Below are 101,237 nucleotides of genomic sequence, written 5' to 3'. Positions count from 1 at the left end.
GGGGTAAGTTGTGCAGTGAGGAGAGGTGATGGTAATTTGTACAGAGAGGAGAGCTTGGGGGGTAGCAGAGAGGAGAGCTAGGGACTTAGCAGAGATGAGTGCTGGGGGGATTTTGCAGAGAGAACTGGAAAAGTGTGTGTGTGTGTGGGGGGGGGGGGATTTATGCAGATAGGGGAACTGGGGGCAATTTTAGTAGAGATGAAAGCAGGTTGGTGGAGATTTGTGCAGAGAGAACTGGGAAAGGGAAAGATTTGTCCAGAAAGACCTGGGAAAGAGGGAGATTTGTGCACGGAGGAGAACTGGGAAGGTATGTGTGTGTGAGGGGTGAGGAGTTAAGATTTTGAAAAGGGGGCAAATTAGAATTGTGGGTGGGGGGCGGGTGCTAAGGTTAACTGTTGATAGGGGTGCAGAGTTGAGCTGTGAACATGGGAAAAAAAAGAGGTGAGCTGTGAATGAGGGTTGCAGAGGCAAGCTGTGGGTGGAGGACATAGAGCTAAACAAAGAGACGTGCAAAGGTGAGAATTTGATAGTTACTTTGAGGGGGATACTTAAGGGAAGGGGTTTTTGCTTGGGAAAGACCAGGGGAATTTACTGCGGGACAGTAAAGCATACAGAATTCAGTGACCAAGAGTATGTAACGTATGGCAAAGCATGCAGGGTGCAGTGGTGAGCATTTTGTAACATACCTTGGACATTACATATTCAAGAACCGCTATACTCTATATGCTGCGCTGCATGTTATACATCTTTTACAGTGTATGTGACATATTAAAGGCCTCGGAATGGTATTCCTGAATTCTGTACAATGGGTTTTGCGTTACATACTCCTGAGTCTTGCATTGTGTATGCTGGACTGCATAATACATATGCTTTATTGCTGCACTCTGTGTGCTGGGCTATATCTTACATATCCCTGACCCCTGCACTCTGTACACAAGGCAATATGTTGCATATTTCTGAGCACAAGGGATACTTCACATTAAATGTTAGTACTGTCCATTTTGCAGATTTTTTTTTTTCTGCACCCTGTGTGATACACACATCTCACAACTGCACAATACACACTTCCGGGCCCTGTGTGTTATGCAATCCTGAGTCCTGTACTTTAGGTGTTACATATTCCTGAACCATGTGCCTGTGTTCTTAGCCTTACCATTATTTGGTACTGCTCTACTTCTCTAGCCTAAGGAAGGTGTGGTTGGGGGTGGAGTTTGGGCATGGTTGGGGCAAGCTTGGGTGTGGTTGGGGGCTTGGTAGTTGGCTGGGGGAGGGAGAGTTATGGCACCTATTCTCTGAGAAAAAAAGCCCTGGTGTTCAGTAGGTATAGTGGTCTGTAGGCCTCAAAGGGTCTTACAGTGTAGAGGACAGTAGGTGTCAGGGGCTCGTATATAGAGGTTGGTAGGTGTCAGGGGGTTTTATAAAGAGACAGGTAGGTGTCGGGGGCATTGAAAGAGTAGTGCAGTTTGTATTAGTGTAGGGTCCTTCTCAAAACAGACTACCTTGTCGTGGTGGCAGCCTTCATATTATTTGGCCAAAATATATCTCCTTATTCTTAAATTTTGAAAGCACTGATGACTTGGAATGCACTTCATTTTCATATATTAAGTTGTAAGAGTGTTAAAATAAAAGTGGGTGCACTAAAAGGACTTGCTGGGATGGCCAGTGGGCAGATTCGGTGGGACGGCTAGTGAGTAGGACCTGGGGAATGTTGGTGGTTAGGCCCAGGACTAAAGCTGTGTAAGGGGTCCCAAATTTCTGATGACTGCCCTGCCCTTGGGTGAAGACCTACTTCTGTGAAGCCGCGTATATGCGCATCCTCAGCGTTAAGGGGTTAATTAGGAGTGGGGAGAAGAGCCACTGCACACTGGATCGGCCAAAAGCATTGACGTTTATTGTAAAAATCATCCACAAACATGGCAAAGCCTGTCTCCGCCTTAGGAACATTCCTCTAATGCGTATCACCCAATCAGGGCTTGTACACAGGAAAAAAAACAAAACGACAGATGATATATTTCTTCTCAAATTAAGTGCCTTTATATGAAATAAATATATAAGAAATGAACCCGACATACATTATATACCTTCAGATTTGCAGGTAGAAACTGGAAGATGTGGAAAACTAACCAACTAACTAAACTACAGAAGTCTGTCTTCCAGAGCAGTTAATTAGATACTATTGAAGTCAAATTGAGGCACTTGTTTGACTTCTCAATTTCTCAAATATTTCTATATATTCCTCTGAAAAATATCAGGAGCCTTGGACTAGAAAAGTGTTTTGCTTATAATAAAATACAGGAACAATGGCTATAATTAAAAAAAGGGGTGGGGGTGTCTGGTGAGGAGGACCCCCTCCCCCCCAGATTTACCGGACATCTGCTGCTGACTGGAGAGAAAGGAAACCTGCTCCTCCAGACACATCGTGAGCAAAGCATGAGAAGGTATGTGCTCCACAAAGCCCCCAGTGCTCACACATAGGCATGACAACATTTACTAATTTAAAGGAGACATTCATAAGAAAATTCAAAACATTTCTTAGAAAACTCTACTTACCTTTCCCGCCGCAGGGTTTTCTGTGGTAAAACCAACAGACCCAATCTTCACCCTTCACAGTGGGTTCCATTAATGAACATTCAGGAGCTGGGGCCCCTCGGGAAACCCACAATCCTGGGCCTGTAATAGCACCTCCACCATTAAAACTGTATGGCCTTAATACCAAAAGTACTGGATATCGGGTCCAGCTCTCTAAAAAGATAAGCGTTTACAGACAAAACCTAATTTCTTCAGACACGAGGCCCGGGTACTATTCAATTTGGCCTAAAAGACACTTCGAATTGATCCGGCTGCATAGCTAGCCCCAGCAAGGATTGCTCCAGTGGAGCTCAGCACAGCACATTTTTAAACTCATGACCGACACCTTAGAAACTGGTGAAAAAACGGCGGTACTCCCAGTAGTGGGAGGGGTTATATAGGGAGTGGACTTCTTGTCTTAGGGTGTGCCAGTGTCCATCACTTGAAGGTGGCCTAAAACCCATAACTACTATGCCTCTGTGTCCCGTGATGTACGATAAGAAAAAAGTAGTACCTTAGCTTCAACAGGGGTCACATGTTTAAGTTCTGGAGGAGGGTTCATGTAACTCCTGTTTTTCTGTTCCACATATACTGTTAGGTCCCATGGTGACAAATGCACTGGGAGACCTGGCATATTTCTTGCACCATGTGTCAAGGTAATCAATGTATGCGTGTAGCCATAACTCACTCAAAGAACAATCTCTAACAGACACAATAGGTGTTTTATCTTTACAGGCCATTCGATTTCAACACAATGTGCTCTGTAACAAAGCACAAAACACAGCCAAGCACAATGATAGTTTTTCAACACCCTATAAACCTTTTTCTAGTTCCTGGTGTCTAGTCTCTACCTACGAAAAATGCACCTGCTTCTTTTCTTGCCTCTCCAAAATGACCTTTCCAGAACAGACATCTCTTTATCTGTTCAGGGCAGAACACCCTCTAATCAAAGAATGAGACTTCAGTTAAAATACTATGGAGAGGATTATGGAGCTAAGATTTGTAGTCATCTTCTTATCAATCAATGGAATAACAATCTAGCTTCTCATTCTCTATCTTGATGATAAGCTCTGCCTTCATGATTTAAGTTGTGAACAGTGCAAGAAGCATGCGAGTATCTGTCTTAGACATTTGAGAAGGTTCTGAATCACTGCAACCTTTGTTTAACTGTCTTAATAAGCAGGAAGCAGATGGGGTAAAGAGGCAAATGAGAGTTTCAAAACCAAAATGCTGTTATCCAAGATTCACCTTACGTCACCACTTGAGGCTTCAGTACCGGGACAGGTTCGCTCAGTGCCCTGGGCAGGGATGTAAAACTGCACACTCTCCTTCACTCCTAGTGCATGTCGTAAAATTGGTGTACCACCTTGTGCTTATTCACTGCCCCCTTCACCCCAGCTGTCCATGGTTTGCACTGGACAATTATTGCCATTTTCTTGATTTTTACATCTGTAGCTGTTTAAGTAGACATAAAGCTAAAGCCTGGCCCTGTTTACTGATCACTGTTTTGGAACTTGGAAGCAGTAAGAAGGCCCCACCTACTGTTATCCCCTCGGCAGTGTCCCATTCTGCCCACCCCTGGTCCTGGCCTCTGATGGGTATGGCTCTTACATTTTTTTTTTTTGACACTTTGGTTTTTAAGGTAGGTAAGACAAGATTTTATAATCTTTATAAATATTGGAACCACAAATTGCATTAGCCCCACAACATTCAATGGTTACAACCCAATGTGAGATCATACATAACTGGCAGCCCAGACTTCATGGAAGTCAGTGCTAAGAAGTCAGAAAACCATTGATCATCCAGCTCATGCTAACAAATGACTAATCTAAGATCTGTGATGGTCTGATAGTGTCAGAGATCATGTGTCAGAAGGGAAAAAAAAGCTTTTAAAATAAAATGATTCTTAAAATAACTATGACAAATATTGGAACAGGAGATCAAATCCTAAATATCCGACCAAGGAAAGGACAAAAAGTTATTATAATGGTAACATATTTTACAAACAAATTTCTTCAAAGGTGATAATCATTAGTTTAAAAAAATGTGTAACTGTCGTTGGAGTAGTTGATGTGCAGCAAACTCAAAAGAACATAGAGGAAAGGTCTTAAAAAGTAATACTCTGTATTTATTAAGTCAAGTACAGTCTGTGTATAATTCAAAACCAAACCCTGCATAGCATTGTAAACACTGTTTCAAACCATAGTTACTGAAGAGAGAACCTTTATACCTTTGCTTACTAGAAAGCTATATATTGGGCTCAGGGGTCAAGTCCTGGGGAAAAAAGTGTGGGAACTCCCACCCAAGATCCACTCCCCCACCAAAAAAAAAAAAAAATGATGGGACACTATTCCTCCGACTGCCACTCTATACACCTAAGCTAGCTGTGGGGGCTATCTTACCAAAGAAACACGTGTGTGTGTGTGTCACTTCACTCAGCAGAGCCACTAGGTACTCACGAGTCTGCCGTTCCTGGCCGCCATAGTCGCCACCGCATCAGTACAGGCTGCAGCAACTTCCAATCCAGTCCTCACGTCGGCACCTGGCCCTCTCTCTTCACAGCTCTGCCTTTGCAATTTGTAGAGTGCGCCAATGCTGGGACAAGATCATCCAGTGCCCAGGGAAAACTCCTCACCCCCATATGCCCCCTTCTAGCACAAATACCTCCCCCTTTAGCACAAATCCTCACTCCCCATATCCCACCTAAAACATAAATCCACAAATTCTCTTACCTCCAATCCCCCCTCTCAGCACAGACCCCTGTCCCCTCCGTCTCCCCCTAGCAGCAAAACTTCCACCTTTCAGCACAAATCCTCACCCTCATATAACCCCTTCCAGTACTAATCCCCCCTCTCAGCACAGACTCCTGTCCCCTCCGTCTCCCCCTAGCAGCAAAAATCCCACCTTTCAGCACAAATCCTCACCCTCATATAACCCCTTCCAGGACTAATTCCCCTTCTCAGCACAAACCCTTGCCTTCACCTTCTTTCCTAGCACACGTCCTCCCCCATCTCCCCATCCCAGCATAAATTCTCCCCTTCATCACAAATCCTCTCATCTCCCCCTTCTCGGCATAAATTCTCTCTCTCATCACAAATCCTCTCTCATCTCCCCCTCCCAGCATAAATCCCCCCTCTTAGCAAAAATCATCCCCCCTCTCCCCCTCCCAGCAAAAAAATCCCCCCTCTCAGCAAAAATCCCCCCCCCCCCCATCTCAAACCTGTGCCTTCTTCTCTTCTCTCCCAGTACAAATCCTCCCCCATCTCCCCCTCCCAGCATATATTACCCCTCTTAGAAAAAAAACCTCCGCCATCTCCCCCTCCCAGCAAAAATCCCCAATCTCATCACAAATCCTCCCCCATCTCAAACCACCTCCTTCTCTCCTCTTCCAGTACAAATCCCCCTCCCATCTCCTTCTCCTGTTCTGTAAGAGCAGCCTGATATGCTGGGACTTGTAGTGCCCTGGATTATGGGGGACTGAAGAATGGCAGCCTACTCTGCTGGGACTTATAGTGCCCTCTGTGGGGGACTGAGGATTCCTCAGTCCACCCACAGTCTAGGGCACTACAAGTCCCAACATAGGAGGCTGCCATATCTCAGCCCCCAACAGAGGGCACTACAAGTTCCAGCAGAGTAGGCTGCCACCAGTCATCCAAACACAGCATGAGGAGACCACACAGCTTTTCACCCCCATACACTTCTCCCCTTACAATAGTGTCCTCGGCTCCTGGCTGCCCCTCTTCAGAGTCTGAGCGGCATGTCAAACTGCATGGTGGGGCAGTGGGCGGGATTTCCCCTTGTCAGACACGTCCCCCCTCCCAGACTCCGGCGCAGCAAACAAGGCTGGAGATCACTCCGGCATCGCTCACACACCTCAGTAGCTGTGGGCAGCAGCGGCCGGATCTACAGACTGGGCATCGGCAGATGCGGCTGCCGACTTCCTTCCTGCACTGTGTCCTTCTGTCCATCACTATGCGGCGATGCTGGTCATCGGCGCTTAGTAAAGGATCGGCTCGGGCGGCTCTAGTCTGCAAAGGGAACGGCGTTCCTGCTGTGAAAAAAGTGCAGGGACGCCGTTCCCACGCGTTCCCGCAGGACTCGAGCCCTGATTGGGCTAGATTTAGTTTTCCAGTTCACTTTTACCCTCACCAGGTTGAGTGCATGTCCCCACAAATATGATATTAAAGGAATTCTGTTAAGAAGCAAAATGCGTTTGTGATTAGTTTCCCTGTGACAGCAAACATTTCTCCCTGGGAAGTGACTGTATCAAAAATAGAAAAGTTGAATAAAGTGTCCTTGAGCCACATCATGGGACAAAGCTGTATACTGACAGGCCTGTTTTTATCACTGTGCACAGCATGAATACCTGAGAACAAAATATACCTTGTGCTATATTCTCACCACCTGCCTCCTACAGTAATGCTGGCATTGATGGACATGGCATGGCACATAGCCCTATCCTACTGCATGAGGAAATGTTCAGTTTTAGCTGGTGGAAAATTTTGGAGTCATCACCTCCTCCACTACAGATAGCTAAAATACTATACAGATAGCTAATAATATAAAAAAATCAGACCCTAATCTGGACACTTACTGTTAACCTCCCTGGCGGTATGATTCAGTCTGGAATTAGGTGCTGAAAGCGGTACAATTATTTTGCATGGAAATCTGGCGTTTTATTTTGTAGTCCTGTAATTCTTATGAATAACGCTCTTAAATCTCTTCAAACCAGAGTCTAGCAGACATCCCGGGTATGATAAAGTTTATAATATAATAAAGAATAATAAAAAGTATTCAATAATGTAATCAAATCCTAAAGCACTGAAAAAGGGACAGTTTCTGGTTGCTATGGACAATCTCCAAATTCCAGGCAGAAAAAAACTGTATTTATAATATAAAAGTGCATGCAGGGCACTGCACAGACCACTAGGGACAAAAGGGGTGTGTAATTTTTTAATACAGCACTGTAATCTGTAAGATTACAGTACTGTGTGTGTTTTGTGTCTTTTTACTTTTTTGAATTTGGTGCCGTTCTCCGCTCCCGTGCGCCGTAACGCCGCAGGGAACGGAGCTCGGCGGCATTCGGCACTGTGAATCCAGCGGAGGACAGCTCGATCACACAGCGCGGCGGACATCGCTGGATCCAGGGGACAAGGTAAGTAAGTCTCACTGTGTCCTACCCTGCATCCAGCAAAGCGATCCCAAGTCTGGCTCGGGGTTACCGTTCCTGCTAGTAAATTTCCAACCCAAGCCAGACTCAGGATTACCGCTAGGGGGGTTAATGAAGCATGGCAGCAGATCCTGACAGTGATGGTGTCATAAAGACTAATATAATTGTACAGCTAGTGCTATATTAGCAGAGTACAGAATAAATGTAGAGAGCTACACATAGCAACTGTAACGTAAATCCGTGGTGTCAACAGAACCAGACAGTACTAAGGTGTAATGTAACAAGAGGTTGTTTTTTTTTTATTTTTTGGTGCATGGAGGTCCATGGTATCTAACCTCTAGAAACTGCAATTCTGTTAACAGATGTGATTACAACAGGAAGAAGATGGTGGTATCACCCAAACCTCTGGAGAGCTTAGTGGTTAACATTCAGGTTGGTATTCCGCCTTCTACCCTGACCTACATAGCTGACCTACACATTTGTACCCTGCTATAAATTCTTTTTTTTTTTGTTAGGGAACAGATTTTAATAGCTCTACAGTTAAAAAGAAACAGATCGACCCATTCTATTTAGCCACAGGTGACAAAGTAATCTGTTGGCACTAGCTCAAGAGGCAAAAATTAATTGGAAAAATATTCTCACTGTAAATTCATAATATGGTAGCACTTCCCTTTGCAAAATCAAGGGAGTGTCCTTATAATATTTACTGCATGCTTAGATGCAGCCTCTAAGAAGTAATCTGTTGTCTCCTATAGATATTTACACCTTTCAGCCATTTAAAAAGTTTGAAGCAATATTTTGCACTGTAGAATCTGGTGTATTCTCCATTGAAACTTATGGAGATTACAATAACTTTCAGCTTGCCTTGGCCATGCCAAGGATGGAAGGAACCCTTCAGACAAGTTAGACTCAGCAGGATAAAACCTATTCATTTTTTCACTGAAACTGGAGAAAAACATTTGAGATTACTTTCATCCTTAATAGCTAGCATAAAGTCAGCGATAGGCAATGTCACACTGCTTAATTTCAGCTATAGCCAACACTGCACGCACAGGACATTGCACATTGCAACTAGACTGCTGGTACAGTCATAGCAAAAGAGTGTAATCTGAGTGCTGGTACTATACAATGAAATCTATGGAATTGGGTTCCATGTACAATAAAAATGTTTTTGAAAAACATTCAGCTGGTGTGTTTCATCCTGCAATCATTGAGAATCCACTCCTGGTCCTATGCGCATGCTTGTATCCACCTATCGGTGTCTGCCTGGCAGGGTTTCATGGAGCTCTTAGTAGGACATACTGCTTGAAGATAATCAGACCGGATCCTTTTCTGTGACATGAACATCCTCTGCATGGACAGACAAGGTGGGGTTCTGGCCACAAAGGTGCTGGTGATCCTTCCAGTCCTTAAGAAAACAAAACAATGATTCCAAAGTCAAACGTCAAACTAAATGAACTGGAATGAACATTTCCATTGTAAATCAGTACAGACAATATTTACTGGTAAAACTTGCATAACCTTAAAAAAAATCATGTTAGTACTAAGGCATGTATCTTTAAAGGTTTCTTTTGCTATATCATATCCTGTATAGTAATAATAATATCATGAGACAGATGCGTTTTTTCCCCAAAAAAACTACCATGATGGACTGTCATACATCTTCCCTCCTTTTCCTTTTATATGACTGTCTACCATTGCCCAACTGCTTTCTCAGAACAAGAAAGCTGGACTGGTTCAGTCATTTGCATCATATGGACTAGCTGCATGATTATCCAGAAGCATCTTTGTATGAAACAAAATGGCAGTTGAATAATGTAAAGTTTAACAGTCTTACTGAAATTGATTGCATCATGGGATTTTTAAAGATTTAATGTAGAAGAGCTAAAATGCTTAGTCATGCAAAATGAATACTCATTTGATTACCTGTTTTTCATACAGCTAACTGCACATGACTCAGGTACTAGGGGTGTCGAAAATAATCGTATAATCGATGCATTGCGATTGAGCCTCAAACTATTCTGCTTCGCATTGATGCAGAGAACGGCTGAGTCACAATTGCTTCTATGACATCATCCAGGCGCACCCCTGTCAGAGTCCTCCCCTCCCTCCATGCTTAAAAGTGTATGCATGAATACACAGAGCGGGGATATCTCGCTGTAACATAAAGCTTGAACGGTGGCAGCTGTAACAAAGTCTGGCCCCCCAGACTGGCTCATATGATAGGCGGCACACTGATCCAATGCTTAAGAAATTTAATCATTGTGATGTGTATCATAGGAGCCGGTCTAGGAGGTGGGACTTTGTCAACAGCGGCCACCAGGCATTTTAGATCCAAGCTCTGTGTCTCAGCAGGAGATCCCTGCTCTGTGTGATCCGGGCACTGGTAGGCTGCACTGATGGGCACTGGTGAGGCTGCATTGCTGGACACTGTAGAGGCTGCACTGATGGGCAGTGATGGTCACTGATGAGCTGTCTTGATGGGCACTGGTAGGCTGCATTGATGGGCACTGATAAGGCTGCACTGATGGCCACTGATGAGCTTCATTGACAGAGCTTCAATGATGGGCACTAATAGGCTGCATTGATGGCCACTGATGAGGCTGCACTGATGGCCACTGATAAGCGGCACTGATGGCCACTGATAAGGCTGCACTTATGAATTATGGAATATAATTTAATTGAAGTACTGACAGGATAATCATAATCCAATCGAAAGACCAGTGATGCACAGCTCTATCTGGTACACTATATAGACCCATCTCTTCCCCAGTATATTATATTACGCCTGCTAATTTTTGCCTATATCTACTAGAATAATGTAAAATATGTAGCTGAATGTTTCTGCACTTAATAAATTGTCTGTGCTCTTTGCATTGCATCACTGAATAAGCTCAATTTGAATTCCTGTGATTCTTTTATCATGCAAATGTCCCACGCAATGGCACACATACTATAAACAGCAACTAGGCTCAAAGATAGATGTATGGAAGATTAATCTTACCTTGCGCTGGCAGAAGATGGAGCAGTAATTAACTTTGTGGCAGCCTGTACATTCATTAAGAGCTTCTCTTCCACAGTTAACACAGGACTGCTAAATACAGAGCAAGCCAAAACAGTGTTAGAATGCCAAAGATACAATGTTATATGGACATCTTAAAACCATCATACCTATGACTACTTTAATGGAGTACAAACACCATCCAGCAGCCCAACTGTGGGCAGTAAGTTTCATTGGGGTTGATTTACTAAAGACAAATAGACTGTGCCCTTGCATTTGCTCCAGAGCTTGGTAAATGAGCAGCTTTGCTGACTTCCATTAAATCATGTGCAAGCAAAAATGCTGTTTTTTTTATTTCATTTTCCTTGCACATGATTGGGTATTCTTTGAAAAGTGAAGCTTTACCTCATTTACTAAGCTCTGGCGCAAATGCACTTGCAGAGTGAACAGTCTATTTGCCTTCAGTAGATAAACCTCACAGTTTCATAAACTCTAAACCAATCCGATAATGTAGTTCTGTCTTTTGTCACCATATTTTAGTAACATCTATAGGTCAATACTTGGTCATCTGTCTTCCCACTAATCTAAATAAATAATCATAATCTAATATTTCCAATAGGATGACCAAGACTGTAGCGTTGCCCCGAACATCATTTTCAGGTTTTGAAGAATCCTTAATAAAAGCAATCCTGGCCATACAGACAGCAACAAAAATCATTGGTGTCCTGCAGCTAGCTTTGCCAACTGGCATTGGCCCTGAAATTTTGCAGGCAACATCAGCCACAGCTCCAGAAACCCCTGGCAACTTGTGGAGAAACCCTAAGCTTCTACTGACTCCTGGTTAAAACATGGCCGCTGTAGAGGTTTTAACTTCTAATTTCAGTTGTTGAACTTATTCCTCACCTCTCCTTCCTACACCTCACACCTGTTACCTTGAACATTACCTGTGTTAGGCTCTACTGATACTTCAGCACAGGCCTGGATCTAGCCTGTCTAATCTGAGGTGCAAAAAAAAAAAAACTCAGGGGGACATACTCTCAAATGGTGCATGGGAGCTGCAGTGCATTCTCCATCTGAGAACCAGTGAACTGGGAGCTTCTCTTAGCAGTGGCTGGTTTGCAAACCAAAAAAATTATATTTAACAAACGGCTCATGTAATCTGACAAAGTCAGTGAGCTAGGTAACGTTAACCGAAGGTAGCACACTTGTACGTCTGCACATACTTTTGCTGTCTCACCAAAGTATAGCCCCCATCCCTTCTGTTTTTCTGGCTCTCCATCTAAAGTCCAGTCCCCCCCCCATTATTCTTTCTCTCCAAAGTGAACTCTCCCTCCATTTTTCTGTCTCTCCAAAGACCAGCCCCACCCCCACTGTTTAACTCTCCAAAGTTCAGTCTCCATCTTTCTGCCTCTCGACAGCCTCTACCCTTTTTTCTGTCTCCCCATAACCCCCCCCCCCCCATTTTTTCTGCCTCTCCTAATCAATTCCATTGTTTTTGTCTCTCCAAAGCTCACCCCACCCCATTTTTCTGCCAATCCAAAGTACAGCCCCCAAAATCAACCCTCCCTCCATATCTCTCACTCCCCAAAGTCCAGTCCTCCGCCATTTTAATGTCTCTCCAAAGTCCAGACCTCCCTTGGTTTTCTCTCTCCCCAAATTCCAGCCTACCTTCCCCCCCTTTTTTCCACCTTACCCCAAAAATAGTGAAGATACAGTAGCTGGATATGTGTTGAGGCTAGAGAGAATTGTGCATAGTATCGTATTGCTTTCAACTCTAAAGATATAAGCCTACATTGCTATGGACTTGCTATGGACTTTTAATATACAGATTGGAACTTAGGGGTTTGACTCAACCTTGCCTTGTGCTAACTCTAAACATTTATACAGATTGTATCTGTGAGCACTTGGGAAGCCCAGTGTGGCAGTGGATGGAGGAGGAGCTCAGAGCAACAAGCACAGTGTCAATAGCAGCCTGGGGGGAATATCATTGAATCGGGAAGGTGGGGGGGCACATACAACCCCAGCACCCCCCTTGATCTAGCCCTGCTTCAGGAGTGCTTCAATCCTTTTCCCTCTAACATCTCTGGCCTCCAACAGACACCAAAGTTCTCAATTTCTACTATGGCCTCATCAAATATAGCTTTTCTGACCTCTGCCCTGGCCCCCATAAGGCACTGATGTTTGCCCTCTATATATCTGCCACCAGCCATAAACTAGTGTTCTCCCTTTCTGCTCTGGTTTTTAACAGACACCAATGTTTCAATGCTCTGCCCTGGCTTTTATTAGATATCCATGTTTCCTCTTTCTCTCACAATCACCCATGGCCACCCTTAATGCCCAGTTTCTCCTCTGAATCTTCCACTAATTTCTGATGTTTCTCCCTGTCCTCCAATCCTTTATCCGTGCTCACATCTACGTGTCCTATTTAGCTCCTTTCTTATCTTGTGTAATGGTTGGTTTGGCAGCTCAGGTAAATATAGCTGTGGTCGACACAGTTTTTAACCAGTAAGATACATTCAACTGTGCAGAAAATTCTTGAAAGAAGGCGATGCCGCATTCGTCACCTGTAGCTCTTTTTCTCTTGAGTCGCTCCAATGTAAAACAGGATGTTTAGCGCACTAAAACTCTCATACTAAATAAAATTAAAATAAACTAAAAAAATTAACTTTTCCCCCTCCCTTCCTGGAGTCAGTGGAAAAATGTATATAAGCTGATATAGTTAAATACTTTAATAACAATTTACAGACATTTATACATTTTATCAGTAAAGTAGTTAATAATAATTGGTGAGTTACATGATAAATGAGGTACACAATAATTGTACTTGCACAAGCAATTAACATGGCATAACTAGAAAAGTAAGCAAAACAAGACAAACAATGTATAAAACAACACTAATGAATAAAATAAACCCAGCAGGCAGAAGTCTAAGGGTGGAGGAGAGAGTGTGAAGATGTGGAAGTAAAAATTCCTCAAAATAGCGAGACTTAATGAGATGCAGAGTGAGAGAGGAGGGAGGTGTGACTCTGTGTGACGATACATTCATAAACCTGTCACACTTCAAGTGTTTTCCTGTGTGAATGTATATTATATATATAGGACACACGCATTCCAAAGATAGTACTGTGCATTAATATTCAAAAACGTGTGTTTTAACGTGTAAAATTTCTGCGCAAATACAATTTTCGCATATATAGAACAGGCAGACGTCATTGTGTAGAACCCAGGGGTCCAGCGGTGGAATAAATGTCACAATTTAATTTTTCACCAAAGAACTCGCCATTCTCTAGAGACAGCGGAGGAAGAACAAGGCAGAGAGGAGAAAAACTGAAATATAGGCCTTACCCTAAGTAATATCTCATGCTTCCCATTTATTTCTTCTGTCTGCTGAAACAAATGACTTGGGAACTGCATGGAAATAAATGTTAATATAATAAATAAGGTTAAATGGTACAACACATTAGACACTTCCCTACACAATCTTTTAGCATTATGAAGTACTTGAATATTGCCTTCAATTACCTGGCTAAACACTCTTATGATTGCACCTATGCTTTTCCCATGGTGATCAAAGAGCAGATCAGAGGAATGGGTGGTGGGACAGGGGAGTATAAACACTTTTCCATCGCACATTGTGTTTGTGTTTTTTTTTATTATGGACAGTTGCTTTAACCTTTTCACTGCCAGGGCCATTTTTGCAAACTCAAATGTTTTTTGGGGGGCAGGGGGGGGATTTTAAGTACTTGGGTATAACTTTAATTTTTTACACTTTAAAAAAAATAATCTACACTTTTTTTATTACATAGGTGACAAAAAGTCCCCTAAGTCAGTGTTTCGCAACTCCAGTCCTCAAAGTGCCCCAACAGGTCATGTTTTCAGGATTTCCCTTAGATAGAACAGCTGCGGTAATTAGTTAGGCAGTAAAACTGATCAAATCACCTGGGCAAAATAATGGGAAGCCTGAAAATATGACCTGTTGGGGCGCCTTGAGGACTGGAGCTGAGAAACACTGCCCTAAGTAATGAATTTTTTGGTGACAGATTTTCTTTAATGAGAAATTAGGGGTCTAAGAGACCCTTGATGTCTCACCTGCCCTCCACTAAAACTAATGACCGCCAAGACCTAGAAGTGATGTTTTACATATCACTTCTGGGTGATTAGCAGGAACGGGTGGGGGGGGGGGGGGGGGGGTTGAGTGAACAGACATTTGCTGATCTCCCTACCCTCTACCCAGCAGCACCCACCATGCTGGATCTCTGGAAACATAGCAAGGGCATTTGTTTAGAGGGTGGGGACCATCAGTTCCCGAGGTGCGTGGAAGCGATCTGCACAGCTGCCGGATCATTTCCATCAGTCGGCTTGTTAAATTTATACACATTGCAGCCACCAGGAGTGTGTTTAATACCCCCCGCTGCCGCCAATGTAATATATGACAATGTAATACATATGACATTGTCAGTAAAAAGGTTAAACTAACAGAGGATTTTGGGGAGATGGGCAAAGGTACTAATGATTAATTCTGGCCAACAGAAGGTGCTGAGTTCATAGTCGAGTGGGACAGGGATTTACATTCACCAACAGATTTGCATTAAACCTGTATGCTGAGATAAGAAAATATTTTCTAGATAGAAGAGCCATGTGTATTCTAAAGTAGATCTTGGTTTGCCTGTGTATTTCTTTCAGATCTTTGCAGTAATCCAGCATGAAAAAGACCAGTCAGTGCTGCTCTTTTCGCTGTGCAGGGTGACTGGTCTTGTATCCACGGCTCGCAGCCTGTAGTTGGTGGGCCTGCTGGGTCCCTCCCACAGCTCTACTCTCTGCACAGGACATGTATAGTTCTGTGATGTCACTACTCATTTACAAGGTAATATCTGGGTCTGCATAGGCATTTGGTACACACAGTGTATTTACTGTATATAAATGAACTTGTGTCTGGAGTTCAGCTTTTAGCTCCCATTTATGAAGACAGAACTCCACTACTCACATTGTTGGCTGAACCTGAACACATACACATGGAAAGGGAACGGGTTAACAGGGACTACTTCAAAAAATGCCCTATAATGCCTGTAGTGATGGAAGGACTATCCGGTACCCAGCAATTGAAACAAGTAAAGTAAAAAATGAAGACATTTACTGAGAAAAAATACATAAAATGCACTAACAAGTTAAAGATTGAAATTGTTGTATGTGGTTACATTAGGTTAACATTTAAGAGGTCGATAACCCATCAGGTAGGTGGGAACAAATTGATGTAGGTACAGACAATGTCCTCAATACACATAATTTATTTTTATTTTCAATAGACATTCAATCAAAATGTTGCTCTGCGTGTTGCAAAAGATCAACTGAAAAGAGAAATATTCAAAACACCACACACATACAATACAAACCCAAAGAAAACTGATTCCAACTTCTGTAAACACTCCCTTTTCAATTCATCACTAAGAAATTGTTTTGAAGTGATCATAAATGCCAACAAACGCTAGATTGTCATTTCAAAGTCATCAATTGCTAAAGATCGAATTGAAATGCGTGATCATCCTAAGATATTTAAGACAGTACAAACTATCATAATAATACAGGACATCTGAAGTTCATAAGAAGGGAAACTCAGGTTTTGACCAAAGCACAGCGCAGGAAACAATCTCTTCAGACAGCAAGGATTTAAAGCAGGTCTCAGTCTCAATGGGACCTGTCTGTCCCATAAGAGGATTACCCATTTAATTACAGATCATCTGGCTGACCTGTGTCATGGCCATACTGAGGGTGGGTGTTGCTGTGGCGAGAGCTGCTCTGAAACAGGGTTACAACCCTCTGACCCTTATTATGTCAAACGCAAAATAAATAATATATGTTAGGTCAGTTTCTTAATTCATAATGATGGTGTTTGAGCACATGTTCTACAGTACTGCTGTTTCACATTACATTTATTTATTACAGGTTGATAAATTGGTAATTATGTATTCCTCAGATTACATTCCGTATAATATTCCATTTATTTTATTTCAAAAGGGTAAATTGGAACTCTAAGAAAATGTAATTAAATCTGTACCTCCAGCGCTGCAATAGTGAATCGGCAGTGATCCTGGTCCAACGAGGATCTGCACCCTCCTTCTCCATTGAGAAAAAAGTTATTTTATTACTTACACTGCATGTGGCACAATCTCTGAATGGGAGACATTCAGATGAATGACAGGATCCTCTCCTCCATTTAAAGATCATGTTACATGCAGTGTAGACTATGCACAGGTTTTTCTCAATGGAGGAGGAGGAGGCAGGTCCCCGTCAGACCATCTTCACTGCAGACCCAAAGCAATTAAACCATTACAGCATCGGAAGTTCAAAGACAAGAGGACAACCAGCAACCCTGCACAGAAGATACCTATAAGATCCAGCTGCCCGCACAGCAGGGCGAGGCTAAGTCCGGCATTCTGTGTCTATGGATGGAAATGCTGGACCCGGAAGTGCACCTGCAAGGTACCCCCACCGGGGGAGCACTTCTCCTAGGGGGTTATACGATGCGGGGAAGAGCTACCAGTGCCACTAGGGGACCCCAGAAGTCGAGGCTTGGGCCACTCCGTGCAAAACTAACTGCACAGTGGAGGTAAGTATGACATATTTGTTATTTAAAAAAAAAAAAATCACTTTAAGTTTTTAAATAAATGAATAAAATCTGAACTGTAAGGACCCCAGTAAGATAGTTTGTCTCAACCTTCCGACACTTTGACTGGATAGCTAGGTCTGTTACAGGAATTAAAAAATAATAGACTTACTGGCCAGTTTATCAGATAACAGAAAAAAAGCCTAAAAAAGAACACTAATGCAGCAAGAACATTTAAGGATGGGTACGCTGCTATATATCTTAATTTTTTGCTTTTAGGTTTAGCTACACTTTAATGGGACTAAAACAAGACAGTGATGCACTCATAGACTTTATTGTAGCGAAACCCCAGCATAATCTTTTTTTTACTTATTCTTGAAAGAGAGTAGGAAAGAAACACACCCACTGAAGAGTTTTATCGCTGTCTTTGTCTTCATTGGGGAGATTTTCTCTCATTTTCTGTCCAGTGACTGTTATGCCTCGTACACACGATCAAACAATCCAGCGAAAAAGTCCGGCAAACTCAAGTCCGCCGGACAATCTGCCCGTGTGTAGCCTCCGGCGGACTTTTTTTAACCAAAAGTCCGGCGGCCTAAGAAAGTATTTTTGCACTCCAATCTGTCCGCCAGACTCGCTTTTCGGCGGACAGTACGGCCGTGTGTGTGCTAGTCCGCCGTACTTTTGAAATGAGCGGACTTTTCCCGCGCGGATAAAGGAAGCTCATTTTGAGTGCGTCTCCAGGTAGCTGGGGCCAGCGAGGGAGGCGTCGCTGGCCCTGTCACCTGGTATGAACTTAAAGGGGAACCCCTACGCTGAAAAATCGGAGTGGGCCCCCCCCCCCCTAGGCCCACATCAGACCCTTATCCGAGCACGCTACCCAGCCGGCCAGGAAAGGGGGTGGGGACGAGCGAGCGCCCCCCCCATCCTGAGTCGTACCAGGCCAGGTGCCCTCAACATGGGGGAGTGCCTTGGGGAAGGGGGGATCGCGCGCCCCCCCCACCCCAAAGCACCTTGTCCCCATGTTGATGAGGACAAGGGCCTCTTCCCGACAACCCTGGCCGTTGGTTGTCGGGGTCTGCGGGCGGGGGGGCTTATCGGAATTCGTGAGCCCCCTTTAATAAGGGGGCCCCCGGATACCGGCCCCCTACCTTATGTGAATGAGTATGGGGTACAATGTACCCCTACCCATTCACCTGTAAAAAAAAAGTAAAAAAAAACACAACACACACGGGTTAAAATAGTTTATTGCACAGCTCCGGGGGTCTTCTCGCTGGACTCTTCCGCTATCTTCTGCTAGCTCTTTTACTAGCGGAGGAGCCCGGCTTTCTTCTTCTTCCGACTTCGGGGGTCTTGTCCCCCTCTTCGGTTCTTCTTGCCGGGCCACCGCGCCTTCTTCTAGCTCTTTTACAAGCGGTGGCCCGGTCTTCTGTCGCCGCTGTCGCCGTCTTCTGTTCTCTTCAGATGTTGCCTCGTCGCTGCCTCCGCTCACAATGGCAGGGGCGCGTCGCTGGATGATGTCCCCGCCCATTATGATGTCACAGCTCCAGAAGATGCTGGGACTGTGACATCATAATGGGCGGGGACATCATCCGGCGATGTTCCTATATAAGTCGCCGCGCGCCACGTCCCCGTCATTGTGAGAGGAGACAGCGACGAGGCAACATCTGAAGAGAAGAAAAGAAGAGAAGAAGAGAACAGAAGAACAGAAGACGGCGACAGCGACGACAGAAGACCGGGCCACCGCTTGTAAAAGAGCTAGAAGAAGGCGTGGTGGCCCGGCAAGAAGAACCGAAGAGGGGGACAAGACCCCCGAAGAGGGGGACAAGACCCCCGAAGTCGGAAGCAGAGGGTGGCGGCAAAGAAGAAAGCCGGGCTCCTCCGCTAGTAAAAGAGCTAGCAGAAGATAGCAGAGGAGTCCGGCGAGAAGACCCCGGAGACGGAAGACCCCTGGAGCTGTGCAATAAACTATTTTAACCCTTGTGTGTTGTGTTTTTTTAAACTTTTTTTTTTTACAGGTGAATGGGTAGGGGTACATTGTACCCCATACTCATTCACATAGGGTGGGGGGCCGGTATCCGGGGGCCCCCTTATTAAAGGGGGCTCACGGATTCTGATAAGCCCCCCGCTCGCAGACCCCGACAACCAACGGCCAGGGTTACCGGGAAGAGGCCCTTGTCCTCATCAACATGGGGACAAGGTGCTTTGGGGTGGGGGGGGGGGCGCTCGCTCGTCCCCACCCCCTTTCCTGGCTGGCCGGGTTGCGTGCTCGGATAAGGATCTTATGTGGACCCAGAGGGGGACCCCCACGCCGATTTTTCAGCGTAGGGGTTCCCCTTTAAGTCCATACCAGGTGACGCCTCCTTCGCTGGTCCCGGCTACCTGGAGACGTGCTCAAAACGAGCGGACTTTTCTCCGCGTGTGCGGGCAAGTCCGCTCATTTCAAAAGTACGGCGGATAGTCCGGCGGACTTAGTACGCCGTATTAGTCCGCTGAAAAAGTGCCGTGTGTGGGCAAGTAGCTCGTTCGGAAAGTCCAGTGGACAGTCTGCTACGTGTGTACGCGGCATTAGAGGTACAAGAAATCCCCATAATACTTTGGGGCCATTTCTCTCCTAAAGGTGCAGACTGACTTTGCAGCATTGAGGGGCAAATGGACGAGGCCATATATTGTAAACTCTTGCATGAGAACCTTCTTCCCTCAGCCAGAACAAGGAAGGTGGATCGTGGATGGCTCTTCCACCATGACAATGACCCAAAACATACTGCCAAGGCAACAAAGGAGTGATTCAAGAAGAAGCACATTAAGGTCGTGGAGTGGCCTAGCCAGTCTCCAGACCTTAATCCTATACAAAATTGATGGAGGGAGCTGAAACTTTGAGTTGCCAAGCGACAGCCAAGAAACCTTATGGATTTGAGAAGATCTGTAAAGAGTGGACCAAAATCCCTCCAAAATGTGTGCAAACCTAACAATTATCGACCCTTCATTTCTTTGTAAGTGAGCAAACTTACAAAATCTGCAGGAGATCAAATAGTTATTTTTCCCATTGTGTGTGTATATATTATATATACACACACACATACACACTCTATCTCACAGCAGTGTAAATTTGCTGTCCCCTCAAAATAACTCAACACACAGCCATTAAATAAGTCCAGCTTGAGCTTGTTTGGCTGGACTCCTCATATGGGTCACAGGAGTGCAATTAGTTTTGCCTAGACTGATGGCAGTTTTAGCCTCTCAGCAAGTCGCTGAGACGGCTGCTCTCCATCCCTCCACAAGTCAGCGCTCCAGTGAGTGTGGAGGAGCACAGCAGGAGAGCTACCGATTGACAGTCAGCAGCTCTCTGGGGAGACGAGAGAACCAGGCCATCAGCGATTTTCGATCGATCAGTTCTCAGTGAAGAGGTGACAGGGGACAGATACAGCATCTGTCCCATGCTGCATCCACCTAGGTAAATATGACTGGGGAAAAAACCCTAAATCCATACTTTTCTTTTAATGTCTAAACCACTGGCAACAAAAAATTGAGTACACCTCTAAGTGAAAATGCCCAAATTGGGCCAAATTGTCAATATTGTGTGACCATTATTATTTTCCAGGACTGCCTTAACCCTCTTGGGCATGGAGTTAACCAGAGCTTCACAGGTTGCCACTGGAGTCCTCTTCCACTCCTCCATGACGACATCACAGAACAGGTGGATGTGAGAGCCCTTGCACATCTCCAACTTCCCTTTGAGCATGCCCCACAGATTCTTAATAGAGTTTAGGTCTGGAGACATGCTTTGCCAGTCCATCACCTTTACCCTCAGCTTCTTTAGCAAGGCAGTGATCATCTTAGTGGTGTGTTTAGGGTCGTTATCATGTTAGAATACTGCCCTGCGGCCCAGTCTCCAAAGGGATGGGATCATGCTCTGCTTCAGTATGTCACAGTACATGTTGGCATTCATGGTTTCCTTAACCTCCCTGGTGGTATGATTCAGTCTGGAATTAGGTGCTGAAAGCGGTACAATTATTTTGCACGGAAATCTGGCTTTTATTTTGTAGTCCTGTAATTCTTAGGAATAACGCTCTTAAATCTGTTCAAACCAGAGTCTAGCAGACATCCCGGGTATGATAAAGTTTATAATATAATAAAGAATAATAAAAATGATTCAATAATGTAATAAAATCCTAAAACACTGAAAAATTTACACTTTTTGGTTGCTATGGACAATCTCCAAATTCCAGGCAGTAAAAAACAGTATTTATAATATAAAAGTGCATGCAGGGCACTGGACAGACCACTAGGGACAAAGGGGGTGTGTATTTTTTAATACAGCACTGTAATCTGTAAGATTACAGTGCTGTGTGTGTTTAGTGTGTTTTAACTTTTTTGAATTTGCCGCCGTTCTCCGCTCCCGTGCGCCGTAACGTCGCAGGGAACGGAGCTCGGCGGCATTCGGCACTGTGAATCGAGCGGAGGACAACTCGATCACACAGCGCGGCGGACATCGCTGGATCCAGGGGACAAGGTGAGTAACGCTCCCTGTGTCCTCCCCTGCATCGAGCGAAGCCATCCCGAGTCTGGCTCGGGGTTACCGCTCCTGTCAGTATATTCCTACCCCGAGCCAGACTCGGGATTACCGCTAGGGGGGGTTAATGAACTGTAGCTTTCCTGTGTCGGCAGCACTCATGCAGCCCCAGACCATGACAATCCCACAACCATGCTTGACTGTAAGCAAGATATACTTGCAGACCAATTTGATGCAGTGTGCGGCGTATGGTCTGAGTATTGACAGGCTGACCCCCCACCCCCCCCCCATCCCCCAAACCTCTGCAGCAATGAGGGCAGCACTCATACATCTGATTTCCAAAGACAACCTCTGCATATGACGCTGAGCACGTGCACTCAACTTCTTTGGTCGACCATGGCGAGACCTGTTCTGAGTGGAACCTGTCCCGTTAAACCACTGTATGGTCTTGGCTACCATGCTACAGCTCAGTTTCAGGGTCTTGGCAATCTTCTTATAGCCTAGGCCATCTTTATGTATAGCAACAATTCTTTTTTCAGATCTTCATATAGTTCTTTGCCATGAGGTGTCATGTTCATCTTCCAGTGGCCAGTATGAGAGAGTGAGAGCAATAACACCAGATTTAACACACCTGCTCCCCATTCCCACCTGAGGCCTTGTAACACTAACAAGTCACATGACACCGGGGAGGAAAAATGGCTAATTGGGCCCAATTTGGACATTTTCACTTAAGGGTGTACTCACTTATGTTGCCAGCGGTTTAGACATTAATGGCTGTGTTGAGTTATTTTGAGGGGACAGTAAATTTGCACTGTTATACAAGCTGTACACTCACTATTTTACATTGTAGCAAAGTGTCATTTCTTCAGCATTGTGAGATGAAAAGATATAATAAAATATTTACAAAAATGTGAGGGGTGTACTCACTTTTGGGAGATACTGTATACACACACATATACATACATTACACAGATACACAGACAGAAGTTGTGCTCATAAGTTTACATACCCTGACCTAATTTATGATTTCTTGTCCATTTTCTTTCACTCGTGATTAGTGTTTGGCTGAAGCTATTTATTATCAATCAACTGTTTACTCTTTTTAAATCATAATGACAACGGAAACTACCCAAATTACCCTGATCCAAAGTTTACACACACCAGTTTTTAATACCATGCATTGCCTCCTTTAACATCAATGACAGCTTGAAGTCTTTTGTGGTATTTGTGGATGAGGCTCTTTATCTTCTCAGATGGTAAAGCTGCCCATTCCCCTTTATCAAAAAGCCTTCAGTTCCTGTAAATTCTTGGGCTGTCTTGCATGAACTGCATGTTTGAAATCTCCCCAGAATGGCTCAATGATATTGAGGTCAGGAGACTGAGATGGACACTCCAGAACCTTCACTTTATTCTGCTTTAGCCAATAACAGGTCCACTTGGCCTTGTGTTTTGGATCGTTGTCATGTTGGAATATCCAAGTATGTCCCATGCGCAGCTGTCTGGCTGATGAACACAAATGTTCCTCCAGTATTTTTTGATAACATACTGCATTCATCTTGCCAACTATTTTGACAAAATTTCCTGTGCCTTTGTAGCTCACACATCCCCAAAACATCAGCGATCCACCTCCGTTTTTCACAGTAGGAATTGTGTACCTTTCATCATAGGCCTTGTTGACTCCTCTCCAAATTTAGAGTTTATGGTTGTGGCCAAAAAGCTCAATTTTGGTCTCATCACTCCAAATGACTTTGTGCCAGAAGGTTTGAAGCTTGCCTCTGTGCTGTTTGGCGTATTGTAAGTGGGATAATTTGTGGCATTTGCGTAGTAATGGCTTTCTTCTTGCGACTGGACTAGGTAGCCCATCCTTCTTCAAGTGCCTCCTTATTGTGCAACTTGAAACAGCCACACCACATGTTTTCAGAGAGTCCTGTATTTGACCTGAAGTCATTTCTGGGTTTTTCTTTGCATCCCAAACAATTTTCCTGGCAGTTGTGGCTAAACTTTTAGTTCATCTACCTGACCTTGGTTTGGTTTCAACAGAACCCCTCATTTTCCACTTCTTGATAAGAGTTTGAACACTGCTGATTGGCATTCTCAATTCCTTGGATATCTTTTTTATATCCCTTTCCTGTTTTATACAGTTTAACTACCTTTTCCCGCAGATCCTTTGACAATTCTTTTGCTTTCCCCATGACTCAGAATCCAGAAACATCAGTGCAGCACTGGATGAAAGATGCAAGGGTCTGTCAGGAGTCCAGAAACTCATTGACCTTTTATACACACACACTAGTTACAAGCAAACAGATCACAGGCGAGGATGGTTACCTTTAACCCTTTAAAGTCCACATTTTTTCAATGAGTTAGCGTGACTCAAAATGTGCTCTACCAAACGGTGGAGCAGAACGTTAAAGGGTTAATAGCCATTCAAACCCCTTTGCGTCAACTTGTGCATGTTATCAGGCCAAAATCACCAGGGTGTGGAAACTTTTGATCCGGGTAATTTGGGTAGATTCTGTTGTGATTCTGATTTAAAAAGAATAAACACAGTTGATTAATAATAAATGGCTTCAGTCAAACCTTAACCACAAGTGAAAGAAATATTTTTGTGTTGTCATTCATATTCAAATCATAAATTCTACCAGGGTATGTAAACTCATGAGCACAACGTCTGTGTGTGTATATATGCATATGGCTGACATTACACTTTAAGAGGTTTATCCTCAATCAGGATGGTGATGGCTTAAACAGTTTCTGGGAAATTTGTTAAATGTAGTGAAATTTGAAAAATTATATTTTATATGTATCTGTGTTGGCAACTCTGGACTTACATCCCCCAAAAGACAATATCTGCATATAATTGTGTGTTGTTTGTGCCTGTGTGTGTTTTGTCTGGAGACTCTGGTTTCCCCCCACAATCCATAAAACATAGTGGTAGCGTAACTGGGTTTCTCCCACATTACCCATAACATTACCCAGAAAAATTAGATTATGAGCTCCTCTGTGCAGCATGAACTGATTTGAATGTATCTATGTACCCTATAAAAGAGCTACCATTATATAAGTACTCTGCGCTATTTAGATGCCATACACAGAGATTATGTACTGCTGTACTGATTAATTGTGAGCAACAATGCAATGTGATATTTTCTCCTCCATAGCTAGTGCAAACCAACAACTTCTTTAACCTAGCTAAAAGTCCAACGACAGTAGATCTATGACTTCATGAAATGAACCTTCACAGACACAGATATTATTTATTAATTTACTCAAACTCATTGGATGTCTTTGCCTATTTAAACTGAGTCAGAGTGCCGCAACCTGGGAGCCGTCAACAGCCAAACCAATCTCCACCATCAGAAGCTCTGGCAAAGACCAGCCCGCTCCTTAGATCCTGTACCTTGGCCATTCTAAGGGCTCCTACCTTCGCTATCCTGAGTTCTGTGTGTTTCCTCCATGGCATTCGCCACTGTGTCCGCCACCCCCCGCTGCCATTAAATAAAACATGATTAGCCAGTCTGTTCTCTTGCAGGAATGGACTCCTGTGGCAGCCTGACATTTAGAATAATAAAAAATAAATAAATCTAACTTTCCCCCTTTTCTAACGCTTTCCCCACCATACACCTGTCTATACAACCTGCCTGCCATTCTACACATATTACTCCTTGGAGAGCTGTTGAAAAAGAAAACGGACCCCTCAGTTTCCAGACCAGAGCTTTACAAAGACCTTTTTACCAAAACCACTACATTCATAAAAGCACATAATCTGGTCACAAATGGAAAACGAAATGTTGAGATCAGCAATTCGTGTAATTCAGTCTTACCTCCTTTCTCTCTGAGGCAGCTGCTACCTCATTTTTGGCTTGTTCCACGTAGTTCTTCAGCTGCTGTGCAGTACTGAGCAAAGAATTCACCATTTCTTCCAGATAAAGCCAGGATCTTTGCTGCTCGGAAACCTCCAATCCATTCACCACAGCAGGAGAGGACTCCTTAGTGGGAGTACTGGGAGCAAGAGCGAGTGCTGGGAGAGAAGACAACACTGCAGGAAAACAAGAGAGAGCACTGCGTGTAAATGAAAAATCAACTTTTTTTTTTTTTTTAAACATAAATAAATCTACAAGCTATATTGTAATTTAATGCTTTTAACCACTTCAGCCCCGGAAGATTTGGCTGCTCAATGACCAGGCCATTTTTGCGATTCGGCACTGCGTCGCTTTAACTAACAATTACACGGTCGCGCGGCGCTGTACCCAAACAAAATTGACATCCTTTTGTAAAAAGTAAAAAATTGATTTAATAATAAAATGGCAAAGTATTACAAGAACAATATCAAAATGTAGAATGTAAAAATAACATCAATAATATAGTTATATTCTTGAAATGAAGATTGTATATATATTCAGATGTGTGTATCTCTAAGTCTGTGTAAGTCTGAAGCTAAAACAGCGTCCTTGTGTGTCTGTAGCAGTCTGCCAAATGTGCTTTCTTTTGTTCAAAGCTTTTACTCCTAAAATCTGACCCCCACTTTATCTTTAACCACTTCAGCCCTGGAAGATTTTACCCCCCTTCCTGAACAGAGCACTTTTTGCAATTTGGCATTGCGTCGCTTTGACAATTGCACGCTCGTGTGACGCTGTACCCAAACAAAATTGACATCACAGTGGTGTAGAGGTTAGCACTTTCACCTAGCAGCAATAGGGTCACTGGTTCAAATCCCGACCACGACACCATCTGCCTGGAGTTTGCATGTTCTCCCTGTGCCTGCGTGGGTTTCCTCCGGGTACTCCGGTTTCCTCCCACACTCCAAAGACATGCTGGTAGGTTAATTAGACCTTGTCTAAAAAACAAAAATGGGCCTTAATATGTTTATGTGTATGTCAATGTTGTATGTGTTTATAAGCTAGTCAGGACCTTACGGGGTAAAGGACCACGCAAAAAGCCACAGATGGACTCTGGTGGCAAGAAAGCACCCTGAAGCGATTCAGTTCGCATAGGTAGCGCTATACAAGTCACTATACATACATCTTTTTTCCCCACAAATAGAGCTTTCTTTTGGTCATATTTGATCGCTTCTGCAGTTTTTATTTTTTGTGCTATAAACAAAAGAAGAGTGACAATTTAGAAAAAAAAAATCACAATGGGGGTTATTTACGAAAGGTAAATCTATTTTGCACTGCAAGTGCAAACTACAAGTGCAAAGTGCACTTGAAATTGCACTGAAAGTGCACTTGGAAGTGCAGTCGCTGTAAATCTGAGGGGTAGATCTGAAATGAGGGGAAGCTCTGCTGATTTTATTATTCAATCATGTGCAAGCTAAAATGCTGTTTTTTTATTTCCCTTGAGTGCCCCCCTCGGATCTACAGCGACTGCACTTCCAGTGCAATTTCAAGTGTACTTAGCACTTGTAGTGTAAAGTGGATTTGCCGTAGTAAATAACCCCCCAATATCTTTTACTTTTTGCTATAATAAATATCCCACATTTTTTTATCAAAAAAACATTTATTTTCCTCAGATTAGGCCGATATGTATTCTTCTACATATTTTTGGTAAAAACAAAAATATAAATCGCATTAAGTGTATATTAATTGTTTTGCACAAAAGTTATAACGTCTACAAAATAGGGGATAGATTTATGGCATTTTTTTTTTTTTATTTTTTTTTTACTAGTAATGCCGCCGATCTGCGATTTTTATCGGGACTGCGACATTATGGTAGACACATCAGACGCTTTTGACATATTTTTAAAACCACTGACAATTATACATGATCGTTGCTATAAAAATGCACCGATTACTGTATAAATGTCACTGGCAGGGAAGGGGTTAACACTAGGGGGTGATCAAGGGGTTTACTGTGTTCCCTAGGTGTGTTTGTAACTGTGGAGGATGGGACTGTCTAGGAGGAGGGTGAGATCGGTGTTCATACAAAGTATGAACACACAATCTGTCTCCTCTCTGCTGAAAGAACCGGGATCTGTGTGTTTAAAACACGGATCCCGGTTCTCACTCTGTCACGAGTGATCGTGGGAGCCCAGCGGGCACAATCACATCGGCTCCGGGAACGCGCTGCGTGCGCCCCTAGTGGCCAGAACGCAAAGTGACGTCAGGTAACAGTTTCATCCAGCCATGGCATCCTTTCGCAGTAAAACTGCGGCGGCTGGTCGGCAAGAGGTCAAAAAATGAGTCAGTTTACAATATTCAGTAGTTATTTCAGTGCCATATACAGTGGATATAAAAAGTCTGTTAAAATGTCAGGTTTCTATGATGAAAAAAAATGAGACAAAGATAAATCATTTCAGAACTTTTTACACCTTTAATGTGACCTATAAACTGTACGACTATTAAATATTTTAGGTGGAGGGAAGTAAAAATAAAAAACTAAGGCTACTTTCACACTGAGGCGGGCGGGTGCTGGTGGTAAAGCGGCGCTATATTTAGCGCCACTTTACTGTCATTTTAGCGGTGCTATTCGGCTGCTAGTGAGGCGGTTTTAACCCCTGCTAGCGGCCGAAAAAGGGTTTGCTGGCTGGTTTTCAGCGCTGCCCCATTGTTTTCAGAGGGAAGGGGCACTTTAGGAGCGGTGAATACACCGCTCCTAAGATGCGGCTTGCAGGACTTTTTTGACCGTCCTGCAAGCGCACCGCCCCTCGGGGCTTTCACACTGGAGTGGATTGAGCGGCTGTTTCAGGGTGCTTTGCAGGCGCTATTTTTAGCACTTTAGCACCTGCAAAGCGCCTCAGTGTGAAAGGGGTCTTAAATAATATGGTTGCATAAATGTGCACACCCTAAGGCCCCTTTCGCATTGAGGCACTTCTAAACTGCCAGTAAAACACGGAGTGCTTTTGAAGAGCTTTTCAGGGGCTTTTGAAGAGCTCTTCAAATGCCTTTGGAGAGCTTTCTATTCATTTCAATGGAGAGGGGCGTTTTTTTCATCGCCCTTCCAGCGCAATGTCCCAGTGTGAAAGCATTCATTGATTTTAATGGAAATCGTTTGTGAGCTTTTCAGGCGTTTTTATATTTTTATTTTTTGCAAGAAAGCGCCTAAAAGCGCCTCAGTGTGAAAGGGGTCTTAAACTAATACTCAAAGCACCTTTTGATTTTATTACAGCTCTTTGTCTTTTTTGGGTATGAGTCTATCAGCATGGCACGTCTTAACTTGGCAATATTTGCCCACTCTTCTTTACAAAAACACTCCAAATCTGTCAGATTGCGAGGGCATCTCCTGTGCACAGCCCTCTTCAGATCAACACACAGATTTTCAATTGGATTCAGGTCTGGGCTTTAGCTGGGTTGTTTCAAAACTTTAATCGTCTTCTAGTGAAGCCATTCCTTTGTTGATTTGGATGTATGCTTTCGGTCGTTGTCATGCTGGAAGATGAAGTTCCTCTTCATGTTCAGCTTTTTAGCAGAAGCCTGAAGGTTTTGTGCCAATAGTGACTGGTATTTGGAACTGGTCATAATTCCCTCTACCTTGACTAAGGCCACTTTTCCAGCTGAAGAAAAACCGCCCCAAAGCATGATGCTTGAAGCAACCTGGAGGCATCCTTTGCAACAAGACATGTATATTGTAGAGCTGGGATGATTATGATTATGTGGCAATGTCTTTTCCAAGGAGTTTTGCCAGTCCAACCTGCATTTTAGGGCATGGCGGCCCACTTTTATTAAACATAATGAAAAGGTTTGCATAGAAATCAGTTGCCCATGCAGGAGTTTCCATCATCAACATGAAAATTCGACTTAAAGTACCAAGTCACCTAGCTTCCTTGTCAGCAGTACCGCTGTTCTCTTTACCAGTCCCTCTGACTATGTTGCCCAGCACTTCTGGTTCACTTGGCTCACTTAGCCTTTAGTCCTTGCTGCACGGCCCACTCCTCGCCCCTGGGTAAGGGCTCTCCTAACACCCTGATAGGAGCCCATCTGACTCCTGGGACAAGACCTCCTTGTCCATGCTGGGGCACCTATGCAGTGGCGTATCCAGGGTATGACACATATGGCAAGTGCCATGAGTGCAATATGAAGGGTGGGCTTGAGAGGGGGCCATGATCCCTCCAACATTATCCTGTGCCCACCCCAATTAAATTAAATTAACACTGGGAGCATTGACGTCTGCACCTCAGGGTCCGATAATGGGCAGAAATAGGGATTATTTCACCACTTTTGGGTGCAGGTGGAGTGATCATCTGCAATGCAGCTCCTGACAAAGTCCCGGCCCCTTCTATACCAATACGCAGAGGCAGGCTATGGGTTTTAATTTAATTGTCGGGAGCCGCAGTGTGGTAGATCACTCTGCACTTGAAAGTCAAACCGCGCAATCCGCTGCCCAGCTAATTTCTCAAGAGGAAGGGAGACCACCGGTCCCTGGCTCTCGACTCACTCAGGAGAATGCTGTAGAAGGAGCACTGCACCCAGTTCCTGGGCTCCAGGTAGGAGAAGTCGGCCAGACCGGGTGTGGAGGGAGACTAGGTTGCCACCTGTCTTGTTTCACTTTGCGATAGCTCCCTGGAGCACTGATCGCTTCCCTCTGTTCTCTCCGATCAGCTTCTGCGGGGGAACGGGGTTGTTATGATTCAGTTTGTGAAAGAATAGTAAGTTGCTCAGCATAGAGCACTTCCCATTCATTCACTGTCCAGTGCTCTCCCTTTCTCTGCAACTGAGGCTGCAGAGAAAGGGAATGGGGAATCTCTGTGCTCAGTCTCTTTCTCTGTCCAAAATTTAGATATTAGGGGTCTGTTTAGAACCCTGATATGTCACCAAAGCCCCCCCCCCAACAGGCTGGACAGTGCCACCAATATCAGTGCAGCTCATCAGTGCCACCTATATCAGTGCAGCTCATCAGTGCCATCTATTAGTGCCACCTATATCAGTGCTGCTCCATCTGTGCCACCTATCAGTGCCAGTATCACCTATCAGTGTTACCTATCAGTGCCAGTATCACCTATCAGTGCCACCTATCAGTGCAACTCATCAGTGCCACCGGTCAGTGCCAGTATCACCTATTAGTGTCCATCAGTGCAGCTCATCAGTGCCGCCTATCAGACTTAGTCCTGCCTCATCAGTGCCCCCAAATGCCGCAAATCAGTGCAGCCTATCAGTGCTGCCTATAAGTGCAGCTCATCAGTGCTTGTTAAGGTTATCTGAAAGATGGTTTTCAAATGTTTTGACAGGGGCGCAGTTTCAGTGCTTGCTATAGACGCCATTTTCACTAAATATGCCTCTGCACCTATGACCCCTGGTTGAGACCCCCTGTTTCTTGACTCCTGGTTGGCGCATCTCTGACCCCTGGTTGAGACCTTCTGTCTCCAATATGGGAGCAGTTTCCAAACTGGGAGCCCTAAGCTATCTTCAAGCTTGAGTAAATAACGCCCCTGCACACAGGCATCCAATAAAATCCCTCTGAATCCACAAAACACAGCCTTCCCTACGTAGAAATGATAGCCTGGAACTTCACATGTGAATCCTGTGTCATATTCTATTACATTTCACCAGTGGCAGGGCTTCGCACTGTCACACTATGTATGTCATATCCATATCCTGCTTGTGCAATTGGCTCACTGCTTTTCCTAAAAGCCTGCACTGAGCTGCAACTTAAATTAGAGGCAAAAGGGGCTTTATTTTTGCTGAGATACTCTCTGGTAGCCCATTTGGATCTTCGTGTTGCAGAAATACGTGCATTACTACAACATGTTAGTATACATACCACAGTGCCCTTGGCTTTGAATGGCTTTCCAACACATGCCTCTGCTAAGCACCCGAACTGCCGTGCATTATGGTGCCCTACAAAAAAATTAGGAGGCAGGTCCTTTTTTATATAGATTAAGGGTGCCATGTGTTTTGGTAGGAGACACTTTGAATCTACACCAACCACATTATGCAATCCCAATGCAAACTAAGAGACTCAACCATGGGCGTAGCATAAGGGGTTGCAGGGTTCACAATCGCAACCCTGCCCCTAGCTCCAGGGGGCCCCTGCAACCTCCCTGTCATATTATCATATCCTCCACAAAATCCAGCTTCGATCTGCCCTAGGGCCCCACAGCCACGTTCCAGTATTGGGCTTCTACGTTGCCTTCCATCGTTCACACCCCTCTGTTCCCATTGGCTGGGGAGAAGCTGTGAGCCATTTCCTGAATGGAGGGGAGCATGAGGTGAGAACAGCCCAGGATGGGGAAGTGTATGTACTATGTGCTGGTAACATGGAATGGTAACCGAGCTCAGTGTGGCAAGAGGAGGAGAGTGCCGTCCTGTAGCCACAAGGGGAGCAATGTCACTGGTGAGGTATGACACCACTCAGTGTCTCCTAGTCACCAGCTGGAATTCTCTGTACCCCCCCCCCCCCACCTGGGGATGTCTACTTACCCCACTTCCCTGACACCTGAAGAAAAGACACCGGAAGGTGACCTTCCCTTAACACCTACCAACACTGACAGGCAAACCTTCAGAAATTGCTAAAAGAAATCCCTTAACCCCTCCTTGGGGGGGGGGGGGGGGCTGAAGGTCTGCAGGCTCCAGATTTTGTGTCACATGGCTTTGCCCTCCCAGATCTAAGTTGCCCCCCCCAAAGCCCCCTGGCCAGCCCCCCCCCCCCCCCCCCACCCTGCATGTTATGCCCGGCTGCCGAGCTCGTTTCCCATTACAGCACTCTATACTGTTCCTTCTCCGCAGGGCTGAAATCACCAGAGAATTTCACAGGGCAGAAGGGCAACATAAAAGCCAGATACACCCTGTGAAGACTGACAGTCTGTGTGTAAAGGAATGTGAATTCAGCCCTGTGTAGTGTGTGGGGGTGGGGGGGGGGGGGCTGTTTACAGTGCTGGGATAGGAAAGGAGTTCTGCCAAGTGACCTGCCAGGGGTCCCTGTCCTCTGATTCTCCAGCGGTGATCCCTGTCCTCAGATGTACAGAGGAACTCTGGGAACTCAAAACTCTTATGCCACTTTGAGTATCTTGGCATGCAGTGGATATATTTGCGTACACGTTGGAAGTAGTGGGGGGGGGCCTGGTCAACTTTTGCATCGGGGCCCACAAGCTTCAAGCTACACCTCTGGACTCAACCATACTGGGCGGGACTGCGAGCCGAGCCAAGCCGATTACACAGTAGAGTCGGCTCGGTCTTTTTCGGCAGCGCTCGCTCGGTCTGTCTCAGCGGCGGGATATTTAAACATGGGCAAGGCTGCAAATGGCGCTGGGCGAACTGGAAATGACACTGGCAAGCTGCAAATGACACTCTGCAAGGCTGCAAACAGCGGTGGGCAAGCTGCAAATTATACTGATCATTCTGCAATTATGGACAAGGCTGCAGATGCACACTGATAAGGCTGCATTGACGGGCATTTAAATGTAAGTTTTTTTTTACCTTAAACTTCCCTCCTAAAACTTTTTTCCTTAAAATGCCCTCCTAAACTTGGGGTGCGTGTTATACGCCGGTGCGTGTTATACCCCGATAAATACGGTAATAATCATTTTCAATCATTTAAATTTATTTAGCTACTATTTGACTCATAGACATGCACATTTAATAGAATTAAGAATGGTGAGAACCAATGCATGGCCTCTGCTTCTCATCATGCTGTAGCTGATCAGATCTGAATCAGGAACAAAAAAAAAGAAAAATGCTTTTCACCCATGACAGCCTGGTTTAAAAATCATTTAAATTTGCATAGTAGCAGCTCCCAGTTTTACAAATTTAGATGTTTATTAACAGTTTAAGACAGTGATTCTCAACCAGGGGTCCATGGAACCTTAGGGTTCCTCCAGAGGTTGCTAGAGGTTCCTTCAGCATTGGGCAATTTCTGCCTCTTGGATAAGTTCCCACTGACACCATTGATCTTCTTAGCTATCTGTAAGGAGGTAATTCTTCCCAATGACCACAAATGTAAAGACCATTCCTCTCACTGACCATCACACTATTGTATTACGAGTTGTAAGTTTCTAATTTAAGTAGGGGTTCCTCGAGAGCGGAGAACTATTTTAAGGGTTCCTCTGTGTTAAAAAGGTTGAGAAATGTTGATTTAAGATCTAAATATGACTGCCAACAGAAACTGTAGCAAACTATCTGCTTAGATCAAAGTTCTTATTTCTAAAACCACAGAGGATATTAAACCAGAAAGAGGACGCATGGAAGACAGAAAGAAGTTTTTAAGCAGTCACGCTGACGTTCAAGGATAAGCAGTCAAGGGTGACAGAGCAGAGAACTTTATCCTGCTAAGTCTCCGATACTTCTCATGCCAATTTGCACCTCTGGGTGGCAGAGCTCCAAGCACTATACTGAGGATATATATTTAGCCCAGTGAGATCTCACATCAGAGGTTATGTACTTCCAAGATGATGTCATTTAATGAAAGAAACCAAACGTTAAAATTCAGACAGCGTACCAAAAACAAAAGAACCTGGGGAACATGAGGGAGTGCATGACAGCAAACATTAAAAGGGAAAATAAATAATATCAAAAAATGCACACCCTTTGACGAAAAGAATGCTGAAAATCACAAACAGGATATGAATAAATCAACAAAAATATACGGTACCTCGCCTGTCATGGAAACGGTGTGCGTTTCCATGTCAAATTTACTGTCTTCTGAATAGTAGCCTTAAGATGTGATGGACTCATTGGAAACAGCAGAATTGGAATAAACACGTCTCCTATCTCTGCCTCTGCTAAACAGCCAAGTCATCAGTGAGGAACAAAGAAGTGAGGTTTGCTACCCTGATTGACACGATCCGCACTGAGAACTATGGCAGCACGATCGTGTTCAGTCCATGTCCAGCCAAAACTTTTTCATTAGTTTTGGATAAAAAAAAGCTTCACTTCATGGTTGGGCTGGTGAGCTCCTTCCCCTCCAACAACCTTTGATTAAAAAAAAAAAAAAAAAGAAGAAGGTAGTGGACAGAGAATTGCTTGCCAAACAGAGGCTTAATCCACTCACATGCAGCTGTTTTGGTTTTCTGACTGCTCAAGTCGACTGATAGAAAAGAATAACCACAGAGGGAGATTCGTTTTATAGAGTGCTACAGTGTGAATGAAGGAATCTGTTATTCTGGCAGAAAAGGTCCGACGGTCTTCCAGACGGACTTTCGAGCGAACAGACTTGCCCACACACAAATTAACTAAAGTCCGTTCGTTTTAAACGTGACGGGACTAGAAAAGGAAGTTCAATAGCCAGTAACCAATAGCGGCCCTTGCGTCGTATTTGGTTCGTCGGACCAGCATACAGACGAATGGTTTTCCCGATAGGAATGGAGTCAGACAGATTTGAAACATGTTCTATTTCTAGGTCCGTCTGAATTTTTAAAAGAAAAATGATCGGATTATCTTACACACGATATCCGACGGAATGATTCCGTCAGACCTATTGTGCCGGAAAGTCCGGTCGTGTGAATGCAGCATTAGGATTCCTTTTTTTTTTTGCAGTATCTGAAGCCTTTACAAACAAAAATCTATGTGTGTATGGCCACCCTAACGGTTTGAATATCTGTCACGTTTTTACTACAGTACACTGGGGTGCCACTTACGCATTTATTTGCAAATGTGTGCAAATTAAACCCCTTGGTTTAGACAGGAACTGTTAGATGGGTCAATTCAGTTTATTGCAGGCTGGCTGGTAAGTGAACTGGAAATTTTTGTTTGCTGTTTTTTTGACATGCCCTTCCATGCGCTCCTAGCTGTTAAGGCCAGTTATAGACTGGGGTGGTTGCCATTTGTTTGCAATGTTGGTAATTAGTGTGGGAACACAATGGATAACTTCACTGCCATTGTGTTATTGCTGGGTGTCCAATGTGTCCCTATACCTTTAACCACTTCGGGACCGCCCATCACATATGTACTGTGGTAGGGTGGCCCAGCTGTGCAAAATCACGTAACCGCATGTGATTTTGTGCATGCGATGTAGGGGGCGCACGTGCGCCACCAGATGACTGCTCCCGCTGTGATTGGACCCATCGGGAGCCAATCAGCAGGTCCGGCGGCTGCGATGGTTCTATGGAGAGACAAAGCAGTGGTGTGCCTATGTAAACAAGGCAAATCGCTGATCTGTCAGAGAGTATGAGAAGAAGTTTCCTGTAATAGCTGTCACGTTTTAATATCGGCACGGCCGTGCAGGGCTCCCCCCACATGGTCGCGTCATTCATTCACACATCTCTGTGTGTAAATGAACTACAAGAAACAGCATCCTTTGCGGTTGTCAGCTTGTAGTTCTCAATGAACTACCATAGCACTGTGGAGCGATTTGTTCCTGTTAGTGTATCTGCCTGCCTGGCCATATGGGGTGTACAGGTATACAGATACACTGACAGGTATGTAGGAGACCTGCATGGCACGGATCTCTCTTTTCCTGCAGTGTATCTGCCCCCCCACACAGTTAGGAAGTACCTCAAAACGCACACGCTTAAACCCTTGATCGCCCCTGATGTTAACCCCTTTGCGCCAGTGTCATTTATACTGTTACAGTGCATTTTTTTCAGCACTGATCACAGTATTGTGTCACTGGTCCCCAAAAAGTTCCACTTAGTGTCTAATTTGTTCACTGCAAGGTCACAGTCCCACTAAATCACCGCTATTACTAGTAAAAAAAGATTAAAAAATAAAAAGTCCCTAAATATATGCCATAGTTTTGGACGCTATAACTTTTGTGCAAACCAATCAATATACGCATTTTGGTTTTTTTTTTACCAAAAATATGTAGCAGAATACATATTGGCCTAAACTGATGAAGAAATTTGATTATTTTAAAGTTTTTTATTGGTAATGTTTTATAGCATAAATTAAAATATATTGTTTTTTTATTCAAAATGGTCGGCCTTTTTTTGTTTATACCGCAAAAAATAAAACCTGAGTTAATCAAATACCACCAAAATAAAGCTCTAATTGTGGAGAAAAAGGACATCAATTTTATTTGGGTACAACGTTGCAAGACCGCGTAATTGTCAGTTAAAACAACACAGTGCCATATTGCAAAAAAATAGCCTGATCAGAAGTGGGTAATACCTTCCAGCCTGAAGTGGTTAAGGAGAAGTGGGCTCCCACCAGGCATACCTGCCCTTAAAGGATAAGTTCGCCTTTTAGAAAAAAATAATAAATGCAAATTTTTTTGCAGTTAAAAAAAATATGCAGCATTTATTTTTTTCTTTTGGGGCCTGTAAAGCTGATGACTGAGGCATGGAAACTGACCACTGGTGCCATGCAGGTCTCCTGCAGACCTCAGTGTATCTGTATACCTGTACATCCCGTACAGCCAGCCAGATACACCAACAGGAACAAATCAATGAACTACCAAGGCACTCCAAAGCACCATGGTAGTTCATTGAGAACTACAAGCTGACAACTGCAAAGGATGTTGGGGCTTGTAGTTCATTCACACATACATAGCTGTGTGAATGAATGACGCAGCCATGTGGGTGGAGCACTGAACGGCTGTGTTGATATTAAAAAGTGACAGCTATTATGGGAAACTTCTTCAACTGCTGCCACAGGGAGGGAGGGCAGTGGCTGCAGCACTGGGAACATGTTCCATGTTCCACCCTAAAAATGGGTGCAACATATTCCCAAAGGTAAACTCATCCTTTAATCTATCCATTATCATATACACTCACCAGCCACTTTATTAGTTACACCTGTACAATTGCTTGGTAACACAAATTGCTAATCAGCCAATCACATGGCAGCAACTCAATGCACTTAGGCATCTAGATGTGGTGAAGACGTCTTGCTGAAGTTCAAACCGAGCATCAGAATGGGGAAGAAAGGGGATTTAAGTGACTTTGAACGTGGCATGGTTGTTGGTACCAGACGGGCTGGTCTGAGTATTTAAAAAACTGATGATCTACTGGGATTTACAGACAATGGTCCGATAAAAAGAGAAAATATCCAGTGAGCGGTAGTTGTGTGGACAGCAATGCCTTGTTGATGTCAGAGGAGAATGGGCAGAGACAGTTTGAGATGATAGAAAGGCAACAGTAACTCAAAAAAACACTTGTTACAACCAAGGTATGCAGAATACCATCAATAAATACACAACACATCAAACCTTGAAGCAGATTGGATACAGCAGCAGAAGACCACACCGGGTGCCACTCCTGTCAGCTAAGAACAGTAAACTGAGGCTACAATTCGCACAGGCTCACAAAAATTGAACAATAGAAGATTGGAAAAATGTTGACTGGTCTGATGAGTCTCAATTTCAGCCGTGACATTCAGATGGTAGGGTAAGAATTTGGCGTAAACAACATGAAAGCATGGATCTATCCTGCCTTGTATCATTGGTTCAGGCTGGTGGTGGTGTAATGGTGTCTTTTCTTGGCACACGTTGGGCCCATTACTACCAATTGAGCATCATGTGAACTTCATGGCCTCTATATATATACATACATATATATATATATATATATATATATATATATATATATATATATATATATATATATATATATATATATATATATATACACACACACACACACACACACACAAACACACATACTTGCAGATGTGTGCAAATTAAACCCCTTGATTTTAACATGAACTTTTATGCCCCGTACGCACGGTCAGATTTTCCGACGATGGGAGGAGCTTTTTGTTGGAAATTCTGCCTGTGTGTGGGCTTCATCAGACATTTTCCATTGGGATTTCCTTCACACAAAATTTGAGATCTGGATCTCAAATTTTTGGACAACAAAATCCGCTGTTGGAAATTCCGATCGTGTGTACACAATTCCGACGGCCAAATTTCCACGCATGCTTGGAATAAAGCAGAAGAGCCGCACTGGCTATTGAACTTTATTTTTCTTGGCTCGTCGTACGTGTTGTACATCACTGCGTTCTTGACGTTCGCAATTTCAGACCGGATTTTTTGGCAAGCAAAGGTCCGATGGAGCCCACACACGATCGAATTGTCCGACGGACTCGTTCCGTCAGACCTTTGCTATCAGAAAGTCCGGTCGTGTGCACGCGGCATAAGAATCACAGATTGACGCCATTAACCTCCCTGGCGGTATGATTCAGTCTGGAATTAGGTGCTGAAAGTGGTACAATTATTTTGCACGGAAATCTGGCTTTTATTTTGTAGTCCTGTAATTCTTAGGAATAACGCTCTTAAATCTGTTCAAACCAGAGTCTAGCAGACATCCCGGGTATGATAACGTTTATAATAAATATAATAAAGAATAATAAAAATTATTCAATAATGTAATAAAATCCTAAAACACTGAAAAATTTACACTTTTTGGTTGCTATGGGCAATCTCCAAATTCCAGGCAGTAAAAATTTTTTAATACAGCACTGTAATCTGTAAGATTACAGTGCTGTGTGTGTTTAGTGTGTTTTTACTTTTTTGAATTTGCCGCCGTTCTCCGCTCCCGTGCGCCGTAACGTCGCAGGGAACGGAGCTCGGCGTCATTCGGCACTGTGAATCGAGCGGAGGACAGCAAAAAGTGCTCTGTTCAGGAAGGGGGGTAAAATCTTATGGGGCTGAAGTGGTTAAAGATGAAGTGGGGGTCAGATTTTAGGAGAAAAAGCTATGAACAGAAGCACTTTTTTTTTGTCAGACTGCGAAAGACACACAAGGACGCTGTTTTAGCTTCAGACATCTGAATATATATACAATCTTCATTTCAAGAATATAACTACATTATTGATGTTATTTTTACATTCTACATTTTGATATTGTTCTTGTAATATTTTGCCATTTTATTATTAAATCAATTTTTTAACTTTTTAGAGAAGAACCGAACGGTCTCTCTACTTCAGAGCTTTTCTCACCAATATAATTTACAGAATATCGATAATAATAACATAATTACGGTATTTAACAGGCTCACACTTCAATCACATCATTGTGCAGCATTATCAATCAGCCTGCACCCCGATTGAGTAAGGGGACTGCAGAATCATGTGACACTGACCCGGGGTTCACACTAGTGTGATGCGAGAAACAGTTTGATTTCAGCGCCGGTTCTCGCATTGCTCCTCTCTAGCAAGCAATTCACACTGGCTTCTGCTAAGCACTGCGGGTGTTCAAAGATCTCAGTGTGAACTGTGAACTCGCACAGGAATCGGATCGCATAGGTGAGAACACTCATGCGATCTGTTACTAGGGTGGAGAAAAACAAGTCCCTGCACTTTTTTCTGTGCGAATCCTGTGCGAGTTGTATGACTGAACTCGCATTGCTCAGAGATCACACGTGAACGGCACGTGAGTGGCACCATGCGACAGTGAAAAATCTGGTGCAGCTGTGCATGGTAGCTAATCAGCTTCTAACTTCATAAAGTGAAAAGTCTGGATGGCTGCACTCCTATAAAATCACCTTTATTGATCCATGATAGAAAAACGACAATCCATATAGCAATGGTGATACAAATACAGCACAGCTAATGCGTTTCACACCTTCCCCGGTTCTTAGCCATAGCTTCTAACTTCAGCTTGCTCAATTGAGCTTTGACAAAAAAAAGAAAATCTAGAAGTTGATTGGTTTCCATGCACTGCTGCCCCAGATTTTGCACTCTACAATTTTAGTAAATCAACCCCTTAGCTGTATTTTCAAAGGCTGATGTCGTCCTCTCTAAAAAAAAAATCTATTAGGATTTTTTGGGAAAAAATTAAATACAGCAGGCCCAAGAAAAGGGTGGTTATATTTCCAAATCTTTGTAATACAAGTAGAGGACCTGTTTTTTTTTTTTTTTTTTTTAACTCATGGTAATACAATACAAGTTTTACATATGGCAGGGTGTAAATTGTGCCTCACCTGTGGCTCCAGTGTACACATCTCCCTGTGTAGGGCTATTGGTGAGGATAGCGCTTCCTTCTGCAGTGGCCTCTCTCTCAAAGGTCAGCGTATCGGAAGCTGTGATCTGCCCAGACGAAGACACAGTGACTGCAGTGGGGAGACCACAATGATATTTCTGTTAGAATTTATAGAATGGTGCAGTCAATGCTCAACAATAACATATGAAGGTCGCCATGCTGCTCTCATCTAAGCTTATAGAAACGTAAATCACTATAATCTCACATAAACTTTAACATGTAACCACAAAATTCATTTACAATGTTTTTAAATCTGCAGCTTTTTTTAAATGATAGGACCTTTCTCTTACAGGTCAACTATGAATACCCGCACTCTATGGTAAAACTTTAATACACCTTTTGTTTTAGGTCGCTGGTGTTATATTAAAGTGGTTGTATAGTCATTTTTATGACTTTTACCTACAGGAAAGCCTATAATAAGGCTTTCCCCTCGCAATGCGCCTCTGACTGCAGCGGCGCATATGCGCAGGGGATTTTCGGCTGAAAGTCCGGCAGACGTCTGACCCTGCCGGAAAGAAATCTCCCGCGTGCATGCGCGGGATTGACGATATCGCGCCTCACAGCGCCGGAGCCGCGATAACCGGAAGAAACGGCGAGGGAACATGTCAGCTCCCCCAGTGTGGATCGGGCCAGATGTCGGGGCCTCGTTCTAAGGTAAGTATTTCATAATGAGCTAGTATGCGGTGCATACTAGCTCATTATGCCTTTTCCTTTCCAGGTCAGGAAAAAAAAAATTAAAAGAAATGCGGGTATACAACCGCTTTAATCATCAGATGTGAAAATACAGGCATACCCCACTTTTAAGTACACAATTGGGTGTATTTACTAAAGCTAGAACGTGCAAAATCAGGCTCACTACTGCGTAGAAACCAATGAGCTTCTAACCCTAGCTTGTTCAATTAAGCTTTGGTATTACACCTGGAAGCTCATTGGTTTCTATGCAGAAGTGAGCCTGATTTTGCACTTTCCAGCTTAGGTAAAAAAAACACCATTGCTTACTTAAAAGTGGGGTATGCCTGTAAAACAAAAATTCCTCCGCAGAAGAACTTTTTCCTTTGAAACACTATAGAGCAGTGATGGCGAACTTTGGCACCCCAGATGTTTTGGAACTACATTTCCCGTGATGCTCATGCACTTTACAGTGTAGTTGAGCATCATGGGAAATATCTCGGATGCCAAGGTTCGCCATCACTGCTATAGTGTCATTGAAGTGATCACAACTACCTGGACACTGTTTGTGGACTCTATGGGGTTGATTTACTAAAAGTGGCGTGTGCAAAATCTGGTGCAGCTGTGCATAGAAACCAAACAGCTTCCAGTTTTTTAGCTGATTGGCTACCATGCAGAGCTACACCAGATTTTGCACTCTCCATTTTTAGTAAATCAACCCCTATGCGGCATTTCTGCACTTATATTTTATGTGATATATAGGCAGCTCTGTTAATTTTATTTACTTCCTCTAATAGGAGGACAACACTCTGTCCCTGTCTCACAATTGTGCTCCTGCATTGTCACTTTGTCACACACTCTCCCTCCCGTACTACACACGCATGCACATTCCAAAGACATGTTCCACTGTTGGCACTGTGGAAAAATAATCGAATCAGATTCCATCATCCATGCTATACAGCACAGATGGGCAAACCTGCAGTGCCGGCTATTTTCCTCTGACAGCCAGCAGTGGCGGTTGTCAGAATACACCATGAGTGGTTGCATCTGACTGGATTCAACTGCTGTTTGGCTTATAGTTTGCTGCCTGGTTCCATTCATTTTGAAATTAAAGAATGTCAGGCAGGAGGCTGCCAACATGGCCACCTACAAATCGCATTGGCAAAATTCACAATGTACGGCCAGTTTAAGAATATACATCCCCGCACTCAGACATACCATCAATAATTTTTCCCAAGGGATACCGAACTATTAAAGTCTGTATTGCTCATGACTTAGTATTGTTCTTCTATCTCATATGGTTCATGAACAGACCCCTCATAGAATGTCACAACTATCAGGCAGGGATGACATGTGCGATAACATATAATGAACTGACCACCCTCCCCTTTTCCCACCTGTGGTTTGTGCAAGTCTGTGAATAACCCAAACAGCTTGTAAATTACTGCATAAAAACCTTTTCGCTCAGACTGTGTGGAAAAAACATTTTTTCAGTGATTTATCTTACAACTGATTACAGGCATACCCCACTTTTAAGTACACAATGGGGTTTTATTTACTAAAGCTTGAAAGTGCAAAATCAGGCTCACTTCTACATAGAAACCAATGAGCTTCCAGGTTTAATACCAAAGCTTAAAGCGGAGGTCCACCCTAAAGTGGACCTTCCGCTCATCGGAACCCTCCCCCCCTCCGGTGCCACAATGGGCACATTTCAGGGGGGAGGGATGTGCAGTTACCTGGATAATCCAGGTAACTGCACCCACTTCCGGGATAGCTCTCTGCGGAAAGGGGCATAACTTACGCCCCTTTCCGCAAGTGCCCACCCCTTCCTGCAAGTGCCCCGCTGCCTGCTGGGAAACACACAGATCCCAGAGGCAGCGGGGACCATCCTCATTGCGCAGCGCGGCTCGCGCATGCGCAGTAGGGAACCAGGAAATGAAGCCGAAAGGCTCCATTTCCTGATTCCCATACCCAAGATGGCGGCGGCAGCACTCGAGTGTCGATCTAGAGATCGGCTTCGGGTGCCGACATCGCAGGCGCGCTGGACAGGTAAGTGTCACTATTTTAAAAGTCAGCAGCTGCAGTATTTGTAGCTGCTGGCTTTTAAAAAAAAAAAAAAAACGCGGAGTCCCGGTGGACTCCCGCTTTAACTGAACAAGCTGGGGTTAGAAGCTCATTGGTTTCTATGCAGAAGTGAGCCTGATTTTGCACTTTCCAGCTTTAGTAAATAATACCCCATTGTGTACGTAAAAGTGGGGTATGTCTGTATCTTGCAGCAACTGTTCAGCAAGAGTGTAAAATGCATTGCCTGGCCTAGGGCCAGCCACTGTCAGGAAAATGTGGATCAAGCATGTAAGATAGAAGAATCACATCAAAATGATGTTCCAGCAAACTATCCAAACACACAAAAAAAAAAGAAACTATAAAATTCTCATTGAAGTTTTCTTTTCAACTCTGACTGCGGTTTTCTGCTTTCAAAATGTCTGAATATCCACAGAAAAAGCCTATGCAGTACTGAATCAGACATGAGACAAGATTTACAAAGGCTTCTATTTCTGAGAAATGTCATAGTCTGGCAACAAACACATAAATCATTATATAGATTTACCAAATCCCATATATCATATTTATTGGCAATAAAACTTTGGTCTGCACCCCATGGCCCAATGCTTTGGCTCTTACAGGTGGTTTCGGCTGCCGCTGGCAGAAGACCGATATCCTTTGCTGGGTCTTTTTTGTCTGAAACTCTAGACATCTCTATCTCCTTCTTACGACGTTTGTAAGGAATGAAGAGACGGACTGGACCGCTCTAATAATAAACAAAAAATAATGAGGAGTATTAAAATACAGATATGTATCTTGTGAAGGAGTGAAGTATACTACACAGGTTTTTTTTTAGCGTGGACCAGCAAATAACAAGCAAAAATCATTACCCATCAAAGTAAACATATAGTTATTTTAAGATTTATTCTTTATTTAATTGTGTTATTGTTTTAAAAAAAAAACTTTATTCTGTGCATATATTGTAATTATAAAATGTACAAGGAGGCAGCCATATATTCTGATTATATCTACAGGGTCTGCTTCCTCCTTTGTAGTGCTACACAATGGTTGTGCTTTACCACTCTTCTCACAAGGAAAGTCTATGGGGTTGATTTATTAAAAGCAAAGAGACTAGGGTTACCACCGCTTCGTGATTCACCCACATAGCCCAGGATTTAAACCCAAATACATCATTCAGTGTTTTCATAACTGAAGCATAGTAAATTGCCCTCCTGCCCCTATTGCATACTGTTCCTCAGAAAAGAGATGTGGGGGGTTTAAAGCCCTGTAGCCAGCAGATAAATTGTGGCTGAAAGGTGCCGATGTCTGAGCCTCCATCCTCAGGTGAATGAGCTCAACATCCACTGTCTGTGAATGAAGCCTCCTCCCTCCCTCTTTTCTCTCTCCTGCCTCCGAACAAGTGAGTTTATTAACCACTTCGGCCCCAGAAGGATTCACCCCCTTAATGACCAGGCCATTTTTTGGCGATACGGCACTGCTTCGTTTTTAACCTCCCTGGAGGCATGATTATTTCTGATTTTGATGCTGAAAGTGGTACAATTATTTTGCATGGAAATGTAGCGTTTTATATTGGAGTAAACAAAAATAAGATGCGACTTTAAAGTTGCAAAAATTGCACGTAAGCAATAATATCCAATGAAAAAAATACAAAAAGTTGTGAATAAAAATAAACAGTGATATCAAAAACAAAAGCAATCACATGGACTCTGAAATGTAAGACAGAGAAGGAACCATAAATATAGCACTAGAATATAAATTCTTACAGGTAAAACACCCGTCTTTAAAAGGACAAATGTAAAAATACTGACACTGATAGTGTCAATGCAGAAAATACCATGAGCTGCCTATAATATTTAAAAATAATAAACAACGAAAATGTATCAATGGCATATAAAGTCAATTTATTTATTTTTTTGTAGGTGTAATTTTTGATTTCGGTATAAGATCATTAATTGACAAATGTTATATTCACTCATAAATTAGAGTGTTATATTATCTAAAACACATGTCACATCCATGCGTTGGTGAATTTAGACACATTATTAGCACTACACTTTTATACACATTTTGATATACAGTTAGTCTGATTGTTGTGTTGGCTGCTCACGTTTGAGGTTGGCGCGGTATTATCACTATTTTTTTTTTTGGGGTTTTACATTGGAGGCCTGTAAATCTTAGGAATAACACACTTAAATCTGTCCAAACAAGAGTCTAGCAGCCATCCCGGGTATGATAAGTTTGAAAAACAAAGTCATAATATAATAAATAACTATAAATAATTATAACAAATAATAATATAATAATAATAAAAATTATTTAATAATGTAGTCAAATCAAAAACACTGAAATTTGCTCAGTTTCAGACTAGATTTAGTGTTTGATGACGGATCTCCCCACAAATCACTCAATTCTGCAAGTGATTCTAATTTATTATCACTGTTTTCTAGCTGGTCTAAAACCACTTTTGATGTTAAGGGACAGGTTTGGTTGCTATGGACAATCTCCAGTTTCCAGACAAAAAGAACAGTATATATATATAATATAAAACTGCATGCAGGGCATGGGATAAACCACTAGGGACAAAAAGGATGTGAAATAAATTGATACAGTAATGTAATCTGTAAGATTACAGTGTACTGTATATGTGTTGTGTGTTTTACTTTTTGAATTTGGCGCCGTTCTCCGTCCCCGTGCGTCGTAGATCGAGTACAGACATGGCTCGCACACAGTGTGCGGGGAGACATCGCAGGATCCTGGGGACAAGGTAAGTAACCTCTTCCTGGATCCTGCAATGCAATCCCGAGTGTGGCTCGGGGTTACCACTTTTGGTACTGAAAATCCACCCCGAGCCACACTCGGGAATGCCGCCAGGGGGTTAACTGACAATTGCGCGGTTGTGCGACATCTGTACCCAGACAAAATTGATGTCCTTTTTCCCCCGCACAAATAGGGCTTTGGTGGTATTTGATCACCTCTGCGTTTTTACATTTTTTGCGCTATAAAATAAAAAAAGAACGACAATGTTGGAAAAATAAACAATATTTGTTACTTTCTGCTATAATACATATCCAAAGAAAAAAAAGAAAAAAGAAAATAAAAACAAATTCCTTCATCAGCTTAGGCCAATATGTTCTTCTATATATATTTTTGGAAAAAAAATTCCATTAAGCGAATATTGATTGGTTTGCACAAAAGTTATAGTGTCTACAAAATAGGGGATAGATTTATGGACTTGTAATAGTGGCGATCTACAATTTTTGGTGGGACTGCGACATTGCGGTGGACAAATCTGACCCCAAGTTACACTTTTTGGGGACCAGTGATACCAATACAGTGACCAGTGCTAAAAAAAATGCACTGATTAATGTATAAATGAAATTGCCAGGGGATAACACTAGGGGGCAATCAAAAGGGTTAACTGTGTTCTCTGGGTGTGTGGGGGATGGGCTCACTGGGCCAACACAGAGATTGCTGTTCCTGATCACTAGGAACAGCAGATCTCTATGTTTTCCTCTGTCAGCAGGGGGATCTGTCTTGTTTACATAGACAGATCCCCGTTCTGTCTCTCTGTACCGCGATCGTGGGTGGCCCTCAAGTCCGTCATCCACGTGCACGCTCCCCCGGTGTGCAGCGGGCACATATGCGCGCACAGTATATCATGTACGAAACCACGTACAGGTACCTTGTTTCGCACGGCCGGGCAGTATATGTGCAGTGGACAGTCGTGAAATGGTTAAGGTAAGGGAGACTCAGATGTAAGGGGTACTCTGAAGTAAGGGGGCTTTGAGAACCCTGTTTGAAGGGGAAATGCTGGAAACTCTGATGTAAGTGGGGACTGTAGAAGTAGAAAGCCACTTACATCAGAGTTCCCCTTTACAACAGGGTCCACAAAATTGATTGCGCCGCTAAAGTGTTTGACTTAAAGAAAAGGTGGCAACCCTAAAATAGACTTGCACTAATTTCCCCTAGAGCGAATGTGGTAAAGCTCTGCCGATTTCCATCATTCAATCTAGTGCAAGCAAAAAATTCAGTTTTCTTTTTTTTTTTTCCTTGCGCCGAACTATAGTGTGAGTATTGTAGTATGAGTATTCTTTACAAAGAGGAGCTTTACCACATTTGTCAAGCTGTGAGCAAAATATGTGCAGTTCCACTTGTAAAGTGTACAACCTATTTGCCTTTCGTAAATCAACCCCTTTGATTCAGCGGACCTAATTAAAACAGTGTACTCCCTGTATAGCTGCTATATTGTCTCAACAGTTGTTTATTAGAGAGAATACACTGAGCCACTGACACCCCTTGTAGTGCCTTATTTACAGTTCTCTACTTTTAATACATAAATGCAAATAGGCAAGTTTGTAAAAATATATATTAAAAAAATAAGAACAATTTAATGCAAACATGTGCTTTTGCCAATTCATGGAAAATCAGCAGACTTGCTTTAACCCCCTTCCCACATTTAGCAGTATATACTTACTGTTTCTTTACATGCCTGCTGCTCTGTTTGCCACGGAAAATTGCCAGATAAGGAAGGACTCACTCCATCTCACAGTGCTAGCCCTATCAGGGCCTACACATGGGAGTCCATAGTCCTGGGTAAGCTATGACTTCATTCACTTACACAGGTCTTTGCTTTCACCCCTGGTGGCATACAAAGTAGCAGGGAATTGTAAAGAAGGTAAGTATATGCATCTGTTGAGGTGTGCATTAAAGTGAACCTATTGCTTTGACCTCCATGAGCAAAGCACAGATTCACTTTATGGTAAACACTGTAATAATATTTGAACATGTGCAATCACCCAAAAATATGCTAAGCTTTCATTTTAAAGGGTAAATTACCCACATGAAAGACCACAAAAGATGATTATAACAGAAACTGAACTGCTGATGTTTAAATCATATAGTGCAAAGACTTATCTTACCACAACTAGTCTTCTACAGCACAAAGGCAGGCATAGTGTAGTCAGCAGATTGTCCTTTCACAGCAAAAGTTTTTGGTCCCCCTCCCCTTATGCAATTGGGAATAATAGTTAGGACATGAACTATGCTTCCCGTGCTCTTAGCCCTTGTACATACTGTTGGACATTCTGACAACAAAATCCATCGGATTTCTTCCAACAGATTTTGTCCGAAACTGGTGTTGCATACACACAGTCGGACAAAGTTGTCGGAAAATCCGATCGTTCATAATGTGATGACATTCGTTCGTTGCGACGGGACTACGTTGCGGCTAGTAGCCAATAGCTTTGGTCTCGTAATTTGATCTGAACATGCGGGGCACTTTGTCCGACCGGAATTCTCTACAAACCATCGGACAAAGTCCAATCGGATCATGTTGTTGTAAAATTTTAAATCCAGCTCTCAAACTTTGTTGGTCGGACATTCCGACGGAAAAAGTCAGATGGAGGTCGGATTATCTGACAACACGATCCGCTTGGACATTTTCCGTCGGAATGTCCGACCATGTGTACAAGGGCTTAGAAGTGAGCAGTATTCAGGTACAAATTACAGCAGGAGGAGGCCACAGCACCTACCAAATCCACAGATCCTGCAAATCAAACCACTAAATCCTAGAGGGCCCTTGCATAGTCTGCACAAGTGGTGCATTCACCCATCTCCACCAGTGTAACTAAACACAAAACTTTTTTTTAAGTTTTGGATAGAGTGGGGATGGGTTACAACACCTGTCAGTTTTTATTGCTGCCTATGCCTCCATTCGTGAGATTATGTTTACCATTATCATCGAAACTGAAAGAAAAAGAAAATCCTGATGATTCAACCATGGAGTGAACATCTTTTCTGTATTATGCGTAATGTTAGATGACAGCTTATACAGTAGGCCTTCTGATGCAAGACATGCTGAGCATGCAGGAGAGGGTAGCTGGCACAGTGGACAGACCCCCTATGTATAGGATACTCATTTCTTTATTCCATGCAGCCTATCAGTCATGGAAACATGTTTATTATTAACTCTGATGTGGGTGATGCAGATCTCCCCCAATGGATTGGCTGTCCTGGAACACTCTGAAAGTATTGGAGATAGGCACTGCCCCTTCAAACAGAAGAGGTGCCAAAAGTAGAGGGACAATGTGTTTAAACAGTTTCTCTGTTCATGCAAAGAAAAAAAAAATCCCGTAGTGGGGTTTCCTTAGTTGTAATGGTAAAATCCTAATTGAAGTTTCAGTAGGCTTCCTACACAATGTACAGGAGATCCCCCAAATACTTTTTTCTCCTCTTTTCTCAGGCATGCTAGCAGGTGATTGCACTAGGATATAATCACATACAATGCAGGACCAATAGTCCTGCATTGTACATGAGGACAGCAAGGGTCTGCTCGCAACCCAGAGTGCCATCGAGGATTGTTGAGTGGCAGAAGTCTGCTGAAATGAGGAATAAGGGGACTATTACAGCTTATCACTTTATCATTTACTGCTAGACCTAATAAGCATTTAACCTTTGCAGTGGAGGGGCACTGCAAAGATATATTCTTCTCAGTTATACCATCCTGTCATATGATGTTCTTCACACCGCGCCGCTCAACGCGGTGATCGTGGTGAGCTGGTGACACAGCACATCACTGATCAGGGTAAAGAGCTCTTTACCATGTGATCAGCTGTGTCCAATCAGCGTTGTCGGTGTCTGAGGAAAAGGAAGCGGATAACCGGTTTTCAAATCACAGGGGACATTTACACTGATAATCAGTGCCCCAATTGTCAGTTCAGCCCCATTAGTGCCCATCAGTGCAGCCTCATCAGAGCACATCAGTGAAGAAGATAAATCACTTATTTGCAGAATTGTATAACAGAAACAAAGAAAATGTGTGTTTTTTTCAGAATTTTGGTTGTTTTTTTGATGTTTAGCAACAACTAAAAAAACTACCAAAAAAAAAAAAAAATTTGCAAATAAGTTATTTATCATCTTCCCTGATGTGCTCTGATGAGGCTGCACTGATGGGCAGAGGTGATTAAATACCACCAAAAGAAGGCTCTATCAGTTTCAAAAAATGATAAAAATTTCATATGGGTACAGTTACAAAAAAGGTTGAAAAAAAGGCACAAGTCCATCAAGCCCAACATATTTGTGTGATTATATATCAGTATTACATTGTATATCCCTGTATGTTGTGGTCGTTCAGGTACTTATCTAATAGTTTCTTGAAACTATCAATGCCCCCGCTGAGACCACCGCCTGTGAAAGGGAATTCCACATCCTTGCCGCTCTTACAGCAAAGAACCCTCTACATAGTTTAAGGTTAACTCTCTTTTCTTCTAATTTTAATGATTGGCCACAAGCCTTGTTAAACTCCCTTCTGCGAACAAGTCCCTATTGTGGGGTCACCAGTATGGTATTTGTAGAAATCATATCCCCTCTCAAGCGTCTCCTCTCCAGAGAGAATAAGTTCAGCGCTCACAGCCTTTCCTCGTAACTAATAACCTCCAGCTTTGTTGCCCTTCTTTGTACTCGTTCCATTTCCAGTACATCCTTCCTGGTGCCCAGAACCGGACAGCGCTGAAAACTGGCCTGGGTAGGAATGTGGTTAAAGTGCCCTGTATTGCAATGGTTAATACAACAAAAATATGGATGGGCTGGGATGACAAAATGTGAGCAAAAATTTTATCATGCCTTTCAAAATACTTTAAAAAAAAGAAGAAAAAAAAACACTTCTAGAATACCTCAATATACATGTAAACTAAAAATACATTACACTTCTATTACAAGCTCATTGTGAAATCAGAATGCATTGTGGAGTTTTGCAATTATTTTATGCCAAGGACTATTTGAATGTCAGTGGGTGACAGGAAAGGAAAGTTCAGCCGGCACAGTAGCAATTGGTTATCAAGCGTTTAATTTCACCTGATTAAAATGAATTGCCACGGGACATTTAAGTAGACTTCTCCTTCAAGAACTTGCATAGAAAATAAGGAGCAATGGATGACAAGCTGAGGTGGCAGAATCAGCACAACATCAAAACCTGTGAGATCTGACGCTGCAGACAAGATTGACACATATTCTAAAAAAGGTTCCTGGTGCTAAGATCTGTAAGTGCATTGTAGTCCTCTGGGAACATAGAGATATAAAACCTGACAACTCAGCAAAGCAGAGTCCCAAAGGGGCATTAAAAAACGTTATGTATTCCATGTACTAACTGAACAATGTGGAGTGATCAGAAGTCATTCCTTGTTACTAGATAACCAAGGAAGTATGGAACTGGAGCTGGTCTCTTCATTGCAGAAAGAGAACAGAAGTCTGAAAAGCATAGACTTATGAAATCTCCAGAATGATGGACACCAATTCCAGTATGATGGACAAACTGAACCTGGAGTCTACAATGCACCTCCTCCTTTCTAAAAAGCGTCAAAAACCTGAACTATGCACCGAATTCATGAGCATGCAACATCATTGCCGCACATCACATAAAACTGAATTCGGTGGACTTAAAATGGTTCTAAAGCTTCATTAAAGTAAAAAAGGTTTTGTCATTTGCTATGCCCATTCCCCCTCAAAATACTTACCTGAGGCCTGTATCAATCCAGCGCTGTGCCTGTCTGCCAGTCTTCCCTCCTCTCTCCCTGCTCGAACAGGCTTGGCTGAAAGCAGGAGCCATTGACATTACCTTAGGACAGTAATGGCCAACCTTGGCACCACAGATGTTTCGGAACTACATTTCCCATGATGCTCAACTACACAGCAGAGTGAATGAGCAAAATGGGAAATGTACTTCCAAAATATCTGGGGTGCCAAGGTTCGCCATCACTACCTAGGGTGTTCTTTAGCCAAATGCAGTCTGCCTAGCAACTGCCACTCCTCCAGACTGACATCCATTCATAAAGATATATTGGGGGAAATTGACTAAAACTGGTGCACACAGAATCTGGTGCAGCTGTGCATAATTGAAAAATAGATGTTATACTCAGCGCTGCTCTTTTAAACAATAAACACTAATAAAATATCTAATAATAAAGTGCCTACATCAATGTATTCAATGGCATGATATTACTTAAAGAGGAAGTAAACCCTGATGGGTTTACTTCCTCTTTGTTTCCCTGCAAAAGTAAAGCATAATGGACTACTATACATCACATAGTAGCCCATTATGTGTCACTTACCTGACACAGGAGCCAGCGATGTCACCAATGTCCCCTCTTCCACGGAGCGTCCATCTTCTTTCCGGGTATTATGGCTTCGGTGCTGTGATTGGCCAGAGCCGCAATGACGTTACTCCCGCGCATGCGCACGGGAGCTGCCACTAACAGCATATAGCTGTTAGCAGCGGCATGCTCAGTGCGCCTGTGCACCACTGTCTACGGCACATGCGCCGTAGACATTGGTGCCTGTCTTTTTGCAAATATCTCCTAAACCATGTAGGTTTAGGAGATATTTCTTGGTCCTACAGGTAAGCCTTAATCAAGGCATACCTGTAGGTCAAAGTTGTCTGTAAGGGTTTACAACCACTGTAACAATATAAAGTGCTCAGTGTAATTATAGTGCAAAACAAATAAAGTGCAATCATATAAAGTCCATCCAAATAGTGTATAAAATAATTAGTGTAGCGCTAGAAAATATGCAAAAGATCCAAGTTCCAAGATGGAGAAATGAGGACTCCTTACCAGGATCCATCTCACAGAGCCTGACTGGGACCCATTGAGATTACAAGCCTTACTGACCCACCGTCGTATGATAGGTGGGTCCAACACCATTGGGAAGAGTACCCATCTTTTACTAATGAAAGATTGATTGCAGACACAGCTTCAGTCAATTGTTCATTGTTGCTGGTTCCATCTCTTCATACAGTCCTTCTACCTGTTTGGGGTCATCTTATGAGAAGATTTCCATCTATATTTCCATCCCTGGCACTTTAACCATTTAACGACCAGCGCACGCCGATGTACGTCCTATTTTTGAAGAGGGATATCTCGGTAACGGCAGCAGCTGCATTTTTGCATTTAAGTCCAAATATAAGATCTGAGGACTTTTTGACCCCAGATCTCATATTTAAGAGGACCTGTCATGCTTTTTTCTATTACAAGGGATGTTTACATTCCTTGTAATAGGAATAAAAGTGATCTTTTTTTTTTAAACAGTGTAAAAAATAAAATCAATTAAATAATAAAATAAATAAGAAAAAAAAAAGGTTTTTAAAAACACCCCATCACGACAAGCTCGCGCGCAGAAGCGAACGCATACATGAGTAGCGCCCGCATATGAAAACGGCGGTCAAACCACACATGTGAGGTATCGCCGCGATCGGTAGAGCAAGAGCAATAATTCTAGCCCTAGACCTCCTCTGTAAATGCAAAAAATGCCACACGTAGAATTTTTTAAATATCGCTTATGGAGATTTTTGAGGCTAAAAGTTTGACACCATTCCGCAAGCGGGCGCAATTTTAAAGCGCGACATGTTGGGTATCAATTTACTCGGCGTAACATTATCTTTCACAATAAAAAAAATTGGGCTAATTTTACTGCTGTCTTATTTTTTTATTCAAAAAAGTTAATTTTTTCCAAAAAAAGTGCGCTCGTAAGACCGCTGCGCAAATACGGTGTCAAAAAAAGTATTGCAATGACCGCCATTTTATTCTCTAGGGTGTTAGAAAAAAATATATAAAATGTTTGGGGGTTCTAAGTAATTTTCTAGCAAAAAAAAACAGTTTTAAACATGTAAACACCAAGTCTGAAAAAGAGGCCTGGTCCTTAAGTGGTTAAGAGGACAGTTTACAATGGAAAGAACTAATGGAAGTCCATTTCTTTAGCATAGATCATATGAAGTTATAGTTTCACTTAATTGTACACATTTTTTATTTGGGATTATATATCCCCTCAGTATTCACTTTACATATTTCTTTCAGCTATATTGGCACTTTGTACACTATATTTGTACACAAAAATCTTTTGCACATTTTCTAGCGCTACACTAATTATTTTATATTCTGTTCAGCTTTGTTTGCTTGAGTGATAGCCGCTGTGCTTATTTGATTGTATATATTGTGGTAGCGCAGTGTTTTCCCCCTTCACCCTTTCATCCAAATACGCAAAATACGCAGTTGATTTGGTTCTCAGGTGACACTCCGTGCTCCCCTCCTGGGTCCCCACTCACCAGCAATAATCTTTAAATACGTCTGTTATTATATCAGGATGGTATCCCTCATCAATAGCAAGAGCTGTTGGATATGATCATTGTATTGGAATGACACCTTCCTTCCACCGATATATTAGAGGCGTCTCGGATATCCTATATCCAAATTTAATTATCACCTTCCCAGCTTTCACGGTAATCGGATATCCATATTAGACGTATGGCAATGAAGAGAAAAGGGTATATAGTGTAATACTGCTAGTTTTTTTCATACAAATCCAAAATCATTACACTTAAATCATTACTTTTAAAATCGTGCAGAAAAACGCTGCCTTGCCGTGCAAACAACAACTAGGCCTCCTCAGCTTGATGCATTTTGCCCTACCCACTGGTCATCTTTAGAAGCTAGTGGCACCTGTGACTGGTTGTCTTTTATGCATTAAGTCCCACCTAATACACCTGGTAATGCCTACTACTCTCAATAAGTGCGCAGTAATAATTTCCATCACTTCTTGTTTCCGCCAGAATCGGAAGTGCTGTTACTGCCATTCTGGTACTCCCACTGCATGTGTGATCAATATGAGATCACTTCATGTTTCCACAGGAAACATGCCATCTGGTACTAATCTTGGTACTAATTTTGAGACATTACACCCACTGCTGTTACTTCCTTGTGTATGACCACATTCTGCACACGTAGGAAGTATGAAAACCATCAATCTAGCACTCAATAATGTTCTTTAAATTCTATATATGTTGTACTTAGTGTGGTATTTACACAGCAAATAACCTTCTCAATATATCTATCGTTTGTTTTATCTAAAGATGTGATCTAATCTAATACTGGCAACAATGTATGAAGAAAATTCCCATAATTGGACTATGCAATCAATAAATACAATATCGTACTTTACTTGTCCCTTATTTCTAATGGCTACAAATTATTCCCAATAACAATTCATATTCTAATGCGAATTAACAGGCATACACAGATTAGTCAACATTCAAGAAATATTATATATATATATATGTATGTGTATATATATATATATATATATATATATATATATATATATATATATATATATATATATAATAAAATTAAATAATGTTGAAAATAAAAAAAAATTATAAAAAATAATGAGAATTAAAAAAAATTTTAAAATTGCTTATGAAGCAATTCACATCTAGGGCCACGTTTAACCCTTTTGGTGTTAATGACTGTAATTGGTATATCCATTGGGTTTTATTTTGTGAAATACCTGGTTTTAAATCGGTGCCCCTCCAGTGTCTTTCTACTCTATCAATACCACAAAAAATTAGTTTAGAAGAATCCCTGTTGTGAAATCTTCTAAAATGGTATGATAAGCTGTGCTTACGAAAGCCCTTTTTAATATTATTAACGTGTTTGAAAATGTGTTGTTTTTTTTCTTTCCTCCTTTGCATGTTCTACATATCAGGCATTTACCACATTTAAAGAATACTATCTGATCAATAAATGTGACCTAGCGTCAAGCTGAGGAGACCTAGTGACGGTTGTTTGCACACCAAGGCAGCGTTTTTCTGCACGATTATAAAAGTTTTGATGTAAGTGTAATGATTTGGGGTTTTTTTATGAATAAAAGTTGCAGTATTACACTATATACCCTTTTTTCTTTATTGCCATACGTCTAAAATGGATATCCGATCACCGTGAAAGAAGGTAAGGTGATAATTAAATTTGGATATAGAATATCCCAGACGCTTCTAACATCAATTTTTTCATCACTTGGGGTTTTTTACCTTGCACTACAGCAACAGCCTAAATTACATATTCACATTATATATATTTTTTTGTTTCCATAGCGCGGGTTTTCACAAACTTATTTACTCAGCTGTGCATAGTTATCAATCAGCTTCTAACTACAGCTTGTTCAATTAAGCTCTGACAATAAGCCCCTATTCACATTGGGCCGATTTGGCATGCGATTTGATATGTCAAATCGCATTCCACATTGGCAGCTATTACCGACAATGGCAACGTCCGAATCGGTGTGGCGCTAAACCGATTCCCAAAAGTAATTTCTGTACTACTTTTGATAACGCCGAGGGCGATTTGAATAGACATATGTGCATGAAACCGCACAGATGTCTGTCAAATCACCCCCAAAGTCAGACTGTATTGCCAGTTTGAAAGCTGAACTTGCACGACCCGCAGCAGTGTGAACCTAGGCTAAAACTTGGAAGCTGATTGGTTACCATGCACAGATGCACCACATTCTGTGTGCTGCAGTTTCAGTAAATCTCCCCCTTTGAATACTGAGTCAGGGTGATTTGATGTTTTCAGAAAGCCATGTACAGCTCCTCCCACCAGCCATGATCTGCCAGCCCTGCACAGAGACCCAGTGATGCAATGAATACTTTGTGGTTTTAACCACTTGACAACCATCAACATACCGCTACATTGCTAGACTTCAAGTGGTTATACCAGGGTGATGCCTGCAGCTAATCTCTCCATAGATCTCTCCATAAAGAGTACCTGTCACATGGCCATTGATGTCACAAGAGGATGGCGGCGGGGGCAGCAGAGAGACGAGCAATCGCTCATCATCTGCCGCCGACATCGCTGGACCCTGGGACAGGTAAGTGTCAATTTATTAAAAGTCAGCAGCTGCAATATTTGTAGCTGCTGGCGTTTAATATTTTTTTTTAAGGTGCAGAACCGCTTTAAAGCAAGTGTAAAAAGAAATAAATAATAAAAAAAATAAAAATAACTTTTTTTTTTAATTGCCCCCATTCCCCCCGTGCTCACATGCAAAGGTGAATGCACGCATTGGTCCTGAACACATGCAAAACAGCAATCGTCATTTGAGGTATCACTGCGAACCTCAGATCATAGGCAGTCATTTTAGCACCTGACCTTCGGTGTAAATCTAAAGTGGTAACCTGTAAAGGCTTTAATAGCATCGCCTATAGATAGAAAAATGTACTTTGTTTGTCGCGGTTGCAAGGGCGTGCGCATTTTTAAGACGTGACATGTTTGGTATCTATTTACTTGGCATAACATCATCTTTTAGATTTTACCCAAAAATTGGCTTATGTATTGTGTTTTTTTGCATTACAATTTATTTAAGTGTATTTTTTCCCCCAAAAAATGCGTTTAAATAAAACACTGCACAAATACCACGTGACATAAAAAATTGCAACACCCACCAATTTATTCTCTAGGGCCTCTGCATTAAAATATATATATATATATATATATATATATATATATATATATATATATATATATATATGTTTGGGGGTTCTAAGAAATTTGCTAGCAAAAAATACCATTTGTTACATGTAAACAAAAAGTGGTAGAAAGTGCCTGGGGGTCAAGTGGTTAAAAAAAAATGTTATTAGCATGTTAAATGAGGGGAGGGGTACCATGGAAAGTAATATGTAAGCAGAACAAAACAATAACATACCTCCCAACTTTTCTGAGATGGGAACGAGGGACACCTATTAGCAAAAGTATGTAGGCCTAGGCACCCTGCCACACCCCCTTAAAGGAGAATTATACAAAAATATATATCAGTTAAACCCACAAGTGCTTATTTTAACCACTACTATTCCTTTATACTGGCTTTTGAAATTCACCAATGCAGCAATTTAGAAATTGGATGAGAGGTTTAGCAATGCAAAACACTTTTCTAAAGACAAATATTACATTTTATATACAACTATTTAGATCAGATCAAAATGAGGGACAAACGAGGAGGAAAAAGGGAGAGAGGGACTTTGTTCCAAATCAGGGACAGTCCCTCGAAATCAGGGACAGTTGGGAGCTATGCAATAGGTAAACAAATATTGAAAAACAGGGATGGTTCTTTTGAAAGCAATGTTAAATAATAATTTTACGTAAATTAAACATAGAAACAGCTATTTGTGTGTGTTGTTGTTAATTAATGTGGCCCTTTAAACACATGGATATCATTGATGCAATATATTCTCACTTACAAGACTGAGGTCATCACAGCAGGCCGCACATGTACAGGATGCAGCATGAGGGGTCAGAAGGCCATCCTGCAAATACAAACACACAGTTCAGCAGACGGATTACAGAATACTAAAATGTACAATCCTTATGGCAATAAGATTACAGCACTGGTGACGCCATTTTCAGTCTATGTTACTGCAGAGGGAGAGGCCCTAGACTGATTATGCTCTTTAGTACAAATAGGGTTTGCAAACATGAGCACATTATATTGTGCCTGGGCCTATTATAGGATTTTGATGCTTAACACTCAGTGGTGCATTGTGTAAAGACATTTACCGAGTGTTCTGTACAATATACACAGTCACTAATATGTGTGCGGTCATCTGAGTCTTGGAAAGTTAACAGCTTCTTCTACCTTAGAGAACAACTGCTGCTGAGAAGGATTTAAAGGGGTTGTAAAGGTTCCTTTTTTTTTTTTTTTTTATAACAAGTATAACATGTTATACTTACCTCCTCTGTGCAAGGGTTTTGCACAGAGTGGCCCTGATCCTCCTCTTCTGGGGTACCTCAGCCACACTACTGGCTCCTCCTCTTCTCGAGTGCCCCCTCGGAGAGCCGCTTTTCATTGGGACATCCGTGCAGACACGCTACCAAGCCCTGCTGCTGTGTCTATTGAAACAGACAGCAGTACTCTGCCCCATCTCCCAGCTCCCATGTCACTGGATTTGATTGACAGCAGCGGGAGCTATAGGCTCCCACTGCTATCAATCTATCCCTTGAAGACCCGAGACAGCGGCTAGAGCTGCTGTGCTCGTCCCCGTCACGATTGGATTCAGGTAAGAAAAAGGGGGGGGCTCTGGGGGGGCAGCTGTAGCACAGAAGGTTTTTCACCTTAATGCATAGAATGCATTAAGGTGAAAAACCTTGAGGGTTTACAACCCCTTTAAGAGCCAAATCACACTATTCCTTGCGTTAATGCATACGAGTCAAGGATTTTGGAAGAGCCGGCATCACACCTTAAAGTGGTTGTAAACAATTTACAACCACTTTAAACTACAGGCAAGCATATAATAAGGCTTACCTGTACCTGCACAGTTTAGGAGATATCCCTGTATGTGCATGTGCCAACGTCATGCGGCACATGCGCACTCAAGCCAACTGAAGCAATGGCACGTACCATTGCTTCAGTTGTACTGTGCCATTCCTGGTGTCTCCTGCACATGCACGAGAGTGACGTCATCGCGGCTCCGACCAATCACAGCGCCAGAGCCGCAATACCCGGAAGTAACCTCCGGGATAGATGTAGATGGCCGGAGGGGGATACGAGGACGGCTGTGGGGGCTTCGTTCTCGGGTAAGTAATTCATAATGAGCTAGTATGCTATGCATACTAGTTCATTATACCTTTATCTTGCAGGGTTTTTTCTTTTTTTTTACTTTCAGGAGGGTTAACAACCACTTTAACAAACGTAAAAAAAAGTATGCTGCAGTGCGGATGCATTGCCTGCAACTTTTAAAGTGTAATGCACCACACCGATATCCACTACAGGTATGTGAAGTTATAATAAGCATTTTACCATCCCTTACTGCAAAGAATGAGTGTGAATAGGCTCTTTAACAGTATAACCGGGAGTGCTAACGCTCAGCACTGAGACATCCAGCACAGTGAAAGACCTTTCATACCGAGATGGCTTTCAGACACTTTAGCGCTAGAAATAGCCCCTGCAAAGCACCTGAAAACTGCCTGCCATTCATTACAGTTTGTCTTTTCACACTGGGCGGTGTGCTTGCGGGAGGTTTTGGAAAAGTCCTGCAAGCAGCATCTTTGAGGTGGGTTGGGAGCGCTGTATTTAGTGGTCCCAAAACACTCTGCCCATTGGAATTAATGGCCAGCTCTTTGAAAGCGCGGCAAAACTGGAGTTTTTAATCTTATTTGGGGTTAAAAGCACCCCATTAGCGGGCGAAAAGCACCGCTTAAACGGCGCTAAAGTGCCGCTCAAACAAGTGGCGCTTTAGCATTAACAGTGGCGCTTTCAGTGTGAAAGCAGCTTAAAGCACTTATGGGAACGAGAGTCAGCAGCTACACTAAAAACACATCAACACACAGCTGTCATGACAGATTACCTCTATTAGAAAATTCTAATTGGTCCAGCAACGCACCAACACCTATGCAGCCATAGTGCAATTTGCTGGGTGTTTGGTGTGCTCCTGTACCTTTAAGGAGGGGTTGGCTCCCCTTCAGTCCACCTGCCCTCATTTATCCATTAGAATGCATGTGCCTCCATTGTGGGGACACTCATATTTTAGTGTAAGGACCACAGATACCAGGGTGCCGTGACGAGGCTCTGTGGCTCACGCATGCGTTTGCAAATGCGTGTGGACTAAACCCCTGTTTTTAACGCACTGTTAGACAAGTTAATTTGGTTGTCTGCGAGCTGGTGGTAAGTAGGCTTGGGTTTTTTCCTGGGCATTCCCTGGGCTTTGTTGTTAGAAAATGCTAATTTCCTGGTCAAAGCTATGGCCACTTTCTAAATTTAACAACCCACAAATATTCAGATCAGGAAAGTAAGACAGAAGTTTAAAGCCCTTATCTGCACACTTTTTCTAGGGTTAGTGACTTTAAATAATGAAGAAATAGGATTAAAATGACAGCTAAGCAACTAGCATTTTCAAACGAGGAAAAAAGCAGTAGCAGCCGCCATAAAAAAAAAATAATAAAAAAAAACTGAGTTGACTTCTTCGGTTAATCAGATTCAAGCTGCCTGTTTGTAGTGCAGACTAGATAACGAATGGAAAAAATGACTGGCTGCTTGGAGCAACATGTGTATTTTTTCCTCCCAATAATGTACACTTTGGTGTTTGGAGAGGAGCGCCTGAGGTCCAAAAAAAAAAAAAAAAAGTCTCACTTGATGAATTTTAAAGTTATAAAATAACTATAAAATTCATCAAGTGAGACCTTTCTTTTGGACCTCAGGCGCTCCTCTCCAATCACCCAACTGTTCAGCGCGGGAATGGCTCCATTGTCCTTATCAAAAAGGTAGCAGCCCTAAACCCCGAGTCGATCACTAACCACCTAAAATTGGGATACAACCTATTGGAAGCAATTCCTTCCATACCCTCCACACAGTAACTTGCCTCTAGACAGCCTCGAACGGCACCAGTCCAGAACTGTCTTCCACCCAAACTTGATTCCCAATTATGTAGTCCTTCTGGGCTCACCTGTATAAGGCACTGCAGGGGTCTTCCTGCATATCGAATACTTCTTTTCCAGTCTTTGCTGCTGGCTCTGCCCGCCATGGCTTCAAACTCAGTTGGCGTGTACCACCCATCTCCATGCTTCAAACAGCGCCCACGACCTCCTGTCAGAGTACAACCATAAATTATCCATATATTATTCAGCTGAGATTCAAGTAATTCATGAAAGTAAACTGAAAGCTGACAGCTGCTAATGGCTACTGCCATTTACACACTGTCAATCCAGTTTGTGTCCAGGCAGATATATAAAAACGGAATTAATCTAATTCATAGTCATTAAAAAAATAAAAAAATAACTATTCTCTTACACAACCCTGCCCAGAAGCGTAGATGACCTGATCTTTTTCTGCTGCAGTTTCACTTTCATTTACAGATCTATTTCCCACCCTCACCTTTTGACTGGACAGTAAAAGAAGTAGCACACCAATAAGCTCATCCCTCTGCTCTCCTTCTTTCAGCATGCTCCCTGCACTGCATTACACCTGATTGGCTTGTGCTGCTTCTCCCTCCCCCCGGTGGCGTCTGGTGGTTTCTTGTTTGGGGGGGGGCAGCAAACAACCGAAACCCCCCCTCCGCTGTCCGCTGGTCAGTCCACCGTCACTTACCCCGTCTAGGCGTCGGGAACTGGGCATCAATGCAGCAGTGAAGGGAACTGGGCATCCATGTAGTAGCGGCAGGGACCAGGCATCCATGCATCCATGGGAACCGGGTGGCTCTTCTCCTCCTCGCATCTGCTGTACATCTCATCCCCTCCTTCTAGGCATCCAATAGGATCGTCTGTCCTTTCGGCCAATCTGGTGGCGGGTATCGGTCCCACTTCCCGGTTGTCCAGGAGAAGGATCAGTGTTGCCACTGCAAATATGCATTCGCTGTTGCAACACACCTGGGGGGGTTCCTGGATGCATCCTCAGCATCCTGAGCCCACCCTATTTTTAAGCCTATTAGAGCCTATGGCTCTAATCATGTGCTTAAAAAAAAAAACCCTGGTCGCTGTAATTCATGCACACGGTGACCCGAAATGGCCAGACCCATGAACAGGGGGCAGCAATGGATAGATTCATACTATGCATGAATCTAACCATTACCATATAAGGGGTGGTGAGGAGAGAGGGGGCGGTGTCCGGGTGCCCCTAATGGATGGGCTGCCCCTGCCTCCCCCTCTGTAAGCTCTGTTGCACAATAGACTGCAGGAGGCTGATACCAGGTCAAATGCACTGGCAGCATTGAAACAAAAAAATACATGTAACGTTCTAATCATTACAGAGTGGCATTTATGTGTGCCTTTTATATCTCCCTGGAGTTCAGATTTAAGAAAGGTATAGTCATAGTTTACCTGATCCGAGTCTGTTCTTGTACAAGATGCCACTTATATTACGACACCGTACAGGAAGTTCATTATCATAGGCAGACTGATCCCAGTTGTATTTTGTGTCATCTTTCTCTGGTCCTGGGGACTGAGAGCTTGGTGACCTTTCAGATCCTATACACAATGCAAAGATTAGTTAAGCGGGTGGAAACTAATGGTCTTGTGTAATAAGGCAAGGAGCAGTACTTAAAGTGTAATCATTTCAATCAATCACACCCAACCTTCACCAATATGGTCCTGATAAAGAGAAACTGGTTGCTCGTCGTTACTAAATGTTACATATCGGCAATGCTTATTGTACTATCCTAATAAATAAACTCCCATATTAGGATGGGACTACACTGTGTGTATACATAAACTGAGATACTAAGCTAAAAGTGGTTCCAAAGGCAGAATGCATTCCTGCATTAAGGAAAAAAACCTTCTATGTTCAGCTCCCAACCTCCAGCCCCCCCCCCCCCCCCAAAAAAACGTATCTGAGCCTAATCTTGACCAGCTCTCTCCTCACTCCACATGGAGGCAGCAGCAGGAGCCAATCACAGCCTGTGAGGAGAGAGCGGGGGCAAGAAGCGCTGTGTGTATCAATAGACACATAGAGCGGCTCAGGATTGAGCCTGCATGAGCAAGAGGCTTGCTATCAGGACACTCAGAAGATGGGAAGGACACAAGAAGAGGAGGATCATTGCTGCTCTGTGCAAAACCATTACACAGACCAGGTACAGAAGGTAGAATATGTTTATTTAAAAAAAAAAAAATCCCTTTACAATCACTTTAAGCCCTTCATTACAGAACAGTAAGAATATACCGGGATACAGAATTAGTTACATGTCAGTGACTCACAAAGTGGAAATCCTAGCCATCCGAGTATCTAGAATGTTCAGCAGAAGGTCAGCAATGGCATCTTATGCATTTCCCATGTCAGGTTTCCGTTTTATAATTATGATAATTATTTTCAGCAGTTTACAAAAAAAAAAAATGAAAACTTTTTTTTTGTTTTAATAACTTGAAGGAAAGTGTCTTGTAGGGCACACCATGTGTCAGAGGTGTACAGGTCTCACCAGGCGTCATGGAGGATGTTGGCACTTTGATATTCTGTGTTTCCATAATGCTGCCATCAGTATGTACCACTATCAGAGTGGCTTTCTCAGTGCTGAGACTGTCTCCAATTTGTAGCGATGCTCTCTCAGCCTGCAGTTACAAATGATACAAACAGTATGAAGGAAGAGAAGCATTAATGACATCTCAAAGTGTACTAGACATGATTATCAGAAGTGTTACAATATAATAGTACACTCACCAGGACATGATCAGAGAGGGAGCCTGTGCTGGCCACTGAAGTGGTGAAAACATTCTCTCCTGGCGCTCCAACACTGGACACTGTGACCTCTGAAAGATGGAAACAAGCTACACATCAAAGTGGAAGAACCAGCAAGCCACCGCACTGAAAAATCTGCACACATCTAATGCTAAAAATGCAACATTTCATTTTCAGTAAGAAACAAGAATGAATGCCTACTACATCCAACTGGAATATTTACCCCACCATTAGTATATCTCTGATTGCCAACGCAGCTCCACCCAAAAAGGGAAGTTCCACTTTAAGGCCTCCTCCTGGTTTTGACAGGTACATGCTCCCACTGGAAGTTCTCCATTGTGATCAGTGGTGGTGTAGTCGTCTGGGCAGTGTTGGCGCACGGGCACTGCCCCCCCCCCCCCATCCATGCGTACAGCCCCCTGATCTACATGCAGGGTGCCAGCCACATGGATTTCCATGGGGGGGGGGGCATTTTTTTTTTTTTTTTTTAGCCCATGATTTAGAGCCTCTAACTGTGCAATCAAAAAATGTGAATGTAAATTTCTGAAATCAGACCATGAAGTGCCATGTGATCAACATGATCCTTCCTCACCCTCTGTGAGCCAACAAACTCTTGTGCTGCTCTGAATGTCCCTTTAGGGGTGCTCGCTCACCAAAACTTTGTGACCCCTTATTTATCATAAGAAGGTCAACCTGCACCAGTGAATAATTCCTTGCTACGTATAATCTCCATTCTCCACTGCTTGTTTAACCACCAAGGAATCACATGGACAGTGCATCGCCTAACTGCTTTACATACGGTATTAAGACAGAAGACCAGGGAAATTGTCACCATAGGGCAACATGTTTATTGGCTAAAAGTCCCAAAAAAGAAAAAGTAATGCCTTCACTAAGGCCGCGTACACACGGGCGGACTGTTCGCCCAACCTTGTTCGGCAAACAGTTTCATCAAACAGTCCGCTCAAAATTTGCATGAGCGGACTTGCCCACACACGAGCGGACTGTTTGACGAACAAGGTTGGGCAAACAGTTCGCTCAACTTTTGAAATGAACGGACTCGCCCACGTAAGGCGGAGGCAAATCCGCCCATTTCGAGCGCGTGTACAGGTAGGCGGGGCCCACGAAGGAGACGTCGCGGGCTCCGCCGCCTGGAATGGGCTTAAAGGGGAACCCCAACGCCGAAAAAAATCGGCGTGGGGGTTCCCCCCAAGTCCACACCAGACCCTTGTCCGAGCACGCTACCCGGCCGGCCAGGAAAGGGGGGCGAGCGAGCGCGCCCCCCCTCCTGAGCCGTACCAGGCCGCGTGCCCTCAACATGGGGGGTGCCTTGGGGAAGGGGGGCCGCGCGGCCCCCCCACCCCAAAGCACCTTGTCCCCATGTTGATGAGGACAAGGGCCTCTTCCCGACAACCCTGGCCGTTGGTTGTCGGGGTCTGCGGGCGGGGGGCTTATCGGAATCCGGGAGCCCCCTTTAAGAAGGGGGCCCCGGATACCGGCCTCCCACCCTATGTGAATGAGTATGGGGTACAATGTACCCCTACCCATTCACCTGTGAACTAAAGTACAATAAAAAACACAACACAGAGAAAAAATATTTTATTGCACAGCTCCGGGGGTCTTCGGGGGTCTTCTCGCCGGACTCCTCCGCTATGTGTGTGTAGCTCTTTTGCTAGCGGAGGAGTCCGGCTTTCTTCCTCCCCGCCGCCGGCCTCTTCTCCCGACTTCGGGGGTCTTGTCCCCCTCTTCGGTTCTTCTGCCGGGCCACCGCGCCTGGTCCGGTGGCCCGGTCTTCTGTCGCCGTCTTCCGTTCTTCTGTCGCCGCCTTCGGTTCTTCTGCCGGGCCACCGCGCCTTCTTGTAGCTCTTTTACAGGCGGTGGCCCGGTCTTCTGTCGCCGCTGTCGTCGCCGCCGCCTTCCGTTCTTGTTCTTCTTCTTGTTCTTCTCCTGGAGATGTTGACTCGACGAGCTCTCCGGCCGGAATGCCAGGGACACGCTCCGCTGCCACTTATATAGTGACAATGGGGCGGTGTCACATGGTATATGTCACATGGGTTGGTCACATGGGTTGATGTCACATGGGGACTATGACATCGTAAGGGGGCGGGGTCACCATGTGACCAACCCATGTGACATATACCATGTGACACCGCCCCATTGTCACTATATAAGTGACCGCACAGCGCGGCTCTGGCATTCCGGCCGGAGAGCTCGTCGAGTCAACATCTCCAGGAGAAGAAGAAGAACAAGAAGAAGAACAAGAACGGAAGGCGGCGGCGACGACAGCGGCGACAGAAGACCGGGCCACCGCCTGTAAAAGAGCTACAAGAAGGCGCGGTGGCCCGGCAGAAGAACCGAAGGCGGCGACAGAAGAACGGAAGACGGCGACAGAAGACCGGGCCACCGGACCAGGCGCGGTGGCCCGGCAGAAGAACCGAAGAGGGGGACAAGACCCCCGAAGTCGGGAGAAGAGGCCGGCGGCGGGGAGGAAGAAAGCCGGACTCCTCCGCTAGCAAAAGAGCTACACACACATAGCGGAGGAGTCCGGCGAGAAGACCCCCGAAGACCCCCGGAGCTGTGCAATAAAATATTTTTTCTCTGTGTTGTGTTTTTTATTGTACTTTAGTTCACAGGTGAATGGGTAGGGGTACATTGTACCCCATACTCATTCACATAGGGTGGGAGGCCGGTATCCGGGGCCCCCTTCTTAAAGGGGGCTCCCGGATTCCGATAAGCCCCCCGCCCGCAGACCCCGACAACCAACGGCCAGGGTTGTCGGGAAGAGGCCCTTGTCCTCATCAACATGGGGACAAGGTGCTTTGGGGTGGGGGGGCCGCGCGGCCCCCCTTCCCCAAGGCACCCCCCATGTTGAGGGCACGCGGCCTGGTACGGCTCAGGAGGGGGGGCGCGCTCGCTCGCCCCCCTTTCCTGGCCGGCCGGGTAGCGTGCTCGGACAAGGGTCTGGTGTGGACTTGGGGGGAACCCCCACGCCGATTTTTTTCGGCGTTGGGGTTCCCCTTTAAGCCCATTCCAGGCGGCGGAGCCCGCGACGTCTCCTTCGCGGGCCCCGCCTACCTGTACACGCGCTCGAAATGGGCGGACTTTCCGAGCGGGAACAGTCCGCTCATTTCGAAAGTACAGCGGACAAGCCCACACACGGGCGGACTGTTCGCTCAAACACAGTTTCAGCGGACAGTTTTTCGGAATTTCCGAAAGACTTTGTCCGTCCAACTGTCCGCTGAAACTGTCCGCTGAAAGCCCACACACGAGCGGACTGTCCGCCCAAACACTGTTCAGCGGACAAGGTTGGGCGAACAGTCCGCCCGTGTGTACGCGGCCTTACTGTGGTGCCCCCCTGGCACCCGAAATGACTGACCAACAAGTATCTAGAATCACCACTGCTCCATGCTGCTACTTAAGGCTACAACTTCATTTGTTTGCAATAATGGAGTGACAACATGATAAATGGGGGGGGGGGGGGGGGTTACCAATGACAAATAGACTGTTCATTTGCAAGTGAAGTTGCAGTTGCTTATTAAATGAGATAAATCTCAACTTTGTAAAGAATATCCAATCAGGCACAAGGGAAATAAAAAAACAAGATTTACTAAGCTCTGGGGAAAGTGAGGGCAACTGCACTTGCAAAGTGTGAAAACTGTTTGCCTTTAGACCCCTTTCACACCAGGGCGTTTTACAGGCGCTGTAGCATTAGAAATAGCGCCTGCAATCTGCCCTAAAAAAGCTTTCACACTACAGCGGTGCGCTGGCAGGACGTCAGGGAAAAGTCCTGCCAGCAGCTTCTCTGGAGCTGCGAAGGAGCGGTGTGTTTACCGCTCTTTCACCGCTGCTCCCCATTGAAATCAATGGGACAGCGCTGTAAGACCGCCGGCAAAACGCCGCTATTGCGGCGTATTGCCGGTGGTTTTAACCCTTTCTCGGCCGCTAGCGAGGGTAAAAGCGCCCCGCTAGCGGCCGAAATGCGCCGCAAATCCAGCGGTAAAACGCCGCTAAAAATAGCAGCGTTTTACTGCCCACGCTATGGGCGGTGTGGTGTGAAAGGGGTCTAAGGAAATCCACCCCAATGTGTCTAACAGACCACTACCAGATTTATCTCTGATTAGAAGCACAGAAAGTAGCCATAGTTCTGTTACTGACAAAAAATATTTCTTAAATGGATAGGATTATAACAGGTAACAAAAAAAATAAAAATTATACACACACACACACACACACACACACACATATATATATATATATATATATATATATATATATATATATATATATATATATATATATATATATATATATATATATATATATATATATATATATATATATATATATATATATATATATATATATATATATATATATATATTATATTATATTCGGACTGGATGTGGAGGACAAAATCATATTCTTCAAACTCAATATAGATGCACAAAAATCCTATTCTTCAGACTGTATACTGACACACAAAGTCATAGTATTCTGACTGGATTCCGACACACAAAGTCATATTCTTCAATAGAGACATTTGTAGCAGTGACAACGAAGAGAAGATATTGCTTAATTTGGAGGGAGTGACATGGACTTCCCGTTGTGTCTCTGAAGCAGAAAGTGATGGAAAACCTCTCCAATGGGACACAGACATAAAAAGAAAAAAACTTGACAGAAGTTTTAGGCTTGGTTCACACCGAAAGTCACGCAACTTACAGTAATACTTTGCCGCCCGACTTTGAAGCAACTTCAGGCTCGGTTCACACTGCCACGACTTGGGATACGACTTGTAGGACCCCAAGTCTGTGAAAACCCATGTTAGTCAATGAGACCTGTCTTAATTAGCATTACCAAAGTCACTCAGACTTTAGAAAAGGTTCCTGTACTACTTCATCTCTGCAGCATAGAGACTAATCATTCTGTGGTCCTATAGTGGTGTCCCTTTACAGTGCAGTAATATGGTCAGACGGCTCTACAGCTGCCCAGCTCAGGCTGCATTCACACCTGAGCGTAGCTTTTCAAGCGTTTTTTGCCGCGTTTTTTACCGCGATTTGCCGCGAATTTGTGCAGGGCAAAAGGTCACCAATGTTAAAAGAAGAAAAACGCCCAAATCAGCCCGATTGGCGCGACAAAAAAGGGTCCGGAACTTGTTTGAGCTTCAGGCGTAGGGCTTCAGGCGACTTGGAGTGGAGATGTAAACCATCTCCATTGAGAATAATGGATTTTTTCCCCTCCAGCGTTTTGTAGCTTCAGGCGTCAAGCTACAAAACCCTCAGGTGTGAATGGGGTCTTACTGAAGACCTTGAAAATGGCATCAAGCTGATGGCTACAGCTGCAACTGTGAGCTTGTTTTACCCATTTGAAGTGCAGGCTGTTTCTATATGGCTTTTGGATAGCAAATGGACAAACAAACTGCTGGGAGGTGAAGGAAACGGGTCACATTACTTATGATAGGTCTCCTCCTGTCATGGAGCGTTCTCTGGGGTATTATACAAAGAATATGCCAAAGTATTCTGCAGGTCCTATATTCCACTTTATTTTAAATGAAATGAAAAGTCAGGTATGGTGTATTTATTGTGGTGTCCTGCAGATAGCAGAATCATATTTGCTTGGAATTGCTGGAAAACTATCCCCTTTTTACATGTTTTCATATACAGTACACAGATAAGCCATAATTGTATGGCCGCCCACCTGATATTGAGTAGTACTGGTCCCTTTTTCACTGCCAAACCAGCCTTGACCCTTTAACGCATGGACGTCACTATATCTCTGAAGGTATTCTGTGGTATCTAGCACCAAGCTGTCAGTAGCAGATCCCTTAAATCCTGTAAATTGCGAGGTGGGGCCTCCATAGATCGGACTTGTTGTGTTCCTCGTACCATTCTTGAACCATTTTTTTTCCTTCTCTTCACTTTGGGAAGGAAATGGGCGGGCAGTGAAAAACAGGCAGGGGAGCTTCACTCCATTAGGAATTAGCATTATTGGAATAGGGTGTAATTTCTACATCCACCACAAGATGGCGCCAGACTACCGAAAGATTTTAGAAGGCCGCAAAGCCGCGGCCTCAATTACTGGCCGGCGCGGCCCGATGCAATTGCGCGGCGGAGTTCGGGGTCCAAATGGAGACGGGATACCCCAGCAGCGTTGCCCCAGTCGCCAGGACACGAATTCTAGGCGCAAATGCGACCAGGCGCCCGGGGTTTGTCGAGCCCTGCTTTAGGCCCCACGTCAAACCACTGTCCACATCTTGCCACCTCTACATCTCTAAGATACACGCCTTTCTAACCAATCACACCACAAAGCTCCTAGTTAGTCATCTCTTGTCTCCACTACTGAAACTCCCTCCTCACAGGAGTACCTTTACACGGCTATCCTCCCTTTAGTCCATCATGAATGCTGCTGCCAATTTCATCCATTTTACCTTACCAACCGCTCAGTGTCTGCTACTCCTCTCTGTCAATCCCTCCACTGGCTTCACCCAACAAATTCAATTCAAGATACTAACAACAACTTACAAAGCCATCCACAACCTGCCCCCCCGTTACATCACTAAACTAATCGAAAAATACCAATGTAATCATTCTCTTCATTCCGCTCAAGACCTCCTGCTCTCTAGCTCCCTTGTCACCTCCAAGACTTTTCCAGAGCCTCTCCCATTCTATGGAACTCCCTACCCCAATCTGTCCGGTTATCTCCTACTCTGTTTTTAAATGATCCCTGAAAACCCTCCTCTTCAGAGAAGAAATCCTGCCTTTACCTAACAACTGTACTTTAATTTTCTCCATCAGATCACCCCCCCCCCCCCCCAGTTATTACCTTTTGTATCACTTGACCTTTCTAGATTATAAGCTCTAACTGGCAGGGCTCTCCGATTCCTCCAGTATTGAATTGAATTGTATTGTAACTGTACCGGTCTGCCCTCATGTTGTAAAGTGCTGTTGACTACAAATCCTGTATAATAATAATTGCTCTGTGGTCCAGTTCTGATGCTCACATACCCATTGTAGGCACCTTTGGCTGTGGACATGGGTCAGCACAGGCATCCTGACCAGTCTGTGGCTAAACAGCCCTGTATGCAACAAACTGTGATGACCGTTTTTTCTGCTTTCAACGCCTTAAAGTGGTGTTGCCACCAAAAAATAAAAAAGTGCTTAAAATTCTTAAAAAAATAAAAATAATTGGAAAAAATTATTTTTTTTACTCACCTCTATATACCTGTTGCTAGGGGGTCCCTCGTAGTCTGCCTTCTTCCTTGCCCGGGCTGGTGACATCACTTCCCCTCGCGCCGCACAGTCACCTGGGACCTGTCACGTGTTCCAGATGACTGTGCGGCAAATCACGGCGCCCTGCGCCGCTCGCGCATGCGCAGTGGGTGCCTGGCTGTGAAGTCACAGCCGGGTGCCCACAGTACGAATGACGGCGCCGCAGGCGGAGCAGGGAACGAGGGGGGGCTTTGTTCCCCCGCATCGCTGGACCCTGGGACAAGTAAGTGTCCGATTATTAAAAGTCAGCAGCTGCAGTATTTGTAGCTGCTGACTTTTAATTTTTTTTTTCTTAGGGGCACCCCACTTTAACTTCAGGGACAACATGTTCACTTGCTACCTAATACAGTATATCCCACTGACTTTCAGATGTGATTGTAATCAGATAATTAATGTTATCCACTTAACTTGTCAGTAGTCATAAATGTATGGCTGATCAGTATATATTAGAAATATAGCACATATGGTCCCAAGTAGGACCTCTAGAAGGGAATAAAAGAAACTAGTTCCAAATTTATAACACTAATGCTTACAGCACCATCTAGTGGTCATCAAAGGACACTACACTCAGAATTGAAGATACCTGGACCCACCTAGCGGCACATTGCGGTATTACATGACACCCTACCTGTATAGCCGCTTCCCGCAGCGCTTCTCCCATCAGGCCCAGTCATGACAGTGACCGAGGCCACTTCTGGTCCGTCCCGTACAGTAGCAGCCGCCACCGCAGCCACTGCCGCCGCTGCCTCTGATAACCCGAGCCGAGATGCCTGAGCCTCGTCCATCTCTCCGGAAACAGCCGAACACACTTCCGGAAACACACGAAAGTGGACCTCGGCAACACCCGATCACCCTCTCCGGAAAGTGAAAGGAATGAATGGGATAGCGCGGAAAGACCCGACAGGCTACGGAAATTCCCGAGCTCTCCGCGATCTCCGGCGGCTTTGACCCGCTCACGGAAACCACCGAGAAAAGCCGATCGTCACCGAAGATGGCTCCGGGGCCGAGTGTACACACCCGAGCGCCAGAGACCCAGTGCGCATGCGCGAGATACTCATTGCCAATTGGAGGAGCCCTGACCTCCGTAATGGCACATTTTTGAATACCAGTTTTTTTATGTAGGCTGTTTGCCATACTGTGTTGTATTTTCCATGTACGCTGTATCCTCTCATGTCGGCATAATCCTGAGCAATACTATAGAAACGTTTATTCTGACATACATGCAGTATTATGTACACGGGGAGCGTTATAAATCTGAAAAATCCAGTTTGCCTTTAACAAAGATGGCTGCCCTCAAATTCAGTAGGCGTCCCTGGCGCTTTAGTGGCGGAAATAGCCGAGAATCTCCGATCTCAGCAGGAAGATGGCGCTGTACAGGAGAGGTATGTGAGAGACGCGTTACCATAGTGACGGCAGATCCCCCAAACCAGGCGAGAACCCCATTTCTGGGGAGGTGCTGGAGGCAGGATAGACAAATATATAGAGCATTGTTATGGGGTGTGAGTGTCTGCATTGAAGAGCTATATGTCCATGCTTCATAATAGCTGTGCCCGCATTAATACATATTAAAATCAATGGACCAAGTCATAGGGGAGTAGCAAGTAATATTTCTATTATTGTATCTTACATATCCACACTGTCCTATAATGGAGAATCTAGTCCACACACCAAACACATAGTCCCCAACTGTCCCTGATTTCTAGGGAATGTCTCTGATTTCTAAGGACTGTCCCTGATTTCTAGTGACTGTCTCTGATTTCTAAGGACTGTCCCTGATTTCTAGTGACTGTCTCTGATTTCTAGAGACTGTCTCTGATTTCTAGAGACTGTCTCTGATTTCTAGGGACTGTCCCTGATTTCTAGGAACTGTCTCTGATTTCTAGGGACTGTCCCTGATTTCTAGTGTCTCTGATTTCTAGGGACTGTCTCTGATTTCTGGTGACTAGGGACTGTCCCTGATTTCTAAGGACTGTCTCTTATTTCTAGTGACTGTCCCTGATTTCTAGGGACTGCCTCTGATTTCTAGTGACTAGGGACTGTCCCTGATTTCTAGGGACTGCCTCGGATTTCTAGGGACCGTCTCTGATTTCTAGTGACTAGGGCCTGTCCCTGATTTCTAGGGACTGTCTCTGATTTCTAGTGACTGTCCCTGATTTCTAGGGACTGCCTCTGATTTCTAGGGTCCGTCTCTGATTTCTAGTGACTAGGGACTTCCCTGATTTCTAGGGACTGTCTCTGATTTATAGTGACTGTCCCTGATTTCTAGGGACTGCCTCTGATTTCTAGTGACTAGTGACTGTCCCTGATTTCTAGGGACTGCCTCTGATTTCTAGGGACTGTCTCTGATTTCTAGTGACTAGGGACTGTCCTTGATTTCTAAGGACTGTCTCTGATTTCTGGTGACTGTCCCTGATTTCTAGGGACTGCTTCTGATTTCTAGGGACTTCTCTGATTTCTAGTGACTAGGGACTGTCCCTGATTTCTAGGGACTGTCTCTGATTTCTAGTGACTGTCCCTGATTTCTAGGGACTGCCTCTGATTTCTAGGGACTGCCTCTGATTTCTAGGGTCTGTCTCTGATTTCTAGGGACTGTCCCTGATTTCTAGGGATTGCCTCTGATTTCTAGGGGCTGCCTCTGATTTCTAGGGGCTGTCTCTGATTTCTAGTGACTAGGGACTGCCCCTGATTTCTAGGGACTGTCTCTGATTCTAGTGACTGTCCCTTATTTCTAGGGACTGCCTCTGATTTCTAGGGACTGCCTCTTATTTCTAGGGACTGTCTCTGATTTCTAGTGACTAGGGACTGTCCCTGATTTCTAGGGACTGTCTCTGATTTCTAGGGACTGCCTCTGATTTCTAGTGACTAGGGACTGTCCCTGATTTCTAAGGACTGCCTCGGATTTCTAGGGACCGTCTCTGATTTCTAGTGACTAGGGCCTGTCCCTGATTTCTAGGGACTGTCTCTGATTTCTAGTGACTGTCCCTGATTTCTAGGGACTGCCTCTGATTTCTAGGGACCGTCTCTGATTTCTAGTGACTAGGGACTTCCCTGATTTCTAGGGACTGTCTCTGATTTATAGTGACTGTCCCTGATTTCTAGGGACTGCCTCTGATTTATAGTGACTAGTGACTGTCCCTGATTTCTAGGGACTGTCTCTGATTTCTAGGGACTAGGGACTGTCCTTGATTTCTAAGGACTGTCTCTGATTTCTGGTGACTGTCCCTGATTTCTAGGAACTGCTTCTGATTTCTAGGGACTTCTCTGATTTCTAGTGACTAGGGACTGTCCCTGATTTCTAGGGACTGTCCCTGATTTCTAGGGACTGCCTCTGATTTCTAGGGACTGCCTCTGATTTCTAGGGTCTGTCTCTGATTTCTATGGACTGTCCCTGATTTCTAGGGATTGCCTCTGATTTCTAGAGGCTGCCTCTGATTTCTAGGGGCTGTCTCTGATTTCTAGTGACTAGGGACTGCCCCTGATTTCTAGGGACTGTCTCTGATTCTAGTGACTGTCTCTGATTTCTAGTGACTGTCCCTGATTTCTAGGGACTGCCTCTGATTTCTAGGGACTGCCTCTGATTTCTAGGGTCTGTCTCTGATTTCTAGGGATTGCCTCTGATTTCTAGGGGCTGCCTCTGATTTCTAGGGGCTGTCTCTGATTTCTAGTGACTAGGGACTGCCCCTGATTTCTAGGGACTGTCTCTGATTCTAGTGACTGTCCCTTATTTCTAGGGACTGCCTCTAATTTCTAGGGACTGCCTCTTATTTCTAGGGACTGTCTCTGATTTCTAGTGACTAGGGACTGTCCCTGATTTCTAGGGACTGTCTCTGATTTCTAGGGACTGCCTCTGATTTCTAGTGACTAGGGACTGTCCCTGATTTCTAAGGACTGCCTCGGATTTCTAGGGACCGTCTCTGATTTCTAGTGACTAGGGCCTGTCCCTGATTTCTAGGGACTGTCTCTGATTTCTAGTGACTGTCCCTGATTTCTAGGGACTGCCTCTGATTTCTAGGGACCGTCTCTGATTTCTAGTGACTAGGGACTTCCCTGATTTCTAGGGACTGTCTCTGATTTATAGTGACTGTCCCTGATTTCTAGGGACTGCCTCTGATTTATAGTGACTAGTGACTGTCCCTGATTTCTAGGGACTGTCTCTGATTTCTAGGGACTAGGGACTGTCCTTGATTTCTAAGGACTGTCTCTGATTTCTGGTGACTGTCCCTGATTTCTAGGAACTGCTTCTGATTTCTAGGGACTTCTCTGATTTCTAGTGACTGGGGACTGTCCCTGATTTCTAGGGACTGTCCCTGATTTCTAGGGACTGCCTCTGATTTCTAGTGACTGCCTCTGATTTCTAGGGTCTGTCTCTGATTTCTAGGGACTGTCCCTGATTTCTAGGGATTGCCTCTGATTTCTAGGGGCTGCCTCTGATTTCTAGGGGCTGTCTCTGATTTCTAGTGACTAGGGACTGCCCCTGATTTCTAGGGACTGTCTCTGATTCTAGTGACTGTCCCTGATTTCTAGGGACTGCCTCTGATTTCTAGGGACTGCCTCTTATTTCTAGGGACTGTCTCTGATTTCTAGTGACTAGGGACTGTCCCTGATTTCTAGGGACTGTCTCTGATTTCTAGTGACTGTCCCTGATTTCTAGGGACTGTCTCTGATTTCTAGTGACTGTCCCTGATTTCTAGGAACTGTCTCTGATTTCTAGAGACTGCCTCTGATTTCTAGTGACTGTCTCTGATTTCTAGGGACTGTCCCTAATTTCTAGGGACTGTCTCTGATTTCTAGGGACTGTCCCTGATTTCTAGGGACTGTCCCTCTGTCAACTTTTACATGTTATTTAAGCCTTGAAAAGTTCAGTATTGATCTCTGATACAATTTTGATTGATGGGGCACTTTTTAGTTCCTGTTTTTTTTTTTTTTTTTTTGCTGCTCCTGCTCGAGTTGATTTAAATTAAAGGTAGCCCAGTTTAAGGACCCACGTCTGTTTGTAAGGCAGTCACGGGCAAGACCATATGCCCCCGCTTTGAATGAGAGGAGAAACCGGGGACGACTAAGTCTGAGAGTCGCATGAGGATTCCCCTATCGCAGGAGGGACCAAAGACCCCAAATATAGCATCTGGTAATCCCCCAGAACTAGAAAATTACATTTTCAATCTTATTCTTTTGGGGGCGAATACACCTGTGTGTAAAGGGAGAATAGGGGACCCCTAGTGGCCCGTTTTGGTATTATCTTCCTCTTCTGTTCTCCTCTTGGCCTCTACCGCTCAAAGATATGGACAGTTAAAGGAGATACCCTGGCCTATACTCTTGCCTAAGTAGGGGCGCAGTAGATCTCCCCTTTGCTTACCGTGACCCGAGAGTTTCATGGACTGATTTCCTGGGAAGAGCTCGCTGTCTCATAGACAGGCCAATAGCTAGCTCAGAGGAAAGGACTTGACTATTTTAGTTTTACTATTACCTGCACCCTTGTCTTTTGCTTGCTTTTTGCAATCCCACAGCCTTTTTCTAAGGTGTCTCCAAGCGAAAGGGAACTCTGGGGAGGAGAAAGCCGAAGAGGGACAACATGAAGGGTAGAAACCCAAAAGTCAATGACTCTAAAGCCCCTAAAGAGAGCCTAAATACAAGCTCGATCCAGAAATATCTTAAAGAGACAAGCCAAAAAAGCCCAGGCCTGGATAAAAAACAAGTGGGCAAGCGAGAGAGGAGGAAGGAGGCTGGAAAAGCAACTGGGATCCAAGGCGACTCCTCTGGTGAAGAAACAGAGTCAGACCTGGATGGTAAAAATAGAGAACAGACAGATATCTCCCAAACACCTACCAAAGGTGAAATACAAGAAATGTTTCTGAAACTGGAAAATTTAATTAAGTCAGAGATCCTAACCGTTAGGGCGGATATGGGTCACCTGTTAAGGAGAATAGAAGAAACGGAGGATCTAATGGGCAAACAGGCTCAGGAATTACTAGACTTAAAAGCGCAGTCTAGAAAAATGCAAGAGGCTCACAGGGACATTTTATACAGACTGGAGGAACAGGAAAACCAGAGCAGACGACAGAACCTGAGGATTAGAGCCTTACCTGAACAACAAGGAGAAGACCACGGTGCAAAGATGACGAAGCTATTTAACCCTTTACTAGGAAGAGTGGAAGGTGAAGAATTAAAAATAGATCGTGTCCATAGAGTAAGGAAACCTCCAGGACTGGGGGTAGAGGTACCCCGAGACGTGATCGTAAAATTTCATCTCTACGAGGACAAAACCAAGATTTGGAGTAAACTAAGAGGATTGCCCTCATTACAATATGAAGGGACAACCCTACAAATTTTTGCAGATCTTTCCGCAGGGACCTTGGCTCGGAGAAGACAACTCAAACCCTTACTGGAACAACTGAGAAGTGTCAATATAAGATACAGCTGGGGTTTTCCGACAGCTCTGATTGTTCAGAGAGAGGGAAGGACTTTCAAGTTAAAGTTCCTAGAAGAAATCGAGGTCTTCTGTAATAACTTGGGAATTCCACCCCTTAAGCTCCCCCGAGACTCTCGTGAAAATTAATGGGCTTATTAGGAGGGGAAGAGGGGGTTTCCAGCGCTTATCGCGTGGGCCCTTTGGTTTCTCTGTCTGTTTCTGGTCGTTTTTGTTTTTTTTTTCTTATTCTGAGTGGTTTTTTTGGGGTGGGGGCGGGGGGGGGGGGGACCCGGGGGAGGGGTGCGGGGTTGGGTTGGAATGGGAAGATGGATAGGTGAGGCGGATCCGGGCTCCACCACTCCCTGTCTGGAGACGGAGTATCTCTCCCCCTAGGGGTGGGGGGACAGGGGGTGTTGAAGTGGAAGTCCGCAGTTGGAGTCACACCCTGGAAGGTATTACTTGCAGAGGGGGGCAGTGCTCCCCATTGTCAAGTATAGGCCAGGACAGGGCCAGGGGTGGGGGAGGGGGGCGGGTGAAGGGATGGGGGGGGGGCAGGGGCGGGGGAGGGGGGAGGGTGAAGGGATGGGGGGGGCGGGGGGAGGAGTGGGAGGAGAATCGCCTTGTAGTGTGGGGGACCGAAAGAGTCATGAAAATCTTGGGTTGGATAAATAAATATAGATTAAATATGCCAGTAGTCAGTACAGGATGACTGAGGTAAATTTTATATCCTACAATGTAAGAGGATTAAACGCCCTAAACAAAAGGTACAAACTCTTAATGGAATTACATCAATGCAGAGCTGAAGTAGTATTCTTGCAGGAGACCCATCTCTCCCTGGATTCGAATGTTAAGTTATATTCAGACAGCTTCCCGACCTGGTTCTACGGTGATTCCCCAATTAGGAGGGCTAAGGGGGTTGCAATTGGATTCGAGAAACATACACGATTTACTCTGATCGATAGATTGACTGACCCTGAGGCCCGATACCTGCTCCTTAAGGGCGAGCTAGGAAACAGGGTGTTTACTCTTGCTAACGTATATTGTCCAAATAATAATCCCTTAGGATATATGAAACGGATCCTGCGAAGATTAGCAGAATTTAAATCTGGTGATGTAATCCTAGCAGGGGATTTTAATTTTTGTATGGATTCCGCCATGGACAGTACGTCCCGCGCAAGGGGGACGAATGAGAGGACCCTGAAAATATTGAAACATCGCCTGAAACAACATCAAATGGTGGACGCTTGGCGGACACAACATGAGAAAACGAAGGACTTCTCTTTCTATTCCCCAGTGCACGGGACGTATTCCAGATTGGATTACATATTGGTGGACCATAGGCTGTTAGAGGACGTCGTAGAGACAGGGATAGGAATAGCCTCCCTCTCTGATCACTCTCCTGTGACAATGAAGTTGAGGATACCAGGGCTATACAGACAACCCTTTACTTGGCGATTAAATGAAAATCTTGTTCAGGACAACGATACCATCGAGATAATCCGGAAAGAATTAGAATTCTACTTCTCGACGAACGATACAGGGGATATCTCGGGTGCCTCCCTATGGGAAGGACATAAAGCATATATTAGGGGTATCCTCATCTCCATTGGCACAAATAAAAAAAAAGCTAAAATTCAGAGAAGGGAGTACCTGATTAAAGAAGTCCATAGATTAGAACAAGAGCACAAAAAACAAAAGGCCCAACAGCCGGAACTTCTTCACCTTTTGATTAATAAAAGGGAGGAACTTAAAGACCTTTTGGATCAGGAAGCAAGGAGGTCACTTGAAGGGAGAATTAGAGAGAGACACTATGGGAAAAATAAAACTGGCAAATACTTAGCGAGACAACTAAAAGGGAGGAGGGAGACCAATTTTATTGATAAAATCCAGGATAAGAACGGGAAGATGGTTCATACCACTAAGGAAATCGCGGAGGTATTTAGACAATACTACAGTGCCCTATATAATGTTGGCCAAAAAGGGAGGTGTGGTAAAGGGGATAAGGAAATTACTAAAGAATTTTTGCATGATACTAACTTACCCCAATTACATGAGAGTGAAAGAAACAGTATAGACAGACCTATTACTGAGGAGGAAATCTATAGAGCATTAAAGGAGACGGAATTGGGCAAAAGTCCCGGGCCTGACGGGTTCACGATTATTTACTATAAAAATTTAAGGAAATTTTAGTCCCAAGATTATGTCACTATATGAACGGGCTCGGTACACAATACGACATGAACACTGAAGCTTTACGGGCCTCAATTACGGTAATTCCGAAGGAAGGGAAGGATCACTTACTTTGCTCAAGCTATAGGCCAATAGCATTATTGAATGTGGACACAAAATTATTCGCCAAAATACTGGCAGCCAGGCTGAAGAACAAGATGAGTGATCTAGTGCACCCAGATCAGGTCGGATTTATTCCCGAGAGAGAAGGAAGGGACAATGGGGTGAGGGCTTTACTCCTCCTCCAGGCCCTAAAAAACAGTGGGTCCCCAGCTCTATTCCTGTCTATAGATGCAGAAAAAGCATTTGACAGGGTAGACTGGGGACTTATGATAGAAACGTTAGAAGTTATGGGTATAGGCCCGAGAATGATCCAATGGATCCAGGTCCTCTATAACCACCCGCAGGCCTCTGTCAAAATTAATGGAGAATCCTCCTCTCAATTTCAAATGAGTAACGGCACCAGACAGGGGTGCCCACTCTCTCCACTCCTATTTGCATTATCTCTGGAGCCGTTATTGACCTTTATCCGAAAAAATCAGGATATAACGGGGATCAAGTTGGGAGGGGATGAACACAAATTAGCCGCTTACGCGGATGACGTGTTATTCTTCATTACTAAACCTAGGATCACGATTCCGAACTTGCTGAGGGTGTTGGAAAAATTCGGCAAAATATCGAATTTGAAAATAAACCTCAGCAAGTCCGAAGTTATGAATGTTAACATCAGTACCCAGGAAGAGGAGAACCTTCGGACAGAATTCCGTTTCCCATGGCGCAAGGAGATCAAATACTTGGGAATCTATCTGTCGAACACCATTAGGAAAATATTCACGAAGAATTATATCCCCTTACTCGATGAAATCAAAAGAGAAATAAAAAAAATTTCAACATGCTCCCTCTCTTGGTTAGGGCGTATCAATGCAGTTAAAATGATACTAATCCCGAAGATTATATACAAGTTTCAAATGCTTCCCATTCCGCTCTCTTCGGCTTATTTTAGATTAATGAAAAATTTAATTTCGAAGTATATTTGGCAACATAAAAAACCGAGAATTGCCATGGGGGTGTTATGCAGGGGAAAAATGCAAGGGGGACTGTCTGTCCCGGATCTAAAAAGATACTACAATGCAGTGGTTCTGTCTCGAGTAGTTGAATGGGCGAAAGAGGCAAATAAAAAGAGGTGGGTGAGTGTAGAGAACACAATGTGTCAAGCACTTTTAGGTCGCACGATATGGAACCCTCCACAGTTCAGGTCCATTGGACCTCACGCTCACGAGATAACACGTTTAGCTTTAAAGATTTGGGACCGAACACATTCACAAAACAAGTGGGGGTACAATTCACCCTTGATTTTTCTTAAAGATAATGATTTTTTCACACCGGGCAAACAGGAGGTGGGGGGTAATTGGATTAGGAAAGACACCGCACAATTAAAAGATATATTAGTCAATGGTAAAATAGCTTCATTCCAAGTACTTAGTTTGGACACAGACCTCATGAAAATGGACGGGTGGCGGTTCCTCCAACTTAGCCACTTCATTTCAAATTTACCTCAGCCAATCCGTAGTGAAGAGGAACTGAGACCCCTGGAGCGTCTATGTCTGAGAGAAAAATCAAAAAAAAATATAACGCTTTTATATAAGATTCTTTCGGAGGGGGACGAATTGGAGGACCCGCCATACTTCCAAAAGTGGGAATTAGAGCTGGGGTCACAATGTAGCACACAAACTCGTAATAAGATTTTTAAACTAATTCACTCGGGGATAGTAGATAATAAATTGATAGAAACGAACTACAAGTGCCTTGCAAGGTGGTATGCGACACCCGATAAAATGGCCAAAATGGGACTAGAGCAATCTGCGGATTGCTGGCGTGGGTGTAAAAAAACTGGGACTATGGCCCACATTTGGTGGGACTGCCCCATTATTAAAACTTACTGGAGAAAAATCTTAGAGATAATCAAAGTGGTAACAAAAAAGGAAATAAGAGAAGATCCGTGGATTGTTCTATTTCATGGGACAGACGAACCCATAAAGCAATATAAAACCTCATTAATTCCAATCCTGTTAGACACCGCCAAAAATTTAATCCCCAAAAAATGGAGAGAAAATGAGAGCCCTAAAATATCGGATTGGATTTTCCGTATAAATGAAATACAAAAAATAGAAAATTATAACGAAGGGGATGTTGACTTAATAGCAGAAGAGGGAGGCTCAAACAAATGGGCATCGTGGGAAGAATTTAAGTTGTCCTGGAGATATGTGGAGGAAATTACACAATAAACTTCAGAAGAAAATATTACCCGGTTAGAAATAACGGTCACAAAGAGGTAACCCACTAGCGATTCTACAAGGTAAGGGCGGGGTGGGTAGGGGGGGGGGGGTGTGAGGGGGAGAGTAGAGAGGTATTTTAAGTTTACAATGGAGTAGGTTTAAACTAATAATCTCTTTTTTTTTTTGGTGTTGTATATATTGTATTTGTATGAATATGTTCCCTCTCCTTTTCATACATGTATCTATTTTGTTATGAAAAAAATTGGATATAAATAAAGAATTAAAAAAAATAAATAAATAAATAAATAAATTTGTAGTTGCTCCATTGTAAACTCTACTTCTTTTCCCTGAATAAAGTTCCTGTTTCCTGTCTGCAGTTAAAGCGGAGCGCCACCCAAAAGGGGAAGCTCCACTTGTTTGCACCCTCCACTGCCACATTTGGCAATTTTGGGGGGGGGGGAGCAGGTACCTGGCATTGACAGGTAACCGCTCCCACCTCCAGCTCAGATCTCTGCAGCAAACTGAGCTGGAAGTTTACCGCCCTCCCCCTGCAATCTTCTGGGACACAACATCCCAGGATACTACGGTACCATTGACAAGGCACAGCGTGACTTACGCATGCACAGCAGGAAATCAGCTGTGTCACTTCCCGTTTCCCTTACTAGAGATGGCAGCGCCTGCACCCAAAGCCGATTGAAGAATAAGCTCGGGTGAGGACATTGCGGGGATCCCTGGACAGGTAAGTGTCCTTTTATATATATATATATATATATATATATATAAAGTCAGCAGCTACAATATTTGTTTGCTGACTTTTAATTTCTTCTGAAGGAGCCTGGAGCTCCTCTTTAAGTAGCAAAGCCCATGTGGACTGTGTGCTCTGTCTGTTTGTTATGTATATATATCTCCTATATACAGAATTTCTAATGATGGAACACCTGTGCATCCCCCTAACAGTCAAACACGGCACTCACACGGGTCACACATAGGGGTTGATCAAACCTTTACGCACTTTACAACTGCTATTGGTCATCCAATCACGTGCAAGCAAAATTGCTGTTTTTATATTTTCCTTGCATGTGATTGGGTACTCTTTGCAAAGTTAAGCTCCACCTCGTTTACTAAGCTCTGGAGCACTTGCACTTGCAAAGTGCCCAGTCTATTTCCCTTTAGTAAATCCACCCTATAGTGAGGTGACTGGTGCATTTCCAAACTTAATCAATGCCATTTGCCACTAGCGCACATCGAATTGGATTTCTGTTTTCTAGGTGCCCTGTTCACTCTGCAGTGCAGCCTGGAGGCCCAGTACAGTGAGCTGCAGTAATATGCAGACATGTGGCATTTTACTGCAGTGCACAGGAAGGCACTACCTGTCACTACAGCAGCCCAACACATTGTGCTGCTGTGTGCAGACATGACTGAAGTGTCACTTTGTGCACTGTATATAAAGTTGAAAAAGTAAACAGTGTGATGCGCTGAACCACGTGACACCCCCCTCACTGAAGCCAAAAAACCGACAGCTGCCCACACGCTAAAACCACTACAAGTCCCAGTATGTTCGCTAAGACAGGTTTTTACATGGATAAAGTATGTAAAATCCACTTCAGAGTTGTTTGGTAGTCAGTATTCATGGCGCGCATGCTGAGACTTGTAGTCACATACTGCTTGCACTTGCCAGCGTTTCTGCTTCCCCTTTTGACTGCTGTTGAACAGTGGAAAGGCTTGGAGAGGAGCTGGGAGAGGAGAGCCCTGTACCAGTGTCATGTCTATGGATTATGAGTTTGCTTTTTATCATCTCTCATGTGAGTGTGTTTTATACTTATTTATATGAATAAAGTAGTCCCACTGCACTTAGAGGCGCCTGTTCTTTTCCTTCTTTTTATGTTCCAACATGATGTTTCCATGTTCATTCAACACCTTTTTGTATTCCAGCAACAACTTTTCACATTCCAATACTACATTTTGCATTTTTCATAAAAGAATAAATAAATTAAACCAGTAGAATAAATAATATAACCCCCCCTACCCATAATAGTCACCACAAGTGTACAGAATCTGGTACCCAAGAACGGTCATCTCATCAGTGAGAACCCCAGAGATATATAAGAAATCATCAGGCAGGTTAACTCTCCAATATCCACCACAATAACAGTTGAAACAGAGCTAACTATAAATCCAAAATGCTTACTAAAAATAAATTACAAAAGCAAAAAGTTTTTTAGTGAAAAACTGACATATCTCCGAAACACATAAAATGGTGATCCACTAAAACACCACCTGCTTTTGGTACCAGGTAGGGGTTATATATCAACTATGGAAACTGCCCATGGGCAATCATCTCATAATTCAGTAATTGGATTACAATCTTACCTGTTTAGCAGTCACATAATATTTTCTTTAACTGGTGTTTTTTTTTTTTTTTTTTTTTTTTTTACAGGAAAGAGCTCCTTGGTTGTATCCTTCAGACTTTGTTATATTATATATATATTTTCATACATTATATATTATATTTACATTATATATTTGGTTTTATTTTGCTTGCAGCTTGTATTTTTTTCAAAAACCACTCTATTTCTGTGTTGTAGCACTATGCACCATTTTCCCCACATACAGTGCCTTGACAAAGTATTCATACCCCTTGAAATTTTCTACATTTTGTCATGTTAAAACCAAAAACATTAATGTATATTATGTGCTAAATCAACACAAAGTGGCACATAATTGTGAAGTGGAAGGAAAATGATAAAGGCTTTCAATTTTTTTTACAAATAAATATGTGAAAAGTGTGGCGTGCATTTGTATTCAGCCCCCCTGAGTCAATACTTTGTAGAACGACCTTTCGCTGCAATTACAGCTGCAAGTCTTTTGGGTATGTCTCTACCAGCTTTGCACATCTAGAGAGTGGCATTTTTGCCCATTCTTCTTTGTAAAATAGCTCAAGCTCTGTCAGATTGGATGGAGAGCATCTGTGAACAGCAATTTTCAAGTCTTGCCACACATTCTCAATTGGATTTAGGTCTGTACTTTGACTGGGCCATTCTAACACATAAATGTGCTTTGATCTAAACCATTCCATTGTAGCTCTGGCTGTATGTTTAGGGCCGTTGTCCTATTGGAAGGTGAACCTCCGCTCCAGTCTCAAGTCATTTGCAGACTCTAACAGGTTTTCTTCTAAGATTGCCCTGTATTTGGCTCCATCCATCTTTCGATCAGCTCTGACCAGCTTCCCTGTCCCTGCTGAAGATGAAGGCCTTCATGATGCTGTTTGTTCACTAAGGTTCCCTAACAAACCTCTTCACAGAACAGCTGTATTTATACTGAGATTAAATTACACACAAGTAGACTCTATTTACTAATTAGGTGACTTCTGAAGGCAATTGGTTCCCCTAGATTTTAGTTGGGGGTATCAGAGTTAAGGGGGCTGAATACAAATGCACGTCACACTTTTCAGATATTTATTTGTAAAAAATTTGAAAAATCATTTATCGTTTTCCTTCCACTTCACAATTATGTGCCACTTTGTGTTGGTTTATCACATAAAATTCCAATAAAATACATTTACGTTTTTGGTTGTAACATGACAAAATGTGGAAAATTTCAATGGGTATGAATACGTTTTCAAGGTACTGTACATCTATTGATACCCTGACTGTACCAAGCAGTGTGCGTTTTATGCACCTTTAACGTGATAGATCTGGCAGTATAAGATCATCCAGTGCTGATCCAGGAATACCTAAAGCACAGGCATACCCCACTTTTAAGTACACAATGGGGTTTATTTACCAAAGCTGGAAAGTGCAAAATCAGGCTCACTTCTGCATAGAAACCAATGAGCTTCCAGATTTTATTACCAAAGCTTAATTGAACAAGCTGGGGTTAGAAGCTCATTGGTTTCTATGCAGAAGTGAGCCTGGTTTGCACTTTCCAGCTTTAGTAAATATACCCCATTGCGTTGTTAAAAGTGGAGTATGCCTGTAATCTAAATGCAATGTGATGATGTACAACAGTGGACCTGCTTTACTTTCCCCCTGTGCTGATGTTTACGTAGAAAGAGAATTTCATAGTTAATCAATAACTGCCTGGATAGTGTTATGAGGCCTTAATACATTCCCAGCCCATGTAATCTGGGTGTAAACTCAGTTTCGATGCTGTAACATTATATTGCAGGGGACTATAGCAAAATCATTACTACATTATTACATGACTACTTGCCATAACATCTTCCTTTTTATGGTATATTATTGGTATAATGTAAGTGTAATAGGTCAAAGACAGTGCCAAATGAAAAATGCCAAGGAGTCCACGGTCTTTATTGTTCAACTGGTTACAATAAACAGAGCAAAAGACAGTCAACACAATCCCCATTCACTGGGGCTGGGTGACGTGGGAGAAATGCATTAGCTGTCTTTGCCCTGCTTGTTGTAACCAGCTGAACAATGAAGACTCCTAAGGATTTTTCCTTTGGCTCCATCTGAGCTATGACACATGGATTTCTCAACTCATTCCTGTCCTGGGGGTCCCAGTCTTTGTGATGAGCTGTTGAATGCAGGATAGTTGGGCTCAAGTAATGACTTTATACCAGTGAAGACCTGTGTCCAATGTTCCTCTACCACTATTTCTTGGCCATAGTATAATATGGCCTAAGTTCTGTCTTTAGTCAGGAGGCATTGTTTTCCTGAGTTTGATGTGCTTTTAGAACATACCATATGCTGACGGGGCTGAGTTGCAGCCTATGGCCGTTTGAATGGGCAGGGCCACGATGACATCACTCCCCAGCTGAGGCACACTACTGTGCATTCCACGGCATACTGTGCGCCCTGAATGCAGAGCGTCAGTGCACATGCGTGGGTAACGTCGTCAGCTATTGCTGATGTGAATGTCTCCTAAATGGTACACATTTAGGAAAAATAAACCTACAGGTTAGCCTGATTACCTGTAGGTACAATTTAAGATGGAGAGTTTACTAGCACTTTAACTCATAGTGTGCCTTCACTTTTTACAAAGTTGCTGCATTTCTGAAATTCAGCTTTAAAAACAAAGCCTTTGGCTAGAACACCCACCAACATGCAAAACAGGTATTTTTATCATTTGCAAATTGATTGTGCTAATGTGACATTTTAATCTATGTTCCAAGCCTTTCTCAGAGGAAAACTCCTCACATTTCAAGTACAAAATTCTCATATTTGTAAATTTCCTTAACACCATTGTAAACAGCTGTCATCTGTTCCTCTCCAGATCCTACTTTATGTCAATGTTGTGTATTATGTGTTTTATTTTCTTGCTACACTTCTAATGATTATTTATAAAAGTAAGTAAGCATTGGGTCGCATGGAAAATTTCCAGTCAATTCCAAGTACAAGCATAAGACAATAATGTGTAATAACATGTAAAACAATTGGAAAAGTGTCAAATAAATATTATATATTTTTTTAATTCTATAACCTTTACAAGGCATGTGATTTACTGGAGGGCTAGAGCATGTTCACTTTCCAAAATTACATTTTTCCTTAGCTTTGTAAATGTGTTTAACATTCACTTTGCAAATAATACCCAGTTGTGCTAGGGAAATGAAAAACTAGGGATTTCTTTCTCATCCGTTGAGGGACACATTAAGTTTTTCACCTTTGGGTTATACTGCCACCTGCAGCAGGATTGGACATTGGACCCTGGCATACAAAAAACGTTGGCCAGCCCTGTAAAACCCCTTCTACTTATCAGCATGTCTTCATTTTTTTTAAACTAATGTTCTAAGTGGATGGATTTTTTTCTCCATCTCTGCGGTGTTTATGCATCACATACTAGCACATTATGAAATACTTACCTTAGAACAAAGCCCTCCAGCGAGCACTGTCACCGCTGACAGGGATTTCATCTTCTCCCTGTCTCCCTTCTGGGTTCGCGGACTCCAGCTGTATAAGTGGTCGGAGCCACAATGACATCACTTGCGCGCATGCGTGTGGGAGCCCTCGGCTCCCGGGGTGGAGTTCTGAAGAGCACGTGTGCCGGTGACGTCACTGGCTGCATCCAGTGTGAATATCTCCTAAACAGTGCACCTTTAGGAGATATTTTACCTACAGGAAGCCTTAATAATCACAAAGCAGACTTTACTACTGCTTTAAACTTGCCTATATTTTTTAAATTTGATTTTCCAGTGTCCATTCCTCCTGTAGGTGCCAATGTAACCCAAAGGTAAATACGTCTTGTGTGTCTCAGTGGACTCCAGGAAAAAAAAAAGTTTTTCTTGCACATGAGTAGATAATGAAAGTCAGCAAAGATCACCTTGCTAAGTGAAAGCATTCCCTTGCACATACTTTAGTAAATCAGCCACAATATGTTTTTTTTTTTTCCTGAAATACTTATTAGTATCCAGGAGTGGGCTTCTCCACGATCTGACGGGCCTCTGTGATAACCCCACTTCTTCGCCCTGGCACAGAACAGGTTCTGTGTGAGGTCGAGGCATTAGATAGCTTTCAAAGTTTGGTCAGACTCAGGGACAGCCCTTACCAAGTACAGGCATACCCCGCTTTTAAGTACACAATGGGGTTTATTTACTAAAGCTAGAACGTGCAAAATCAGGCTCACTTCTGCATAGAAACCAATGAGCTTCCAGGTTTTATTACCAAAACGTAACCTCCCTAGCGATAATCCCGAGTCGGGTTGGGATTTCAGCACCACGAGCGGTGACCCCGAGCCAGACTCGGGATCGCATCACTGGATACAGAGAGGACTCAGGGAGAGTTACTTACCTTGTCCCCTGGATCCAGCGATGTGTGATCAAGTTGTCCTCCGCTCGATTCACAGTGCTGAATGCCGCCGAGCTCCGTTCCCTGCGACGTTACGGCACACGGGAGCGGAGATCGGCGCCAAATTCAAAAAAGTAAAACTACGGTACTGTATAAAAAAATTACACATCCCCTTTGTCCCTAGTAGTCTGTGCAGTGCCCTGCATGCACTTTTATATTATAAATACTGTTTTTTCTGCCTGGAATTTAGAGATTGTCCATAGCAACCGGAAAGTGTCCCTTTTTCAGTGTTTTAGGATTTGATTGCATTATTGAATAATTTTTATTATTATTTATTATATTATAAACTTTATCATACCCGGGATGTCTGCTAGACTCTTGTTTGAACAGATTTAAGAGAGTTATTCCTAAGAATTACAGGACTACAATATAAAATGCCAAAAACCAGAACGAATCATACCGCCAGGGAGGTTAATTAAACAAGCTGGGGTTAGAAGCTCACTGGTTTCTATGCAGAAGTGAGCCTGATTTTGCACTTTCTAGCTTTAGTAAATAAACCCCATTGTGTATTAAAAGTGGGGTATGCCTGTATTTCAGAGAAAATATACTTTTATAATAGGTGCACAAGTGAACTAAAATACAATAAATAATATACGGTAATTAGGAAGGTAAGGGAGTGGGTTCACTTTAATATTGTCACAGCCAAGTAATGCTCTATTGAGTGCTGACTTTATAACGTATTCACCACTTTTTACACTTTATGTCTTATGTGCAGGTCAGGTTTTTAGTTATCCAGACTCTAACTTGGCTTTAGATCTTGGTCTTCTATTCCTCATGGTAATCCTTGAGTCTGTGCGGTTGTACTTGGGTAAGTAACAATGCAACTTTCTCTTGAAATCTATTCTCTGGAAGAAGACAAAGCAATCAAAAAAGCTTCATAAAAATGAAAATCCCTCAGATAATTGCAATCCCTCTTCCCATAGCCTTCCTGTGAAACAGTTTTTATCTGAATGTGTGGGCAGCTTTAATATTTTGTTTTGTTGTATAGTCTGTAATATCCACCAATCAGCCATATCTTTATGCTCACTGACAGGTTAAGTGAATAACACTGATTATCTTGTTACAATGCATCTGAAAGACAGCGGGATTTTTGAGGCAATATGTAAACATGTTGTCTCTGAAGTTGATGTGTTTAACCACTTGCCGACCAGCGACATACCCGTTTGTCGCTAAACCTCAAGTGGTTATGCCAGGATAATGCCTGCAGCTGCAGGCATCATCCCAATACCGTTTTTTTTTTTTTTTAGAGTTAGTGGTGGGCTCTCTTGTAAAAGCAAGTCCGATCCATGGAGGCTAAGCCACGCAACTTACATAGTGTCGGCTTGGTGCCAGATACTGTAGACCTTCAGAGGTCTACTAGCGTTCATGCCTCCATGGGTCAGGGCTGTTTTGGCAGCCAAAGGAGGACCTACTCAGTATTAGTTATGAGTGTCCATAATCCTGGTGAATCTTCTAAATAAACAGTTGTGTTGTGAAATTGATATTAATCTTTGTGACTAAATAGTCACGTAATGCTTCCAGAGCCCTTACCTCCAAAATGAGAAAAATATGCCTTGCATCGATATCCTGGGATGGGATTGCCTATGTGTCATCCGTACTCCCAAAAGATGTCCGTGTAGATGGTTATGGACGTGGTTCACGATCCACTGAGCAAGCCCTCTCTCTGCTGACAGCTTGAATGGCCTCAAAATCTCGTGGTTCCGTTATGGACTTTCAGTGTTCGCCATTAAAGGAAATAAAAGAAAACAGGCCTCCCATAGTGTAATATGTAAAGATAACACAATTTATTGAAAATGCCAAGTTGCCTTACATCAAAAAAAGTTAAAAACAAGCTCATTCGTATGTAGCCATGTGTCAAACACACTCCTTGCAACACTTCCGGTCACTCAAACTTCCGGCCAATCCCTACGCACGTTACATCACAACACGTGACTTCATCAGTCCCCTTAACTTACAATAAGGACGTTTTTTCCGGTGACAACCATGTAAGAAGTGATTTAGTTCACTGTGGAGAGATTTCCTTACACTTCCTACTGTGCCTACTGGACAGGAAGTTAAAGGGGTTTAAAACCCTCAAGGTTTTTCACCGTAATGCATTCTATGCATTACGGAGAAAAACCTACTGTCATTCAGCAGACCCCCTAAGCCCCCCTTTTATTTACAGAGCCCCGTAATTCCCGTGAATTACAAATGCGCCAGCTCCGGCCAATGTCTCCTGTCCTGATTGGATAGATTGATAGACGCGCAGCCATTGGCTCCTACTGCTGTCACTCAAATCCAATGACGCAAGCACCAGAGGGGGCGGGGCCAAGTCCTGCTGTCTGTGTCAATAGACGCAGCAGCAGGACTCAGGAGCACGCCCGCACAGGTGCACTGAAGGAGATTGCTTCTCCGACGGGGCACTCAAGAAGAGGAGAAGCCACCAGCGCCACTGAGGGACCCCAGAAGAGGAGGACCAGGGCCACTTTGTGCAAAACTAACTGCACAGAGGAGGTAAGTATGATATGGTTGTTATTTAAAAAAAAAGAAAGAGGAATAGAAATTCTAACCATTCACTACTCTATCCAAAATGACAAAATGTTTTAGATTTAAATCAATGACCCAGAGTAAGTGTGCATCCAATGAAATTCAGAGAAATGTCATAATTCTTATACTTGTTTAGGATCATTAAAGCGGGAGTCCACCGGGACTCCGCGTTTTTTTTTTTTAAAAGCCAGCAGCTACAAATACTGCAGCTGCTGACTTTTAAAATAGTGACACTTACCTGTGCAGCGCGCCCGCGATGTCGGCACCCGAAGCCGATCTGTAGATCGTCACTCGGGTGCTGCCGCCGCCATCTTGGGTATGGGAATCAGGAAATGGAGCCTTTCGGCTTCATTTCCCGGTTCCCTACTGCGCATGCGTGAGTTGCGCTGCGCAATAAGGACGGTCCCCGCTGCCTCTGGGATCTGTGTGTTTCCCAGCAGGCAGCGGGGCACTTGCGGAAGGGGGCGGGCACTTGCGGAAAGGGGCGTAATCTACGCCCCTTTCCGCAGAGAGCTATCCCGGAAGTGGGTGCAGTTACCTGGATTATCCAGGTAACTGCACCCCCCTCCCCCCTGAAAGGTGCCAATTGTGGCGCCGGAGGGGGGGAGAATTCCGATGAGCGGAAGGTCCATTTTAGGGTGGACCTCCGCTTTAACTCAATCTATTGAAGCCAAAGCATTAAAGAGGAAGTAAACCCTGATGGGTTTACTTCCTCTTTGATTCCCTGCAAAGGTAAAGCATAATGGACTACTATGCATCGCATAGCAGTCCATTATATGTCACTTACCTGACACAGGAGCCAGCGAAGTCACCGATGTCCCCTTGTGTAGGGAGCCTCCATCTTCTTGGTGGGTCTCACTGCTCCGGCGCTGTCATTTGACGGAGCTGCGATGGTGTCACTCCCGCGCATGCGCACGGGAGCCGCCACTCGCGGCACATCGCAGTTAACTGCGGCGCGCTCAGTGCGCCTGCGTGCTGCTGTCTACGGCGCTTGTGCCGTAGACAGCAGTGCCTGTCTTTTGGCAAATATCTCCTAAACCGTGTAGGTTTAGGAGATATTTCTTGGACCTACAGGTAAGCCTTAATCTAGGCTTACCTGTAGGTCAAAGTGGTTTGTAAGGGTTTACAATCACTTTAACCTGACAGCCATGCAGCTAGCATTTTCAGCAGCAGCATCCTACATATTTTCCAAATGTCACATTTCCTTGCTAATCACATTCCATGATATATGACCACTAGATGGAGTATTTACACATCTGTATATGAGAAATGATCAAAATAGGGAACATCAAGAAAGTGAACATGAATAGGACACATTAAAAATGACTTTCATATAAATGTTATGAGTAGAAAAGATTAGGTTTAGAGTGTCTATGACTAGCATGGTACAACACTTTGCTGCTGTATAAATGTTATCATAACTTAAAATAAGTACTTTTTTAATACACTATAGTTTCCCTTTGATGGCCCCAATAAAATAATGTATCCAGTAAACAGATAAAGCATAAAACTCGATGATGTTCCAAAAGACTTAATTAATCAAAATCAAGACATCTGTTGATGGCACTTGTTAGCATTCCGATATGTTATCTGTTGCCAGGGATTGGAATTCTCTGGAATCATGCTCTCCATGATCCAATAAAAAGTACTGTTGCATCTATAGCAAAATTAGATCTGTTGGACTGCGGTAGGATATCACCTATTGTAGTGGTACATTTGACCTAATTTAGGTGTGTATTATACTTTCTCTATATAGTGGTTAGAAGTAGTTAACTCTGCTTTTCACAAGAATATTGTAAAGTATAGACAGTTGTCATACAAGCCAGTTTGTAATTAAATGCTATGAAACATTTTCTTTCTTTTTTACTTTGCAGCCATCTTATACTGTATTATTCCCAATCCATGCCCATCTCAATTCTGGATACATTGGGGCTGACATATACAAATATGAGTAGATGAAACATATCCATGTTTCCTACAGCAAATAGGGTTCCATCTGTTATTTTTTTTAACCTGCTTTTGAAAACTGCTGCGATCTGATTGGTTGTTATGGGCAGCCATGCCTTTCTCATTCCCTGTTTTGTATAAATTAGCCCACCCTTGTTCTGAAAGCTTGGGTTTAGAACATTAGTAATTGATGCAACAAAAAAATAATGGGTCATTTTATAACTGTCACACATTTTATTAATTACAGGAACAATGGGAAATTTAACAGAAGAAGAGCTTCCCTTAGGATCCAGTCTGATTTTGACTATTGGCAATGTCTTTCTGTCTGTATATTTCCTGGCGTGGGAGACATACATCCTAAGAGCAGATCTCATCATAAATGCCATCCTGTTGGTTCTTTATGGACTGGAAGCAATCCTAGAAATTTTCACCATTGCCACATTTTTCCGTTAACATTAACAGCACATTGTAGTGTATATATATATATATATATTTAAGACTCTGATGTTCAGAGAAGAATTCTAAATAACATTACGGTCAAAAGACAAACAAAATAAAATATTTGGCAAGTAGTGAAGGGCATGTTTTACAAAGAAAGCCTATTAAAGCACTGTGGGACCTCTGTACAAGGACTGTAGGAATTTAGCGCAGATTGCAGCACCAAGAAGTTAAGTATCTGGTTTTATTTTAGTGGTAATTTAAAGAAGTAAAAAATCGCACCAATTTTTATTTTTTTGTATCCCTGCACGGTAAAGGCATAATGTGCTAGTATGTATCGCATACAAGCACATTATGAAATACCTTCGAACAAAGCCCTCCAGCACCACACTGTCACCGCTGAGAGGTGCTTCCATCTTCACCCAGTCTTCCTTCTAGGTTCCGTCCTCTGGCCCTCTGATTGGCTGCGCCGCGATTATGTCACTCCGGCACACGTGCAGGGAAGCCTGGGAGCATGGCGCGGAGCTCGGAAGGGATGGCACGGGTATAACGTTCCTTCAGAGCGCATGCGCCGGTGACATCAGTAGCTGCATGAAGTGTGAAAAGCCACTAAACTGTGCACATTTAGAAGATTTTCACTGCACCTACAGATAGGTCTTATTATAGACTTACCTGTAGGTACAAGTGCCAAAAAAGGGTTTACTAACGCTTTAAAGGTTTAGGGGAGGATTAGGATTAAGACTTAAGTGGTAAAGCTATAGGAAAACAATGATGATAGTTAAAAGTGATTTATTTTTTTTACTTTTTGAGTACATTTTTTGAACATTATAAACAAAGATTATAAACTTTTACAGGCTCAGTTAGGCCTTGTTCACACTTGCTCAAAATACTGACACTGAATAAAAGTGCCTATAGCGTTAATGCACATTGTTCCTTGCATTTGACACGCGTTTTAGGCGCATTAAAAACTTTCTCCAAATGCTCTATGCACATTTGATGTGTGTTAAAACACACCACAGACACATTTTTGTTGTTGGTCTTAATCCACTGGCACCCATGGTGCGTTACTATAGACTTGAATGGAAAGGGGCTGAGATGCATCAACTCCTTCCAAACTCCTTCCAAACTCTAGCTCTATGTGCTGTTCATATTATCAAATGCAGACTGCTTTACTAGGCATTTGAGGAGCGTTAGAAAAATGCTTCAAACATCTGTTTTTAATTCTAATGACACGTTTTCAATGTGTTTTTGACGTGTTTGCGTTGCATTAAACGCTTGGCAGACCCCCCTCCCTCAGTGTTGGTTTTCTGTTGTATCCATTTTTGTATTATCATCTTGGCTAGTAATGCTAAAGGCATCTCAAATGTGCTGTAATGCCATAAGGGCATTTGTGGTGCGTTTGCAGTGCCTTTGCAGCACGTTTACATTGACATCAATGGAAGTTTTGGGGATGCAATGCCTAGGTAATGCGACCATGTGAACTACACTGGGCACTGCAATGTGTACAGTTTTGACAGGAGTTTTGAAAGTAGTGTAAACTTAGCCAAAGTGTTAGAAATGAAGCTTGTTGGTGTTACTAAACCCACAACAGTAAAATGTTCTTTGTAAAGGTGGTAATCCTGGCACAGGAATGTATAATATTAGCAAAAGACAGTGTGCCTATAATCTGGTGCTTTGATGTTCCATGCTTTTGAGAGCTAGATATACAAAGATTTTCACTTTTCCATCTATACTACATCTTTCCTCATGAGCCTGTCAAGGTTCAGCAGGTCTAAACCAGAGCAAGCACTCCGGACCTATGATGTATAACAAGCACCCACTATTTTTCTCCATGCATTGGGGTTCATTTACTAAAGGCACATAGACTATGCACTTTGCAAGTTCCGCAGAGCTTAGTAAATGTGGTGAAGCTCTGCTGATTTCCATCATCCAATCCTGTCCAACCAAATTTTTTTTTTTCTTTGAACATGATTGTGTTATAAAGCTTTACCACATTTCATAAGCTCTGGGGAAAATGTGTGCAACTGTACTTGCAAAGTGCACAGTCTATTTGCATTTAGTAAATCACCCTAATGACTACCTTTCAATATTTTTTCCTACACTAATTGTCTTTTACATTAATGTATGTGTCTTAACAAACTGTTTAAAATATATGGAATTCTGATATGTATTTTTATACCAAATTTGTATTCCACTTTTTTATATTATAATCCATTTATAATTGTGTAGTAAATTTTTTTTCTATAAATAAATTACCTAATTGCATTTTGAAACAATAACTTAGGTGTGGGTGCATTATTACTGCTTAGTAGTTGCATACAGAAACTGCAGAATTGATTAAAGTCAAATTCTGGGCTGTTCTTTTTCCTTTTTTTTTTTAAGCCCGCCCGGTAGAGGTTAACCCCTTCCCGCCTAGGGGTAAAATAACTGCAAAAGCCTAAGCACAGTTTGTGTATATCTTCCTCTCCTGCAAGAAGTGGAAGATACAATGTATCTTCCTCTTCGTTCAGAAAATGAAGTAGACACAGGGGCTGACTGATCACTGTTCTAGCCAATCAGAAGCTATCACAGCGATCAGGTGACCCAGAATTGGGAGTCCCAGGTCCAGATCTTTAGCACGAGACCCAGGGCTCTCGGTGAAAGTACGGTCTCTGTGCTGGAAGCATGCTGTGTGGCACACTCCCAGCACAAAGAGAGATAAATATATATGCGACCATATGGAAAAAGATCCACTTCCATGAAGCTGCATGTACACTCACGGGCCACTTTATTAGATAAACCTTGCTAGTACCGGATTGGACACCCCTTTTCCTTCAGAACTGCCTTAATGCTTTGTGGCATCATTCAACAAGGTTATGGAAACATTCCTCAGAGATTTTGGTCCATATTGACATGATAGCATCACACAGTTGCTACAGATTTGTCGGCGGCGAGTCCATAATGCAAATCTCCCCTTCCACCACATCCCAAAAGTGCTGTATTGGATTGAGATCAGGTGATATCCTGCTGGAAGTGGCCATCAGAAGATGGGTACAGTGTAGTCATAAAGGAATAGACAAGGTCAGCAACAATACTCAAGTAGGCCGTGGCTTTTAAACGATGCTCAATTGGTACTAAGCTATGTTTTTCCAATCTTCTGTTGTCCAATTTTCGTGAGTCTGTACGAATTGTAGCATTCGTTTCCTATTCTTAGCTAACAGGAGTGACACCCAGTGTGGTCTTTTGCTGTTGTAGCCCATCTGCCTCAAGGTTGCATACATAGTTACATAGTTAGTCAGGTTGCAAAAAGACACAAGTCCATCCAGTTCAACCTTAAAAACAAATAAATAAAATAAAAAAATAATCGTACAATACAAATACCCAATTTTATGCCCACAATTGATCCAGAGGAAGGCGGAAAAAAAAACCCAGCAGAGCATGCTCCAATTTGCTACATTTGGTTCAATGTGTCCTGCATTCAGAGATGGTATTCTGCATACCTTGGTTGTAACAAGTGGATATTTGAGTTGCAATAAGCAAACTGTTTGAAAGTACTATTTAGATGTTCTCAATGGTTAGTAGTAAAAAAAATAAACTAGAAGAGGCTGTAAACTGTGAGAAAATGCACTAAGCTGCAACGTGATCTCTGCCACTGAACAGGAGTTGTCCAGTCAGCTGAAGTACACAAAGAGGAATACGATAAAGAGGACCTCCTCCGTTGAATAGGAGAAGGTTGAAGATGCAGATAAAAAGTAGGAAAATAAAATAGGGTAGAAGTAAGAAAGAAAGAAGAGCGAGAGTTGTCTCAGAGGACAATGTAAGTATCACCATGTAAGTAAAGTATGGTTAAAGCGCGAAGGATGAGCATAGGATATCCAGGGCTGCCAAACTTGCAGAAACCTGGTCATGGGAATCAGACAATATACAGTATATGTGTGTGGGAGAGGAGTGTATTATCTGTGTGTGTGTGTGTGTGTATATATATATATATATATATATATATATATATATATATATATATATACATATACATATACATATGCACATATGGGGGTGGGGGGCAGAGATTCTGCACTGTGTTTGAGAGTGGGGACAGGGAAGCTGCACTCTGTGTGAGAAAGGACAGGAAGGCTGCACTATACTTGAGTATGAGGAAGGAGTGCAGAGGTGAGATTTAATGGAAGAAGGATGCCAAGATTAACAGAGGGTCCAGAGGCGAGCGGTGGAGGAGGGGGTACAGAGGTGAGTGGTGAATAAGAGGGTGCAGAGGTGAGCGGTGGAGGAGAGGGTACAGAGGTGAGCGGTGGAGGAGAGGGTACAGAGGTGAGCGGTGGATGAGAGGGTGCAGAGGTGACTGGTGGAGAAGGGGGTACAGAGGTGAGTGATGGAGGAGGGGGTACAGAGGTGAGCGATAGATTAAAGGGTGCAGAGGTGAGCGGTGGAGGAGGGGGTACAGAGGTGAGCGGTGGATGAGAGGGTACAGAAGTAAACGATGGATGAGAGGGTGCAGAGGTGAGAAATGGAGGAGGAGGTACAGATGTGAGTGATGGACGAGGGGGTACAGAGGTGAGCGATGGATTAAAGGGTGCAGGGGTGAGTGGTAGAGGAGGGGGTACAGAGGTGAGCGGTGGATTAAAGGGTGCAGGGGTGAGTGGTGGAGGAGGGGGTACAGAGGTGAGCGATGGATTAAAGGGTGCAGGGGTGAGTGGTGGAGGAGGGGGTACAGAGGTGAGCGGTGGATGAGAGGGTACAGAGGTGAGTGGTGGAGGAGGGGATACAGAGGTGAGTGATGGAGGGGGGGGGGGGGGGTACAGAGGTGAATGATGGATTAGAGGGGGAAGAGGTGAGTGGTGGATGAGGGAGTACAGAGGAAAGGAAACCCAATTACCTGCTATCCTGTGACAGGGGACCTTTACACATCGATAATCAGGGCACTGACCATCAGTGTAGCATATCAGTGCCCATCACTGCCGCCTATCAGTACACATAAATGCTGCCTTATCAGTGCAACCTCATCAGTGCTACCTCATCAGTGCCACCTCATTGTTTGTATAGCAAAATATTAAAAACCCATTGGTGTTTAAATACCACCAAAGAAAGCTCTATTTGTGTGAAAAAAAGTATAAAAATGTCATATGTGTACAGTGTTGCATGACCGCAAAATTGTCATTTAAAGTGTCACAGCGCTGAAAGCTGAAAATTGTCCTGGGCAGGAAGGGGATGAAAGTGCCCAGTAGGCAAGGGATTAAAAAAAAATGTCTCCTAACTGTTTTAGCTGGCGCCTAGATTCAAAGAAAATTTGTCAAGCCCAGATATAAAACTACAACCTTGTCAGAAAAAATGAAAAGCTGAACACTCACCCAACACCTTCCCCACTGCACTTAGGTGGGTGATGTGCTGTCAGTGCTCACTCAGCAGGTGTAGCAGTCTGGGAATTTAAACTCCTCTCTCTTCTTCCCCTTCTTTCTTTAGTACTTCCTGGATGGATCACAGCAGTTCCAATTGGTCAAAGTGGTTACATGCCAGCACTGACCAATCAGAATCACTCTGATCTGTCCCAGAAGCCCTACAGATAGAAGGGGAAGATGAGCCAGATTTTAAATCTGTCTGTGCACTGGCTGTGTGGAAAATTACAGCTAATCATCAGGGCTAAGTGTGCTCCTAGGGAGTGCTTTCTAACTGTGTGTGGGGAATGCTGTGACTGGCTTAGCAGAAACACAATATCTCCATCTTCCTCATTCACAAAAGGGCGGTCTGCCTTGTTTACATAGGTAGACCGCCATTCTGCCTCTCCAGAGACCGATCGGTGGGTCCTAGCGGACATCACGTGCGTACCCCAGACCCTGTGCACCAAATCATGTACCTGTATGTCATTTCGCACATGAGGGGCGTGCTGACACAGTATATCTTATTTTATAAAACATCATGTCGCACTGTGGCTTAGCTGGTTAATGCACATGTCTAATAAACAGGAGATCTTGAGTTCAACTCTCAGCAGTGACTTTCTTAATCTATTCTCAGAGAAAAAAATAAAAAAAGAGTGAGACTTAATGGCTCACTTGATCTTTGTCCTGCCATCACTATTGTGTACATTGCTTGATTAGATGATTGAAGGAGGTTATGCACCATATTGATGTTTTATTGGGTAAGAGTGAGTGGGTGTTTTTTGTTATATTTTGACTGTGCACCTACATTTTCAACATTATTATTAGTATCTTTATGGGACTAAGCCTTTGGTAGTGTCCATATGTCACCTTTCCTCTCTCTGTGATGACATCAGGCCTAATCTTTGGGAAGCGATAGCCATGTAAAATTAAAATTACCTACAGCACCTTCCAGTTTTTTTAGGTGAACACTCCAGACCAATACCTTAGAAGAAGACCTAAAAGAGTTTGGCCATCACATTATAGATTGAGGAACCTCCTAGAACCCCAGAAATGTGTTAGCCCTTATACACACGGTCGGACATTCCGACAACAAAATCCATCGGATTTTGTCCGAAACTTGTGTTGCATATGCACACGGTCGGACAAAGTTGTCGGAAAATCCGATCGTTCAGAACGTGATGATGTTATTTCGTTACGACGGGACTACATTCAGGCTAGTAGCCAATAGCTTTGGTCTAGGAATTTGATCTGAGCATGCGTGGCACTTTGTCCAATCAGAATTCTCTACACACAATCGGACAAAGTCCGATCGGATCATGTTGTCGGAAAGTTTTAGAGCCCAGCTCTAAAACTTTGTCCGTCGGATATTCTGACAGAAACAGTCCGATGGATTATCCGACAACACGGTCCGATCTGACATTTTCCGTCGGAATGTCCGACCGTGTGTACAAGGGCTTAGACTGTTTTTTTTTTCCAGATATACTAAATTCAAATAAAATAATTGGACACGAATCATTAGTGTGCCATTCATTTTCTTCTAAACTTCTCTTGAGATTTGATATAAAGTACCTTCATTTGGCCTATATGTGCACTGTGAGAGTAAATCCACTTTGGATTCAACATGTCAAACTTCTTGCTTCTCCAA

General features: G+C 43.4%; 2 protein-coding genes across 2 annotated transcripts; one reads left to right on the top strand and one right to left on the bottom strand.

The window, feature by feature from the left end:
• Positions 1-6,682: 6,682 nt before the first annotated feature.
• On the bottom strand, positions 6,683-72,610 carry DEAF1 (DEAF1 transcription factor). Its single transcript, XM_077458809.1, has 12 exons — positions 72,230-72,610; positions 64,322-64,410; positions 64,083-64,212; positions 62,992-63,138; positions 61,623-61,762; positions 58,425-58,490; positions 43,988-44,114; positions 40,578-40,706; positions 25,672-25,886; positions 14,085-14,147; positions 10,743-10,832; positions 6,683-9,146 (listed from the first exon to the last, which is right to left on the bottom strand). The coding sequence occupies exons 1-12, from the start codon at positions 72,384-72,386 to the stop codon at positions 9,054-9,056; spliced, it is 1,446 nt and encodes a 481-aa protein (XP_077314935.1). The 5' UTR covers positions 72,387-72,610; the 3' UTR covers positions 6,683-9,053.
• A 4-nt stretch (positions 72,611-72,614) lies between these two features.
• On the top strand, positions 72,615-96,505 carry TMEM80 (transmembrane protein 80). The gene is made up of 5 exons (XM_077458822.1): positions 72,615-72,983; positions 84,950-84,966; positions 87,727-87,820; positions 90,031-90,123; positions 94,036-96,505. The coding sequence occupies exons 1-5, from the start codon at positions 72,965-72,967 to the stop codon at positions 94,239-94,241; spliced, it is 429 nt and encodes a 142-aa protein (XP_077314948.1). The 5' UTR covers positions 72,615-72,964; the 3' UTR covers positions 94,242-96,505.
• Positions 96,506-101,237: the final 4,732 nt, after the last annotated feature.

Source organism: Lithobates pipiens, unplaced genomic scaffold, assembly GCF_037356315.1.
Source record: "Lithobates pipiens isolate NorthernLeopardFrog02 unplaced genomic scaffold, aLitPip1_a1.2 Scaffold_10, whole genome shotgun sequence".
NCBI lineage: Eukaryota > Metazoa > Chordata > Amphibia > Anura > Ranidae > Lithobates > Lithobates pipiens.
The sequence above is the reverse complement of the archived record's forward strand: the minus strand, read 5'-3'. Positions and strand labels throughout refer to the sequence as shown.

Excerpts from the sequence above, each read along its gene's own strand:
- DEAF1 (XM_077458809.1), bottom strand. The coding sequence starts at position 72,386 with ATGGACGAGGCTCAGGCATCTCGGCTCGGGTTATCAGAGGCAGCGGCG. Across the intron at positions 58,491-61,622 it reads CCCTGCAGTGCCTTATACAG|GATGGCCTTCTGACCCCTCA; the intron begins GTGAGCCCAGAA and ends TTGTATTTGCAG. Across the intron at positions 10,833-14,084 it reads AGCATGAGATATTACTTAGG|CAGTCCTGTGTTAACTGTGG; the intron begins GTAAGGCCTATA and ends CTCTGTATTTAG.
- TMEM80 (XM_077458822.1), top strand. Across the intron at positions 87,821-90,030 it reads TCTAATGATTATTTATAAAA|GTCAGGTTTTTAGTTATCCA; the intron begins GTAAGTAAGCAT and ends TCTTATGTGCAG. Across the intron at positions 90,124-94,035 it reads GTCTGTGCGGTTGTACTTGG|GAACAATGGGAAATTTAACA; the intron begins GTAAGTAACAAT and ends TATTAATTACAG.